Source organism: Homalodisca vitripennis, chromosome 5, assembly GCF_021130785.1.
Source record: "Homalodisca vitripennis isolate AUS2020 chromosome 5, UT_GWSS_2.1, whole genome shotgun sequence".
Lineage (NCBI taxonomy): Eukaryota > Metazoa > Arthropoda > Insecta > Hemiptera > Cicadellidae > Homalodisca > Homalodisca vitripennis.
Window position 1 is genome coordinate 21,787,935 of NC_060211.1, and position 144,179 is coordinate 21,932,113.

Sequence of the window (144,179 nt, forward strand, 5' to 3'; positions counted from 1 at the left end):
ATTATAATGAAACTTTGAAGTACCTTAATTTGAGTTGTTACGAGAATCAATGTGATTGTATCACTCTTCCTCAAAGCAGCACTGTGAAGTCTTTGACTATAATTTGAGTTGTTACAAGAATCAATGTGATTGTATCACTCTTCCTCAAAGCAGCACTGTGAAGTCTTTGACTATAATTTGAGTTGTTACGAGAATCAATGTGATTGTATCACTCTTCCTCAAAGCAGCACTGTGAAGTCTTTGACTATAATTTGAGTTGTTACGAGAATCAATGTGATTGTATCACTCTTCCTCAAAGCAGCACTGTGAAGTCTTTGACTATAATTTGAGTTGTTACAAGAATCAATGTGATTGTATCACTCTTCCTCAAAGCAGCACTGTGAAGTCTTTGACTATAATTTTAGTTAGTTTTATTAGTTTAGAAATTTTTATTAGTTTAAATTTTTGAAATGTTTGAAAATCTTATAAAATATGATTAATGGAATTTCAATTATCAAACCTTTCTGAAGGTGTGGTATAGAGATAATACACTTAGAAAACTCGTAGCATTGTTTGATTTTACAGTCATACACACTTAGCCTACCTGATATAACAATAGCCTCAATGCAAAGAATATATGAGGATCTATTTATTATGCTATAATTACTGCTGCAATGCCTGAAGTTATACATTAAAACTGTATAAAGTAATTAAAAATGTGTACTTAAATTATATGTTTCCATCTTTGCAAATGTATGAAATGTTATAAATTCATTACTAAATTGAGTAAAAATAATTAATAAACATCCATTATTATAGTAAAAGGTGTATTTTAATCATTATTTTTTTACAGTTAGCAATTCTCCAAATTCCCTTTAATATTTGCAAAATATGTGTTGCAGTAACAATTAGTCGCGCTAATGACACTGGACGCCTTAACTCAGAAACTATCTTAAAAACAAGAATATTAGTGTCAACCATTATAAATAAGTATTAAAATTAATTACAATTTAGCAACAATCTAGAGAGTAACAAAAAAGCCCTTAAGCCTATAGAGAGTAGAAGCTTGCTTTGTTTGCCACAACGATAAGGCGCTAGATTTCTCGACGATACTGTTATCGCAAGATAGTGATATTTAAATCGTTACAAACTCCCACGGTGAATAAGGAAGTTCCTTAGATTAGAACGAGAAGTTAAGAAACCTCTCCTTCTACTTTGTTCTAAAAGAACCTGTACGAGCTTGCTCCGGGAGTGACAGGATATTCAGGATGGCTAAGGTTAGAACAGTGTTGCCTCCTGTTGAAATTCCCAAGAGGGTAGCGGAAACTATCTCAGTCGTGTTACTTTAGATGAAAAGAAGGCCAACTCCATTGTAGCCTCTCCAGTGAAAACGACCAGGGGAAAGCACTCCCTCGTGTATAGATTAACAGCTCTGGATGCCTTGCCTCAGAGGCTGTTGTTTAAGCCTTTAACGCAAAGAGAGCTGCGGGCCAATCCTACAGTCATTCTCTGCAGTAGGATAGACCTATCAATCCATTGAATATATATTGCGTATCCATTGAGATTCAATGCAACATCTCGACGTTTGCAGTTTATCTATGTATTATTATAGGGGTATTTAGACAATGCTACCCGCCCATTACTGCGGCTAGTTTTAGTCTATAGCGATATAAACCTGCTAATTTTGCTAACACAGTTTTAGACTTTCAAGCAAATCAAATTACTCATAGGGTTCACTCTTGCCATTTAATTAAGTAGCGTAGTATCCTTTACCACAGTATTTTCCAAAGTGCTGCTGTCCCTGGTATCTCCTCACAGAGGAGGCATACCCTTTGCTCTCAACCCTTCCATAATGCTGTCCAGTGAGGGGGATACAGTGCACCTTAGGACCAACCAGGCATCCTTGCCGAGCGATAATATTTGCTTGGTTCTTTGGCACGAGTACCTAATGAAAAGTTTTGCTTGTCTGTTGCCTGATGTATATTTCAAGACATATTTATTGTTATTATCTTCCCACTGTCTGATTTCCAACATTAGCTGGCTTTTAGAAATATAAAGAAACGGTTTTGGGCCTAAAATGGAAGAGAAGCTCGAGCTTTAATTAGATTGTCAGCCTTATCGTTCCCTTCTATACCAACATGACCTAGGACTCATGCAATGATTAGATGGTTGTCCCTTTACAATTTGTTAATGCATTCCAGAACAGTCTTCGACTCACAGATATAAGACGTTCTAGAGCTAATTGGCTGTCAAAAACGTTGTAGATTGTGTTCCATCTCCTTCTCTAAGACATTCAGACACATTCCTGAATACTGCGTAGACTTTTCCTTGGAAAATCGTCGTATGCGTTCTTAGGGATTTTGCAATCACATATTTAGATTCTGTAATACCCATTTCAGCTTTGTCATTCATTTTGTCATGGGTATGTGCACCAAGTCAACCACCCAGGTTTTCTCTTGACCCCGCCTACAGCCCACTCTTGGATTTACGGTATTATTACCATACATGGATATTCAAAATTAATTTTGACAGTCTTGATGTCTATAACTGGATTAAATATCAAACCCTATGTAACCTCTTTGAAGATACTCAAGTACCTCTTAATGTCCTATGAAAGGAACTTAAATTTTGTGTCCGACTTAGGCTTAAGTTCATTGTTTCCTCCTTCATATGTGGAAGTGTGATCCAGCATTTTCTCCAAGGCTGCAATCGGACCAGTGTGGTTATATTCAGACAGGCTAGCCACTATATTTTTTGCTGTCGTTTCCTTGTGTTGTGTCACTATACTAGTGAGGTGTAAGATATTGTTGATATTATTATCGTGTATGACGAATAGACCATTTATATTTAAGGCCCCATGATTTGTCCAGAAGCATATGGCAAATGACTGTTGCTATCTAGGTCTTCTTTGATACCCTAACTACATAGCTTACATTAAAAGAGCTTCAGGTACTCCAACATTTATTTTCCAAAGTAGGTTAGAGCTAGCGATCCTTTGAATATATGCAATCAGCTGCTATTCTATTACAATATCTAGAGATTTGTGTGGTGCGCCTCTGTGGACATTCATAGGGTTGGCTAGGTATAAGAAACATATCGGTTTTTGTAGATTCAAATAGGAAGTATACATCTTCAATGAGATAATAAAAAATGTCCAACTTAATAAAGCAGGATAATGACATGCTGGAGAGGCGTTGGGCTGAGATATTTATGGGTATGTGTTCAAACGTATGAGTAAGTGACTCTTGCTCTATCGGGATTCCCAGTAATCACGAGTATTCTGCCAAGTTCGAATCGACTCGCTTCTGTAAGGACTACGAATGAAATATTGTGCTGAGTAACATCTTCCAAGAAAGTAAAAATATATAATGGCTATTATCCACAACTATTCTCAATTTATAAATTTAGTAATTTAATCTTACAATCATAAAGTACTTTATAATTGTTTCCTTAATCAAGTAATCAATAATAATTAGTTAATTTCAAGCCCAGAATTGGTATATAATGTATAGTACGGTATTTAATATCAATAAATAATTCGGAAATTTGGTTTCTGAACGGCATAAGGCATAAAACAAAAATTCTGGACTATTGACAGAAGGTAGTATACCATACTATAATACATAGACAAATGAGAACGGTGCTTTGACTTTCATCGTGCAGGAAGAAAAACCTCCAGTAATATCCTATTTAGTAAAATAATCCTACGTATTGTGAATTTGCTTAAGTTCAGCTCCTCATCCGGAAATCTACACTTGAAAATAATTTATGTGTATTAAAAATATTTTATATAATCGTATTAATATTAATAGAACAAATTTTTTGTAATTACCATCTTACTTGAAATTTGTTATATACTCGTCCATATAATGTTCTAAGCTGACATATAATGTACATATGGTTCTTCATGGGTAACAAAAGATTGGTTAAAAAACTAACCATTGGCACAATGCACTACCATTGCGTTAGCCTGAGAAGCAAAAATTGGGAAAGGAATTAATCTGATCCAAAAACTACCAATTAGTTCAAAAAGTGTTGATGATTTGTTGATGTTTCTGAAGCATGCTTGATAACAGAATATGCCTTTGTATATGACTTGTATGTGGAGGAGTTTTATGCACTGAGACTAAATTGCATGGTTTTGTTTCATGGTACACCAGAAACAAAACCTGGACAATGGGAGAGTACATACGACAGTCAATTGTGCAGCAAATAAATACATTTCCTATGAAATCCATACATAGTTATATAACGTAATTAGCCGCGAGAACTTCCCTATACTGTCGGCCGCTTGGAATATTGCCAAGAGGTCGAACGATTACCAAACAATAGAATTGCTTTTACACAGTTCCAGTGAGGTGAATTTATGGTACTTCGCTTGTATCACTTCCCGAGATGCCAGTTACTGCTATCGTATATTGTAAGGTCAGTAAAGTTCAACTAATGTTTTAAATGAAGATCATTTATTCTTCTACCTAGACCTAAAATACCAGTTATAGACATTAAAAACACGCTTCTGCTCAAATTTCCTAGAGCATTAGAAATTCGAGTTAAGTTGGAAATCCAATGCTTTCATTGGGTAATACTTAAGATGAATCAAAGAATCCGGTCCCGTAAATACCAAATTTTCAAGATGGATTGTGGCTGCGTTAGTAGAATTTTAAGAACAAATGTAGAAGCGGCGTTTACTCTTCCTCTTACATGCTATGGTGTATTGCAAAGTTACCAAGATTTGGAGGAGATTTAGGGTTGAAAATTTGATTTGATTACAAAGTCCTAGACCAGAATCTCTATAATCAATTCTACATAACTCTAGATCTCTCTCTCTCTCACTTGTAATTATCCATTGGGCAGTTAAAAAATAATGATAATTACTAAGAAACATTCAGATTTTAAAAACATCAACTTAATTATAGTCAAACACTACAATGGCATTCCATTATTAATCGTCCTAGGATACAAGTCTTAGGTATGAAGGTGATTAAGTTTTCCTTAATTTTGTTCATGATTTAAAACTGTTGCGTACCAATTTAACTTTTGGACTAACCTGGAATTGGTTACTGTTCAAATGAGAGTATGGGATTTCGAAAGAGGGCTGTGCAAAATTCCCAACTTCCCCCTGGGTATCCCGAACGACTTGCAAGATGCCGTTGTTCACGCAGTAGTCCGCAGCAGGTTGGGCCTTCGTAACTCAGTTTTGCGGTGGCAGTGATTGCGCCAGGACGCAGCTACACAGCGGCCTCTACATCAGTCACACTCGGCAGCAGTGGTCTAGGCTAACTCGACCTTTACCTACCTCTACCTCCAGGTATGTTATTTGGTTCTTTCATGACCCCAAATACTTATTATATTACATTCACTTTTATTTATTGATGGAAATTTATTTAAGTTTTCATACAAATTTGCATGAATTAAACGTGTTATATAAATTTGTTGATGAAGTAGTAGCGATGAAGTATTAATAACGTGAATTTACAAATATGAAAATATAAGAATATTGCAATGTTGTACAATTTGTAATATATGTTTTTAATTGCTTAAAGCGCATAAAAATACATTAAACGTTATAGTAAACAATGGATGGAAAATTCGTTCTATAAAAACATATTACAATTAATTACGCACAATTCATTTCAATTGAAATAAATTAAATTCCTGAGAAAATGTATTGATAAAGTAGTAATAGATGATGTAAATATTAATACGATTTAAAATATGTGTGTATAATAACTTTCTATTTTTGTAAAGTTTATAAAAGTCTGTTTTAGAATAGAAAATTAATAATAATACATTAAATACAACATGTTCATAATAACAGTATATCATTTTAAATGGCAATTTATATTCATTGATGCGGCTCATAGATTAACTCGAGGAACATTAATTGCACTGCTTTAACATTTATCATTACAAATTATTGCATCGCTAGTGCTAGCGTCGGACCTACTAATTTTCTTGAATTGAAATGAAAAAAAAAAAAAAAAACTAGATACATGTTTCTGATAAGAAATATGAACTACGCTTTTCATCTAACGCGAAACACTTTTTGGACTGTTCAGTGTTAGTCAAAGCTGTAGATGTCGAAGTTATAACACTTCTAACTTTTAAAACAGCACAAAGTATCACACTTGTCAGCAGACAGCTGTTCAAACTGAAGACAACAATGAGAGAGAGAAACAAAGAATTCGTTGCACTTCTATTTAGTGGTCACGTGATCGGAAAGAATTCTCAATCGTAATCGTAATAGGCCAAACTGTATACAAAGTTATGGTTAATTGTGGGAAATTAACGCAATTAACTTTTTACCTCCATAACATCTGTTCCTCGCGGTCACACATAGGGTCAAAACTCCCTTTTCCCTGTTTAACTTGATTAAAAGTTTCTCCAGAACTTAATTGAAGATATTCTAATGAATTAAATATTTAGTTTTTCTCCAGAACAAAAGGCAATCAATATTCATTCGGAAAAAATTGCAAACAGTGTCTTATGTAAAAAACATCCTCTCACATTGCCTTCCACTAGATGTCATAAATCATCAAAGAAATCAATTGGGATCAAGAGCAAAAAAGAATGTTTTTGTGACAAATTAGTGGAAAGTCGTCTGAAATTGTGATTTTCATGACACGGAAAACACTTAGAGCCGCACATATATAAATTATTTGAAAACTAACCCAATATGTATTGGGTACACTAAAAGTGGTACACTCTGGTTCGTGCTAAATTAAAATCTTCTGTTAATATTGAGTAGTTGAAAATAAGTTCAATAAGCAATCAAAGTAATCTATGAGAACATTTTCGAAATTTTATAGATAATAGCCTTAAAAGTCTGGAGTACAAGAATAGTCTGAAATTCACGATGAATTTAAAAAAATCTTGCAAATACAAATATTACAAATGTAATATTGATTGCTTTTCTTTACTTAATGTCATAAGTCTAATATGATATTATATACTCGTTTTTATGTGAACAATGCGTCTAAGGCATAGAGTAAAAGCTCTGTATTTGTAGTATACATGCAGACAAATATTTGTCTAGTCTTAATGTACGAGTACACGTGTGTCAGGTTAGTATTAGAACTTCGTTAGATAAGCATACTATGTCCAAATAGTTACCAGTATATAGATATATTAAATTAAACATAGTTTTTTACTATTTAAACTTATTACGTAGGGATAAAATATAAAACCAGATTTTTAATGTGGTGGTATACATATTAAAATAAAATGAAGAGAGCATATGATTACGATATGCATGTCTCAGTTGTGAAAGTCAAAGATCAGATGCTCCCCGACCACTTTTTTGTGTCTGAAGTAATAAATAATACTGGAGTATTGAATTCCATATAGTCTAATCCTTCGCTCCAAGAAGTGTTTCAATATTACTTATAGCATAGCTTTAACTTGAATAATGTTATATAGTTTTGCTAATTATTGATGACCGATGACGATGCATTAATACGAAATACTCCCGAGTAATAAATATTTTCAAACGCATAACTAATACAGGATATTAATCTTCCCTTTAGTACAATAATACTTTATGATCTAAAACCATTAATTTTATAAGCCTTGTATTTTTGATAACACTTAAAACTTGACAGAGATTTCCTACCTTTAGTTTTAATGTAATTGGTTGGACTTTAACCAAACTTATCACTCGAGGAGATAGAAACATTATATTTCTGTCTGCTTGCCTATCAGTAAAATATCTCGAAAATACTGTGATGTAGACTAGAAATGTTGTACGAGTCTTCAATTCTATATAGGACACGTCAATTTCGATGATGGTCCATGTCATTCTTAGGATTTGGCTGAGCGTTAACAAACTTATACAAATGCAATGTGGATAATAACACATGTATCTTTACCAAAGGATGTTTTGAGAAGGATACTATCTGTAGACTTTGAACCTTAGACTTCATTAAAAAAAAATAAATGATGGTTATATGGTTATTAATGATGATGTATTCATCGGATTTAGCTGACCGTCATTGAAACCCATCTCTCAGTAGGCCGGCACAATTTCTCTTTTGTCTACCGGATGAATGTAAAACTATGTAGGATAAGAACTAAAACGAACTATAGACTTAATGGTAGTTTTACATATAACCCCAATGAATCCTGTTACGCTACACATGGTGTAGTTCTAATAAAAGGTTGGTTAGTTTCTTATAAGATAATAAAATACCATAATTTCTAAGTATTTTTCTAACATTAGATTTTTTTCATGAGGACTAGCAAAACCTTTCATAGTAGTTGCTAATATTTTGTGTTAATTTAATTACAACATCGGAGTAAAATATCAGTTCGGGGAACAAATAGATTGACATTGGAAGTAACATTAATTTTACTTAAGGCTCTAAAAATAAAACTCTAAATTGGATCGAGATTAACATTATTTCAGTAATTGAGATTAGTAATTAAGTTCTGAATATTGACCTGCATTTAATACTCTTAGGTGATTCACAGAAGCTTAACTTACGAAATTACCTTTGAAATAATATCGCAGGTTACATAAATTTCAGCATGCATTCAAAACATGGTAGGGAAGAGTTGAATTATTTAAACTATAAGAGCTAAATAACATAGTCCTAGGGCAATTATAACCTTAAATTACCCGTTTACAAACAGCTCGTAGTTAAATAATTACATTGCCATGGACATCTCAACCTTGAAAATGACCCACCGTTGTCTCTTGGTCTGTAATTTCCTATGTTGATTTATTTACCAGGATTAATGTTTCATGCCTGGGTGAATTGCCATTGGTTGTGCAACGCGAACTTCACCGTGACTCGTCCTTAAGGTTTTGGTCACCGACGTGTACTTTCCTTCTGACCTTTGATTGCTCATCAATTGCATTATTTATTAATGAATAATGAGTTTCTTTCCGTGCATAATTTACTCACCAAGTACACGAAATGTAATTGATGATTTACCGGGCAATTTCACAATGAATAAACTGACACAGAATGATATTATAATACTCTAATTAGATAAAAAGCGTAGTACCTCTTGTAGTATTTACAACATTAAATTTGCAAAAAGAAACGCTATCTTTGAATTTGGCAAGTAATAACAAAGTAATATTTGGCAAGTAATTAAGGAATAATATAAACCAAAATTATTCAAATAAACCTGTAAAGTAGAGTATTGAAGGGCATCTGATAGGTTATCGAGTTAACGCACAGACGGACGGTCGGACATACATTATTAAAAAGGCCCTGTCGTAAAAAGTTGTTAGTAATTGTCAGAAACTATTTACTGCCATATTTCATTTCATGGAGTTATGAATTTATCAGAATTGGGCAATAAAAAAGGAAATTGAGTTAGTAACTACGTAATTTAGGAACATTATTTACACTAACTCTCTGCAACTAACTAAAGGAGTAGTTATTTGCATGTAATAGTACGTATTTACATAAGAGTAAAATAATTCTGAGCAAACTCAGTCAAAAAATCCACTAACTCTAAACCTTACAATTTTATCTTTTTTGGAGGGGCTGCCGATATATTTTATATCGAATACACTCTCATTACATACCAATTACTATACCTCCGAAGTGTTGAAGAAGTAAATAAATTAATATAACTGGAAAATATCATTGGAATTTTGTTGTATTGTAATACGTGATAAATTGAGAAAGCGGAATGAAAATTTATAATTTGCATTTTGGGCTGTGGGAACCATTACATTTGACAATTTTTGTTTTTTTAACGTTTTCTCATAGCAATTGGTGATATATATCTTTTGAAATCTTAATAAACTTTACTACTTCTTGGACGCTATGTGGTAGACTGCAGAAACTTGAAACACTGAATGAGTTAGAACAGCGGGGATTGATTGGGATCAACGAATTATGTCCTGAGAGTTTCCTCCAAGTTTTCCTGGTCCGCTGGGAAGACCGGAGTAGCTCTTCCTCCTTCTCAGAACCTGTCCGCGCCGCGCCGGGTCATGCCAGTCGGAGTTACCTGCACCTGTACAGCTCGACACTCCTAGGTTGCGGTTGGCGCTTGGAATTCATTACCACTCTCTGGAAATGTACTAATCTAGGAGGAAAAGCTAGTAAATTGTGATTGCAGCAGTTTAAAACTCAATATAGGCCTGGTTACAAGCACAAAAATCACTAAATCGTAACCTTTATGACTAAATTGTATTTTTGATTAGCAGATTTTCATTGTGTTCGAATTGCTTGTAATGCGTTCTAAAGAAAAGTTACGTCATATTATTTAGTGTCAATGGAATCAAGAGGCGAAGGAAAAATTTAGTTTAGTATACAAGATTTGTATTATCGAAAATAATATGGTATATAAGTTTTTACTCTAGATAGTTTTGTGTAATATTCAATAATATAGGATTTATGGTGTAATTGTTTGAGTGATTATGGATACTAAGGGATTTGTAATACATGTATTTATACGTACCATAATAAAAACAAAAACTGAAATTTGTAATTTTAAAATTTTTATATTTGCCTAATATAACAATTATAACAAATCCACCTTTCTAAGTTCTACACTTCTTCATTGCATAAAGTTGATGCTCTCTTTAGGAAAGGAATATTTAAACTATGAAACTAAACATCAAATATGAATTATAATTTATTATTCAAATTTTACAACGTACTCTAAATGTTTTCTAAAAGAGCTATAATATATACAGCAACATGACATATTGCTGAAAAAAATAGAAGTGTGCAATAAACAAAGTTTATAACATACTTACGGGTTATGTATTCATACAATTTAAAAATATAAACTGATCTCATTAGGAATTCACGAACAAATTTCAACACTATGAAGTGTAACTTTTTGCTGAAAACCTTCTTAGAGAATTAAAATTGAATAGTAAAGCTTCTCCCGTTATAGAAAACTACTAAGATAAGTTTTTACACATTTTTTCATTGTTAGAGCTACCATACTACGGTAGTCAGAGATCTTTTAGAAGTTTAAAGGCAGGAAGGATGTTAGCAGCAAAATCCTCGTCGATAGATCCAATCAGCATCGATTGGCGGAGGAGAAATTCGCAACGTGCTGATACTCCAGGTTCTATTCACCTCGCTTAACGAGGTCAGACGTAACTTTCTACCAACAGACAAACTTGTGGACTCCTACTAAACGAGTACATACGAGTACGTTACAGGGCCAACCACGCGAGCATAGTTCACGGTCGAGTATCATCCTTATCGCAAGATCTGGTTAACCTTCCTCACAATATTAATGATATTTCGAACTGCAAGGAGGAATCGATAAATTTACTAAAACTATGTGTGAAGTATATAAATGTTTTACTCTTTTTATTGTTGTGTAGCACTTTTAACGTTGATAGTGATTGTATAGCTATACAAGTGTATTACAATGATTCGTGAATTTGTTTCAACGTTACTTTTTTTTAGTCATTTATGCAACAATAAAATATTGGGATGATTTCAAATATTTAATTTTTCATCCATTTGCTTGCTTTCCTCGCGTACGAAGTTGAAAATTATAACTTTTACTTACTGATTGGGGTTCTTATTCAGACTGCGTCGATGTCTATCCATTACTTAATACAAACTTAGGGACGTAAACCCTGATACAGGTTTTTCGTAGTCCAAGGAAGGTCACTATTTTGGTATTTGGAAGTCAAAAGGCCAAAGGGCAAGGGGTTAAAGATTTAAGTTCTTAAATGGGTCTTTAGGGCAACCATGATCGCAAAGAGAAAAACGCAAAATAAGCAAGTTTGTTAACAAGATTCGAATTGCTGTAAAGTTAATGATGTGAAATAGTTCTTTTAATTACCAACACATTTAATTGATTTGATTGGTTGGTTTCTTATGAAAATGAAACAAAGCTAGAACTCTGCAATGTCATTACGCTCTGCCTGGCCCTACGATATTCCATTGTACACGCTGGGCGTGTCAGGTCATTCGACAATTTCAGATGAATAATGTGATAATGAGTAAGGGTCCTCTATGCTGAAATTTAATATTTAAAGTCAAAATGTTCTTAAAAAAATTGTAATTCTGATTGTTTTGGTTGAACGGTAAAACTGATTCTTAATTCATTCATACACGAGTTGAGGCCACATTTAGGTCTTCAAGTATTTTTGAAACTGTTCTACAATGTTCTTTGTTGTTTATCAAGTTAATATTAAATGACGATAAATTTGTAATTTTAAAAATATCGCCACCTCGTTTTAGTGTAATTTAAATGTATTAAAATGAAAGTATGATACGCAAATTTTGGTAGTAAATTTGACGCTAAGGTCGGATTGACCTCTTTCACTATTTCATCGAATGAATTCTGCTATTTCTCAAATTTTAATATTTTGAAATTCTGAGGTTATAGTTATTAAAATTAAATAAAATTTTTCGAGTTCTTATTTTTGTGTCATTTAAATAATATTTAAAGGTGAACTAGTTTTACGTATAAAGATGGGTCATGCTGAATATAGCGCTAAAGTTTCCAGAAAATTGAAGTTAAGATTAAAAATCACAATTTTAAAATGACGGACATATTTTGCAAGGATTATTGAAGGATGCAACTACTGTAGTTACGTAATAAAATGCGAGCAGTGATTGTTTATAATGTATGCACTTTTTATAACGGTACATCAAAGAAGGCATAACAAATTTTCTTGGAAGTTATCCATGTTAGTGAATTTAAATTGCTAAGGACACCACTAATAAACAAAGCCAAACGGTGTGTTAAATATAATTATGTATCTAATTAACAAAAATCATTGTTTATATTCAATGAAATTTTAAGTTATATTCACATTTAAGAAATTAGTAATTACAGTTTTTTTAATTTGATATATTTATATTCACTTGAAGTTTTATATTTTCAAGTGAACATAAAAAATGCATGAGATTACGAATTACGTAAATTATAGCTTATATTTAATTACAAAAATATCTAGATTTAAATCTAATTTTCAGTTTGTAGTACACCATTATTTTTAAATATTCAAAGAAATTTTTACTATCATCCTTATACACAATTTAAGGAAGGGGAATTTAAATTTTTGGTGTTATACGTTCAGTTCATCTACGTTCAATCAATATTATGATCCTTAATGTTCAGCGTATTTTATTCGCGTTGAGCATTCAACAATTTAAAAATAAATTTAAAATTACAGTAACGATTAGTAAGCTTTATACTAAAAAACAAAAATGTACATTAATGAAGATAAATAATATATTTCCCAGAAGAAAATAAGTGATTAATTTTTATGAAGCAGGTTTATTCCATCGCAGTATTTATATTACAAACATTTTGATCTATGACTGGGTATGTCTCCCATTCAAATAATACAGTTTAATCAAATGCAATATCTAGGAAATCATACTTGATATTTGATTTATTCCTAATGTTTACATACAAGATTAAAAATTTATTATGTAGTAAATATACATATTGGAAGTTTACTGTTGAGTTACCAATAGAAACGATAAAGTATTGAATTTTGATATAATGCGCCTTTTCAATATACCTAGATGTAAGATATGGTTGCAGACAATAATATGAAGGCGTCAATAATTCAACACTACAATAACACTGTTAATATAGGTTGTAACTAACTTACATAGTAAATAATTCATCGTAATTATATTATATCAATACATATTTGTATTCAATTTTGTGATTTTAGATAATTTATTGTTTAAAGCTTCAAAAATTTATTTATTTAAACTCATAGTCATATGATAACCATTAAATATTTGAAAATTCAATCTCAAAGATCGGATTCTGTACCGAATGAGTCTCTTCGCTTGCAAAATCGTATTTAGCACTTATTTAAATACATTTTATTTTGTTAAAGAAATTATACTATTCAACATACCTATTCATAATCGGCTCAATAAAATACTTGGTCCCAAAAACGAAAGGTTGGGCGTTAAAAAAAATTAAAATCACAATATTTAAATTGTTATTTAACTATAAATACTTACGTAATTATGATTAAGTGTATAAAGAAAAGCTTTGTTTCTGGTAATCAATAATATAATGAAATTGGGTTCTATTGCATATAATTTGTAATACCAATTATGTTATATTTATCTGTCTTGTATTTTAGTATTGTTAAGTGTTATATTCAAAATTCTTATTGTGTGTTCTAAAGTTTAAAATCCAAATAGAACACGTTGGAGAGTCATAGTCGACATAAATCAGTATAATTGGATTAATTTGATATGTAACTAATTCCGATTGGGTAATGAGCTTCTGCGGCTTTCATATCAAAGGTAACACAACATCCGTTAAGGATTAAATGTATGCGTATCCTAGTATACTAGCATGTACTATAGAACACGTTTTAAGAATAAATAAATACAGAGAGATCCAAAAGAAGAGACAAATTTTAACAAGACTTTTTTATAAAATTTGAACCAAATGGAAACATTTATAAATGTACAGATAAAAAACTCAAAAGCTTTTAGTGATACTCAATAAATATAGATATGACCACCGTTTATTGTTCTGCAGTTATTAAATAAAAATCTCCCAACAAACATTTCTTAGAATTTATTGAATAACGCTTGTAATAGCATCTCGTAATCGCTCTCGTAAGTGGTTGAGTTTTTAATATTCTCTGAAAACAAAATTTTCTTGACGTAGAACACAAAAATTCTACTGGAGTTAAGTTTGAACTCCTTGATGACCTTGGGCCTTCCCTTCCAATCCATAGACATTAAAACTTGTCATCCAGAACATGTCGAACATGGTTATGGAAATATGGTGGAACACTATCCTGCTGGAACTAAATTGGGTCTTCCGTAGTATCAATTTCGTATATTTGAGGAAATGTAAACAGTTCCATCATATAACAATACATTTTACCGATTACATAATAATATGAGAAAATAGCTCCAAACGTTATATCTATTGTACATTAAAGCATACCAAACCTTGATTTTTGGACTTAAGTGTTCATGCTCGACAACCTCCTATAGTGGTTCCGACACTTAAATGATGATTAACATGACCATTAATGTAAAACGTACTTTTTTCTGAAAAGGTATCTTTTAAATATCATTTTCCTCTTTCTTGTCTTAACACTACGAACCTGCATACTTTTAGGTTTATCTCCTAGATTACTGTGTTCTAATATCTGGATTGTGTGTGCATGTAAAGAGAATCTCTTACATAACACCCTGTGGTCTGTCGTTTTCGGAAGTCCTAGCTGTAAACCTCGATTACTTATAGACTTCTTTAGACTTCTAACAAAAGTCTACAGTATTTGGTATACATCCTCTTGTGATGTTTATGGCCTCCTCGATGATTGAGTTATAAGAAGGATAGAAATTTGCACTATACTCAAGTCTAAAACGTCTTTGAACTGAAAATACTGATCTAAGTTTAGTACACCACAAGACACACTGAGGTATTTCCTTAGAAGTAACTATAGATGTGATTACTTGCTATGTACCAATGTAAACAATAATAAATTATCAGCAAGCGGCAACTGTTGGACAACTAATTTAAACCAGCTGTTAGAACAACGAACTGAAAATAATAGCTGCAATAAAGAAATTACTCAAGCGACGTTAATTCCATGCTCAAGAAATGCAGAAAATGTGTGCGATATGCTAAATTTCACACCTGTAGAGCCATAACCAGTGGCCATATCGGTATTTTAATAAGTTACATCTAAAAATTTTTGGGGTTTCTATCTGTACTTATAGAAATGATAGTACATACTTTATTTTTGTAAATAAAAATTTATGTGTAAAATGTTTTGGACCACCCTGTATACAGTATCTACAAATAATTGTACATAAACAGGACAATTAAAATCATTTCAAGGAATATTCACTAGAAGTCAAATAGGACTAAGCGGATTTCCAAGGAAGTAATAAAATAATATTAAAAGAATGGTTTCAGATTATATTTTCAGTATCTGGGTGAAGTTTAAATTTAATAGCCAGTTTGGCTAATAAGTGAATTCGGTACTATTGTAATCCGCACGAAAATAGTCCTATGACGTTTGAGGCGGTGTTGCCATATCGACACTGACTAAAGACTGTTCCCGCTATGACAATTTACATCCGTCTACTTAATTTACATGTTGCATAACAGTAAAAAAATAAAAAGGACGAATATGTCAACAGCTGACGATTGTTTAATGGGAGAAACGGATCGTAATTTCCAACGACTTAAAACTGGCAACAATGCTGGGCTCGGAGTGAGTGGGTGATTTAGAGATATCAGCCACTATTGGAATATTTTCATGCGGGCTCCTGTAGTAACTTCAAGTTAGTTTTGGTTTATTATGGAGATTCATGGCCAGACATCTGACCTAGTTTTCCAACAGTTGGCGAACCAATGAAATCGAACTTCGTTGGATATAACTGAAGTTTTAACGAGCTAATATGAGCCCATGTTACTTCGGTTTTAACGTAGTAAGCAAATATTTGAGTTTTCACCCTGTTTTCATTGTTTCATGACTGTTTTAAAATGTAATAATTTTAATGGAGATGAAAATATTTTAATTGTATTATGAAGTAAAACGAAGCTCATATTGTCAACGATAATTAAAATGGTTTATAACTAATATAAAGTGTATTATCATTTTTTAGTGCTCTACTCGGGTTTCCGGTTAAATTATCACAGATATTTTAAATGATCGATTCTGTGTAAGTGTAAAAATTGCAGCATGATAAGAGTACATAAGAACAGTATGTTGTCATGTTATCATAAAATGTTGTAAACAAAATTATAGTTTTACTTTTTCTATATTAAATTAGTATAAGGTCCTATATTAACCAGGAATTGACACAAACAAGTTTGTGATTTGAATTATTTCATACAAATTTGTTATGGTGATGTCTGAATTTTGTTTACAGCACCACACATGACTATAACAGAAAGGTAGCCAGAGAGATGTCTATGCCCAACGCTCCCCCGCCCTCGTACAACCTGCATGATCTCAAGACCTCTTCAGTGTGAGTAGACAGCAACAAACAAGAGATATCTTAATGCCTAGTATTACCTGGAGGATTAACTCTAGCTGTGTGTCGAATACCTTATCTCTGTCAAGAGTACTTATAAAAGTAATTCTGTGTCGTCACTGCTTGAATGAAGTGCTTCTCTGTAATAAAACAATGCTGACAGTCAGTTTGATCCTCGTTGATTTTATTGGGTCGATGGTATATCAACAAGACTTTGATTGCGTAACATTGATCGAAGTGGGCTGTCACCATAAGGTGATATTGAAATACTTTATGAGATTCAGGACGGTCATCGGCCTTCTTGGTTTATTTTGAATATTTTAAAGGGTATACCTTTCTTCCCTTTTTGAGACTTCACGAATTTCCAAAAGTCTACTACATTGGCAGAAATTTGAAAAGTTGTATTTTACCAGAAAATAGTAGTTCTGGATTAATGACAGTCGATTATAACTTCAAGTTCTTTTACGATTGTTACACTACTACAATGTGATAATGAAAACATCATGTTTATTTTTATGTTAGAAAAAGTGACCATACATTATTGTATTGCTTTTACATTAAAGTTCTCATGTATAATAACGATGATTCCCATTTTTTAGGAAGTTAAATGAACGTTTCCCAAATGTATTCTTTATAATAATAACAAATTATATAATGAACCTTTTATTTCTTTGAGTATACTGAGAATCCATCGGAGAAAATTATGTAAAATCAATGCAATGTTGTACATTTTTTGGGTAACTCTTTTTTTTATAACCTATTTACATTGGCAATTTACAACCGTTGTTCGGAAAAATGGAATTGAACTGTTTGGTACGTTGTTACCGTTAGACAAAATATAAGGTAAAGCTTTTTAATATATTGTCCGAAATAATTAAATGTCTAGCTAACTGCTGGAATGTCTAGGAGGTAAAAACACGAATGCATGAACAAACTGCATGAACAGTTCCTAAATTATGTAAAAAAATTATTTAGCTTTACTAAAGTGATTTTGTGATGCAATTTAAGAAGTATTTTTAAGGTGGTTAATAGTTTGGGCAACATTAGCTTCAGTTAATTTTGCTATTAGCAGAAGTGTTATACTATATCTTTCCAACTATTTTATGTAAAGGAATATAAATTGAAAGAATAAAAAGTTTCAGAAAAAAAAAAAAAACACTCGTATTGTAGTTATGATTATTTTACTTATAAATTCGTATTTGCAGCAAATAGATTGATTGGGTAAAGCAAAATATTTAATACTTGGACCTTTATAAAACAAATGTTTCTTTAAATTTTTGATTTGTGTAGTACAAAAGTTTTTGTATTATCCTCCAACTATGAATATAAAACTGTATTCATATTTTGAAGTTCTACCATTACTGAAGTCTTATACAGGAATGTTATACAAGAGTGGGATTAATTAATACGGTTATTTAAATTATTTTCATTAATATATGTATGGCTAGCCTTGTCAATTTATTATACTATTATTTAATTATATTTACAGATTAGAGCTTACATCAAATGAAATAACGCACCACAGTGAAAAAATACGAGAGAAAAATGCTCCCAGGGAAGGCAAACTTACAACATCGTAAGTATTTAAATATACCTTTTGAAATTAAGAATCATTATTGACACTCAGAAGTATGATGTTAATAGACCTCTAAATATATTGCAAACACCAGTGTCTGTTAATGAGCATTGTTTGATGCAACATAAACTGTGATGCAGGGATGTTGGCGCGCTGGTACACATCATCAAGAGCAGCATGGGCTCTGGGTTCTTGGCGATGCCCAGCGCCTTCCACAACATCGGGCTGTTGATGGGACTGGGCAGTACGGCGTTCGTGGCGCTCATCTGCACCCACTGCACTCACATTGTGGTCAGTACACGGGGGTGATACTCTGGAACTATATAAATGGTAGCTTATTATGTTAAGTGGGAAACATGGAGTAATAGTCTGGTACTGATTCAGAATTTGTAAAGGTTGGGCATGACCCAACCATCATCAACTAGCCCCATGCAGTATATGTTGAAAAATGAAGACACTTGGAATGCAACCAGCAGATGTACATAACATTCTCAAAAAAAGATAAAGTATGAGAGGCTGCAAGGAGGCCTGTGAAAGCTGTGACAAGATGCCCGTCTAAGTAATCTTAAAGAGGATAGACACTTCTAGGCTGAAGTAATACTTAAAGTGGTTCCAGCTTAGAAGAAGAAAGAAAGGGTGGTTTTTTTTAGTCGGTAAGTGTCTGGCACATCTAGAAGTACGGGCGTCTGGGTGTCCATGATGATTTTCCAACCCCCTGCGAACGGGAAAAACAAGTTTGGCATAGTTTAGAAAAATAAATGGTTAAAAAAATTAAAAATAATTTAAGTTATAATTAAATCGAAAACGTTTCTACATACATCCGACCCCTCGACATCTCAAAAACAAAATTACCTATATGTTTTAAATATTGTTTTTTTAAGTATGACCAATACTGAGTTCGATTGTGGTGTATGTAACACCATGGGACTTGAGTGAGCGTTAGTCAATACTTCCTCATAGGTCTTGAGGGTAACCATGGTGACATTGAGAGTGACAGAATAAATAAATTTGTAAACAAATTCAGTATACTTATGTGGCATACTAAAAGATGTAGCCTAATTATCCCAACACGTACAACAAACATTTTAAGTTGACCGATGTGTAGAATTTTATAATTAAACACTGATATAAATGGTTGAAACCCAATTTAATGAACAAAAATATGAATATATCATGTGACAATGAGGCGATTTTTTTTATCTCCTAGGCGTTTGCCTTAGCATCAGATTTGAGATGCTGCACTAAGGGGAAGGTGAATTAGAGCTTCACTCAACATTCATGTGAATGAACTCTTCCCGCCAGAGTTTAGTTAAATTGTAATAGTGCTTTTGAACCATTATATCATAATAAACCGCTATGTATCTTTGAATAATTTTTTTTTCATTTCATTAACCGACTTCATATTTCCAACAAAATTACGAATACCGAGGTAGAACATTTTCTTTCAATACAACTTGACTTGTAAACTCTTTCAACATCAATTCTGGTAGAATATGTGTGCGTACTTTGAAGAAACCTTGTATCATGAAACAAAGAACGATATCTTTATAGAACACTATAAATCTTAAAGCTGTTTAGCGCATTGCGGATATTATGCGATAGCTTGATGATGATAGGTCATAAAAGATCATAAGACATACATTTTAAGATAACAAAACTGAATTTTTTGTCGCCCTTTTATCAGAGAAACAACTTATCCAAAATAAGCGTTATATAGTATTTTGTAATATCATTACTCATTTATATGAAGTACTTAAAAATAGTAAACAATATTTCTGTGTACAAAATATTGCGGTAATTGTATCTCAAAGCTTATATATATATAAGTATATATTATAATATATATAAGTATATATTATAATATATATAAGTATATATATTATATATATAAGTTACATAAATATGCCAGGATAAAGTGGATTGAATAAACTTGCAAAATGTGATGTAAAATGTTGCAAAGATCTGAGATAAAATATGACCTAATAACCTCTTCATGTCTAATATACATATGGAAATACTAAAATATCTATTACTACAGAAACAGACGGGGGCTAGGATGGAGTAAAGTAATTTCCCCTAAACCTTGTATCATAATAAATTGGTTAAAAATAACGAAACGTCTTTTTAATAGAAACAAATTTTTTTTTAATAATTAATGACAGATTTTCATGTACCTATGGAAAATAACACTGTGCTGGAGACTATCAACACACTGTTACATAATTTTATAAACAGGGCTGCCAAAATTAACAACAGTAATGATATGGTATTGAATATGCTAAGTGGCGTTGCTGAGTATTGAGAAATTGTTATATGAAATCTCAGATTATCAAAATAATTCGGGATTCTAGCACACCAGGTCTGGCACAGAAATTTTTTTCATCTAGTAGCATACATTATAGGATAAAACAGTGTAGACAATATTCTTGAGTGATTTACAAAGAAACCACACTAGTTTGTAGGCATTAATGTGTGAAATACAACTCACAATTAATGATGTAGCTATTAAAAGCCACAGTTCCAAAAAACAGACAGGAATAAGTAAAATAAACCATCGTATACGGACTATAAAGAGGAAAATTATTGCAACACAAGCAAATTATGGAGAATAATCCAAACAGAAAAGTGTTACTTCATATTTGTGTTGATATGAGAGCCTGGTGAAACAGGGTTATTTTATGTACCTTGCTAACGTCACCTGATTCTCATATTAGACTTAGCTTCCTCATGCTTACATTTCTCAGGGTTAGTTCTGTAATGAAAATAAAATACAATTTAAGTAACAACGGTAATACATATGTTAAATTACAAATATATATTTTTTATGAAACAAAACGATATTTATAAAATATACGTTTTTGCAGATAACCTTCAAACGTTTCATTTGATATTCCGTGCAACCTTATTTAGATTTGTAACTTCGGTTTTACAGATAATTTGGATTCAAAATTTATTAATTAGGTCTTAGGCGGGAAAATTGCTTATTAATATTCAATTATTGAGCTATCACATTAAATACTGGAACCTGTTATGAATCTATTGTAATTAGTTTCGTCTCCTCAAATTAAAAGTTCTGATTAGACTGACGATTATAAACTAAGAACACAGCTCAACAGGTCATCAAAAAGTTTAATACCAAATGATATAACACTTTTAGAAGTTTTTGTTTTAAGTCTAACAGACCACCATATATGGAGTGAAGTTGTTATAGATGTCCTTCAAAAATATATTAATTAATACTGAATGGAGAATACAAATTACATTTCAAAATATTCTAAGAACTTTTTGGCTGTGCGTTCGTGAAGCCCACCGCAATGTAGGCTCACATAATTTCTCACACTGTTTCCCGAGGAATGTAAAAATTTCTATTTTGGATTATTAAAATTGTTGTTCTGTCAATAATAAAATTAGCTGTAGATTTAAAAAACCTCAGCGAAACATGTTAAGCGGCAAGTTGTGTGGCGTAAGTTTATTTTAAATCTCTTTAGTTTTTGGTTTAAAATGTCATTTAGTAAAGTCGAAAATCACTTAAAACAATCTCGGAACATGTTTAGTTCTAAATAATTTTAATCTGTATTGATTGGGCAACACACATTTTTATTCGACGACTACAATTTGGCTTGTTTGTAGCGAAATTCGCGAGGAATATGAATTTTTCATAGTTTTTCTAGTTTTATATATGCCATTTTGTTGGATGATTTAACGTGACTGAGCGTGAAAAAATGTTTTAAATGTGACATGAGTGTAACTCATATGGGAAATACATTTTTTAAAATTGTTATGTCATTCTATTTTTTCATTTTGTTTTATTCATGGGTAGGGAATTTGTGTTATGGGCGGAGGATGGTTACTAGTACATTAAAACTAGAAAAATGTAGGTAATGATCACTCGTTTTACTATAGGAACTATAAACGTAACCTGTGTTAAAATTCTTTTTTTTTTAGGGAAGTGAAGGAGAAAACTCGTCTCTGGGTTTTGAATACGTGTCAAAAAGAGCTCTGCAGGGTTAGTTCACAATAAAAATTCCCATTTTAAGATAAAAAATCATGAAAGGTAAATGTTTAAATAATGATAATGATTGCAGGTAAAATGTTCACAAGAGCTGTGTTACCAAAGGAACCTAGAGTTTATGAGTTATACCGACACCGTGGAGTGGGCCTTCAAACTTGGAGCGAGTCGGAGGTTCAGCAAGTGGAGTGATTTCATGAGGTATCTACTATTCAATTAAAATTAATCACCTCATTAGTGGAAAAATAAACATTTTAGAATGAGGCTGGGGGACTTAAAACTCCTAAATAGTATTTCCCAATTTAAAGAAATTATAATATTCACTACAGTTTTTCATTAGTTTGCCAAAACACCGCATTTTGGAGTGACGGAATTCTGGTATTTTATTCTACTGCCTAAACCAGTGAGATGATATAATTTTTGCTTATCCCACTATCCTCATTATATTTAAGGCCTATTGGTAATTAAATTTAAAAAGTAAAATCAACGTTTTAAATTAAAAATTATACTTAACATTTAAAATGTTACCTTCGTTTAAACAGTCTTATTAAAATAAAATTATACCTTATTTCAGACCTTTGTTTCAAATATTAAAAGGGTAATTACAACCAGTAAATAAATAATTTGTTTACAACAGAGTGCTTTTGTATGCATTGTTAAAACAATGCAAAACTCCAGTTCAAATCCCAACAGGAACAATGAACCCTGAGGGACTGTTTCTGAATTATTTGACATTGTAAACATGGTGAAACAGTTAGGACCAATTATTAAATGTTTTACTTTTCAAAATACAAAGCTGTCATAGAAAAAAGTGTTTCAATTTTAATAAATAAAGTTTTTATCACGGTGGCAGTTGTAATTCGTAATAGTTTTGAATGATTGTAATTCTACCTCAAGTGGTTCTGTTGGTTAGTATTCCAAGCTCATCACTGCTTATGCAACCTAGTGCCAAATTAGTGAAGAGATTAACTTCACTCTAATTCAGTAGGCGTAGACAATTAATTAAACCTACACGAACATTAGTAATTAGAAAGCAGATAATGGTTTATTTAAAATGAATTCCGAGCCATAAAATTTCATCAAACTTTCGATTACCCTTTAAGAACCGGGAAATTTTAATACTTAATGAAGAAGATTGTTAAATGAAATTTTTGACATATTTATGAATCCAATTTTACTTTCTCTCTATAATAAACTTCATATTAAGTAATCTGTAGCTGTACCTGAAATGTATAAGTTCAATATTGGGGAAACAGGAATCTAAAAAGTTGCCGGCGACTTGTAAAGTACTTGAAGTATAATATGGTCTTAATATGGACTTAAAGGTCTTGAGTATAATATGGTTTACAAGATGAAACGCTATAAATACACTACGTTTTGCAATATCATCATAATTTTAGAGACTTAAACTCTATTTTATAAAACTTATTATAAGTCTAGGATTAGTACTTATTGTTCAAAACGGTTTTTACACAGTTCTCTGTAAAAGTTTTTTCATCTTTTTCTCGCAGAAAATACAAATGTTTATTGAAATAAAAGTTTGTTTATGAACTTGTTGAGCAGTCCTTGAATCGTTGAGACTACCTACGAAACTAATAATACTAGATTTAAATTTAAATCATGATTAATAATTACATAAATAGCCTTATTTTAATATTTTATATCAGGGACTAAAAAAATACAAATAAAATTATTTCAATATGGCTTTAAAGTAATTAAGGAAATGGTTTTTAAATTAACATGAAGTCTTAAGTTTAATAAAGCTATTATAAAAAATTGATGAAAAGTCCACATATGAACCAAATAAACTAAGGAAGTGAAATAAAAGATTATTGGTGTACGTAAATATGTATCTATGTTATCTAAGATTAAAATGTGCCATTGCGTTAAAATTATATGTTTACTTATATGAATAAACTATTTTAGCCCAGTACAAAAATACATTTTGGTTAAAACCTTAAATACTTTTGTTTAGAATGATTGGCAATTTTTACAATGTTGTATTTAATAGCAGTGAATGAAAATTATTAGTACTTATTATCTAAAAATATTGTGGTTCATTCTTAAACCAAAACAGCAAGGAGCAGTTCACCAAACCAGTAAGTTCAAATTACACGTAATCATTTTGATGGGTTTAAATTGCTATAGTTTCATTCTAATGTGCATCATTAGGACAGTTGTACAAGTTAATTAATAATTAAATGCAAATGTACATAAATATGTATAATTCAAATACTTACATCGCTATCACTGCTGACAACAGTACAGCAATAACAGCATAGAGCAGGTATATAAATAATAGCATAAAAATGTATATATTGTAACATATTTGAACTTAAACTGCATATTAATTATTTTTTATGAAACTTAAAGGGAATAAAGACTTTTTTTAGGCAACCACAGGCTTTTTGTGTAAAGTAAATTTTCTTTGATTTCAGAGCAGTTGCCAACTTCTTCATGTTCATCACATACTATGGTGTTAACACAGTCTACGTCATACTCATAGCTACTACATTTAAACAGGTACTTTATGTTATTTGTAAATTTGATTGTCATTAAATATATTGGATTTGATATTACAAATAACTGACCTTATATATATACAATTCGTAGTTCAATTGTATTGCTTAGGTTTTTAAAAACTTAACTAGTTCTATTTTTATATTTTAAATTGTTAGAATTAAAAATAACTGATGATCACATTGCTAATTTGAAAAAAAAAATTAAAAATTAGCCAAGTGTTCATGAACGTAAGAAACAATATAATGTGGTTAATAATTAATGATCAATCATAATAATTACATTAAAAAACATAAAACCAATATTTAATATATTTTATTGTTTTGTGAGGCCTTTCGATATCCAAGATATCTTCTTCAGACACATCACAAAATGTAAATGTATTTTGTGATGTGTCTGAAGAAGATATCTTGGATATCGAAAGGCCTCACAAAACAATAAAATGTATTAAATATTGGTTTTATGTTTTTAATCTAATTTAACAGTGACCAATATAAGCTCCATCTACAGCAATCATAATAATATTTAAATTCTGATTGTTTATGTAAAAAAGAAATGTAATTTTAGCGTAAACTCAAAAATGTGCATATAATACTAAGGAAATACAGTTAAAATACTTTTGTTGACGTAAAATGAAAATAAACATGAAAGTTACCCGTAAAACATAATATTTAATAAATAAGTACTTTCAGACATAGGCTAGGGTGATATAAAAACAAATAAACATTATTTAATCACAAAATAATATTTACACATTATTGGAACGCTGAGGTTCATAGCCTGTAGGATAGTACATATCCGTGTATGAGTGGCATTATCAACATAAATAAAAATATCTCCCTGTTTAAGGGCAGAAAAGAAGTATAAATTAAATGTTTCCCCATTTATAAAAATATCAAATACGGATTGTACCTGATGATTATATTATGCTAATGTTGGTGTAATTAACTTTATTTATTTATTTTTATTTAATTTGAGATTTCACTAATACCTAAAATAAGAAAATGCTTGTATATATAGTTTAAAGTTTAATGTTATCATTTAATTAATATTATTTTTAATTATAATTAACATCATAAAATAATATTATTATTACTATATACAAAATTTAATTATTTGTATATATATAGTATAATTTGAACCTAAAACCTCTGAAATATTACAAAAATCTTACTAACAAAATAATAAATATTCTTTTCCTGAAACGTGAATTTTTTAAAGATTTATTTTAAGTATTGGTGTTTTGAAAGTATTGAGAGACATATTATTTATAGTGGATGACTAAAACAAGAGGCCTGTTGAAACAAGAGTGCTTATACCTTAAATAAAATTTTACCTAACGGTATTTCATGTAACTAGCATGCAATCCAACAAGTTAGAATAAAACATTTATTTAATGAAGCAGTTCCAATACCACATAACAATACTAGCGGAGTACTATTTACATATTCTGTATTTAGGTGTTTGTTTAGGTTTAGTTATTGTTTCCATAGGCCTCACAGTAAAGTTTCCTTTATCAGGTGTACCCAAGTATATGCATGATTCCGTAAGTAAAATTGTAAGAAGCACTAACATGTGTCTAAAAGCAACAGTATATAAAATGTAAGGAGTTACACAACCATATATAGTCAATAATTATTGAAGCTATAGCAATTTTACTCATATTTTTAAAAATCAAATACTTACTAAGTATATAAAATTATATCATTTAAGCATATGGTAATGTTCATTAAAGCAAATAAACATCACAATAAAGTTTAAAATCTTCGGATCGATTCTTAAAATAAGTATTATATTATATTATAATTGCGGGCATAATTTCGAAAAAGAAGGTAAATTTGAATTAATTCAAATATGTTAAAACACTGAAAGGTCTAACACTATTCCTTGTGAAGATAAACGTATCTTGGTATATAAAAGCGCAACTAAACCAAATTTAGTAAATTTATCCAAATATATCTTAAATGATAATGATGTAGATGTAATATCCAAAGGCCTAAATTTTGTCCCCACTCAATATTTTATTATATGGAAGTAGTTTCGGATACTTTGACATTAAAAAATGAAGTTAGGATGAAAGACTAATTTTCAATCAACTTTCTTAAATTACACGTTTACCCTTCTTAAATTCATAAACTATAAACCTCTTAAATTCATTTGTAGAAAATAAATTGATTAGTCACTAATTAAGTTTGAATCTTAATCTAGTTAGGTAGTACCAAAAATAAGTTCGGATCATCCTACTGACCAATTTTTCAATATTGCCGTATTTAATAAACCTGATCCAAATTTTCCTAAACTACTTCCGGAAACATCTAATAAAATATGCAAACAAATAAAAGACATAATTTTTTCGAAAAACAAAAACATAATAATTGTCCCCGCGTATGGTACAGGAAGTTTAATGAATACAGTTGATTGTGTGTCAGAAATAAACAAACGAATGAGTGTTGAAGATAAAATATATAAAAAGTAGATAAAACCTAACAGAACAATTAAATTAAAAATGCTAAAATCTTTACATGAAAATGTGTTCAAAGTATCAATCAATGTAACGATAGCTACATCCAAGTACACTAGTTAAAATTGTAACCCCACCATAACGTTTAATAGTAGCCTATCTTCTTGTTAATCACCTTTTGAAAGGATTCCGCTTATCTGGACCGCCAGTTACAATACTCCAATATCTACCATAATCAATAAAAAATTCGGATGACTTCTTAGATAAACAAAAAATGTTTACAATACAATGTTGATTGTAAGAAAATATCGTTGGATAGATTGCGGCTCTCAAACAAAGAGGTCACAATTCAATAAAAATGTGAAAATTGGTTTGGACCACTTTCCCTTGAAAACTAAAATGAGTTAAAATGCTATTGGCGTTAAAGGATCCACTGAACAGTGAGCTCTTCTGACTATATTCGTGTCAGATTTCACTAAAAAGGTTAGGCTATGTTCTTTCTTAGTAAAATTTAAAATAAAATAATTAATTTGTGTGATAAAAAGTTAAGACGCCAAAACACTGAGAAGCCGGACTTGTTGCAATTGGCTTGGTCTTTGGGGTTAAGTTCTTTAAAATATTAGAACTGTCCGTAAATTGCTAGATTTTATTATTTTCGGATTTTCACAGAGAACCATAACCTTCAAAACCAGAGGAGAAAAGCTAAAACATAATTTTTAACAAGAACAGTGGAATTACTCAAAGACAATGGAACTTATTACTATTAGTATAATTACTATGTGCACTGTTATTCACAATGAAAAATAACCAGATGAATTTCTGAATACATTTTGTCATTTTAGTTGGTGGAGGATCATTGGGATCTCAATTTGAATATCCGTGTGTACGTCCTCGCCCTGACAGTGGTTCTGCTGCCTGTCGGAATCGTCCGGCATATGAAGTTCCTTGTGCCATTCAGTGCCATTGCCAACATCTTCCTCTTAGTCGGCTGCACGCTAACTCTCTACCTCTGCTTCTTCGACCTGCCTCCTCTCTCCTCCAGGCCGATGATAGTCGATGTGGCACGGTGGCCTCTCTTCTTCTCCACAGCTCTCTTTGGGATGGAGGGCATTGGAACTGTAAGAAATTAACATAAAAAAATGAATTTCTACTATTCAATTTAATTCTTAGAATTGGGCAGGAAATACTTTTAATTTCTATGACGTAGGTGATGCCGATAGAGAACGCGATGCGGAAACCGGGCCACTTCCTGGGTTGTCCGGGAGTCCTCAATATCGGTATGACTGTAGTCGCTTCCACTTTCCTGGTCGTGGGCGCCGTTGGATACGTCAAATATGGAAACGACGTTCAAGGAAACATTACTCTCAACCTTCCTCAGGACGCGTAAGTAGAAAGCGTTATAATGATAATATAAAAAATACACAATGGAAAAATACGTAAAATCTTACATAATTTTCAGCCAATGCCACTTACGCAAGTATTTTTATTCCTAGTAAACTATTGTGTAACTTATACAATACAAGAATATACAATGTATGTGTATTCTTTGTTTAAGAAATACACAACGCCTAGTGTATTTCTTAAACAAATGTAGGGTTAAATATGTTTTCTCTGTATTGGGAGAAGAGAATACCTTTCCTAATCTAAGTTTGTTTTTAAGGTATAAATAAAAATGTCCATGATTTAAACACTTTTAATTGTTTTACACAGATTGTCAGAGTCCGTCAAGATTCTGGTGGCACTAGCGATCCTGTTCACCTATCCCCTGCAGTTGACTGCATCCATGGAGGTGGTGTGGCAGGGGATCTGCGACAAATTCTCAGAGGAAAACCAAGATAAAGCCTATTACTTCACGAGAGCTTTGATGATTCTCGGCACTGGTAAGTCACTAGCCATAATTTATTTGCATTACTCTTGTGTTTTTATTGGGTTGATGAGTGATTAAAATATAGTTATAAAACAATAAGTTTTTATATTGAGCAAAGGTAAATATAGTCACAAAGCATTTAAGTTATTTCACACGAATAGACTCATATGTGGCAAAAGTTACTGAAATTTTCTCAGTTAATTAGAAAACTAAAAGAGGTGAATCATTTTTATGACTCAAACTATTATCATAATAGTCTTTTTTTATTTTATTTTTTTTCTTTAAGGAGAAGCCGATCTCCTTTTATGCCTTATTCTGCCCGTCCTCATGGGCCACTGGCCTGTGCGAGGATCTTATCAAACAGCATAAAGGGGAGAGTCGATACAGTACAAGGTCGATGGTACTGATAAAAAGTGCAACGGTCACAAACAGGATTCGAACCTGCGCTATCTCTAGCTCAGACTTAAGTCCAACGTCTTAGACCACTCGGCCATCGGCACTCCCAAAAGTCTGTGTGATAAAGCTTGAAGAAATAAGAAGGTCAGAAGCAAAAAATATATTTCCAATGTCTGGCACCTAAGGGAAAGGAAATATTTTAAATTCTTATCTCCTTTTTAAGATCAAAGAGGCAAAACTCGAAAACTTTTACACTAAAAAAAATAATTTCTTTATTGGCTGATATTAAGTAGCCACTAGGAGATATTCAATTGAAACAGTTCTTCTGGCCTCTTAAAAGCCTAATTAAACTGAGATATTTTGTTAGCGTTGGCAAACCAGTCTGTTAGTAACAGTTTGCCAGCAGCAGGTAAAGCCAACCTGCTAGCGATTACCAGTGTGCTTAAACTGTTAGCTAACATACATGTATTTCGTATTACTGGTCAACCATATTGGCCATTACAGCTGGATCATCACACCAGCTCCGTAGGACTGCCAGAATCCAAAAGACGTGTGAGCAGAATATAAGGGATTAAAATTCAACGTTAACGCTACCAAGGCTCGAATCATCGTACATCTTCACAATTGTGATTTATTATAATTGCAGTGTTGTAATGTAACAGTGTTCCTTCTCATAAAAAAGTCTTAAAATTGTAATTCCGAACCAAAGCTGGCAAGCTACTACGTACCTCATTTCATCATAGGTAGAACCATGATTCTGTTTAATTATGTTAATTGTTGTTGGTGACAGAGTGAGCAAGTTGAGTGGGCGGTTTCATAAAATGAGATCATTTGTCTTGTTGCAGTTGTGATAGCGATCGTCTTGCCCAACTTGAGTCCAGTACTGTCTCTTGTGGGCGCTATCGGGTTCTCCGGCCTCGGTTTGCTGTTGCCAACCGTGGCGGAGGTGGTGACATATTGGGACCACATCAGCAAACCTTTCGGCCTCACCATCATCAAAGCTGCAATCCTAGTCGTGCTCTGGGCCTTGGCCACGGTTTGTGGCACTTTCTCCAGCATCCAAGAGATTGTGGAAGAGTACAGCTTTTGACAATAATATACGCTTTTTTACCAAATAAGTTTATTGTTTTTGTAATCTATTTCCAACCCCTTACATTCTTTATCAGGACTCGCATACATTAATTCACTCACGTAATATCGTAGTCTTCAATTCTAATTAGAAATTAAAAATAATTAAAACGGATACAGGAATAAAATTATAAGTGATTTTTTTCATAATTAAAATCCCCATAATATATGGAACATATTTTTTGAAATTTCCTTGTGACTAGTATACAACAAACACGTTTGGTTAATACGAGGCATATTCTCAATGTCTGTAATTGCCTGATTAGCCTGAACAAAGAAAGAAATACTATGCACAATTTTTAAAACTATTTATTTATTTGTCCTGTGTTTTTATCATTTCCATCATATTTATAAAAAAGACCGGTGTAAAATGTTCGTTAAAATTCATTAAAATGGCATGGAGTTGCTTACAAAATCATCGACCTCTATCTTCCCTCTATAGAAATGAGCTTCATACAAAATTCCAATTCTACTGTATTGCTCATTTCTGTAGTCATTTTAAAGTTTTATATGATTGTTTTAGGTTTATTTGTATATTTATTTATCCTGAAATTTTCTCATTGCCATTATGGTTACCCCTAAGAACAACGTAAAAAATGATAACATTTCTTTTTTAACTTTGCAGCTTGCTCTTTAACATTAGGCAAAATCAATGGACTTCCTTGGGCCAAGGCGAACCTTTATTAGATTTTCAGCCAACCATTTGAATGGTAATATTGGATTAACATTAAGAATTACAATTGTTAAAAGATTTGCCCATATGACTTATGAATACAACGTTACATTATAAGTTTAAATGGGATGCAGACGAGTTTAATAGCAACTCAGGGTTGAGGTATAAGCAAAAGAATGTCTGAGGCAAACATGTTAAGAATTAACAAAAATTAATAGATGATTAAGTCAGTCCAAAATATAAATTAATCAATAGTTACTAGTTTGTATATCTTTTATTACATAAAAAGCTATAAATAAGCCATAAATAAAAAAAATGTAATATAACATACAGAAAAAAAATTAATTGTTACTTTCTGTTACAAAATATCAAGTAATGGAAAAAACAGCTGGAGAAAACTACCGAATTGGACTCAAAACAAAGGTCTTTCTACTTATAGGTTAATAAAATGCAAGGCCTGTATGCATTCCTTCCCCAGGCAGGATGTTCTGATCTTTAAAGTTGTCGCTAGAGTCTTATTCTTGATCTTCCAGATGGACAATGCTTAAAATATCTGAGGTCAACTTAGTTGACTTTGAGATTATAAAATAATGCCTCCATTCGCATTTCTATAGCTGTGGGTGCTATGGTCTCATCTATTGCTAGATCAATATCAACTAGAAAATCAACAAGGTGCATTCCCCAAATTCCTGTTCATAGATGTATACTTGGGAAAGTAAACTGAATCTTACTATGATTGGATACCTTAATACTATTCTTTATCCTTACTTTGGAAATTTAGTTTCAATACAAGTGATTGATGCATTGAAATATGTCACATACTGACTGTGGCGGATGTACTTGGCAGTTACTTTGTTTGTCCATAAATTGGTACGTCTTGAGCCACAGTTAAGATACCTTCAATTCTTTAACTAGTAAGTTACTAATTACTTTTGTTCAATGTTTTATTATATTCAAGTGTATTACTTCTAAAAAACAATAATCACAGACTTGAAAAAATTAATCCAATAAATGTTGGCCAAAAAGTGAAAATGGTTTACCGTGATTAATAAAACCCCCTTCGTTAGTGAAAGTACTTATAGAAAGATTTATATTCTATGATCTTATCCCTAAAATTCATGGGAATCATTATTGGTTCATCTATCCAGGGTTAAAATTGAGGCAGTTTAAAACATTACAAGTTTGGAGAGTGTCCCAGCAGGGGTACCTATGACGTTTATATTTTAGGTGTGGTACTAGGTACTACAAAACATTATGGATCACTTAAATATGGGTAATACAATGGATGTCCAGGAGTGGCACGTCACTAACCAGAAATTTAAGGATCTTGGAGTAAAGAGGGCTGGATCAAGGTCTAGTTTACTTCTGAGGATGACCGTTGGAGTGAGTGGGCCTCCCTTTATGTTCAGGATGTTTAAAGCGGAAACACGAAGAAGTATGCTTCCTCCTGCTCGCTTTTACTGAGACAGCACTAGACTGCTTCTGAGGTGACATGAATGAGATAGAGCCTGTTGTTCCTCCTAATAGGATCTTATCAGAAGGTGACTCCTAACCCAAACCTTTGACCTACCCATCCGAAGCAGCGCAAAGGTTTTTTTAGGACTAAACGAGGAAATAATGAGATGTTCTTTATTTAATTGCCGCAGGTTTGTGAAACAGAACTGAAAATTAGGTTGCTAAGGTGGCTTTTGTTTAGTCAGGCTCAAATCAGGAGCCTCATTCATTGTTCATATTGAAAAGTTTCGCTCCCTCTTATTATACCTCTTGCCCATAAAATGAATCTACTACGACTTCCATTAAGAGAGATAAACACAAAGGACACTGCGATACAAAATGTTTTGAATGCTGTCTCCAGCCTGGGGCTCCACCTCCTTGGCTCTAGACGTGTAATATCTTTCGCTGATTGATAGTAAACAAGTTTGGAGAAATCAGTATACGCTCTTGTGTTAAAACTAACGTTATAGACTGGTATTTCTAGAAGATTTAATGGTCAACAGGTCTTGACTTGGTGATTAAATAGTCATTCAAAGATTTAAATTTAATTTTTTATAAGTATACCATAGAGGAGGAAAAGTTATTTGATTTTCTTTAACCTGTGGCGCTATTCACAGGGTATTACCTAGTTTAAAGTTTTCTTCACTAACAAGATTGCGGTATATTATTTACTGAAAGTTACCGTAATCCAGGAGTTCTGTTCCCTTGAGCCTATTTTGTCCATAATAATGGATTTAAAGTTTTTGTTAATAAAAGAAAATTTTAAGTCGAACTGAGTGGAGAATATTACAGGACAGGTAGCCGTCGACAAGATCACAATTTAAATTTTCAAACAAATACACTATATTGAAATGCCACTCTAACATTATTCTCAATCATACCACTTACATTCATGCCAAGGGTATGATTGAGAATTCATTCAAGGCCAATTTTTCCAACTTCCAGTGCCCGTTATCAGTTTTATGATTCTGGAGACACTCAGTTGTATACCACAACGTCATCAGAACTATAAACTGCTTGGAATACTAAAATTAAAAAAAAAGATTTTGACAACTGATGTTTTACAGTTTATGGAAACTTTTGGATAAACGAACTCGGTCTATAAGGGCAAGAACCAGTTTTTACACATAGCTGCTGTCCTTTCTCTCACTTTTGAACGCCTTGATCATTTGTCGAAGACACAAAATATATATGATTATCTCAAGAATATACAGAATCAGTAAAGAAAAGTTTACAGAGTTTTGAACATGTTATTAGAGAATTTTATAAAATTAATACTTGCAAATAAAATAAATATATGATTATTGCTTTTGAATAAAGTAAATAATTGTTTTTTTAGCACAGGGTTTCACTCAATAAGGAACCGTGTATAGGTGATGTAGAAATAGTAAAAACATGGGAAATTGTATTGAATACATTTTTAATATCTCGTAATGATAATTATGAATACAGAAGTAGACTGTCTCGATGCAATGAGAGGCTCGTATAACAGGTCGGGGTGTAGAGCATTACACAATATGAGAGCCGATGTGCACAAGATAACCCTTCACATAACAGCGAGAAAGATAACGCCACAACACTCACTTTCCGATGGAAGTGAATCATAAAGATAATACTGTATTATAAACAAGTTGTTCATCTCTATTCATAATATAGCCACAATCAACCCACTTTTATCTTATCCTTTTAGTACCAGGAAAAATTTCATTATTTTATTAATCATGAGCTTGAATTGATCTATTATTTTTCATTAAGCTGAATTTTTATTGCATATAGTTAGTTGTATACGCAGAGTAAAAATATCTGGAATGTATCTTTGTATCTATAAATAAGGACTTAGAAATTGTCTTACGTCATTAATATACCCCATACTTTTAAAGGAATAACCTGTAAGACACCATTGGTGGTTCGGATGTCACCTTTATGCCCCATGTTAAGTAAAGAGGGCTTCTTAGACCTGGTAAAATAAAACATCTTCACTTTAATTTACTATAAGGTTACATAATCTGCAATGAATCATAGTTAAAATAATAAATTATGTTGAGAGCTTTAATGAGACAAGAATGGTGATAAAAAGTATGAAATGAAATTTACCCTTAACAAAATGACAACTATTTAATTATTTTGAAAATTAAGGATTAAATAGTTAGTTTTATTACATGAGCTTTATAAAGAAATAGTTATGAAATGAAAATTTGAACAGTGTTCAGTATCAGTCGATCGCCTTTACTTTATTATTTTTAATATTTAATAATTATTTTAGTGTATAATATAATTTTTAATTTTCTATTGTGTTATAATAAACATATAAAACACATGATGATGAGATTTAATTATACTTTTCACATCATATGCAATGTTTACACTTATAACTAACATATGATTGATTTATTTTTGTTTTTAACAAAATATAAACAAATTCTTTAAGTTTTATTGTTCCGCTGTAAGTATATTCATGTAAGTAAAATATACTCCAGAAAAAAATTGTTGAGCATTTTTCTTCTTTATAAAATAATTGTGAAGAAACCTTATTGGTTTCTAATGAATTCAAAATCTTAAGAAACTCTCTAGTTTCCAATCCTCAAGATAGATCTATTAAGATCCCATAGATGCGATGTAATAAGGTGTGAGTTACAAATCTAAGTCGTCTTAATGGCATGTTATAATATCTGGAATGTATCTTTGAATCTCTAAACAAGGCCTTAGAAATTGTCTTACGTCATTAGTATACTCCATATTTTTAAAGGAATAATCTATAAACCACCATTGGTGGTGGTTCAGAAGACACCTTTATGCTGTTGGTCCGCTTAATAGACGGGCTTTGAAGATACGAATCGCTTGAATTTGATGAAGGTAATTTAAAGGTTTAAACATTTAATCATGTTTGATGAAAAATAACAAATAAACGAACAAAATTTTTATTGGTTGAAATGAGAAATATGTTGGATTTTTTTGAGGTTTTTTAATTTGAGAACTTCGTTGGCCTGAGACGACATATCTCTATATAAGGATTCCTTTTGATGTTAGTATTCAATGCACTGTTAATTTTGTTGCCAATGGCGCAGCGTATCGGCTAAAACGGTTATTGCAAGATAACCGGATCAAGCAACGTCTAGCGTGGCTGCTGCTTAGATGGACCGTTGAGCGATCCTGTCCTTGCAAGCAGCACGCCTGCCCGGACATTGGTGGTGGCTCAAAATTTCCCTTAAGCCGTTGGCTCCCAAGTTAGTGTTAGAGTGGGCTTCTTTAGCCTTAGGGCTTTTCAGACTTAGGGGGAATTTAGCTTCGCTTGGTAAAATAAGACATCTTTACTTTACTTTACTTTTAATGTTGTATCTCGACAGGTAGAAATGGGGAGATGAGACCTTTCTCAAATAGAATAATACAATTCAGCTCCAGACTGCTTTAGGCCTTCTTGTAGCCAGGTACAGTCTGAGGAGCTTCTTAGAGTCTGAATCGTTACGCAAGGAGTGGAAGGATACCATTATATACTTAGTACGTGGTTACTGGATTACGTGATTGATAACACATTTTTCTGTTTCAAATGGTGTGCCCTTTAGTGGGTATTTTAATCATGTTAACATTTAATCTCGTAATTTTTGGCACTAAGTAGCTTAATAGCAAGCAAATGGCTTTGGAAGTCAACTTAAATGGCTCAATTGTGTTGGACTGAAAATGTCAATCACCTGTGAAAATGCTACCGTTAGTTTCCTTAGCCAGCTTTGAACCCTTCCCGTGTACCTCCAAGTCCAAAGACTATAAGCAAAGTTATAAGTTATAATTCCGTAAAAAGCAAAATAATTCGAATCTTTCTATTTCTCGCCCTTATACTTTCCAGAAATATGGCTCATGTACTATAAATTCTAATGTATTTGGGTTTTATGTTTTATTTTCAATTCTACTGCACTATCTTTCTCTTAAATCCTGCAGCTTTTGGGGAGCTATCCAAAAATAATTGTGAAAAAAGACAGATATTATCTGAAAAAATCTAAGTCTTCTAGGCGTCCTTTAGGTCTCTCTGCAGATATATCTTCCTTTCTCCAAACACCCTCCTCGTAAGAACCATAAGAAAAGTTGAGGCTACATAATATAAAGCTAATATATACACTGTTGAAACTTTTCGTATTCAAAGAAGTTCATATTAGATAGTTAGCTATGAACTGAAGAATCTTGGATCATTGGAAAAAGTTTAATTTAACATCACTGGCAAATAAATAGACATTGACCAATATTCATTTTATACTTGTGAGGCAACTTCACAAAATGAATTTCAGTTGCCTGATGATGGAATCATTGATTCCAAAAGGCCTCACAAGAATAAAATTAGTATTGGGAAATGTGTATTCATTTACTAGTGGTATTAAATCTATAAACTGTCTTAATTTTATTTACTCTGCGTTTATAAACATTATTTACTTTGGACGCATAGTGAACAGTTGTTCGTAACAAAAAATGTTATATATTAGGTAATAAAACACTATTTCCCACCAAAATCAATTATGATAATTATTGCTTCTGAAGTATAATAAAACATTATTAATATATCACTTTCAGTATTTAAATAGTATTTTACTAAAACATAAAAATTGTATTTTTACGGCAAATTTTGTAAGAACTGGATAGATAGAAAGGGTCAGGCAATATTACATTTCCTCTTTGATCTTTCGAAGCTGAGTAATTTACTTCTGAAACCCGGTTGCATATTTGTTATCATCTCGGTTAGTACTTCTGTTATAAACCGTACTTTGATGTTTTGAAATCGATTGGTTTTTAATCATCTTGTAAATTCAATAAAAGATGGTTATATTTGCCAAAATTGATTTAAATTTTCATAAATTTAGCAAAAGGCTCAAGTCTGACAGATTGTTTTGATTTGATTGTGGATTGGAGCTTTAAAAAGTAAGAGTTGTTTGTTTAACCAAAAACAGGGATAAAACAGAATTAAGATTAAACCGATTATAAATCCATACATTCTGTATAAATAAACCAAAAGACAATTCTGATGGGCATAGATAGACGAACAGACACGTCAAAGCATTATAGTAGGATACAGGCAAGCAATTTAATTTTGATAGCATAAAATTTATTTTAGTTCCAAGAAAAACAGGTTTTTCAGAGTAAAATTCCTTAATTGTATTTCTGGATGTTCCCTAAATTCAAGTTAAATTCCTGCAGAATATCTTACCCAGTTTCAAGTCAAGTACTCTTCTCATTTATATAAGAGCTCGAAAGATTTTCTTAAGCACTTTGTAAGATATGTCATAATCAATATCTGACAACGATTGTCAGCCGAGTATCAGCCACTGTGGGAACCACGTGGTTTGTAGTAGCTGCAGCGATACGTTCTGCTAATCTCTCACTTGACTTGCAAGGAATAACATACGATAGTGTTAATAAGCGAGATAACTGATATCGCAGCGGAGGTAACAACAACAGTCGATTCTTGGAGTTTGCGTGAGTGATATCGGTTAAGCTTTTATTATAGACGGGAAAGTAAGTTTGGGCTTCATATAATCCACTTAGATTGAATAATATCGATAACCAGTTGACTAACCGAACAGGTATTTATTATAAGAACAAAATGATTTATATAATTATAATTTTTATTTTCTTAACATGATTTTACAGATTTGTTTTATGTATAGATCGTTTACGATATTATAAGTCAGTAACTAAAAAATAAACTGTTATTCTTTTTAGTGTACAAATGACATCATAAATGGTGAAAAATCAAACTTATGAAACATCGGTATTAAAACTATACTAATTAAGTGTAAATTAATTAATTGTTTGTATAAAAATATTGTGATAACTAAACTTATCACATTCATTTTTAAGGTCAGTTAAAAATTGTTCACACTTTTAGGCAGGTAGATAATTTAGCCTATAAGTGACATTTTTAAAGATGCTCAAAGACCTATACACTATTTTGATTAAGAAATATTGGAGAAAACGAGACTATTTCTAATTCATAGACACTTTTTAATATAAAATTGTACACTTGCCAATAGTGAAAGTGCACTGTTCAAATGTCATCAAACTACAATACTATAGAAAAAAACAAACCCCTACACAACGAAATGTATTTAGTTCCTACCTATTGTGTATTAAAAAAAAATTGAACAGGCAGCATTCAAAAATTTACTTTCAAGCCCTCTTAAATTGATTTGGATAAATAAAATCTTTCCTGGTTGTGAGGATTTTTACTTTAGAACCTACAACAAATTCCAGTTCGTAATTTTTAAGCACCGTCAGAGAACCGAAGGAATATTTTTACATCCTCAGATTTATCCATCACTTTTCTTTGAAAAGTCGTAGTCCTTTTCAATTTATATCTGAAATTTCAAGTAACGTGGTAGGCAGTATTTTACATGGGCTCTAATACCTTTATGCAATTTTATTTTTAACAGGCTTTAAAATATGTTTCAGTATCTGACTTACACACACTGAAAGTTTCCTGCAGAAAATATGTAATAATAAACTGCGATGAAACTGTTTGGCTACCACGTTCTATTAGGATTTTCAATTTTAATGTTTCATAGGAATTAAGTGATGTTTCTAAATGTAATTATATGTACAAGAATGACAATTGAATTTTCGAACGATAATTATTTGTTTAAATTCTTTACCTATGTATATATTCGATAAATTTTTAAGAGTATATTTTACTTCAGACAGGACCATATTGAAATTGTATTGGTGTCTCCTTCTGTCCATCCGTCCCTGTGATAAATCTTGATAGAATGATCCTACAGATTTGAAACTGTAAAAGGTTTCCTGTTCGTGTCCTATTGATTTTTTGATCAAATGCAAAAGGGCAGTCCATCTGCCTGTCTGTCCGACCATCTATCCGTTTGCGTAATAATTATTATTAGAGAAGTCCTAAAGACATGAAATTTGGTAATAAAAAACTGGTAACACCAGACAGGACCATATTGAAATTGTATTGGTGACTCCTTCTGCCCGTCTTTCTGTTCGTCCATCCGTGTGATAACTCTTGATAGATAGGTCAAGAGTTTTGAAACATGGTACAGGTTTAATCTTCGTGCCCTATTAATTTGGGATCAAATACAGAAGAACCGACTGAGACTGTCTGTCTGTCCGCCCGTCTATTTGTCTATATAATAACTCGTGAAAGAAAAGTCCTAAAGATATGAAACTTGGTACAGGGTTTGGTACCGACAGTCCGTCTGTCTGTTTGGCCGCCCGTTTATTTGTCTGTATGATATCTCTTGTTGTAAAAGTCCTAAAGATATGAATCTTGGTACAGGGGTTGGTACCGACAGTCCGTCTGTCTGTTTGGCCGCCCGTTTATTTGTCTGTATGATATCTCTTGTTGTAAAAGTCCTAGATATGAATCTTGGTACAGGGGTTGGTACCGACAGTCCGTCTGTCTGTTTGGCCGCCCGTTTATTTGTCTGTATGATATCTCTTGTTTTAAAAGTCCTAAAGATATGAATGATGGTACAGTGGTTGGTACCGACAGTCCGTCTGTCTGTTTGGCCGCCCGTTTATTTGTCTGTATGATATCTCTTCTTGTAAAAGTCCTAAAAATATGAATGTTGGTACAGGGGTTGGTACCGACAGTCCGTCTGTCTGTTGGCCGCCCGTTTATTTGTCTGTATGATATCTCTTCTTGTAAAAGTCCTAAAAATATGAATGTTGGTACAGGGGTTGGTACCGACAGTCCGTCTGTCTGTTGGCCGCCCGTTTATTTGTCTGTATGATATCTCTTGTTGTAAAAGTCCTAAAGATATGAATGATGGTACAGGGGTTGGTACCGACAGTCAGTCTGTCGGTTTGGCCGCCCGTTTCTTTGTCTGTATGATATCTCTTGTTGTAAAAGTCCTAAAGATATGAATGATGGTAACAGGGTTGGTACCGACAGTCCGTCTGTCTGTTTGTCCGCCCGTTTATTTGTCTGTATGATATCTCTTGTTGTAAAAGTCCTAAAGATATGAATCTTGGTACAGGGGTTGGTACCGACAGTCCGTCTGTCTGTTGGCCGCCCGTTTATTTGTCTGTATGATATCTCTTGTTGTAAAAGTCCTAAAGATATGAATCTTGGTACAGGGGTTTGGTACCGACAGTCCGTCTGTCTGTTTGGCCGCCCGTTTATTTGTCTGTATGATATCTCTTGTTGTAAAAGTCCTAAAGATATGAATCTTGGTACAGGGGTTGGTACCGACAGTCCGTCTGTCTGTTTGGCCGCCCGTTTATTTGTCTGTATGATATCTCTTGTTGTAAAAGTCCTAGATATGAATCTTCGTACAGGGGTTGGTACCGACAGTCCGTCTGTCTGTTGGCCGCCCGTTTATTTGTCTGTATGATATCTCTTGTTGTAAAAAGTCATAAAGATATGAATCTTGGTACAGGGTTTGGTACCGACAGTCCATCTGTCTGTTTGGCCGCCTGTTTATTTGTTTGTATGATATCTCTTGTTGTAAAAGTCCTAAAGATATGAATCATGGTACAGGGGTGGTACCGATAGTCCGTCTGTCTGTTTGGCTGCCCGTTTATTTGTCTGTATGATATCTCTTGTTGTAAAAGTCCTAGATATGAATCTTCGTACAGGGGTTGGTACCGACAGTCCGTCTGTCTTTTTGTCCGCTATCTTTTTCATTACGTTCTTTCAGCTTCTTCGGTACTCTATTACATCTTTTTATTTTCTAGTCATTTATACGAAAATGAGAAAAATACGCCAAAACCATATTCTTATATTTAACACAGAAAGCTTATTATATGCTCATCTCTGGTATAGTATAGTAACTAACAGCATGTACTAGCAGTAATACACGATTAGCGGTCTATACCGTGCTCTGATGGAGGCCTGTCACTAACTATCCAGAGGTGTCACTACCGTATGCTGTGTTCAGTGTACTAGACACCGAGTGTTCAAGGCCTCTATAACATGAGTGATGGCCATGGATTAGTCATACCCAAGCGACTCGTGGGAAAAAAAACACACCATTCTTGTCTAACTGGTGGTCTAGGTATCTTTCAGTTCGTATGCTGGGTTTCTTCCAGACTTGCTAGTAACTTTTGTGAAAATAAACCATTTAAAATTTTCGATTTACACATTCGCTGCAACACGACTGATGTACCTGTCCGATCTTATGGCAGCATAAATATTAATATGAGTCCACCTAAGTCAGTGTATTAATTTTGATACCATATAAACAAACTGCATGATTGTTACGATAATGATATTATTTTACACGACGTATTACACGATCTTGGCATAAATCTATAAGCAAAAGATTATTTTCAATTATAATATGAATAAATTTCTATGATAGAATTATCCCAATGATGACTCAGAACATCATTTCACAAAATAAACGGATTGTAATGGTAACCAATCACTAAACCTGAGAGAGTAAAGTGAAATTAATTTTTGAGTATTAAAAGTACTCGCTCGTCTTAATATTCTTATTTTTAATAAAATAATGCATTTTAAATATTTTAACGTAAATTAGGTGAATGCTATTTTAAATACTAATAAATGACAGTTATTATAAAATTCTAAGACTCCAACACAATAAATAAAACTTATTGGAACATATGCCAATGAAAACAGAATCATTGTTTTATTGAAATTTATACAAAATAATTGAAATTAATTTATAGTACTTTTTTTCTCAAGAAGCACTTAAGTTTTGAGAAGTTAATTAAACAATTATTAATACAAATAAATAAGTTAATTATTAAATTTTAGGAACAGTTTTGGATAGAGTCCTTTTAGCAAAGCATGTAATGTCAACGTTTATGACATAACAGTTTTATAAACTATTACTTGAAATTATTTCATAATACTCAATTATTATGTGGAAAATTAACTTATGTAATGTTCTACCTTAGAATGTTTACAAAGGTAAATAATTTAAAATAATAGTGAGTACCTCTTTAGTCTATATTTTGATATTTAAGTCTAAACACTCTATACATTGTGTACAAAAGTTAACAGGAATGCATTTTCCAAACAAAATTTAAGCGTTAAAAGGAGAAGATAAAATGAAACTGCCACTAAATTAGAAAATATTTTTTCAGTTTGATTAAAATTCAATAAAAAGTAAGGGAAACAGTGGACTGCTGACTATATACATGCAAACACATTTTTCCAGCTACTGGTTAAACGATTAATCTGAATAAACACCCATATCAACATTAATTATGCAAAATTATCCGTTTGGATATGTGAATTAAATTATTGGGCCTTGAAATAACAGAAACATAAAAGCGATGAGGTAAAGGGTAATTCTTATTTTATGTACTTTAATATATTGTTTCATTACATCATTGACAAATAAAAATATTACCACATACTTTTAAATTGTAATCGTTCCAAGTGATGATAGCTTTATGTGAATGTTGAGTTTAGCTCAATTTACCTTTCTCTTACTGCAGCGTCTGAAATATGACGTTCCACAGACTTAACACTTGTAATATGAAAGTTATGTATTCGTCTGAAGAGATCCAAAAAAAGTGACAAAAAAGCTCAAAATGAACTCGTTTATATTATCATTTCGACACCAGAGACATCCACATATAGTATGTGTTGGAAACTCGGTTGCTCAACCTTGCTTAGAGATCGAGTCTTAAACATCGTAGTGCAATCAATTGTGCAACCAATGAGACAAATATCATACCTCTTTACCTAGATTACACTATATGTTGTAGTCTATGTGTCTCCTATCACTCTCGTCGCCAACTTGTTTTAGATTTCTTCAGACGAAGAACATGACTGGGAAAATCAGATTCCAGGAGTCAAGTCTGTGACAGCGTCAGGAACTGCACTTAGAGGAGGTATTCTGGGGCTAAGCCACATTGAATCAACCCTTCCCACCATAGATATGTTATGTGTAGATGACTTTATATTCTGCTAATATTTGTTTATGCCTCATAAGCAGTAGTTATATCATCAGTCATCTACATTATGGGGTTAAAAAGCCTCTGTTCTTTATTTCCTTAGACATCCCCAATCATTTCCAAAGTAAACTAAGGACTTTGAATCATTGTAATCATTACGTCTAACAATTCCAGTTTCGGGATGATTTTGAACAAAAGTGGGCCCTTATGTAAACAATTCTTGTTTTAACTTTTGGTTGTTTTGCATGTTGTACACTATTTAGAATGTTAAAGGAACTAATAGCATAATAGTGTACATTGTATTCCACAAATTAAAATAATAGATAAGTCAGTCCGTTGAAAGGCTTTGTAGTGAGTAATGATAAATAGGGGATAAATGAATTAGTTCTAATCTAAACAGTTTCTTCGTATCAAAAGACCTTGACTGAAATAAATGGGAACATCATAAAAGTTGTGCATGTATAAATTACAGTATGTAAAGTATTCTTATTGCCAAGATTATACTTCAATTCTTTATTTGAATTAAAATGTAACGTTATTAGTTATAGTAATTACATATGATCTAACTTCAAGATTTTATTTTAAATTAAGAAACAAAGTTAATTAAATCTAGTAATAATAAGAATATTCAGTTTATCGTTGATAGATAAAGCATTTTTTCGTTATATTATATTTTGTAATGTTTTATTTGTTTTTCAGGAAATAAATGTAGTGGAATTGATAAGAATGTCGAAACCTTCTGAAAAAACGCCCTCGTATGATGCCAATGCAATTACGAATTCATCTTTGTAAGTAAACCTGCGTAATTTGTATTTCTTGTACACAAGGTATGAGCTAATGAAGCAGATAGTTAAATCTTCAATAGAGGATCAAGGGATAGTGATTAACTTCGGCCTTATATCTGGCAATATAGTCAACAATCTCCAAGGTCTTGTTTACTTACTACGTTTAAATGATAAGTTTGTGGCTTATTATGAAAGAGTTTATGTTATGATTAAAAAAATGAGTTGAATGTTATCGTCACCAGACAAGATATGTAGTAGGTAATTTTATGATGATACATGATATGAATGATTATTTGAATGCTTATATTATTAATATAATGATTGTGACATAAATAATTACGATGATTATGCTAAAGATATGTAGTTGGTGACGTTCATAATGCGCTGGATAATCTTAAAAAAATTTAAGTGGACTTGGAATAAAATAGCATTTTGTATTGATCAAGTCATTTCAGTTCTTGTTTAAATACATGAAATAGGACCTTGAAATATCAAATCTTAGCTCTTTAAACATATACTATAAACGTTAAGACCAAAGGTCAGGTCTTTATTTTTTATAATCTATTGATGTTTATACGTACATAGGCAGAGATATTACTTCTTTGAAGTATTTTAATATGTTCAGTAACAATCCACAAAGGTGTACTAACATTACAATACTCAATAATTTAATTTGCTTCATAGTAATAAGATAATAGTTTTAATTTATATTTTTCATTAATATTGAGACTTACACGTTAAGATATGAAATTAAACGTTGATTAAATAGTATTTATATAACTGCGTAAACATTTAACCATTTTCACATCGTGTGTTATGTCCCAACTAAACTTTCGTAAGATTTAATGAACAGGTTACCTAAAATCTAATGAAAGTAAGATTTAAAATGCGTAGTTTTGTAAGAATGTAAGAAAAAAACTTCCCTCTTACATGGGAAGAGTATTCTGGAGGCCTTTTAACCAAATTTATATATATATATATATATATATATATTTAATTTTAATCATTGAAACACCATATAGCAGGAAGCGTGGCAAGGGGAGGACCCCCCACCACCACCGAACAGCCTACCCCTCTCGCGGGTAGTCTTGTCTAAATACAAGTCAATATCCTCACCCGTTACAGTACTTACTACTTTTGGTTTGGATTGTACCACGTGGTTCGGTATGTACTGGTAAGGGAAGGGTGGCTTTTACGCATGTGGTGGTTGGGCTTCAAATAATTCGGTCTGTGCCCTAACATTTAGTTTCACACAATTGTGTTAATCTTAATAACCAAGGACATTTACTGGATTTACTATTCTTTACAGGGTTAACTTGACGCCTAACGAAATATTTGAGAAGGAGGAAAAACCACGACAGAAAAATGCACCCAGAGAAGGAAAACTTGCCACATCGTGAGTAAAAATACAATTTATTGAGACTAAATTTACGATGGTACTTAAATTATCGCTACTTATTTAACGTTCAAGTGTTATAGTATTATTTTTGCCTAATGCTTAGTGACACGGGGACGGTGCTGCATATCATCAAGAGCAACTTGGGCTCTGGGTTGTTGGCTATGCCCTTCGCCTTTCATAACATCGGTCTCCTGATGGGATCTGTCAGCACCGTGATAGTCGGCGTAGTCTGTGCTCACTGTATGCACATCTTGGTAAGTACAGGTTCCTCAATTATGAGTATTGAGTCGGGCCTAGTGCTATAAATAAAGAGAAGTAATTATGAATTTGGATTGTTTGATAAATTAAGCTTACAAATGGTTTAAGCTTGAGTGAGTACTATGAAGTCCTGAATTCCTTCGCTAAAATGAAGACCTATTTAAGTTAATTTCACTAACTAATGACAGACTGTTGTGGCAGGTCAAGTCATCTCAAGAGCTGTGTTACCAGCTCGGCAGGACCTCTATGACCTATTCCGAGACAGTTGAGGCCGCTTTTCTGTTCGGCGGAGGACGGCGATTCAGCAGGTGGAGTGGTGTAATGAAGTAAGTCATATTCCACATCTGTAGTAAGGAATTACGATATAAAAAATACAGATTAAATTTTGTTGATGGTATTATATATTAGAACTTTAGTGGTTGTTTCTTGAAGTTCATTACAGTATTACTGAATTGTACACTAAATTATATCACGACATAATTAATTTTGTTGACATTACCACGTCAGAATTTGAAGTAAAATAAATATTTGACTTATTACAAAAGATTTATAAAGCCGATTCCATGGCTGCATAAACTTGATAATGAAACGTAGTGGCAAAAAGAGCAGAGAAAATTATCAGCAATTGCTAAGAATTAAAATGTCTACAGAGCGATTTTGGAGATGACTCGTACGAATATCTGAGTGGATGTTTACAAGCAAAATAGAAAAATAAATATTTTACTCAATTTAAATGATTTATAAAGACAATTCCACGGAAGCAGAAACGAGATAATAAAACTTAATTGAAAACAGAGCAAAGCAAACTACCAGCTACTGCTAAAAAAATTTATTAAAATGTCTACAGAATGATTTTGGCGATGAATCATACAAAATATCTGAGTGGATTTTTCTAAATAACAGAATGACTCAGAAAAAATATCTGAGTGGAAGACAAGGAAGCTTTATTATTTTATAACAAATCGCCAATATTAGATCTAACTTTGTAGTACTAAAACAATAAATGCCTTGTTACTCAGTTTATTAACGCTATACATTTTTATATTTCAAAAACTTATAATTATAAACAATCTTCAGTTAAGAAACATTCGGAAATGATTTAAATGTTCGAAAATACATTTTATGTTGAAGTAATTGTGAGAATCAATTTTATTTTATTTAAAGATATCCGCATTTAACACAAATTTTAAGTAGCATTAATATGTAATAAAATTTATTATTTTGCAACATAAATTTGCCTTTCCGTCTAAATGATAAAATGAAGTGCAAAGGGTTCTAAAACATTGTAGATGTTGGGAAAGCACACTTCCACACCTTAAAAGAAAATATACAATAATATTTTATTTTGTAGGGTAATAGAATTTATAATTTAGAATAGGAGCACAATATTGTGTTGCAATATGAACAGTTGAGAAGTCTTTGGTAACGTGAACATTACTTATTCCGAAATAAATTTCACATGTTGTGTGAATTTTGTGCTGTAAATTATTAGTTTCTTTAATTTTAAGTTAAAAATAAAAGTATAGCTATACAAGAATAACACTATGGAATAATAATTACTCATTTAAAATTATTAGCCTACCAAAGTGGATGAGATACAATGATAGATACATGCTTACTTCTATTTTAAAGCTTTATCAGTGCGTTATACTTGTTTAAAAATCACTCATCTCAATGCTTAAAAACGTGCAATAGAATAACAAAATAAATAGTTACAATAGTTATTCAGCACCTTAGACGTTTTATAAGAATAACTTTTATATCCCACTTTGGGAGTAACATTGCTACCATTAGTATCAGCATATGGGCAGAGGTCTTGTGTATGTTTTATAGAACAAATTATCGTAAACACGTTTTTCTTTTTCAGATTCGCTTCTGATTTGTTTATGTTCATTGCTTATTATGGGGTGAATCTGGTGTACGTCATTCTTGTTGCAGACACAGCTAAGCAGGTAGTGTAATTAACATTGTATGAATAAATTAACTTTTACAATCGTATCATATGTTAGATCATTTTGGAATGTGGATATGATAAAAACTTGGCTATTGAATTTTTGAGATTTTTTCAGATGTAGAATCATTAGTATTTTATTTCTTAGCATGTAAGCACAACATTAAATTTCTTTATTGAAACATTATAGTATTATCCTTATAAAAAATTATTTTTAATTTTTTTGAGAATTTTGTCAGACGAGCAGAATAATATGATCATTACTTTCTTAACCTCAGTCATATAGGACTGATCAGTAAAAGATGTTTGTAACAATCCTATCATTTTCATCATAGCGTGAGATCTTCTTCTTTTAGTTTTTATACTTTCGATTAGTGAACGTGTGTGATAAATGTTATATATTCAAGGCAATAATTAGGGAGAAGGAAATCCAAACGTATGTAGTTTGTAAGAAGAGTAAGAACATAAAAAACTTATTAGTAGGATTATTGTTTAGTTTTCAGTATTTTTTCTAAAATTATAAATATTTTAGATGTTACTATAAATCGGGTTTAATTAAACAGAAGAGTAAGTGAAGCTCAAAGACTATAGAATCAACTATTCAAAGGATGAAATCACTGGCGTTGAATGCAATATAGCTTCTGATATATTTCACTTGGTGACAACAAGAGATTAAGCACGTAGAGGGTTTACTGCAAAGTAAGTTTAAAATAGTAAATTTGTTAAAAAAATAGTTTTCATAAAAACGTTTAGTTCATTGAATTTAACATAATGTATTCAGAGAGGTTTTTGTTCAGGGTAAATAAAAATACTCCTTATGAAAGACAGTATTATATCACTATATAATAACGTGTAATGAAATATAACCTAGGTTTATATATTTTTTTAAAGTATATTTTACTAAATATTACAGGCACCTGAAATATAAAGCTTTTTTAGTGAATGGAGGATTGTGGTTTTTGTACGCATATATGAAATAGATGAATAATAAGAGAATCCTATATGCTAAATCGATATGTGCATACATCAAGCTAGTATAATAAAACTCTTAATGCTTTAATAAAATTAATATTAAAATAAGTAAACTGGTAAACACACGCCAAAGCCTCCGGTAAATGTGGAAGGTTTATTATATGTGAAAAATATTGGATAAACACTTATTAATATTAAAGACATGGTCACTGTTAAGGAAACAGGATTTTACGGACATTTTTCATCGTTCAGTGGTACAAAAAAAAATCAGTAACACTACGTTTCGAATTGTGCAATCTGATGTCTTCTTCAGGTAAATAACTAACCTAACACATAATTACAAATTAGGTTAAAATAAGTTCGTAGGTGGTTGGTCAGTGAATACAGACATATTGTGACCTGCATTCTGTAGTTCAGTTAGAATAATTAGTCTTGTGTTTTTTATTAAGTGCATGTTTTAGATTTAATGAAGTGGACACACAATCCTAATTTGATGAAGTGGTTGTGATTTCTGACTTATGCGTGTCACAACGCTCTTGTTTATTTTAAACTAGTTTGTAATTATGTGCTAGGATAGTTATTTGCCTGAAGGAGAGATCAGATTGCAGATCTCGAAACGTAGTATTACTGATTTTTTGTATCACTGAACGATGGCAAATTTCCAGAAAAATCCTTTTTCCTTCACAATCGTTCCATCGTCAAAAGCAAACTTCAAACATGTACACTGGTATCCCTGAAGTTTATATATTTCCTGGATATTAAAGTGGAGTACAATATCCAATCTGGCAGACTGGATATCAATTTGTTGTAAAAATAAACAAAAGAAAAACAGAGAGTCAGTAGTAACGTGCCTGAGGATAGTGAGGTCTGAGAGACAAGGAAGTTTGGGATAGACCAGACACGTACCTCTTTAGAGAAGATTGTATTACGTATAAAAGATCCTTCAGCTTTGCAGTGTTCTTTTAATAGCCAACGAATAGTCTCGTTGGTGTTGAAATCAGCTATCATTAGATTCACGACGAAATATACAACTACACAACTATTTCAGTATTTTATCATTTTAAACTTAAATTACAGTTTGATTTTATAAAACAAGCAGTTAAGATTAAACAGTTATTAGGTATATTATTAAATAAAAAAGGAAATATGGATAGGAACAGAAAACTGTCATACGTTTGATTAAATATTGTCACGTTTTTGGAGTATATTACGTATCTGTTTAATATATATCAGCTTTAGAAAGTACCTAATTATTTATATACTTGTAAAACTATATAGCTAAATCGAATACAATACTTCGACAGTTCTATGTGCTGAACATAAACTCTATTTCAATAAATTATGATTGATATTCAGTGTTTCACAGTTTGTAACACGTATTATTTATACATAGAGCTTACGGCATCCCAAATCAAAATTGGACTGATCCATTTGCTTTAGTATTACACAAAAATTCAGATATTGGATATTTTTCACATCATCATTATGCATAATGCAATTTCTGTGGCTAATATAATATTACTACAGTATTTTCAATATTTCTATATAAACTGTAAGCTAGCTACTCTCCGCAAACACTCATTCAACGTCATATGATCGATATTCAATGTATCATGGTTCGTAACACATATTGCTTATGCATAGCACTTACGGCACCCCAAATCAATATCGGACTCTTATTTTTGTTTTATGTATAGTACATGCTGCAATTATTTCATATTTCTCACATCATCATTACGTATAATGCAATTTCTCTAGATCCAATAATATTACTCTAATATTTCCAATACTTGGAAAGATATTCTAAGCTTGCTAATCAGCGCAGAAACTCATTAAATATCTTATAATTGATATTAAATGAGACACGTTTCGTAACACATATTGCCTACACATGGAGCTTACGACATCCCAAAATCAATATCGGACTATTTATGTATAATAAATGCTGCAGTTATTTTATATTTCTCACATTATTATTGCGTGTAATGCAATTTCTCTTGATGGTAAAATAAAACTCTGATATTTGCAATACCTGGAAAGATATTCTAAGCTTGCTAGTCAGCGTAGAATCTCATTAAATATCTTATAATTGATATTCCATGAGTCACGTTTCGTAACACATATTGCTTATGCATGGAGCTTACGACATCCCAAATCAATATAGGACTCATATTTTTGTTTTATGTATAATAAATGCTGCAGTTACTTTATATTTCTCACATCATCATTGCGTGTAATGCAATTTCTCTGGATGCTACAATATTTGCTATACTTTGATAGCTATTCTAAGCTAGCTAGTCAGCGTAAAAACTCATTAAATATCTTATGATCGATATTTAATGAGTCACTTTCCGTAACAGATATTGCTGAATAGAGTTTGCAACATCCCAAATCAATATCTGACGTATATTTTTGCTATATTCTTTCGGTATTATAGTCAATGCGGCAGTTGATGTATGCTTTTCACACAATTATTACAAATAATAAACTGTCTGTGGATTCTACAATATTAGTACAGTACTACGATATACACTGTAAGCTAGCTATTCTACGCAGAATCGCATTCAAAATACTGTGGTCTTATTCAATGTGTCACAATACGTAACACTTATTGCTTATGCACAGCGCTTACGACATCCCAAATAAATATCGGATACCTCTTTTAGTTCCTTTTATAAGAGTAATTGTTCCACATACTCGATCTTTGAATACCTTTTCTCCCGTCAGAAGATTCCATTATATAACCGTGAAAATATAATAGAAAGTTTTATCGAGAGTTTTTAATTAAAGTTCGTCTCATTTTATGAATGAATTCGTACTGGAGTTGGTTGGATGAAAACAGTTGCATTTTAAAAGGAACAGCTATTACTATACTTCTTAAACAAACAACTTGATTTTTGATTGTAAATAAGGAAAAGGTACCAAATAATTCTGCTTGGAGAAAAAAGAATTTTTCACCTTCGTTACTCGTATATGATTGATTGCTTACGAGTAATCTATTATCACGGTGAGTGGGATAAGGTGCCCGAAATTTATATTAGAAAACGATTAGATATATAACAAATAAACAAACTGAAACTTAAACCACATACAAGGAATACATGAAATTATTTTTATCTGAATTTATATAAAGAAAATAACAAAACTTGAGGTGTTAAAATCTCGTAAAACTGTAACATGTGGCAAATGGTTTTAAAGGTTATTCTTTGTTTGAACTTCAGTTTTGACAATGGCAGGATTCTGAAGGAAACAGGTTTTTCTGACATGTGCCATCGTTCAGTGATGAACAAGTAAAACTGCGTTTCGTGAACTCAATATGATCTCTTCTTTACGTGAATATTCAGTTCTGGGTGGTTGGTCGACGATTGCAGGCCTATGGTGACTTTTATTCTGTAGTTAGAATTTAATAATTAATGTTGTGATTTGTTTTTAATATGTGCTTGTTAGTTATTGAAGTTGCCACACATCATGGTGGTTGAAACAGTAACACTAGGTTTCCAACGTACGTACGTTTATGAGTGTCACATCGCACTTGTATGTTTTGTTTACTTTAACCTACGTTGTAGTCATGCATTAATTTTGTCATTTACCTGAAGAAGATATCAGGTTGCAGATCTCGAAAAGCGGTGATGTATCAATAACCGATGACAAATGTCCAGAAAAATCCTACTTCCTTCACAATCCTTCCATCGTCAAAATCAAAATTCAGACAAAGAATTCTAAGAAATTCAAAGAATTTTAATAGTAAGTTTGGTACTCTGGTACCCCATCTAATAGAGTTCAAGTAACGAGTGTTTTTGCTAGGTTGTGGAGAACCACACGGACTTCGTTATGAACATCCGGCTGTATGCCTTGCTACTGACAGTGATCCTACTACCTATCGGTATTGTCAGGCACATGAAGTTCCTCGTGCCGTTCAGTGCTATGGCCAACGTGTTCCTTCTGCTAGGCTGCTCTCTCACCATATACCTCTGCCTCGTTGATCTACCGCCTCTCTCGTCACGGCCTTTAGTAGTCGAGGTGACTCGCTGGCCTCTCTTCTTCTCCACGGCCATATTTGGCATGGAGGGCATTGGAACTGTAAGTCAGTTCTGCATTTTGAATATTGTAATAATATTATGACTTCTTATTACCATAATACAAACAAAAATGAAAACGATATGATGGGGTATACTAATAAATATTCATTATATCTAGGCTGTTACTTTTTCCATTGGTAAAAAGATGGTTTTATGCTGTTACTGGTGGGATGACTGGTATAATGTGTGGTGACGTTTCTTTCACCTTAAAAATTTCCACACGTATTGAAAATGCATTCACGACATAATTGTGAGCACTCATGTAACAAAAACACCGGTTAAACAAAAAAAGGATACATAAAAAATTTGTGATATCAAATGCTTTCATATATAATGGGAAGAAATAAAACTTTCTTAAATGGACAAAGAAACAGAAAAAAGAATTTAAAACATTAACACTAAAACAAATATTTGCAAAAACAAATCTGAAGAAGAAACAAAACATGTAATCTTTGCTATTGTGTCTAGGAAGTTTGTAATCCTCAATGTTGTAAATCTTATTCAGAGTTGATATTTTGGAAAATTCTCAAATGGAATGTGCAGTAAAACCAAGAAATCAAGATGACACTTTTAGTATTTGACTCATTAATATGTTCTGTTTTTATAAGTAGAACACGACGATAATTAAGACACCCCACAGTAGAGTTATTGATATATTAAGCAATTTTCAATGTTGCTTTATTTTTCACCTTGTACTACTTTGTGCAGACAATGCCCATAGAGAATGCGATGCGGTACCCTGCCCACTTCCTGGGCTGTCCGGGAACCCTTGCAGTCGGCATGACTGTAGTGTCCGCAGCCTACTTCTTCATAGGGTCCATAGGTTACATCAGGTTCGGGGATGATGTTCAAGGGCTCATCACTCTTAATCTTCCTCAAGACATGTACGTATTTACCAACATATATACCTTAGATAAAACATAAATATATTTCGAAATCCAGTTTTGTAGTTTAGAGTGTTTGTAGTAATTAAGGTAAATTATAAGGGTTGTATTTGCTGACTCACAGGCTCTCGGAGTCAGTGAAGGTGCTGGTGGCCCTCTCCATTCTCTTCACTTATCCTCTGCAGCTGACCGCCACAGTGGATGTTTTCTGGCCGATGTTGAGGCACCACTTCTCAGAGAAAAACCAAGACCGAGGCTACTATCTGGTCCGGGGCACATTGATTCTCGGAACTGGTTAGTCTTCCTTGTATATAAACTGTTACATCATGAAATTTTTTATATAAAAGAACCATTGCTTGTAATTTTTGGGATTGTGATTTATTCTTGTTCGAATTGTATCAAATAATGGAATACCCAATGTTGTTTATGTCTATTGTGCTTTGAAGTTTATTTTTGACGATGGAAGGACTTTGAAGGAAACAGGATTTTCCGGACATTTTCCATTGTTCAGTAAAACAAAAAATCAGTAACGCTACGTTTCGAGATCTGCAATCCGATCTCTTCTTCTGGTAAATGACTAAAATGAAGAAATAAACAAATTGTACTAGAGCGAGTGGTTTGTTTTAATATAGTTTGTAATTATGTGTTAAGGTTAATTATTTACCTGAAGAAGATATCAGATTGCAGATCTCGAAACGTAGTGTTACTGATTTTCTGTCTATTGCGCAATAAAAGGTGTTCCCTAGGGATATTCTAAATATATAGAAAGCTACAGAACAGATTTAAATAGGTTTGCTATAGTTTGGTATCCCTTCAGCATACACGTATGGAAAAGTGCTAAAATATCAAATTAAATCGCGATGAGTAATAACTGAAATATTTCATAATAGTGGAAGGAAATGTAAACAAACCAAAATTTTCAGCCAAAAAAAATTGTACAATTTTTTAGATATACTTCTCTTTTAAACACCTAATAGGTTTCTAAAAATATTTTGAAACTCACATCTATCGGAATGAGAAATGCATTCATAAAAAAATTATTAATTAAACTTGACTTTAAAGTCCAAATACATAAATTAATTAAAGGAAGAAAACATGATAAATAAGACAAAGTCAGTTCTAGGTCGACTAGCGTAATTTATCCTTTTTAGAGACAATCAGTACAGCCAAAACGCAGAAGATTTTATTTTATCAGCGTTCATAATTTGCTTAATTAGTGCATATTACTTTTCTACACTTCTTTGACTCTCTGCTATCCACCAGCACAATCCATAAAGAGTTTGAAACGACAGTTGTAAATTTAATGTGAGTATAAGATTTTTTGTTCGAAGTATGGTTTACTTGTTCGAATGTTATTTACTAATATAAATAAGGTTTAAAAATAAATTTTACAATCGTAACTAGAAAGGATAGTTGTGATTTGAATGGAACAGAATTAGTTCGTTGGCTAACTAATTTGGGTATATAGTAGGACAAGGTAAGATTACGACAGACCAAGTGTCTCAGACTGTAACAGGCTACGATGAAGTTTGCAAGCAAAGTTTGAAGTGTATAGCTAAGTGTGTCACTGTGTCATTGGCAAACTTGTCATAAGATTATGCATAGTCTTTTTACAAATTTAATTACTCTGCGATTTTTGTAGCCATCATGGTCTCCCAGAAGACCAATATAAGATGTTCAGCCAAATCTCATCAAAATTATCGAACTGAATGTTGCCTGTATAGAAATTAAATCCAAAGTCTATAGGTTAGTACGTTTTTGAGTTATCGTAGGGACAGATATACGTAGAAACTATGGGACAGAAATCAAATTTTTCAATCATCAATCAAGTCTTTGCTAACATTCAGCCAATGCAGCTCGAGAATCTTGTCATACGTATTCAGTTTTATTGAAACGACTTTTTATTATTTTATGGAGTGGTAACATAGTATATAAGATGGATAAATCCCTTAAAATGTTACCGTTTAAAAAAATATGAGAAATTCTTTATTCTCTCCATCTCTTAATTCTCTCTTTATTCTTAATCGCATACGATAAACAATATTAAAATATAACTACAGAAATTAAATGTTATTACAAAGAATAAGAAGGTTGATTATATTATTAAATCCATTGCTTAAGGGATAAAAATAGTAACGTGATATGTAATGGTTGTAGTACATAAGTTTTAGCGTTTAAGTATAGAGGAGAAGCGTTAAATATCTAAATTAGGTCATTGGGCTGCATTTTGAAGTTTATCGAAAACATTCGCCCTGTTTAACAGATGATGTTAACTCTGATTGACATTTCTAGTAGTATTGATATTATGCTGCCATGGCAGTCAAAGCCGATCAATCGCATTATGTTATCATATATTTATTTATAGATTTGTGCAAATAGCATCTACATAGTTACATTCAATAATGGAAAATGGCAATGTAGTCGTGTTCCATATTTTCAATATTTACGTTCTTGATAAGTTATTGTTGACAGTCCACTAGAGACTTTTTTATCTAACGTATAAACAATTGAATGATTTCCAACCGTTTTATACATGATAATAGTGTTAAATAGAGTATAATCATGCAAAATTTCTGTCCAGTGTTAATAGCGATCTCCCTGCCTCATCTGGCTCCCATGGTGTCACTGGTGGGCGCCGTGGGGTTCAACGGAGTCGGCCTCATGCTGCCTACTGTGACGGAGTTGGCCACCTACTGGGACCAGATCAGTAAACCTTGTGGTTTCACCATCATCAAGGCCACCGCTATCCTTATTGTCTGGGTGTTCGCTACCATCACAGGCACCATCACGAGTGTCAACTCTATCATTGATGCCTTCACAATAAAAGTATAAACATACAGTTTTGTTTGGCTATGTTTTCCTGTGCCTGTCTTATACTGGTGTTTTAATTTTAACTTCGGTTTTAATCTAGACTGGGTTATTTTTATCGAAACCCAACTAGGATTCTAGCTGATATTTTATAAGGTTATTGAAAGAGCGGTGCAAAATTAAGCTTAATTAATTTGCAGACAAATAGCCACAGAGTTGAGGAAACTTTATAAATCAATGCATTAAAATGACAAGTTTAATTTTTAAATTCAATATACTCTACAAAAAGATTAGTATTCTCAATATGAATATCACCGATAGTCACTGTGTAAATATCCAGATTATATTGAAGAACGGTGCAATATGGTTCATTTTGTTGTACCGTAATTTAGTGCATTATATATGTATTTTCGCAGCCCTATTATTCATTACTACTTTGTATTATATTCTCCGATGTTTTTGGAGATAAATTCTTGGCGGAATAATAACTTTTTTGGCACGCGTTGTAATTTTCTTTGCCTTGAACTATGCAACCGTTCGACGCGCCTTGTCCGTGAGACCAAGTACTTTGAGTTGAACTTTTAGTTTACCATCGAGTTCTTGACTCCAGCAATGATTCTTCTTTGTGGACTACTTTGATTCAATCTTCCTTTTCATGACTACAGCTGCATTGTCGAGCCAAGATGCTGACGCCGCGAGTGTAAGTCGACATCAATGTGAAAGAAAGTCATTTTAAAGTTTTATTAAGTGATTTAGTTCGTAGAAACAGCTCCATAGAATACTAGAACCACCAGGCCCACCTCCAAAGATATCATTTTAGTTAATTATTTCTATATCTTGGCAACCACGTTGGAAGTAAAAATGTGGTTTTAAACATCTAGAAGTGGAGCTTGAAGGTTTTATTTGACATAATTAGACTTCGCAATACTGTGTATTAATTACTACAAGCTACGAGATCTCCAACCCGATTTTTTTTGTCCATTCGGTACATATAATAGCTGCGCAACTCAGCTTCAGATGTCCCTAAACTATTATAAAAAGGGAGAAACGGAGAGAAAAAGCCACAATGCCTGCTATTAACTAAGTGTATTTATCTGAAGATGAAATAACGTTTGAACTGACATCTAGCGGTGTCAAATTAACTAAAGTTTGCACTGTAAATGTAGTTAGTTCCTTGGTTAAACAACCGGTTATAAATGGCTGCCACAAAGCAAGAAAACAGTTTCGTGTTTTGATGTTCACTCGATTTTGTTAGTGATGTTATTAGCATTTAAAGACATTTTATAGTGCATTTTAAAATCTTTGTAACGTCATTGAAAACTTTTTTTAATACAAAACGATTTGTTTTTACAGTTTTCTCGACTTTTAACTCTTTATTTTTAAATAAATTAACCTTATTTTTTACATATTTCGGTTTGAATAATCCTGTATTTTGTTTTATAAAATCTCTCTCAAGGAACTGAATCCCATACGAGCAAACATTACAGTTATTTGATTGTTTATAAATGTACAAGATTCTTCAATAATAACTGGAATCAAATTGTTATTGTCATCGAACAAAATAATTCATTATGACATCCACGGCCATCTTAACTCCTAACCATACTATAAATTATATTTAGAATACAAATGAGAATTTATATGAATTAATATTAGAAATGTTCATATGGTTCTAATTTATACTTATGGTATGACAAAGGAAACTTGCTTTTTTATATAAAAAGGAGAGGCCGATCCCCTTTTAAGTCTTATTCTAAGCGGCCTCATGGGCCATCGGCCAGTGCGAGGATTTTATAAAACAGAATAAGAGGGAAAGTTACTACAGTACAAGGTCGATGGTACTCATAAACAGTGTAACGATCATAGACAGAATCTGAACGCGCTAACTCAGATCTAAGTCCGAAGTCTTAGACCGCTTGGAAATCGGCACACCCAATGCGTTTACTCCCACAGCTCCTTTAATTCATGTAACAATCTCAGTTGGTATTTTTTCAGAAGCATTCTTACATTCTTGGCTGAATGTAAGACAACCAAAAGTCATTGAATCTATTAAAGGATATTTTCAAAATGTGTTATATTTTGTCTATTGTAATGCATATCTTTGTAAGGTATGATTTTAATAATGGGATATGTTTCATTGTCTGTAGAGTCATGTAGGATTCAATTACAAAAGAAAAACACAGATCAAATAATTCCCTACAAAAAAGTAAAATATCCTACATAAAAGTAATTGAAATACAATTTTTCTGAATTGCAATAAGATCATTTAAACACAGGGTTTAATAATTAATTTTTTATATAAATAAATTTCCTCAAATTTAGTAGATTCGTTAGAATTACGCCTTATCAGGTTTCATATACTATACATTTCTGTTCTTGTTACCACGACAAAAGTCTTTCATTAAATTAAAATATTAGCCAAATTTAACTCTCGTCTTGTCTATACGATGAACCCATTTATACCTTTCTGAAACTGAATACAACAATAGTAATCCATCATCACTATCTCTGAAATCGCTTTCTACCCAGGGCATAGCGAATCAACTCACATCAAGGCTTTGTGAACGCTATCACTAAATTCGAAATTGTGAACTGTTGTAGCGGGGGAAATAAGTCTTCCTTATAGCTTTGTATTTGAATGAGGCATGTAAGACGTCGCCAGGGCCTTAAAAAACACGTCGTGGTGATCATGGTTTTATTAATTTTGTAATATTTAGTATTTTATGTTGCAACAAAGCTTACAAATTTTGTGTGTTTAAAAAGCACTAAACCCATTTAAAAATTCCGTAAGATACATTTGATGTTTATTGCGAATACACTAGGGTTAAATTAATTTTGCAAATCAAATAAAGCGTGGGACTTTAGAGCCCCACGCCAGTCTTTAAAACCGGGTGTGTGGGACTCTTGAGTCCCACGTTGGCGTGACCGTGTTTACGCCGAAGCAGTTACTAATTAAACATCAGCTGTGTTTGGCATGACGAGACGTTTGATGTGTAAGGCCTTTAGAGATTTTCTATGGATAAAACGAACTGTGGAGAGGTTGCTGAGGCTGAGGCTAAGGGATCACCTTTGTTATGGAATAAATAGGAAATAGAGATGATAAAATATAATAATAGAACGCTATGAACAATTAATTACAACACAGTATAAATATCGATTCTACATGATAAATCATTAATTTTATTTCGTTAAGCCGCCCACCGTTCATGGAAAAATGCCAGGATGATCGCGCATATCAATGGCTCAATAGTTGTATTTTAACTAGTATATTTCATAACGGATGAGCCTTGCCGTGCTTAGTGTATTTTATTATGATACCTAGAATAGTGATGATCTTCGTACCAATCCCTTAGTATATGTATATCGCTTATGTGAATACCTTCGTATGTGTTTGATTGTTACATAAAATAAAAGCTCAATTCTTAGATGTGCATTTTAAACAATACGGTGGAAAACAGATATGCCAATATAAAATAGTACATTAATTGAAAAAAAACATATACTATGGTAAAAAAACTTTTATTTATGAAAAATAGATCGTGTGAAATATATGTGTACAACTATGTGTTATACGATTTTACTGAACACATTCAAGGAAAGGCAATGATAAGTTTTCGAAAAAAATTCAGAAAAACTAAAGTTTTGTCATTATTTTTAAGTTTGAAACGACTTCTAACTAAGTAGACTGGAAACCGTTAAACCTATTACTAGTTTATACGAACATACAAAAAAGAGGAATTTTGCTAACTTCTTTACTGATAGCAAATTTGCTCTGAGGACAGTTACGCTTCATTAAAATTACAAATTCCAAGAAAGAATATCCTCCATTAAACACGATGTAAAAACTAAGCTTCAAAACCAATTACACGTATATATCGCAATTTGCTCTTAGGTATCCTGCGGAGGACTAACCGACTAACAGACTGAAGAATAAATTTGTGGGCTCTCTAACTGGTAGCAAAATGTCAAGTTTATAGCACAATTTGTTCTTGAGGTATACTCCGGAGGACAGACAGACCAACAGGCTGAAGAAGAGTTGTGTGGGCTCTCTAACTGGTAGCAAAATGTCAAGTCTATACCACAATTTGTTCTTGAGGCATCCTGCGGAGGACAGACAGACCAACAGGCTGAAGAAGAGTTGTGTGGGCTCTATCTCTAACTGGTAGCAAAAATGTGAAGTCTATATCACAATTTGTTCTTGAGGTATCCTGCGGAGGACAGACAGTCCAAAATACTGAAGAAGAATTCTGTGTGCTCACTAACTGGTAGCAAAATGTCAAGTCTATATTACAATTTGTTCTTGAGGCATCCTCCGGAGGACAGACAGACCAACAGGCTGAAGAAGAGTTGTGTGGGCTCTCTAACTGGTAGCAAAATGTCAAGTCTATACCACAATTTGTTCTTGAGGCATCCTGCGGAGGACAGACAGACCAACAGGCTGAAGAAGAGTTGTGTGTGGGCTCTCTAACTGGTAGCAAAATGTGAAGAGTCTATATCACATTTTGTTCTTGAGGTATACTGCGGAGGACAGACAGACCAAAATACTGAAGAAGAATTCTGTGGGCTCTCTAACTGGTAGCAAAATGTGAAGTCTATAGCACAATTTGTTCTCGAGGTATCCTACGGAGGACAGAAAGACCAAAATACTGAAGAAGAATTCTGTGGGCTCTCTAACTGGTAGCAAAATGTCAAGTCTATATTACAATTTGTTCTTGAGGCATCCTGCGGAGGACAGACAGACCAACAGGCTGAAGAGGAGTTGTATGGGCTCTCTAACTGGTAGCAAAATGTCAAGTCTAAATCACAATTTGTTCTTGAGGTATCCTGCGGAAGACAGACATACCAAAATACTGAAGAAGAAATTCTGTGGGCTCTCTAAACTGGTAGCAAAATGTGAAGTCTATAGCACAATTTGTTCTCGAGGTATGCTACGGAGGACAGAAAGACCAAAATACTGAAGAAGAATTCTGTGGGCTCTCTAACTGGTAGCAAAATGTCAAGTCTATATTTACAATTTGTTCTTGAGGCATCCACCGGAGGACAGACAGACCAACATTCTGAAGAAGAGTTGTGTGGGCTCTCTAACTGGTAAGCAAAATGTCAAGTCTATACCACAATTTGTTCTTGAGGCATCCTGCGGAGGACAGACAGACAACAGGCTGAAAAAGAGTTGTGTGGGCTCTCTAACTGGTAGCAAAATGTGAAGTCTATATCACAATTTGTTCTTGAGGTATCCTGCGGAGGACAGACAGTCCAACAGGCTGAAGAGGAGTTGTATGGGCTCTCTAACTGGTAGCAAAATGTGAAGTCTATAGCACAATTTGTTCTCGAGGTATCCTACGGAGGACAGAAAGACCAAAAATACTGAAGAAGAATTCTGTGGGCTCTCTAACTGGTAGCAAAATGTCAAGTCTATATTACAATTTGTTCTTGAGCATCCTCCGGAGGACAGACAGACCAACATTCTGAAGAGAGTTGTGTGGGCTCTCTAAACTGGTAGCAAAATGTCAAGTCTATACCACAATTTGTTCTTGAGGCCATCCTGCGGAGGACAGACAGACCAACAGGCTGAAGAAGAGTTGTGTGGGCTCTCTAACTGGTAGCAAAATGTGAAGTCTATATCACAAATTTGTTCTTGAGGTATCCTGCGGAGGACAGACAGTCCAAAATACTGAAGAAGAATTCTGTGGGCTCTCTAACTGGTAGCAAAATGTCAAGTCTATATTACAATTTGTTCTTGAGGCATCACTCCGGAGGACAGACAGACCAACAGGCTGAAGAAGAGTTGTGTGGGCTCTCTAAACTGGTAGCAAAATGTCAAGTCTATACCACAATTTGTTCTTGAGGCATCCTGCGGAGGACAGACAGACCAACAGGCTGAAGAAGAGTTGTGTTTGCTCTCTAACTGGTAGCAAAATGTGAAGTCTATATCACATTTTGTTCTTGAGGTATACTGCGGAGGACAGACAGACCAAAATACTGAAAGAAGAATTCTGTGGGCTCTCTAACTGGTGCAAAATGTGAAGTCTATAGCACAATTTTGTTCTCGAGGTATCCTACGGAGGACAGAAAGACCAAAATACTGAAGAAGAATTCTGTGGGCTCTCTTAACTGGTAGCAAAATGTCAAGTCTATATTACAATTTGTTCTTGAGGCATCCTGCGGAGGACAGACAGACCAACATTCTGAAGAAGAGTTTGTGTGGGGCTCTCTAACTGGTAGCAAAATGTCAAGTCTATACCACAATTGTGTTCTTGAGGCACCCTGCTGAGGACAGACAGACCAACAGGCTGAAAAATGTTTTTTGGGCTTTTCTAACTGATAACAAAATTTCAAGTATATAACTTAATTTTTCATTGAAATAACTTGTAGAAAACTATATTTGCTGAGACGAACAAAAAGTTGCGTATGTACATGTGCCAATTTCCAAGTGTATGATTCGACCAATTTTAAAGACATAGTCCAGGAAAACAGACAGAATTAAGAGAAATTTGGACAGCTCCTAGAGTGATAGGCTTCTATAATACTGAGCCAGAAATAAAGCTAGTTCTGTAATCTATGCCTAACCGTCCAATAAACGTTGAAAGTTGCCCAAAAATAATAGTTTTCCGTAACTCATAATTGTCCGCAATATAAGGTCTTAGCCACTAATAAAAAATCCCTTATAGTATACCAAGAGTTTACTACCAGAACTGATGAAATCCTGTGAAGTTTACTTTGACCTCTGGAACTGATTAAAGTTAGGGCCTGTTAGTGTAATAATTCTCTTTTATATATATATATATATATATATATATATATATATATATATATATATATATATATATATATATAATATTGCATTTTAAAAAAGATTCGTAATATTAATAAATTACAAATAGATAGCACTCATAGATTGAAGGTGCTTCAAGTGTATCTAAATCATATTATACGTCATATCGTGTACTAGTCGAAACTGTTGGACGTCATTATGGGTTTTAACGATATCAAAATATACACAACCATAACCAAAATCGAAATACACACAAAATATACCAAAATACAGTTGTATCCAATAGGTTTATAAATTTCTGTTTATAGTAAAAGTTGACTTAGATAATAGCTCAGCTATGATGAAAATCGGTAAACTACTTTCTGAAAATATAATATGTAAAAGTCTATACTCGAGATGGAATTTTAACCGTATTTACGTTGCTCTAAAATGTGTTTTCACATAATTCAAAGATTTTATAACGCTCTTAAATGTTTCTATAAATACCATTTCTTAATTTATAAACAAATGCTCCAATAATTACGGAATTTTAATTTTGGGAGGACTTTCGCTTTCAAGGAACACATCATCAGACCCAAAACTGAACGCAAAAGGCCTTACAAAAAGATTTCATAGTTATTGGAACGTTTGTTTATAAATTAAGTATTTGATTCCAATAAGAAGAAACTGGTACAATGTATCAGGTACCATTATGTTATTTAAAAGTACCAAATAGACGGGCTTAATAGGTAGCTGGCACAACAATCTAGAATAGATGTACATGAGATAGCGTCACTGCGGTCTGTATCAACACGGGTGTTGGAATCGATAACGGCGATGTGTTATGATGTCAATTAATTGGACCTTGGTGGCCGGAGAGCGCAGAACTCAATTAGTGCAAGCTGTGCCATGTAAAAGCTCCAAGGGCTTGTTCCAGGCTTGAGTAAATTGTAGTTTTCAACTTTTCAATGTTTGTTTAAAACGTTAGTATACCTTGTAGTAGTTTATACTTTGTTTATCGGAGTTTTTTTATTAAAAAGTGAACATGACTGCGGAAACGAAATCTAAAACCACAAATGAAGACAACCACACGACGTAAGTTGAAAATGTTATTTCTATTCGTTTTGAATATTAAATGTTATGAATATCCATCCATGTGCAATACATTTCCATAACATTGATTTAAATTACTCTGATTAATATTATCGCACGTTCCAGTAAAAGTTTTGTTATTTAAAACAGTGTTTAATAGTTTAATTAAAGTTGTATCAGCACGAAAAGTGATTTTATGCAACTTTCAAAGTTTCTAAAAAACTAGTATGACATAAGTTTTCTAAACATGTGCCTATGTTTTAACAACGTAATGAACACGCTAATGTTATTAAGTTTAAGGAGTAGCATAATTTGCATAATTCCTACATGAAAAGTGTGTTTCGCACACAAAGATTAATGTGTTCTGGACTTGTGCTCAATTGTTTGTTTTGCTAATTAAGAGCTAAAAGTACTGGTGACCAATTTGATTTAGCCTCATGCGAATAATGTTAAATTTCTTTCTATTTTATTACCTTATGTTAGACGTAAAATTATGTATGGGAGATGCCTTATTTTAAAGGTACAAAAAAGTACGCATCTAAAAACTTCTTTAAATAGTTTTATAGGTTACTGAATTTAAAATGTAACAAATGGTTTTGACGCGTATTAATTTCCCATACATTTACGACTGAAAATAATGTGGTAAAAATGTTTCAAGTTTATCATTGTTCTTATGAGATGAAACTCTAGTTGTTTCACTACATCCGTCTCTTATCTTTGAATATTCAATCGAACAAAATCGAACGAATTGTTAAACTGGATACACAAGTTTTAAACAAACGAGAAGTTTTTAATTTGTAAATTGGTATATGATGTAAAGTTACGTGTGAACTTGAGGTAAAATGGCAGAATTGAATATGAGTTATGCAATTTAAACTGTAATTTGAAATATTTGATGATAGACGGCAATGTTTCATTCTTTAAATGTCCTCCGTTCGCTTAGACGGAGATTCACTTACAACTAAAAGTAATGTTTCAATCCTTTCTGAAAACAAAAGAGAAAGTGTGTTAGCCTAAAGATTAATTGGCTTCAATGACGCTCAGATCAATTACATGGTTGGACATGTACCATTACAGAACACTTAGTCACATCTATGTAGAAATGAAAATTCAACTTGTAAATATGCAATATTTCTCGAGATATCTTGCCTCATGATATGTTTTCATTTTTGTTCCGTAAATTAGGAAAGCTAGCAAGAGTCCTATGACGTACGAGACTAAATTTACGTGTTGCCACAGATTTTTAAAATTGACTCTATATTTTCTTTTTTGTTTTACGAACGTGTCAATTTTCAATAATATGGTTTTACACAGTTTGTTGTTCAAGTCTATAGATTAGTTTGTTTCTTGACATCACCTTGACAGGCAGACAAAAAGAAATATTTCCAACCCCACGAGTAATAAGTAGGTTTCACTAACACTCAAATTACAACTTTTATAGATTATGAATAAAACCTTTCCAAATTCTTAAACTTACCAAAAAATATACTATTCAAGATGGCAACAGTATCGAAATAACCCATTCAAATAATTACAACAATAAATCATATCATTGCTGTAGCTATATTTGTAAAAACTATCACTAAACTGTATATTTTACTCTATAAACTTGCAAATTTAGCTATGTTTAATTTTAAATCAATACCATTTTTTATTTGTACTATAAGAGCCGTTAAGAGTAAATATATAGATTCGGAATGTTTTAAAGAATTTTTATGTTTGTAATACGAACAGCAAAACAGCATTTTTTGTTTTATTGAATAGCAGGCGGTATAAAAATTTACAGACTTTTAGAGACTATTTAGAATTTAATAGTTACACATTTTTAGGAGTTTATCTCTTATAAAAAAGTCATCTGTGTTGAACAAACTTTACTTTGAAGAACTCTTGCTTGTGGATAATACTAAGTTGAAAAGTTTTGTTTTATATAAACAAAAAAAAAAAAAAAAAATGGTTTTACACGAATAAAAATCATGCAAATTTAGTCCTGAACCTCAAAAATAAGACAGTATTTTTTAAACCTAATGTTAAATTTAGTTTTATTTCCGATTTCGTGCAAGTGATATTTATTTATAATCATTATGACAGCTAATTCATTACTCAATCTATTGAGAACATTCTTTAAACAAATGTTTGTTCAAACAGTCGGAAAGGACGTTGTCCATGTTAGAGCCGAAGTAGGAGAAGATCTTTCCATCCATCTCAACCTTCAATTCACGGAAGTTAAGCTGTATATTGTGGTGAATGCTGAGTTGGGAGACCACATGTTCGAACCACGTCCTTACCACACATATGTTGCGGTTTATGGGTTTCACTGTAGAACCGTACAGTTGGTCAATACCCTGCCTAGTGTGCTAATAATTAGTGCGTGCCTAATTAGACGATGTATCTAAATATCCAAACGATATATACACGCAGTACAATTATGTATTAGTATACTCTTTTGAGATACTGTCGTTGCAAGCGGAGAAGCAACAATGAGAAACAAGAAACCAGGTATTACATTTTTTGTTCTCTTTGGACAAGAGGCTAAGAAAATGCACTTAGCCCCAAAAGGATCTGTGTATTGCTTCCGTAATGAAAGGATGTTCTGGATAGGAAAGGTTAGGGGTAGCGGCCGCTTCCTGTCAAGAAGTGAAGAAGGGTTTTGCTCATTAATCAGTCAGGTCTCCTTGGAAGAAGGGGAAGCCAGCTCTAAACCATCCTCTCCAGACAAATCAGACAGAGGGTGGCACATCCTTATGTCTAGGCCAGCAACAGCACTTAACACTTAGGAGTCCCACCAACTGTAACAGTCCTTATCAGCAGTTAGACTAGACCTATCGATCTCCCATTGTACCTCAATATCTCGAAATTTCCAGTTAGTGCGCTGGACATCCACAAGGTTGCCATTTAAGTGAAACATCGGTTATTGTTGTACCCAGTTTAGTTTCAACTGGAAGTTACAAACCAGCCAGAAATGAATCTTTCTGAGGTATTAAATAACCCAGGATTTTATAATGAATTCTGAAAAGGAGGTTCTAAATCAATAGAATACTTCAGTCTACCTAGTGCTGCCACCTCGCTGAGTAAACTTATATATAATACGAGAACACAGGCTATGAATTACATTAGACCTTAATTTTCTAAAAATAAAAATAAATACAATTATCAACCTACTAATATAGCCAAAGCTAATACTATCAATGTCGTCAAAGCCTTTCAAGACTTCAGTAACAATTTGTATAAAGGAAGACGGGTTTGCAATGAAGTCATCGTTTTACCAATGATAACCCTTATGTGACGCTGAAAATGTTGTACCTCTGAATATGGTATATTTGCAAAAGGTTGGAATTTTAAAAATTCCATGTCAAAGCAACTTTTTAATTTGTGAGACTTATGAGACGTACATTAATCCTATTTTAACAAAATTTAGCTAAAATCTGCTTTACAAAAAACAAAGTAAATAAATAATGTGTTCTTAATACTTACACTTATACTTAATACTTATATATATATATATATATATATATATATATATATATATATATATATATATACATACACATTAATTAAATTTGTATAAATGGAAATAGCCGAATTTAATTTTAATAAACATTGAATCACAAAAAGTACTTGCACCGCTGGGACTCGAACCCGGATCTCTCACTTGCCGGGTGAAAGTGCTACCATAACACCAAAAAGCCCTCACACCTGTTTAATTGGTCTTATCTGCCACATATGCGTTTAAATAACCAAACTAACATATGATCGGAAGACCAAATACCTGTCAAATGACTTTTATTTACATTAATAAAATTTGTATAAATGGCAATAAGCCGAATTTAATTTTAATAAACGTTGAATCACAAAAACTACTTGCTCCGCAAGGACTACAATTACTAACACAATATTTATTTATTTTGCTTTTTGCTAACTCATTAAAAAAAAAGAATTATTGTATATCTCATAAGTCTCAAATCACATGGAATTTTTTACATTATATGTATGAAGTAATTATATATATAAAGTAAAAATATTACATAATTTCGGAATCCAATTGCGTTATGTAAGAAAAGTCACTAATATAAAAACCAATAAATGGATTGTTTCACAAGGGAGCTGTCAGATTGCTATTGAACACCTAATGGAGCCAGTTTAAATGAAACGTATGTGATTCCAATCAAACACCTCTCCACTCTCTTGATTAATTGAGCGAACACGGTAAAAACAGTTTAGCAAATTCAGTCTCCACTTCAACACCAAGGATATTGAATTTGTGTAGGCCTATCACAAACATTACATACGTTCTCATAACCAATGATTTTTTATTTACATTTAGAAAAGAGGCAGCTTAAGATAAGCTTACGTCCATATTATGTATGCATTAACAGTACTCAATATTGTTGTTTATATTTATTTCAGACCTTTATTTATCTTTATAATGCAAAGTGATAACCAAGAGATCTTCATATACTTATAGAATTTTTAAAGTATTAAAAAAGTTAAGTCAAGTTAATTTAAAGTTAAGTTCTATAACTCAACGTAACGAAGTGCATATAGAATATTTTTTTCATATTCATAAGTGAAAAATGCTTAGTATAATATCACTGTATATACGAAGTAATACATTTCATTACTAGGCTCGAAAGTTTAGGCCTGCGGGCGAGATTGCATTTACTCGCAAGGGGTCGAGCGTGGAAAATGCTATGGAGGTCCGCAATAGAATTTCGAGAGAATATTGAACGATGCAAAATGACACACGAAAGTTTTTAGAAGTTTATGAGACATTTCAAATTCTAGGAATATTCTTCTTCCAACAGAAACGTAGCACTACTTTATAATTCATTTTGATATTAAAATAGCTGTTTAAAATATATGGTCCTATTGGCCAAAGCGCGAATTTAAATGTGTAATACTGGGAAAGAGATGTTTATATAGAGAAAGAATTATTGACAAAGGGAAATTAATTTTTGGGAAGAGGTAAACGATAATTTTTGCAGATATCGCCTTTAAGAGCACTGTAAAGTAGCCCATTACCATACAGAGTAATGACAAATTATTTTCGATATTCAAAATTTACTATACAGATATCTTTGTGGAAATATTTCTCCATAAACCTTTACGAAGCAACGAAGCATGTAATATGAAGAAACGAAAGAATTTCAAAAAAGAAACTACAATTATTGTTCAGAGAAAGGTCGTTTTTATCATTTACACACTCCCTACATAATAAACCAAAATCGTGGAACATAGAAAGTAATTAAAAGTGAATTAATTTTAAATTACCGAACTATGATACGCTTTTGTGCCTTTATTTTCAATATTTATACAATGTATGTGCGTCATTGGTATGACAAATTAGTTACTAATATAACGTAGTGTTGAAATAACGGAGCTAATTAAAGTTTACATGCTTGCATGTGACACATTTCGCTTCGTAGATTTTGAAGTTCAGACAAATTTATTATTATTAATTCTAAAAGCACTGAAATGGAATGGGTCAAATTGTAAACACTCTTTGGTTACCTACGTGATTTAATACATTTTAAATTACTTTACGTTAAATCTTCAAAATAATAGATGGGTAAGTGTCATAGAATACTAGGATGTTAATTAATGATTTATTAAAGATCTTTTTCAAAAATTTTCAATAAATATTAAAATTGTTCAGGTCAGGTGTGATTAAGTTTTTGCTGAAAATAAAGGCATCACAATTAAAAATTATAAACTTATTAGGTAATTTGATTTTAAATTCATAAAAAGGATTGCTGACAATAAGGCAGCTAAGTATAGAATGTACTGATAAAATAATTAATATTACGTGTAGTTTGTTGTCACCACTATTTTTCTGTAAGTAAATTTAAACTTTATCAAATTTTCGATTTTAAAATAAAATTACCAACACCAATGAAGAATTACAATTGGCTAAGGGTCAGTGAAGTCTATGACTCAATGGGCTGAAAAATTCAATTTTAATTTATCTAGCTATGTTTTTATTTGTCTGTCTGTCCGTACGGTATAAAACAAACTGACATTTAATATTTTGAAACTTCATTTCTGTATTGTGTTCGATGATGGTGAATGTCAATCCTTGGGATTTGGCTGATCGTTAGTGGATTTTTTACTTTTATTTTATGGCAACCACGATGACAACGATAAAATATTAGAACAAATAGATTTTAAACAAACTCGGTACACTTATAAGAGATTGTAACACGGAACTTCAAACTAATAAATGTAGCCTAACTATTCAAAACGCAAAACATTATTTTATCGTTTCTGTGTTGTCTGCGGGAAGATGCAATTTTTTCATCAAGGTAATGTGTTGAATTTATTTTTCAATAATGCGATTTGACATGTCTCGCTTAAAATGAAACATTAAATCTCACAGGAGCCTGTTACGCCATCATTCACTCTATTTGTGAATTAATTTACTTCACCGGGAAGGTAAATCAAATTTTAATTATACATGCCTATTTACATGCGTGTAACGTTAAATTAAAATTAAATTACTTTTGTTGAAGGTGGGGATATTTTTAGACTCATGAATTGAACATTTAAACTTGAACATATATTTTTATTCCCTTGCAATAAATACGTAGTGATTATTCTAAACGAAAATAAAAAAAACAATTCTTCAAGTATGATTTCAGCAATTTAACCATTAGTAATATCGATAGTTATTAAATATTATGTCATATCCGAAGGATTTAATACTGAATGATTTTCTATGTAAACTATCTCACATTAACATTTTATTTGGAGCTGTTATATAACGCCACATATAATAATATTTGTATCTCTCCACTCCGATTCCAATATTTTAGGTAGTCTGTGACAAAATTAATATTGTATCATTCCTGATGGTTAAATAACAATATATTTCATAATATACGAATATGGCGCAAAGCTCATAAAATTGTAATAGAAATATAAAGCCGTCATTTAATACCAGTAAATGAATTCCTTTATTTAAAACATTATTGTACTTAATCGAGTTTTATGATAAAATATAGTTGCTAATAAATACATACATTTATTAAGAATACATTAAGTTGATATCACATTTACATTGAAGACGGGAATGTGAAGTATTTCTAGGAATCCTCCTCCATTAGCTTGTGCGATTAGTTATTTTTAACTTTTTAGCATTTTACATTTACTCGCTTTCTCGTATTATCTCTGGAATTTATATTAACTGATTTTAATAAAATAAAATAAAACTGAATTATAAGGTGAGTAGGTTTGATATTTGTATACTTTAAAATCTCGTCCACATGGTCACTATCAACACCGTGCGTCAGAGATTGTATAACGGGTTGTCAACATACGGGGATGTGGTTAGCGCACATGTTTTGGTAGATTAATTGCTTGATTGATTACATAGGCTGATTAGCATGAACATGCAACGCGCAACATGCAGAGGTCGACGATCGTGGACCGCAGACCATATTATACTCCAAACAATATATTGGTGTTAAGACAATATTGGAGTTCCTAATTCGAGTTTACGGCAACTGGAGCGCTATACTACCTTGGTGTTGGGGCGATTTAAACCTACGATTTCAGGATCAATAAACATAGTTTAATAAAAGAAACTGTATCTACCTTTTATATTCATCTAGATTCTTAAACAAAGAAACGTTAAAAATAGTATATTTCGTAAAAAAATTACCCGGTTCTTAGTTATTCAATCACGCTTTGGGGCGGCTTCTGAACCCTCTATGGAAAAGATTTTGTGCTTCAAAAAGGGCGCTTAGGATTATCTGCAGCCTCAGATGAAGATAAAGGTGTAGAGGATATTTTCATCGAGAGGAAATCTGAACTTTGACCTCCCTTTTAGCTAAACCTATTTCAATTTTGTTAATTAATTCTTTTTGTATGCAGTTCCTAGTGAAATTTGCTCGGTAATTTTAAATGTATTCGATAAATGCATCTAATATATATTAGATGTTGGAAAGCAATAAAATTAAGTAAATAAAATAATTCCTACTATTTTGTGAAAATGTAAAAATGAATGGCGTAATTTAGAAAAGTAGATTATTGAGAAAAAAAAATTAAATCAAACGAATAAAATTCCAATATTATACTGCTTGTAATAAATGTACTAAATAATTAATTATTTTCTGCGAACGGAAATGGTAAACGTAAAAGGAACGTTTACAGTGCATTGTAATTCAATTTCTACTAAAATAAATGTAGGTTTTTCTTATACACAAAACTGTGAATTCTATGAATATTTGAGCATTTTGTGCATATAGTTTATACTATAGTTACAATAATATTATATGCAGATTATCTGTTCATATAAAATTTGACCTTAAAAAACATAAAATTTAGTTACAAAATGGTTGTTTTAATAAATTTAATTTCTTGTTTGTTTTGCCTTAAACGTTTAAGTTTATTATTGAATTGAATAATACTTACATTAATAAATGCGCCTTAACAAACTTTTCATTAAGGGCTTCTGAAAACGCTTCCAAAATAAAACACCATTTAATGATTTGAAATTATTTCTTGAATTACAAGTTCAAGCGTTTATTTTAAGCCAAAGGTGCCTTGTACGTTTTTTTAGCGTAGCATCGACCGGTAAGCAAACGCTCCTGTATTTACAGATTAGGCAGTTAACATCGCCTGTGTGCGTGTTAGTGGTATCCTCCAAAATGTAGGCACCCCGCTAAACAACCACGAGGAATGCACAAACGGAAAGCGACCGGTGTCTATTATTATACTACAGTATGCTGCTAATGTGGATGACTCATACTATTACAACTCCTAATTTCTGAAAACTCCCTGGCCGGAGCCTCCAGGATATCGCATTGTCTGAGAACTACCGGGCAACAGGAACTCCTTATCTTGTGGGAGCTTTCTGCTTGTGAGGTTCTGGCCAATTGGAGCTTCCGGTCTCTAAATGCTATAAAGCTTGAAAGCTCCCAGCCTTTATGAAAATTATTACCTTATTCAAAGCTGGAAAATAAACTCACCTTAAAGAAACGATACTCCGTTGCATATCCTTTTGCAAACTTTAATGGATAATTTTGGGTTAACGGCTATAAATATTAATTATGGTTATACTGAAAATGTTTAATGGCCAAAGCTATCTATTTCAAAGGCTACCGTCTGTTTATAAAATATTTACGTGAATTTCAGGTAATTAATGAGTTTTATTTATTTAGGTTCAGCTAGTTTCTAGGATTTCCGCACTTTTACACTGAATATCTTAAGAATTAGCTAAGGTTAAGCATAAATTGATTACTTTGTCACATGACTGTTAAAAATAACTTGTAAACTAATTTAAACCTGTACAAAATCCATATTATTTTCAAAGATGAATTCAAATTAGGAAGGCTAGTTTAAATATAAATACATAAAAACTTTATTCTAAGATAATACTAAAGTTGTCGTGTAATTTGGAATTTTTTAATTTTGATTATTGCTTACTTGTCTGAATAATTCACTCTTTGACTTGCGTTTTTGTTTTTAATTTGTTGTTTATGGCTGACCTTATGTTTAAGGAAGATACCTGAGGACGGTGGTAGATTGAAGTCTTGAAAAACGTAGTGTTTTTATAATATATAGACGGTGGAAAATGACCAAAATGCTCTTATCCTTTCATACGAATTATAATTATTAAATTTTCTATAAAATATAACAAATGTGTGAAAACTAGGAACAATAAGATAGCATACATCAAGAATAAGTAATTTACAATGTTTTCCTGTAAAAAGTAATTGATGCCAAACTGTTATATACAAACTGAGCTGGTTCATTCTAGAATAATTATACAGTAAATCATATTTGAAAATACAATAGTTTTCATACAAAATAAGAAAACGATTTATATCAATACATATGGTTACTGCACATTATTTGTTATTTTAGATATTTTTGTTTCATATAATTTCGTATAAAAGTAAAATGTGGAATATAATTTTGTTAAGTATAAAACAATGTAAACCACAAATGTTTTTAAATACAATATTTTTCGTATTTAACATAATTTAGATTTATTAATTTGTAAATAATTTACCTGAAATGTAAACACGTTGAACTACACATTTTCCGTAAAACAGAAAATATCGATAGCTAAATTTAGTTTTAAATTAGCATTGATAAATAAAATGAAATATGTGTTGTAAATGTTATAAAATTTATATTTTATCCCACCAAATATTTTTACAGGTTGGAGTTGAACACAAGCGAAAGGAGCGACGAACGCGAGGTACGAAGCAGGCACATAATCCGGGATGATCCCTTGGCCACAACGTGCGTATTTTCCCACAGTTACATTCGTGTATGCATATTACATGTTTCTCTTAAGCTGTAGCATTTAGATTCCATACACTGTAGAATGTTTTACTCGCATATTAAGCATATATATTTGTTTGTTAATGCAAATATATAAAAGAATCCTTGTCTGACATTAAATTCAAGTTTAAAGGTTTGTCACTTGAAATTGATGTTATCTATCTCAGACGGTTCACATCCACATAAATTGTAATTTAAACTAATAAGTAAATAGTGATGAAAATTATTTGAAAACTTAAATTGATCATTTGACGTGTACTAGCATTTGAAAGTTTTGAGGTTCTAACATGGGACCCTGTGTTTTTGGAATACCCTGTATTTTTACACAGTTAAAATTAAAAAAAATTAGGTTTGATTTAGAACAGAATCCGTTTAATCTAAATACCAGCAGTTAGCCGTTTCGCCGTTAGACATTTGAGACGGGTGGTCTGAAACGCCTTGTATTCAGCTGTTTATATTGCTGGGCTTAGTTGTGTATGCATATGGAATTTATTTGCGATCAACGATATTGTTTTAGTTCATGATATCATTGTACCTGCGTAATAAAACACGAATAATAGAACTGGAGTCACTCCAACATTTTTCGGAATTCCGTTGCATATAATATTAGTTAGCAATTCGTTAACCTTTTGCCTACCGCCGTGAGCACAATTTGCAAGTAAGACTGGATTGGCTATGTCCAGGAAGATAGGGGTTTTTTTAGTATTACTTCAAGAGGAAAGTGAGTATGCTCTAAATGTTTGTATACAGTCCCCTCTATTATTGGATTTTGATACTTACACTAAGTAACAGAAAAACCCAATTCATGGGTTCATTTTAGGATAAATCCCATGTTTAGGTTTATCATCAAGCGAAAATAAATCAAAATACTCTTACCAAATTTAAGATTTAATAGCATCAACTCCTATTGTAGCATTTCTTCTAATGGTTAGACTATATTATGTTTGGATTGTGTCAATGGCAAGACCTGTAAGCCGGCATTTGCCGCTATTGTTTATATTGTCGTTTATTTTGTTGTGCTTTATTTCTTTATTTTAGTTTGCAACATTTTGTGGCATTCAATAGACTAGGGATTATTGATCAGCTAATATTCAGTGTCACTGAAATTAATAGTTCAACTGAAACTTGTGTATTAGAATTAATAAATTAGTAATACTAATTGCACGAGAAGCCCAATTTGGAGACTGCGGCATTGAAGACTGTCTCATTATTGCAGGCTCTTATAAGTTATTGTTTTTAAAAATCAAAGTAATTATCAACCTTGATTTTTAACTGCACTCTATTAACTATTTTATTTTATTTATTTTTTTTTTAAAGGAGAGGCCGATCCCCTTTTAAGCCTTATTCTGTCCGCCCTCATGGGCCACTGGCCTGTGCGAAGATCTTATCAAACAGAATAAGGGGGAGAGTCGATACAGTACAAGGTTGATGATACTGATAAAAAGTGCAATGGTCACTGACAGGATTTGAACCTGCGTTATCTCTAACTCAGACCCAAAGTCCAACGACTTAGACCGCTCGGCCATCGGCACTCCCAAATGTACTCTATTAACTATCAAAATCCGAAAACCCATAAAAATTCAACGTTGAAGTAGATCTCTTTAACCTTTGTCAAGCCAATGTTAGATTAACAATCACTTAACGAAGACAGAAATAGTATACCAGGACCAGGCATTATTATTAAGCAACCCAAACAACATTCATGCCTAGATGTAGCCAGGACCACATTCAAGTGAAAATCAATTCACCCTAAGCCAATCCTGTTACAAGCAATCTTTCTGTACCTCAAGATTGAGTGAATAACATGTTATAACATGTACTGGGTGTATGCTTCAGGGAGTGTGATGCTCTACCGCATGTGGTAATAGCAAGTTTTGGTTCTGACTCAATATTGAGTCAAGAACATGTTACAACATGTACTTGATGTGTACTTCAGGGAGTATGATGCTCTACTACACGTGGTGAAAGCTAGTCTGGGTTCTGGTTCAAGACTGAGTCAGCAACATTGTTACAACATTTACTTTGTGTGCTTCAGGGAGTGTGATGCTCTACTACACGTCGTGAAAGCTAGTCTGGGTTCTGGCTCAAGACTGAGTCATCAACATTGTTACAACATGTACAGTACTTTTTGTGCTTCAGGGAGTGTGATGCTCTACTACACGTCGTGAAAGCTAGTCTGGGTTCTGGCTCAAGACTGAGTCAGCAACATTGTTACAACATTTACTTTGTGTGCTTCAGGGAGTGTGATGCTCTACTACACGTGGTGAAAGCCAGTCTGGGTTCTGGCTCAAGACTGAGTCAGCAACATTGTTACAACATGTACAGTACTTTTTGTGCTTCAGGGAGTGTGATGCTCTACTGCACGTAGTGAAAGCTAGTCTGGGTTCTGGCTCAAGACTGAGTCAGCAACATTGTTACAACATGTACAGTACTTTTTGTGCTTCAGGGAGTGTGATGCTCTACTACACGTCGTGAAAGCTAGTCTGGGTTCTGGCTCAAGACTGAGTCAGCAACATTGTTACAACATGTACAGTACTTTTTGTGCTTCAGGGAGTGTGATGCTCTACTACACGTCGTGAAAGCTAGTCTGGGTTCTGGCTCAAGACTGATTCAGCAACATTGTTACAACATGTACAGTACTTTTTGTGCTTCAGGGAGTGTGATGCTCTACTGCACGTCGTGAAAGCTAGTCTGGGTTCTGGCTCAAGACTGAGTTAGCAACATTGTTACAACATTTACTTTGTGTGCTTCAGGGAGTGTGATGCTCTACTACACGTGGTGAAAGCCAGTCTGGGTTCTGGCTCAAGACTGAGTCAGCAACATTGTTACAACATGTACAGTACTTTTTGTGCTTCAGGGAGTGTGATGCTCTACTACACGTGGTGAAAGCTAGTCTGGGTTCTGGCTCAAGACTGAGTCAGCAACATTGTTACAACATTTACTTTGTGTGCTTCAGGGAGTGTGATGCTCTACTACACGTCGTGAAAGCTAGTCTGGGTTCTGGCTCAAGACTGAGTCAGCAACATTGTTACAACATGTACAGTACTTTTTGTGCTTCAGGGAGTGTGATGCTCTACTACACGTCGTGAAAGCTAGTCTGGGTTCTGGCTCAAGACTGAGTCAGCAACATTGTTACAACATGTACAGTACTTTTTGTGCTTCAGGGAGTGTGATGCTCTACTACACGTGGTGAAAGCCAGTCTGGGTTCTGGCTCAAGACTGAGTCAGCAACATTGTTACAACATGTACAGTACTTTTTGTGCTTCAGGGAGTGTGATGCTCTACTGCACGTAGTGAAAGCTAGTCTGGGTTCTGGCTCAAGACTGAGTCAGCAACATTGTTACAACATGTACAGTACTTTTTGTGCTTCAGGGAGTGTGATGCTCTACTACACGTCGTGAAAGCTAGTCTGGGTTCTGGCTCAAGACTGAGTCAGCAACATTGTTACAACATGTACAGTACTTTTTGTGCTTCAGGGAGTGTGATGCTCTACTGCACGTCGTGAAAGCTAGTCTGGGTTCTGGCTCAAGACTGAGTTAGCAACATTGTTACAACATTTACTTTGTGTGCTTCAGGGAGTGTGATGCTCTACCGCATGTGGTAATAGCAAGTTATGGTTCTGACTCAAGATTGAGTGAAGAACATGTTACAACATGTACTTGGTGTGTGTGCTTCAGGGAGTGTGATGCTTTACTTCACGTGGTGAAAGCCAGTCTGGGTTCTGGAATCCTCGCCATGCCAGACGCCTTCAAGAACTGCGGCCTCCTCCTCGGCCTCTTCGGCACCGTCGTTGTCGCTCTTCTCTGTACACACGGCACGTACATACTCGTAAGTACTTCAGCTTATGTTTGATCGAAAAGTAACATATTTTAAGTTGACATTTGTTTGACTCGTATTTATAAGGTAGTAGTAATCCGCACCACACGTTCTGTATGGATAATTTAATGTCAATTCTTATTTATTTATTACGAGATTTACTTGTTGGTAACATAGTTAACCATAAAAGTATTTTGCAAATATTATAATTCATTATAGATACCCTAGGCTCGATGATTACCAAAAATAAATGTACGTTTTTTATCCTACCATCAAGCCAATCCAAGTCCATGTGTTCCTACGGTGACTTGATTCTAATGTTAACCTTCTTTGCCGGACCTTAGTAGCAGTGGCGGTGGACGGCTTTGTCATAAAATTAAAATTCTCAACACAACACACACACAAATAAATAAACAAATATCATTAGCATAAATTAGCACAAAATGCAATCACGCACGGAGTTACATTTAGAAGGTTGCAGTGCGACAACGCTGGTGAACGACTGGAATTACGCAACACTGTTGCTGGTTCTGTCCTGCTTGCGGTGTTATTGTTCTGACTGACTGAGGACTGTCCTTTCTACTGATAACAATGCAGACTATGATAATATATTTATACTGGAATTTTTAAATTAACATGGTAATATTTTCATCACTCCTAAAAGCTGCATAAATTTACTCTTCCAATGTTGATAATAAACCGCCCTTATTACAAAGATGGGTAACTTTCAGGCCATTTTATACCTCTTTCATGTTGTAATTTTCATCCAACAGATGTTGGACTATAGTAGACTTTCCTTACTTAATTGTATTACTATATAATTTAATTAGGAGAGTGTTCCTGGTATCTTTGTTTGAATGAACGACCAGTTTGTCCTATGTAGATTAAAAAAAAATAAGCACTCGAAAAACATTGCTGTATCAAATTTAACAACTCTGTCAACAACACTAGTGCTAAAAGTTAAAGAAGCATGTCATAAATATGGCCTTTAAAATAAATCAGAAATAAAACAATAAAATGAAAACTAATAATCGGTCTTGGGACATACTGGACAAGACTAGAACATATAAACTGAAATGCAATGACTGTTACTAAAATTACATATGACAAACCTGTGTTAGAAGAAATGGTAACTTTAATATGATTGAACGTAAATAGTTACTAATCATAACCTTTTTTACAGGTAAAATGCTCCCAAGAGTTATGTTACATACACCATAAGTCGTCCCTCGGATACATGGAGACTATTGAGTCAGCCTTCCAGAATTGCCGTCTACGCAAGTACTCAGTCTGTGCTAGGTAGGCTAATTCATTATCTTTTGTAAAAACCATAAAAATAATCTTCCCTCTCATCATTGTGTATTGTAAAACAATATATTTATTCATTTTCAATATTATGGAAACAGTTGCTGCTTAAGAGGTATTACAAACCTAGGTTAAAGACTATATCTCATTTGAGACCTTATTTTATAAATGGATTGAAAGCTTTTAATACTCAATTGTTCTGTAGAAAGGTTTCAATGTTGTGCTTGTGTATCGATAATTCTAAGAACAGTTGAGTGGTGTCTTCGTTCAAAAGGTCTTCCTTTGTATTATAGTTATGTCAACCCTAAAGTCGTAAAAGCTCTCAAAGTCGTTTTCTTGAACAAACTCTTGAATTGGTGAACTATAGAACTAATAATAATGAAAAATACTTATAAATTGAGTTAAGTGTTGTAAATAACTTATTGTCACTTTGCAAATGGTTTTAAGTGAAACTTAAATATTTGTTGCAAACATAAATTTTATGTTCAATACAATTAAATGTGAATGTTCCTCTGATGAGACAATGAGAATGTATCTTACCTAGATTACATAATATATTATAGCCTAAGTATCACTAGAAACAGTTCGTTTTGAGCTTCTTCGTCTCCTAATTCTTTTCGATTTCTTCAATCGAAAATGACTCTAGATTCCAGGAGTCAAGTCTGCGACAATGTCAGATTTCAGACGCTGCATTAAGAGGAACGTGAATGGGAGCTAAACTCAACATTCACATTGAGTCAACCCTTCCCAAACTTAAATGACCGCTATAAACTTTGCAATATACTTTATTGCAGTATGGATTATTGCTTTCAGGAGGTTTGTGAGTGTCTTTCTTTTCCTTACTTATTACGGAGCTACCACCATCTACATCCTGCTCATGGCCTCTACAATGCAGCAGGTAATGATATAATTATCTATTACTTAAGGAAACATAAATTAAAAAATGATGATTCCTCTTTTATTAAATACAAATGTAACTGACATTCAACCAATAATAAGATTTGAATTCCAGGTATTCCTGAACCATCTGAACATCAACTGGTCCGACCGATGGTTCATGTTGATACTCTTCCTACCCCTCCTGCCGGTAGCGATGGTCCACGAGATGAAGTACCTCGTTCCTTTCTCAGCCGTGGCCAACGTTCTCTTCCTGTCGGGGCTGTCCCTCACCTTCTACTACACCATGCAGGACCTTCCGTCCATCAGCTCCCGTCCTGCTGTGACTACTGACTGGTCTACTCTACCACTTTTCTTTTCCACCGTTCTCTGCGGCATGGAAGGTATTGGAACGGTGAGTTCGAGTCGGATTCGTACCTTAAAACATGTTAGATCATGACAGGAGGAGAAGAGTGCAACCATGAAATCGAGATACTCTTGAAAATTGTACAAAACATTCAGTTTAGTTGTTTTTATGCAGATTCTACGAGCAGTATGGTAGGTCTTTTTAAAACTTTGGATTAATTAGGTTCGATTTAACAGAATCTATTACTTTATTAAAGTAATTAAACTTCATAATTTATTTGAGGTTTGTTTTTGGCGATGGAAGGATTGAGAAGGAAACAGGATTTTTCCGGAAATTTTCTATTGTTCAGTGATACAAAAAAATTAGTAGCAATACGTTTCGAGATCTGCAATCTGATTAAAGTTAATTACAAACTAGGTTAAAATACACAGATCATACCATGGCGTTGTGACACGCGTAAGTCAGGAATCACAACTACCATTATCTTCGACTTCACTAACTCTAAAACATGATTTTAATAAAAACTAAACACAACACTAATTATTAAAACTGAACTACAAAGTACAGGTCACATTAGGTCTGCATTCGTCAACCAAACACCTACGACTGTGTTAAGTTAGTTATTTACCTGAAGAAGAGATCAGATTGCAGATCTTGAAATTTAGTGTTACTGATTTTACGTATCACTGAACGATATCAAATGTCCGGAAAAAAATAATGTTTCCTTCATAATTTATTCAACCTGCATTGCTTTATAATAAGCAAGAACCTATCCTAACACCCATATTGAAGAACAAATTAACACATTTTACTGTCCAACTGTAATCCTACAATTTCTGTTATTGATAACTTATGTTATATTGTGCGTCTGGGTAAAATAATTAAGAAAAATGAATATTCCTCTAATTTAGTGTTTTAAATAGGAAAGGTTAAATCTAGTGAAATATATCAAATAGTAAAATACCAACACTAAATATAACACTTTGACTAACTAAGTACATTCAACTCACTTCGGAGAAGCAATTACAGAAACTAGTTCGTACTTAGGTACTGCTACTTGCGTGGTAATTAGTTCCTTGAATATCTTGTAGACACACAATAGAGCAGCAGATTCGGTTGTATTAAGGTATAATGCATTCATTGCACCCAATACCTCACCCTTCCCCATCAACTTCATCCAATACGCCTACAATAATGGGCCTCGTTGTCACATTTCAATGCGTTACATACTTCAATATACTTTAATACCAGCCCTTTTGTATATAAAAATACAATATTACGAATGATGTGTTTTATGACTTCTACTACATATTTCAATCGCAACATTATATTATGCATACATATACATTCTATCATGAAATAAAAAATTAGCATAAATAAGAAATAGATACTTTCAATGTTTCATTTAAAAATTTGTAGAGAACACAGGGTTATGTATAGCACCAATTTGGTACGTTTTAGTCCACCATTTTGAAACAGTACACTATTTTTAAAAACAATCTTCAGTGTAACGTGTCTGTCTAATTGAGCTTTAAAAATGTATGCCTAACCCTAATCTAATCCCATATCCTTAAAATGATGTGCCATATTAACTTATTTACATAATTATTGCTGTTAACCCCAAAAATAAAATCTTTAAACGCCTGAAAGCTACATCACTTAAAACTTTAAATTGTAGATTGCATATATTTTTATCTTATTTTAAACGTATTTGAAAAATATATTCTACATTTAATACATTTTTTATCTCTTGTTGTTTTTAAGATAAGAACGTAGGGTCTCCAGTTTTGGCACATAATGTTCTCTAAATTGGATGGAATTATATTGAATAAATTTCTGGTATGTAAATCAGGAGAGTTGTATTTATTTCATAGCTCTAGCCATTCTCCTGGTATACGTTCAGGACACCTTATATAAATCACTCTGCTTATTTGTTGTTGTTGTTCAGAAAGAGTTCTACCATTTCCCTTCCCTTTTTTAAATAAAGATTTAGGTTGTGTTCCAAACAATAAATCCGAATTGAATTTCGCTTCCCGGCCCAGTAAGAGCAAAGAGCTTCAGAGAAAGGAATTTCATCAGCTGATAATGACGGAACTTCAGACTGTTGATTAAACAGCCTCGTCGTTCTATTGGTCCGTTGGTAAATTTTCGTGGTTGTATTGGTTACGTCTTACGTCAAGATCGAATTACGCAAGACTGGGTTGTTTTAACTAGTTAAATCTGCTTTTTGAAAAATGTGCAGTATAATGGACGACACCGCACCTACAATAATTTACTTTTGGTACTTTGAAAATAATTACTGTAAGTATTTAAGTTGTTTATTAAATTTGTTTATGTAAAATTATTAAGGATCAAAAGTGCCTTATTAAAATAGTAACGTTGTTCATCCATTCATCTGTGATAACTCTCGATAGAAAGATGCTAGAGTTGAAAAGTGGTACATACGTTCGTATTATTGAAAGAAAGAACTTTAAAGATGTTTCATCTGTATTACCGTCTGTCTGTCTGTCCGCTATGTGATCTCTTGATAGAATATTTCTAGAGATTTTTAACTTGGTACATGGGTTTATGTTGGCAACAAGAAATGCCTTATTGATTTTAGGGTCATATGGTCAAAGATCAGCTCATATAGTTATCTGTCTGTTTCTCAGACCCTCTGTACAATAATTTTAGAATCTTAACTTCCCAGAAACGAGAATCGGAACTGTTGTTCTTGTTGTTGTTGTTTTTTGTTCAAGGAAAAGCTTTATTGATTTTGTCCAAAAGGTAATTGGAAAGTCCGTTCACGTGTGCGATTTCTATTTTGTTACCTTTGGTCGGGTATTTTGATACTCCCCTGTATTGATATTAAAATAAATATCATTCCAACAGTTTCTTTGTTAACAGATCCTGCCGATTGAGAATTCCATGAGGCGGCCACATAAGCTGGTGAGCGGCGTGGGGGTCCTGAACGCTGCTATGGTTTTCATCACCCTCCTTTACGGTGCAATTGGTTTTTTTGGCTACCTCAAATACGGAGATGACGTCAAGGGAAGCATCACTTTAAACATGGGCGATGATATGTGAGTACTAGCTAATGAAGCTATAGCCCTGTTATCATTTCCTAGATGCGATTGAATGATGTCATATAACTTAATTTTCTTAACAATTAGGCGCATTTCAGAATGATTTTTCATGGATGCTCTATTTCTTGCGCATCTTCCAAAGAGATCCTTTTGATTGCCTACGAAATAAAACGAAATAGATAAAGAAACTACGCTATATAATCTATTTGAACCCAAAAGCCGATTAGGTATAAAAATAATCAGACGAAAGTTGTTGCAAGATTTGCGTAAGTGATTGTACCACTGATTTGATGAGTCTTACACCACCCATACAACTCTGAAGCTCATTTTATGCTATAGCAGTTAACAGTTTTGCAGTAAATGAAAATAACTTTTTCTATTGGAATTCAAATTATATTTACTTTAAAATAGTTTTAAAACTTTAACTGCACCATTGTTTTTGCCGAAACTTTAGAGATTTCCGTTGCGGTGTAGTATTGTGCTAATTTTAATTTGATGTAGAAGTCGACCTACGGCATTTAAGCATTTAAGATTTTCAAGGCTTCCTCTGAGGTAAGAAAAACCTAAGAGTCACTTATAAATGTGAAATTTCTAGTAAAATATGGATTTTTAATCTGAAGTGGTATATTGTTATCTGTGATAGATTGCTGGCTGGGGAGGTTGGTTAAGAATAAGTTGACGTAAATCTCACTTTTTATCCATAAGAATATTTCTCTTCTTTAGGTTTTTTGGTTGTAAAGATAAAACACAGGTGTTTGCTACAGAGCCACATTAGAACACACAAAACTGTAACACACAAGAAATGGGGGATATTTATGACACTACCACGTGAGGCGTGTAAAAGTCAACTGAACATTTGGCCGACGCACTAAACCTGACGTATTGCCGCTTAGACGGCTTTTACCGCACTCGAGGACGTAAACGAACTTTTGTAGATATCTCGGAAAATATATGGCAGAATACACGTTTTTGGAAGACTTTGTTGTCAATTGTGGCGTTTATTTCATGAATGCTCTAAAATATACCAATCACATGCCAATCACTATGAAGAATAGCTTGATAAATAATAATTCCTTTATTTTGCTGGACTTACCAGTTGTGATCATGGATGGGTTTAAATGGATTAACTTCATAATAACAATCTAATGACAACAATTTGACAAACTTAAGTATTTCCTATGCTTATTATTTGACAGTGATACATACTCATTATATATGTACATATATAAGATTATGAATTAAAATTTTCTTTTGCATTTGTACCTTATAACATATTTAATAAAAATATGTGTTTTCAACCGAAATACGAATAATGTAAAGCTACGACTAATGATTTGCCATTTCAATTGGAAAAAATGTCACGTCGTAGGTATGGTTGTTTGGTTTGTTAAACATTTTCAAGTCAACTTCTTAAAGTATTAAATTGATAAAAACTTCAAAACAAGAATAACAAAAGTCTAGATATTAATAAATATTGTAATGAATTCAATCATAGTTATAACTTTATTTTATATAATTATACTATTCTTTTTAAGGGTTTTATATATGATTAAAGTTGCTTGTTGATTGTAAATTAATCTAATACTGCATTGACCAACAATATTCAAATTTATCATATGTTCTCTAGTGAAAATAAACTATGTTTGACACTAGGTATCAAAACAATATTATTTTTATATAACATCCTTTTTGGTTTTTTCCTGAATTTAATAGTATTTTTCAATATTAGACTCATATCATATCAATCATAAACAATATCAATCATAGACAATATCATATCAATCATAAACTGAGTGAATTTTAATTTAATCCAATCGTTTTTAGTTGTATGAAACAAGACATTGAATAGAAAGCAGAGTGAATAAAGTAGCTAAAACCGATGTTATCCATTGATAGAATTGAGTAGTACAACCAGATTTCTTTATTTTCTAAAAACTATGTTAGTCTTTCATAGTGAAAGTTACTGATACTCTGAGATTTAGTGGATTCTAAGATTGGTCCTTGAAGAGTCATACACAGGTGACCATTTATCCCTTTTATTGTGAAATGCACAAAACTTTTATCAATCAAAATTTTAAATATTGTTACTCCACCAACCCTCGATTTTCGGGACTATGAAATTCATATCTTACTGAGCTATTAGGAGAAGTTACCACCGCTTCATCCCATTTATCGTATTACTAAGTACAGAGCTCAGAAGCTTAAAAACATCAAACGGATTGTCCTTGCAAAAATATTTGTTGAAAGTGCTGATAGAGATTGGCCAGAGTCCAAATCTCTGAAACCATTAAATTCCTTTGAATAAGGACCTGAAGATTTACGCGTGTAGCATGTGAATCATAAGATCTTCGAATTAATATGGCGAAAAGTTTAAATCTGTTATGATCAGTTATGAATATTAGAATAGCTCTGCAACTATTTCTCTACCTCAATCGAATCCAGAAATTCATAGAGTTCGCTCTCTTCAAAGTCACATCAACAGAGATTTAACTAAGCAAATTAGATGTTCCTAAACTTTTTTCTAAAGCTTTTATGGTTATATAGAACAACTGTATAAGAGGATTTCGGACGTTTTTTATTTTTTTTTTGTTCTCTTAGGACAAGAAGCTTAAATTGCACTTAGTCCTGTAAGGACCTTTGCGCTGCTTCCGGAGTGATAGGATATTCAGGATGGGTAAGGTTAGGGAGTAGGGGCCGCCTCCTATCAAGATCCACGAGGAAGAATTAGGGCACTACATCTCAAAGTCATCCCGGAAGAAGGGAGGCCAGCTGTGAACCAGCCTCTCCAGTCAAAGTAGGCAGGGGGTGGCACACCCTTGTTGAGGTAACAAGAGCCTCTGAGGTAAGGGAAACAAACCCCGCCAACTCCAACAGTCATCTCCCACAGTAGACTAGACCTATCGAATTGCCCATGAACCCCAGAATCTCAACATTTGCGGTTAGTGATGTGCCGCTACTGGACATCTATAAGGTTGCCCAGATTGAAGTGGCACATCGGTTTTGCTGTGCCCAGTGGTTGGTTCAACTGGTAGGTATAAACCAGCCAGAAGTGATCCCTGCTGGATGATCGCTGTATGTTAGAAAAGGTAGTATAACGCAATGTTCGTGAATTGCAACCTATCCTTTTTGTCAGGTGGGAGGGGGATGTAGTATATACAATAGTAATTATCAGAAAGAAGAAAAGAAGGGAAAATAAAGAGGTTCAAAGACATCCGAAAATTTCAGTACCGGTATCCACTTTCGCCTGTACTGGTGTGACGTACGTGTATCGTATTTGTGACCTGCATGTTGTGCAGTGAAAACACCTGGACTGGACTCCAAGCAGCTCTAGCGTACGTTTAAACCCCTTATTTACCTTCTTTTCTTCTTTCTACTCTTACTTTGTATGTATACCTCCCTTATGTGACAAAGTGGATAGATTCAAATCCTTGAAACGATTTGTTATAAGTTTTGTAACATATAACGATGGCAAATGTCCAAAATCATGTTATCCTTTCAAACCTATCGTCAATAACACACTTTAAACAAAGAATCTCTGTATCTCATCCAAAGTTGCGGGAGTAAGTGTAAAACTTGCAATCTCCAAATTAGTTTAATAGGGCATCTACATCTGGCAGCCGAGATGTGTTCTTGCATCCCAGAGTCCATTATGGAAATTTAGAAAAATTTACGTTTCCACAACGATTCTGTACAAGCCAAAAGGTTAAGACATACAGTTAATGTAAATTTGTATATAGCGACCTTAAAACTAGATTTTGGGTGTCAGGTACAGATTAGATAACAAGATTCTTAATTTACATAAACATAGGTCAGAACACATTTAACAATTAATATCACATACACTGTATCGGAGGGAATGTGTTGAATGCGGGAATAAAGAACAGCCTTTCATATTTTTCAGCCAGTCCGAAATAGTAAAAGTGAGCGTGGCTCTCGCTGTGTTCTTCACCTATGGACTACAGTTCACTGCTTGCTTCGAGGTGGTCTGGAAGGCTGCCCAACCTCACATTGGTAAGGGCAGGGAACTCGTGGGATTTTACATCATCAGGAGTCTTCTCATTTTTGGCACAGGTGAGACAACAAAACTGATTTCGATTTATGAACAAATTAAAGGATCGAACTATTAATAATTTAAGTTAGCCTTTCTGTTGTTATTTAAGCAATATAATTGGTTGGAGACTAACTAAAGTGATTGAAGGATACATTTTAGGGTCATAAACTTACAAAAACGATGCTGTATTGCAAACTTACATACAGCATAATCCAAGTACGTTACTGGTTTAAAAATACAAAAATGATGCAAAAAAATCTGATTCAATCAAAGAAATTTTGTACGTTTTATTCCTAAGGTCAGTAATACCTGTGTCATTAAACATTTTGAGAGTTAAAGCTAAAAATACTAAAGCTTACAGAGGCTAACATTAATATTTGGATATCATTTTTAATCATGATTATTGCAGCGATCCTAATATAAGTATACAATATCCAAATACTAAGCCTGTTAGGCGGTACTTGGTGGTTTTCTACATTCTAATATCCTACAAAGATCATTTATACGTAGCTTTATTCTTCCAAAGTTTCCAAAAGCTTTCCACAAATTGAAAAGAATTATAACAAAAAAGCCTCTCAGTCGTGCTAGTACCAAAATTATGCTACCTAGGCTGCAAAGCTCTGCTGGGACCTAAGAATTATAAAATAATTAGAGCTCTCCAATATTGTACTAACACAGACTCGTCTGTCTACAGTACTGTTCGGAATAGCAGTGCCCCAACTAGCTCCAGTCATCTCCCTGGTCGGCTCAGTGGGGTTCTCTGTTCTGGGACTGTTCCTGCCGGCCATCACCGAGACTATCGTCTTCTGGAACGGCGGCCTCGGCTGGGGGCGGTGGCGCCTCTGGAAGAACGTCGGGCTCGCCATCATCGCTATCTTCGCCCTCATCAGTGGGACCAGCGTCGCTATAAGAGACATTTCCTCCAACTATCAATAGCGCGTTAGAATAAAATATAGCATACGTACCGTTATATTGTTTGCCTTTAAATCATGGGGCGAATATCTTACTAGTCAAAAACTTGTTTGAATTGTATCAGTTATATAACTTAAATAAAGACCGCAAACCTGTTCTTATAGAATACACCATAGTTTGATGCATAGCCAAGCCACATTATACCTTAATTATTTTTCTTTAATTTAAGTCCAATGACGGTTCCTTTAATATAATTAGTTCCTCATACAGTCAGTTATTTAACAGTCTTTCGTTATTGGTCTCTATACAGGATTAGTATATGAATTTGCAAAAGTGTATGTGTACCTAAAAGAATATTTTAGGTCTCGTCTATTTTAATTTACTTAGGATAAAGGTTTCATTAAAAACAAAAATGAAATTTCCAACTCATATAAAATTTACTAAATTTTTAGAATTCATACGAAAATGTGAAGAAAACATGGCTTTGGCCATGGTTTATGCCTAAGTGATTAAAAGATTTATTTAATTTAATAATTTGTTTGATGGTTTATTTTCAGTTAATACAAAAATAATAATTTCAGTAAAACAAAAAAAAGTATTTTGACTCCAAGTTTTCTGTTTTTTATATAAAGATATATATATATATATATATATATATATATATATATATTCTAATTAAACTCAATTGAATCGAAAACTGATCTGCCTTTTGGGTCTTTTAAGCCAACTTCGTCTGTTCGTTTTATTGGCCGTAGTACATAATTTTATCAATCCCAAAACACGTTTAAAACAATTAGTTATTTATTATTAGTTATTATAATACTTGCAGCTGTACTACTTCATTCTCTTGTTAACGAAGTTTTACAACTCTCTGTTGGAATAATTCAGACTAACTTCTTAGACAAGATGTTGCATCAAGTTCTTAATTAAAAGTTCGTAACTGTAACATTTGGGTCTCTGTCATTTTGTACTTTAGGTACATCTCCCCACAGATGCCGATTTTGCAATTCATAAAACATTAGTACTTCGACAATATTATCTAAATTTTATGTAACAATTATATAAAATAAATTCACCGAAAAAAAAGTTCAAACAGTACACTCATTTTAATTTTCACAGAAATATCTTGTAATCATTGCTGTGCTTAAGAAAGTATAAATAAATTATTTGTTAGGTAACAGTGGTAAAAAAGAATTTCACTGTAATTCAACTCTAATGCAGCTTTTGACAACATCGCAGTTTGGTTTAAAAAGATATATTACAACTCTCTGTTGCTACCAATAATTCCATTGTGGAACTTCTTAGACAAGTAGGTTGGTGCTATCAAGTGAGATCTTAATTACAAGGTTTTCCATTGTGTTAACCATTCTGTCTTTATGGTAAAACTAGAAAGATATGGCATAAAGCAGCTCTTTGCAATTCATAAAACATTAGTACTTCTCGGAAAGCAATCAGGCCGTTTATTAAGAAATAAAGGACAATTTCAAGGAGGTTGTATGAAAGTTAGTTCAGGAGTACCCCAAGGTTCCATAACTTAATTCTACACAGAAATGTGTATATATTTAGAAATATAGGTTCAGCAATAAATTTCAGTAAACTATTTCGGAATGAAGAATCATGTTTTTTTGTATATAAATATAATTAAAATGTATGTAACAATTTATAATAAAAAATATAAGAAAATTATGCAAATTATCACTACTAGTTTTATATCCGCGAGCCAATTTGCTCGGTATGAGAGGAGAACCTGATATTTTAATATATACAGTCTCTATATTCATCAATTAGGTGTGTGGAAAATTTACGATTTTCTCTTGATAAACAAAACGAAACTTTACTGTTTTAAATATTAGAAAGGATACAAATATATTATTTTTAATAGAATAAACCTTCAAACGAAAGATAACAAAGGATATTTAATTGGTAGTATTGCTGAACAGGAGCAGGGCAGCTAGTTAGTAAAAATAGGTCAGTGGAGCAAATTTGATTCAATCAGTTTTCCATTGTTTAAGCGATTTATAATTATATAAATTTAAAAAGTCAAATTATTAGTTAATTAGTTTTGTATATATTTGCATTAGCATTAACAATTAAGTATTAACATAACATACATTATGTTATACATAATACATACTACATAATACATAATATACATTATGTATTAACATAAGTATTACCAATAGAAAAATAATAGTAATTTGGGCAAAATCAATAATATATGACTTTACAACTTGATATGAAACAACCTGCTTTATTAAAAATATTGCTATTTTAAAAAGTAATTAAGTATTCAATTTATATATTTAGATTTATTAAATGCCTTGGATAGTGTTGTTAAAACAAATTATTGCTATTTTTTACTTTGGATTTCATTTTACGACTAACAGTGTGTAAAATTTTAAATGCTCTATGCTATTGATTAAAAAATGTTTAAACATTAACCTTGTCCGGTTTATTTAGAAATGCTCTAAATACGAAAGTTGTCATTTATAAATGCAGCGACAAGATCGTATTTAAACGTTATTTTGTGACCGACAAGGCTAAAACCATTGCAGCCAATTTGTTACATGGGAGCTTTAAAAGCTGTAAAACTTTACAGCCAGTGTCGGACCGTGCTTAATCCTGATTAAGCTGCAATATGCACACATTGGTGGATCAAAGCACATATACTGCTGCTTTTATATCAGCTGATTAGTTTAATGTTAAAATTAGACGGGAGAAATAGACTGGAAGACTGTGTAATGTAATCAATAACGAAAATCACATATCCATTGTTATGAGCTATTTTGCAAAGCAATCCACTTTTACAGTAAACTGGGTTTCTAGCAATAGCAGATATGTATCTTAAGTGTTAAGTTTATATGAAACAGGTTTTCTAAAACTAAACTTAATATACGAGTAATATAATAGCTTATATATAAATCCTTAAAATATGTATTGTATAGGCAAACAACTTGCATTTTCCTGAAATTGGTAAATACTTTTCCCTTGAGGATACTATATTTGAATATTTTAGCATTTGCAATTTGAAGCTATAAAACTTTTATAAAGTAGTTTTTAAACATATTCATTCTGTTATATGTGTAGTTATAATTTATATAAAAATTGTGCATGTGCAAGTTCCATTGCCTTTATTGGCAAAATCTGAATAAAGTTTTACAGGTTGCTACGTAACCGTAATACTGAAGCGTTTAATTAAATAATGGAATATAACAGGAATCCATATAAACAGTGGTCTGTAACAAACAGAACCATACACATAAGTCTTCTATGACCAAGGAGTTTTAAAACTGAAAGTTTAAAACACATGACATACATTAAACCTGACATCAGAATAAACTACCTCAAGCTAAGTTTTTATGTGAGTTTTCTTAGTATTTTGTTTATGTATTGTGGACTCACCACTTTAACATGTTCCAAAACTTGGCTTGTGCCAACACGTCGCCTCCTTAAAATACGAATGCCTTCTTAGAAGAAATTAAATATACTTTAAACGTAGGTTAACGTTTGTCAATCAATTATGTTGCCCTAAATAAAAATAAGGAATTTTATTTTTCCTTACATGTACGTCAGATTTTAGACAAAAGTAAAATCTATATAAAAGATATTCTGTAGTATCAACATAACAAGAGGTTTCGTTTATAATGGAATACTTCCATCGTTTCGTTCATAAAAATATTTAATTTTAATTTGTATTTTGGATTGCAGGAGTGTATGAAATTGCAACAGATCAACCGTGCATTGCTAGGTTTTATGAAGCGGAATATCATTAAAATACATCAGTTTGGTTAAGAATTGTTCTGTCCAACTCAATTATTCATGAGTAATATCTAGTCCACAGCAATCTTTTATGGCTGGAACGACTTCATGGGATGCAGTGGAATATGTCTGTGAGGAATTCTACAATATGTGTAACTTTTATACAGCTGTAATAAACTACTTGATCAGTCAGTTGCTATGAACTGAGTAATTGGAAATAAAGTATGATTTCTACATTTAATTTATTCCACTATAATAAGTTTAGAAAGGTCGTTATATTCTTCTTCCGATCTGTCGTCGAGGACTATAACCCGGCAGAAGAATCTCTCAAGTCATTAATTTGTGTCAAAACCTTCAAGAATGTGCACAGCCCAGGTGGATATGAATTTTTTATAATTAGGGAAAAACCCATGTATTCATAACTTGGAAATATTTACGTCTCATTAAGGACAACATTTTGAACTACGTGAAATTTTTTAATAATGCATTATTAATAGATGTTTGAAAAGGTGTGTAAAAGACACATCATAATTTATCAACACATAATGTTGGTTATTATGATTATAACATTTTTATTTTTTATATAACAGGCAGGAATAGTAAAGAATCTCTATCTCTGTAAACAATTTACTTTTGCCATTTTAAACTCTGAAGCTCATACTCCAAAGAGGGTGGCATTGTACAGAAGGACCAAAAAACTACAAATAATGTAATGGATTGGTAGCGGTAATGGTCGTTAGGACAAATCTCCTACTTTACAGCCAACTCTTTTTGTTATCTTTTACGTACCTTGATGTTTCTCTAAACCCTGAAACTTATAAACCCTGAAACTTAGGCTTAAAAAAGGGTTGTTACTCAGATCCTTCCCACTTCATAGATCTTCAAATTTAAAACCATGGACTTGGACGGTATATGCAAATCGAGCTTTACTAAGAATATTGGTGCCAGTTTAGTACATTCATGTAAATTACCAATACACTAAGTAAACCGTGTTGTGGTAATAGAGTATTTTACTGCTTGTACTTACCTATTTAAATTGAAAATTCCTGGTTTTTCTTAGGACATTTGACGTTTCAGTAGCTGCTGATATTTTAAAACTAAAAAGCAATCATTATCTTTTTACAGTTGTTGGTAAGAAAATAATTTCTTTTAAAAATTGATTGTTTAGTTTGTATACACCAATTTAGCCTACACTATTAAGCATTATAAAAAAACTATCAATATATTCTCAACCAGTTAAATTCGAACACACTATAGTTTTGAGATTCCGATAAAAGGTAAGGCTGAGAGCGTCTGTTCTTTACTACCCCTCTCGACCATTGCCTTTATGTGCTTTTTGTTTCAGGTAACGTGCCTTGATAGTGTAAGAGGCGATAGTGATTTCCTCTCCAGTCTCTTACCTTACCTAGTGCACGCAAATGTGCTATGTGGAGCACTAAGTTCTGGGTAGTGGCAATCTTTTGGTTTATTCTAAAAAGTTATGAGAGTAAATGAGGTCACACGACTTATGAGGGTATATGTCTGTTTCTTTTACGAATAACTTGTTTGGTCGTGGAGATAATCTTTAATTTAAAAAAATCATAATCTTAAGTCATAAGAATTTTTTTAAAGTTGAAAAAGAGAATGAGGCTTAAAAATAGTACTGTTGATTTGTTTAATATACAAATAATGATGAAAAACGTTTGAAAACCTTATTTTCAAACAACTCATGTAATAGTTTGTATAGTTATTTTTAGATTGATTGGATATATTGATTATGATGAATAAAAAACAAAAAAATTATTAGATCATAAATTGAACGTATAAAGGGTAACACTAGACTTATTAAACCACTGAATTTGTTTCGATTCACATATTTTACATACTATAAATCTCGTAACTTAATTATGAGTACGTCATATCCTAATATTTTTTTTTTAACTGCAGACTACACCGTGAAAACTCGTCCTAGTTAAAATTTCAAATACCACGGTTTATTACTCTCTCGTTTTATTATTCAACACGGTTAATAGCAACTCGGCAATGCCAGATTAAACTTTAATGTGTCAAACGGGTCTTATGAAATAAGCTTTATATAAAATGATTTTCTTGGTAGGTAGTAATGTGACTTTATGTAGTTGACAAAAAGTAGTAATTTTTCAACGGGAGAAAAACTAATTTCGCGGTTTTTGTTTGATTTACAAATTTGCTTCATTACAGTCAGAAATCAAAAGCACGTTAATTAATTTTAATTCCAGTCAATAAATTCTATTCAGATGTGAGCTGAGGCTATGACAATATCTTAAAATGTTTGTGTGCGGTATTTCATTTCTTTTGGTAGAACCACTTTTTAATATTCAACTACTATTCGTCCCACTAGGAAAACTCTGATATTAATATTCCAGTATTATACTAGCGTTTTAAATGTAGCTTGCAATTACTTTATTAAAATATGGGTAATTGCATAAAGTATACTAATTTGTATTTTTGAATCGTAGCCAAGTAATATAGTACTTATATAGTTAGTACTATGTAAGTACTAACAATATAAGTACGATAAAAAGTACTAAATATATAAGTACTAACTTATATGGTTAGTACTTATATACATGATAGGTGGTTTTCAAGTATAAAATTTAAGAATAAAGTAGTATTTGGTGAACTGTTTGTCATATTTTCCAATCCAGTATGTAAACACGTAAACAAATATTAGCTACACTTTCACGTTACTGAATATTGATGTGTTTGTTGGTGGATACCATGTGTCGATAGAAACAAACAGTTTTAACCAGTTTTGGTGTTTGCTCTTACAAGAGCATTTACTGATTATATTGACTGATCATAAACTGTAAATTACATTACCTCGAACATGTGTTCAACTCTTGCATTAATACAGATTATGTTATCTATATTCAATACGTGGTCCAGAGGCCTCTGAAAAGCGTATTGAGGTGATTATGATCAAACCTTGCTCAAGTCAGACACAAAGCAACGAACCCCAACACGGTTAGCATGGTTTTTCTACCATGGCATGGATATAACGTTTGAAATTCGTATCGTCTCTATTCCAGAGGTATCCTTAATGAACACAAAGATACGGTTTGAAACAAATTAATTTCCTATATGAGCCAGGATGTGATAATTCTTGTGCTGAGACCATAAATGCCAGTGTATAGTGCACAAGGAGTATTTAGAGGAGGGTGTAATCCACAATAACATACCTAGTAAGATATACTGTAATTAAGTAACAAAACTAGTATCATAACTAAGAGACAATTTAATTAGTAAGTACAAGTTCCTCGGCACTATACACAGCGCGTCAAAAAAATGTCAGAAGTCCAATCAGAAACCGAATCCACATTTACATTCTTGGTGACTAATCGAATGAAAATACAAATAGGTTACAGTTACATTTGAAAATCGATTAGTAGTAAGCAAAAAGGTTCGTGTGGGATATATTTGAAAGATGACTTGATATGTAAGACCTCCATTGTTCTTAAAGGAATTAAATATTCTCCTCAGTTGCTGTTAAGAGGTTAAATCAAATCATATATTTTTGATGGTTAAATTAGGGAATGATATGGGACAATTATTATTGTTGTAAAACGTGTATTTTACAATTTAGATCAAATCCACCTATATATTGAACATTTACTAGGGTACATTAGTGATGGAATACACGCTATGTACACTATAATCAGTAACTTGTGAAAGAAAGAATTTTTGGAAGTTTTAGATTTTAAAATGGAAATAAATTAAAATAACATTTTAATCTAAGGCTGGAAATCAAAAGGTTACAAAAGTCATTTGAACATCTTTAGAAAATAATTTGTTAGCTGTAAACGTATAGATAACTGGCCAATTCTAACTGACCAACAATTTTGGAAATTTTAAGTGTGAAAATATCAGATATTACGATTGATGTTTGAAACTATGATTTATTTTGTAGCGATATTTCAATATTCCTTCCACCCGATTGTGAAATATTACTACGTAAATGTCGACAGGATATTTAAATTGAATCTATAGTTCCATAACTCTGACTAAACAATTTACATGAACTCTAATAATGCAACTGAATCTAGATTCATTGCAGAAGTCAGTAAACTATGCGAGCCACAACTATAATAACTGATTTTATCGCTCTAGGCGGGCGACTTACAATCGTAGAACAGAGGCTGGTTTTGTAAAAGATTCCAAGTTACAGTTCGATAATTCTGTAGATGGATTATGGTGAAATTTTGCAACTTTTATATAATAATCGAGTGATAGTAACAGTTTTAATGACTTATATTTGAAACTTAAGAATTGTGAGATATTCTTTAAAAGCTTAATTCAGGAATTATGCAAAAATTTCAAGAGGTATAACTAATCAGTATTTAAATACATTTGTATATATATATATATATATATATATATATATACATATATATATATATATATATATATATATATATATATATATATATATATATATATACTATTTCACTTATTGAAACGAAAAAAGAAAGATTATAAGGCCTCTATATATTTTGTGGGATTTAATACCCACATCTTCAAGAAGCATAATATAAATATGAAGAAAACAAGAAACACACAACAAATAAAGTAACCAAAAATGTAAATACGCAAATAAAACATTAAAAAACTCAGCTGATATATCATTAATGGCACAGATGGAAATTTGGAAAAAGTTAAATTTATCTTTAATTTAAACCATTTGGGTATTTTGATTTTAAAAGTAATTGATGTGCTTGTTCCAGATTTTTAAATTTTAATCTATTTAAATTTTCTTCAGGACAAGGGAGACCTTATTAATTCCTTTAAGGTTATAACATTCTTCAATTTTGTCTTTTTTGTGCTCAGCAGCACGTTTGGCCAATGGCTTCTCCTTGTCTTTATGGAAAATATCAAATCTGTGCCATGTTATTCTGACTGTAAGGTGGTTAGATGTTTGTCCAATGTACTATTTGTTACAAAATTTACAATTAATTTGATGATTACATTCTTAGAGTCACATTTTACTTTGCCATTGATGGGATAAGTTAAACCTGTTACGTTACTTTTGAATTCCTTAGAGTATTTTTATAATTTTGCAAGAACCGCAACGTGGTTTGTTGCACGGTTCACATCCATTAGTAACGGGTTGGTGTAATTTAGGTAGTTTAGGTTGGACAAGTTTGTTTTTCAAATTTGGAGGTTTTCTAAATATTACTCCAGGTGCTTTAGCCATAAAAGTTTGGGTATCTGGAGAGGAAAGTAGGACATTATGGGCAATTTTCATAATACTGTTAATTTTGTGTAGTCCAGAAAAAAAACTGTGTAATAAACTTTGGATGTGTTTTATAATTGAAGCTTGCTGGATGTTTTGGTTTGTTTATTTGATTTTTAAAAATTTTGTCTGGGTAATTTAAATGTTTAAAAGTGTTGCTTAATTTTTCAATGTAATTTAAGAAGTCTATATCATTGCTGCATAGCTTCTTGGCTCGTATAGATAAAGATTTTGGAATAGACTTTTTTATATATATTGGATGGCAACTTGAAAAATTTAGATAGTTCATTGTGCTTGTTGTTTTAACATGCAATTTTATTTTTATGTAGCCTGATTATAAGAAAATGTCTAAATCTAAAAAAGTGATCATAACATCAGAATAGTTCCATGTAAACTTCAAAGGAGAGAACTCTTGAAGATTCTTCAAAAATTCTTGCAAAGATTCCAATCCATGATGCCATATGAAAAATATATCATCGATGAAACGTACCCATTTCAATGGTTGAAGATTTTGTGAGGCTAGAAATTTCTTCACGAATTCGCCCATGAATAGGTTAGCATATGAGGGAGCCATCCTGGTGACCATAGCTGTACCCGAAATTTGTAGATAATTTTTGTCGTTAAATTTAAAATTGTTCATTTTAAGGACGAATTGCATTAAATCAATCAAACAGTTGGTCGATGGAATAAAATTATTTTTTCTAGCGCCTAGAACACTCTCTACAACCTGCAGACCCTCTTTATGTGGTATGTTTGTGTATAGAGCATTTACATCTACTGTTACGAGAATTGAATTTTCAGGAATTGGTTGTTGAACAGTAGTAATTTTTTCAATGAACTCAGTAGAATATTTTGTACCTACTTTATAAGCGTCTATCTTTCGCCAAATGAGGGTATCGTTGTATTCCGTCAAAAACTGGCAAACGTAGAAAACACTATCCTTAAGCTTGGCGGGGGAGGTCATTGTCGGTGGCGACTTTAATGCTAAATCGGTTGAATGGGGTACAGACCTATCAGACACCCGAGGAAATGAAGTCGCGGACATCGCAGCGAGGCTTGACCTTGTAGTGCCTAAACACCGGGAACACCACAACCTTCCGAAGGCCGGGTTACCGAGAATCCATCCTGGATATTACGCTGGCGACCCCCAAGGACTGCCAACATTATCAAGAACTGGAGGGTATCAGAAGAATACAGCGGCAGCGACCACCAGTTATGTGACATTCGCCATAGGACTCGCACCTGGATCGACTTCGCTACGCAACTTTCACATGCGGAAGTGGAACGCTAGGAAACTTGATCAAGATGCATTGCTAACGTCCCTTACACGGAGTATGGCTACTCTTCAGGTAAATCCTACTCCAAGTACTCGGAGGGAGACGGAGGCCAAGATCAAGATCAAGATCGGGAAAGCGCCAGGCCCTGATGGCATTCCAGCCGCAGTGATCAAGATTGTAGCCCTGAAGTATTCCACGCATACTTCTTAATGCTTACAATGCATGCTTAGCTACTGGCACGTTTCCCACAGTCTGGAAGCGGCAGAGATTGGTTCTGCTAGATAAAGGGAAGGGAACCCCTATAACGCCTTCGTCGTTTAGACCGCTCTGCATGCTGGATATAGCAGGAAAACTGCTTGAGAAGCTCATTCAAGGTAGGCTTCGCAACGACATCGATCGTGCCGGAGGTTATGCGACAAACCAACATGGCTTCCGAAAGGGGAAATCGACAATTGGCGCGATTCAGAAGGTAACGGAGGACAGCTCGAGAGGCATGGTCTGGGAGCCTCAAAGCTCGCAAGGTGTGTCTTCTCCTTACATTCGACGTTAAAAAATGCTTTTTAACAGCGCAAATTGGGAAGACATTTTGGACGCTTTAGAGCACAGATTTGTGGTGAAGCCAGAAAATCTGGGAATGATTGAAGACTACCTCGACAAGAGGAAGCTGATTGTGGAAACGACGGAGGGTCAGCGTGAAACATGAATTAACAGCCGGCGTGCCTCAAGGCTCAATTATGGGTGCCGACCTCTGGAACGCGGACTACGACGAGCTCTTGCGTATCTCGTTGCCGAAGCAAGTACAGCTCACGGGGCTTTGCTGATGACGTTGCGGCTACGATAGTGGTAGATAGTGCCGAAGAAGCAGAGTTTTTAATTCGGGGACCACGGATGCCATCGAAACATGGCTTGAAAAACACTACCTGAAACTCGCCAAACAGAAGACAGAGATGGTCGTTTTGACTAGACAAAAATGGTTCCCAAAACCATTTACCGTAGAAATAGGAGGCGCAACTCTGACGTCAACAAGAGCTCTACGCTATCTAGGAGTTAATGATTGATGAGAAGCTATCCTATCGTGAACACCTCGAAAGTGCATGCAAGAAAGCCAGCAAGACCGTATCCAACCTATCAAGGATCTTGGCAAACTCGATAGGACCACGAACCAGGAAAAGACGAGTCCTGCTTGAGGTAGTTCACTCTGTACTGCTTTATGGAGCAGAAATATGGGCGGGACGTCTTGAAGCAGAAAACATATCGGCGAAAGTTAGCAGCGGTGCAGCGGAGAGGCGCTCTCAGGGTTGCCTGCGCATACCGCACCGTCTCCGAAGCAGCAGTATTGGTAATTGCAGGAGCTGCGCCTATCGACTTATTGGCGTTTGAGAGAGCCAAGCTCTACAACGCTAAAGTAAATTGTGACAACTACACGGAGGCAAAAACAAGAATAAAAAACGAGACGCAACAAGAGTGGCAGAACCGATGGACGTCGGGGGATACAGGCAGATGGACGGAGCGCCTCATTCCGAACATCGATGTCTGGGTCTCTCGGAAGCACGGGGACACGGACTTCTTCCTGACCCAGTTATTGACGGGACACGGGCAGTTCAATGCTTATCTTTTCAAGATGGGCCTGCACACCACACTGACGTGCAAATACTGCCCTGACAAAATTGACAACGTCGAACACACATTCTTCGAGTGTGCTCGGTGGATTGACTGTAGAAGCACCACTGAAGAGATCATAGGCACCAGGCTCTCCCCCTCAAGCCTGGTGGCCTATACGATCAAAAAAGAAGAAAATTGGTCAGCTGTTGAAGCTTACGCACAGCGCCTCCTGAAAGCTAAAATTGCAGAAAGGGACCAGTAACCTGGAGTAGGCGTTGCAAGACGCAGCACGGACTGGATTGATGTAATGCTAACGCGGGTTCCAATCCAGTCCCCCCCGTACCATCTACGGGGGGAGGGGAGAGGATTGTTTTTTTAGTGGGTAGGTCTGCCAGTCTGGAAGGAATCCCACACTACCCCCACGTATATCTGCCGGAAGATGGACGGTGGAGTTTAGCGATGGTAGTGTCTTTGGAAGATCTTTTTTCAAACCTCTATAAAAAAAAAAAAAAAAAAAAAAAAAAAAAACACACACACACATATATATATATAATATATATATATATATGTGTGTTAAATATTTTAGCACTATTAGCGTTGTAATATTACTTAACAATAAAGTAAATACGAACATCACACAAACAACACCCACGTAACGGATAAGAAATTATAACGTTTATAAGTAAGTTCGGTAGGCCTACCAGTACGGGTCGTGTACACTGTACAGGTGGTGACTATAATTGAATGATTGTATGATTAAATTAATTAATCATCTTACATTGAGCGTGACTTGAAAAGTAACCTCTCATTCAGACGATATTTTTCAGTGATAAATTTTAAATGTGTGGCACATATCAAATCAATGTTTTAATTTCCTTAAATTTGATCACACAAAGTACAAATTTGAGTATTAATTAATTTAATTCAATGCGTGGTCAAAGTAACCAGATTTGAGAAAGCGACATTTGTTTGCCTATAATTAGGTCAGGTTCACCGGAAATTGCAACACAAGTAGTTTAATACTAGAACTGGCTGAACTATAAACTCGAAAATATAAATGTTCCGACAATACAGTTACGGGAAGCAGTATAGCGTAATTCTGCCTTGCAGTTTACTTTTTGTTTTCCCTACCCACGTCCCTTCCTCAAAGTATAGGTTATTCTGTCGAAGACTATTTAGGTTATTCCACAAATAGCGACTACTGTTATCGTTATTATTAAAGTGATTCAATTACCGTTCAGTAGCATCTAGTTTAGTTCTACCGTTGTCGTTTGGACGAAAATAAAAGTGACGATGATATTTATAATCACCAGACTGAAGAGATTAAATTTAAATTTTAGCCACAAATTACTATATCAGTAACCTATACGCTATTGGCCAGTATTATAAGTTTAAATTACAAATAATAAATAGGTAAGAAATTACTGCATAAACTATAAACTCAATGTCAAATCAATGTGACATACTAAACTAGAATAACATAGTGAGATCTGGACCTGTGGTGATTTATGTTGGTTATATAATGATCAGTCGGTGATCAAACAACTGGCACCGGTCCAAACTGCAGATTGTGAAGTCGTGAAAATCACAAGGTGGGTGGAGGAGAGAGAAGAAACTTTCCGGTGACTATAAGGGATAAAATGATTCAATGAGTTTAGTACCGGATATTGAGAATTGTTTATAATTATTACGAAAATTCTTTATTTATCCAAGAAAATCAATAAGCAACTAGTCATGATTGCATCAGACGTTAACTAACGTTGTACTCAGCTGAATGCTGATACATGGTATTGTGAAGTCAGTTAAGACTGATTTTCCTTGTTAATAACTCCTTTTTCATTGATGGATTGTCGTCGATAAGCTACTAAGAATAAGTGATTATAGTATGGTTCATATAACCCTGAATTTATAAGAAACGATGTGTGAGCTTTGAAATTATCGTTTTGTACATACCTATGACGTCAATATTTACGAAAACCTGTTTAATACACAATCACCAAAACCTATTAAATCACATTATATTATCTTATTCACTAATTTAATGAGTAGTAAACATAATTAAGAAAGTATTGTGTGATAGTCTTTACATGTTTTAAAACGTAATAGTTATATGATATCTTTCATGTTAAAAGCATCCAGCCTATGCATGATATTTTAAGGCAGATTTCATACTATTTCTCACCAAATATTACGTAACTGTTCACCTTTAAATAAATATTAAAATTATAAATGTTAGATTATTAGCTGAAGCATGTTGTTTACCCTCTACAAGTTACTGTAATCACTAACTACGCCATTTACCCAATTGCAATCACATAAAGTAATAAATGTGACTGTTGACCTTTTGGCATAGAAATGCACTCTATCCATTAAGTGCAGTTCCACGCAAAAACGATGTCATTATTAATTAGTTGTCACACACTAAAGTCATTTCTGTGAACCACAACTGGCCTGTAAATAACATTCGCAGAATCGTAGGTCTATAGCTCGTTACATCTGTTTCCATATATTATAATAGTTCCACAGGCATTTTCTGAATATATGCTACCCAATTAAAAAGTTTATATACATACATATGTATTTTATATATAAATAGAGCCCGAGATACTGTAATTTTGTTAAAACATTGTTGGATTTACCGAAGAATAATCGTTAAGTTCAATATATTTTAAGTTCTCTAAATGTTTTGAAGGCTATGAAAAGTCAAAATGAAAGAAATGATAATACGTGTGTATGAAATAGACTGAATAGAATTATATGACATTTTTACACCCAAAGCCTAACCATCTGCAAGATATCAAGAGAAAGATTGCATATTTAGGCTTTACATTATGCGTAAAGCATTTTTACACAGTCGAGAATGAGTTCTATGATGACACCATCATATTCATGGTGTATGTCAATTCATGGAATATCCCTGAGCGTTATTTAAGCCTGGCACAATATCAATTGTGTCTAAAGGGGGAATTAACATGTTTTTTATGTCCAATTGTTGAAGTGAAAACTTCTTTAGGCGCGTTGAGCGTTTTGGTAGAGGGTAAAATCCTCGGTTCGCGTCACCGACATGCTAAAGTGGTTTCCATGGAAACGTTAATAATCTTTGGAAAATTTGTTTATTCTATTTTAGTCACTGTGTGCTATTTATGATTTATTAAACGCCTAATACTAAATCTACGCAATGTAATATGCTAATGATAATAGTATATCTATAGCTATGGAGAGCCAGACTAGCGCACGCGCAGTAGCCTGTGTACACGTATACACTAATACATCGACTATTTCTGACTGTATTATGTGCGCGTTGGACGCTTTTTGGATAAGTATAATTTTGTGAGTCACGTCAACAATACGTTATAGTAGCAGTACATCTGTAATTGCAAATGTGACGCGTTGTACATTAAGTATTAGAGTGTAGAATACATAAGTAAAGTTAAATTGACCACGTGGGAAGTTCAACTTGTGTGTACTGGATTTTGTTTATTTAAGTGAATTTTTAATTTGACTATTATTGTAATTATTTAATTGAAGGATTACTGTTTATTTATTGAATTTAAATTCATTGACTTCAGTATAAAAGTGAGTATGAAACATATTAATATTTTTATACAGATAAATGAATAATGAAAACAACGAATATATTTTTAAACATTGATATTAAGCGGAGACTTTAATATTAACTTCGCAGATGACAAAAATTTATCATTAATTGAATTTTTGAATAAAACATTAGGTTTGACTATGTCTAATGATCGAAAAGTCAGTACAACAAAGTATAAAACGACTATCGATGCTGTTTTTATACGATATTTAGATAAATTTCAATCAAACATTTTTATTTCTTATTTCAGTTACCATAAACCTATTGTATCTTTTTTAGAATACAATGAAATGATTGAACGAACAGATAATCTAAGTATTGTCAAAATTAATGATGACAATGATGTAAATAATGAAAATAATGTTCAAACTTGAATTCATTGAAATTCGTGTAAATATAAATACTATGTATAATTAAGATAATTGTATATTAATTATTTTTTCAACCACTTTGTATTTATATTTTGTTCATGATTTGTTTAACCCATCATATGTAACTAATAAATAAAACATAAAAAAACTTCATATAATTTTTTTCAACCACTTTGTATTTATATTTTGTTCATGATTTGTTTAACCCATCATATGTAACTAATAAATAAAACATAAAAAATTTCATATAATTTTTGCATATAGTTTTAATTACTCTCAACTTAATAGTTCCGTTTTCACTTCTATCGGCAGTCCCACGACTGCTATTTTTTTTGTCTATTCTCAGAAAATCCCAAGAATGAAATAAGCTATAAGTTTGAAACTTTACATGCAACCTTCGTTAAACCACGTCATGTGGTGTACTGGAATCTTGCATTAATCAGAAGCGTAAAACCAAAATGTATTTCAAATAAATAACGATAAAAACATATGTTGAATAGCTTATACATGTTTTTATACTCAGTAATTTATTGGTTGAAGGTTATATACTACAACGTTCCTACTATGGAACAGTATACTCGTATATTATCGAACAGGTCTTCTCGGTAACAAAAAATAAAACCAATTTCGAGAAAAGTCAGTTGAAGAACTTCTATTATTTATCACTCGGACTCTTCCTCCAACAGCTTTTAATAGACTTTCTGGTTGTAATGAGTAGAAAGCCTTTATACGGTTAGACTTCAATGACTCTCAAAGTTACAAGGTCGTTCTTTCTTCCTTTTTTACCAAACCATCAACAATTTACAAAAGTGTTTGTGATAAGGTCAACATTTATTTAAAATTTGTTTTTGAGGTTCCAAGACGTCCTTCAAAAAACAGTGTCTTTGTTGCCTATCCACCCGCATGTCGAGCCGTCTGTGTGATTAGATAAAGATGTCTTACAGACTTGGTACATAGGTTGCTCATGGTTTCAGGAAAATCTCTAAATTTCGTTACCTTATCTTGACTTCTTCAATATTTCGTTGTGTGCATTTTTTTTTAGAAATTTCATATAAATTTAAGGACTTATTTCAGCAAAAGTCGTTTAGAAAGTATTTCATAGTCAAGATTACAATTATTATATAGGTGATAGAGTTGTTTTATTTATTCAGAATTTAAGGTAATAAAAACTCCTCGTTAAAAACAAATCATCAAACCACATATTAAGTGTAATACTAAATGTAATATCAATTAAATTATTATTCATTCATATAACAAATAATTTCATATTAAAAAAAAACATATAAAGATGTCCTATGCAGATTGAATTTACATGAAAATATTCCGTGATAACATGAGAATTATATAAAAAACTAGTTAGCTAGACCCTTCAAGATTTATGGTTTATTTTATACAGTTGGGATTTATTTTTCGACACCAGGTGTATTTTTGAACAGTCAGAATTTGTAGCAAATATCGCATAATCATAAAGCCCCGTTGAATTCTATTCGTTAAAAAATTATCAACTTATTTTTATTTTATTTTTATTCAAACTCTAAGCCATTAAAACACCCGGTAAAACCAAACGTGAGACCATGCAATGAAAGTACGAAAGGACTAAAGTTTGTTTTGGGCTGAGAAGCATGAAGGTTAGTATCAGTGTATATGCAAGTGAATGATTCATCAACGCCCATGAAAATTGGCTACAAAGAAATCAAATTTGGTTAGATAGTTTAGCTTATGGCCTCGAGGCGCACTTAGGTAGGATATTTCTTCTTCGACCTCAGAGATCTCTCCAATGGGCCTTTCAATTTGCGAAAATTTCCATACAATATATTGATGTCAGCAAGCAAATGTCACTAAAAGCTATGAAAAGTCACGATAATATTTAACTAATATATGTCTTCATCCGTTTCTATACTAGACAGAAATCGTAAGATGTTTTATTGAAAGACTATGAGTTCTACATTGGGATTCCTTCTCAGTGGTCTAATAAAGGTTTATTGTTACTAAAACGGATAGAGATTATCGTCAGAAATGTAATTCATTCGAACCAGAAGTAATCATACACGCTCAAAGATTAAAATTAAAAAAAAAACACAGTTTTACTTAAATCTGAAGCAATGAACTTAACTATGGACATCGTAATAATATATACCTATAAAATGCGAAATTCCGTTTAAAATATACGTAAAGCCCCTTTATGGTGCGTAAACTGAAATGCTGAAAAAATGAAAAAAAACCTCGACTTCAGCATTCTTTGTCACTGGGTTAAAACAGTACGAATGTTGAGATGATTAAAGAATAAAATTTAAAAAAAGTAGAATATTACAGAAATATTTCATTAAAGAAGACTATTCTTTAAATATTAAATTTGTTTACTTACGTATTCCTTTTCAAACACGATATAGTATTTAATTTTGTTTTTAGAGTATAAATAATATTGCTATACAATTTTATCTTCGTCAAAAGCCATGAAAAAATAAATTGAATTATTATTTACAATAATATGAAAATAAAACTTATCGTATAATCAAAACCCTATGTGACAACATCGTGTCTTTGACATTGTAGATTGTACAAATACTCGTGTTCATGTTAACAGGATGAATGAAATTTTTTAGCATTAATGTCACATCAACAGTTATCAGAGACAATGTTAAACCTAATTTGCTGAGCGTCAGGGAAATATTTCAGCCGATTTCATATCTGTTTGCCAATCTATCGATCTCTCTGTACAATATCTTGTGAACGATCAGATCTATAGCCTTGAAATTTAGCATGAAGTTTCAATTTTATACTGCGTAAGCGTATGATCATCTAGTTCCATGTTGGTACATGTTTTTCAATGTGATTAGGCTGAGAGAATAAGATTTGTTTACGTTGCCCTTAATGTATTCAAAAAATGATAGCTTTCCTTCATAATAAGGAAGAACCTATCCTAACACCCGAACTAAAGGATAAAATTAATACATTAACTTTTCATCACTCTCACTAGGTTTGGTGTATATCAGACTACCTGGCTAATCGAATACAATCTTCCAAATGTAATCCTAAAATGTCTTACTCTGTTGCTAGTTACTTCTGCTCTAATGTGCTTCTGGGTAAAATAATTGAGAACAGTGAATATTCCTTAAATTTAGTGCTTTAAGCACAATGGAACAAATCTAGTGAAATATATCTGAGTAAAATACCAACAATAAATATATCACTTTAACTAACTTCGTACAGTCACTTCGGAGAAGCAATTACAGAAACTAGTTCGTACTTAGGTACTGCTACTTGCGTGGTAATTAGTTCCTTGAATATCTGGTAGACACACAATAGAGCAGCAGATTCGATTGCATTACTGTATAATGCATTCATTGCACCCAATACGTACCCCCTACCCTACTTCCCACTAACTTCAAATTTATCCAATACGCCTACAATAATGGGCCTCGTTGTCACATTTCAATGCGTTACATACTTCAATATACTTTAATACCAGCCTTTTTGTATATAAAAATACAATTTCACGAATTATGGGTTTTGTGTCTTCTACTGCACATTTCATTCAGACCATAATATACAGTATATTGTGTAAACGTAGGCATAAGAATAAGCTAGTTTCACTGCATAATTGTTTATTTTGCGAAAAATACAGCGTTTTTTTTTTAAACCCAAATTTAATATGTTTTAGTCCACCATTTTTTAAACAGTACAATTTTCACTGTAACTTTTCTTTCTAATAGAGCTTTAAGAATATTTCCATAACCTAATCTAATCGAACATCTTTAAAATGATGAGTCACATAAACATATTTACTAAAATATTATCCACCCCAGACAGTAAAAATTTGAAACGTTTGGCAGCTACATCATTTAAAATTTTAATTGAAGATACACAATTTTATAAATTTTTAATCGTCTTTGAATAACTATTTTACACTTTAAGTATTGTAGTATCTATTAATGTTTTAAATTTCAAACGTGAGTTCTCCAGTTTTGGCATATAATGTTTTTAAAATTGGATGGAATTATATTCAATAGATTTCCGTTTTATGAATTAGAGGGAGTATTTTGTTTCTTTGTACAACTCTAGCTATTCTACTGCTATACGTTCAGGACAACTTATGTAAATCACTCTGTATATCTGTTGTTTAAAACATTGATATATAATTATATCAAGGTTTAATCTTGTTAGTTTTCAAAATCTAAATAATTTTTATTTATTTCTTTTTTACAAAATAATGCTTGATATAAATACAGTTCCTGAAAATCATTTAAAAATACCTATTTATTACATTGCTTCGTTAAGAAAGGGCATTACCATTATCACTTTCTTTTTGTGAAATTAAGATGGTTTCGTTGATATACAATGCGAATTGAATATCGCCTCCCGGCCCAGTGAGACCACAAAGCTTCAGTGAAAGGAATTTCATCACCTGATAATGACGGAACTTTAGACTGCTGATTAAACAGGCTCATTGTTCTATTGGCCCGTTGGTAAATTGTCGTGTTTCTGTTGACTACGTCTTATGTCAAGTTCGAATTGGGCAAGACTGGGATATTTTAACTAGTTAAAGCTGCTTTTTGAAAATTGCAGTAGAATGAACGACACCGGAAGCAATAAATAGTTTTTGTCGCTTTGAAAATAATTCCTGTAAATATTGTAGTTGTTTATTAAAATTTCAAAATTATTAAGAACCAAAAGTGCCTTATTAAAACATTAACGTTGCATGTCCATCCATCTGTCTGATTACTGTAGGTAGAACGCAGCTAGAGACTTGAAACTTGGTACATAGTTTCTTATTATTGAAGGAAAGAACACTAAATGGTTATCTAGATATTTTAAAATTGGAAAATATGTTTACATTGGTGGCAGGAAAAACCTCATTTTTTTGGGGGTCATAAGGTCAAAGCCCAGTCCGTCCATCTATCCGCCTGTTCATCTGACCCTGTGTAGAATAATTATAGATTTGAAAGTTACTCGAAACGAGAATTAGAAAGTTAGTTCCCTTTGATTCAAGGAAAAGCTGTATTAATTTTGTGATCAAATGGTGAAATTAAAGTCCATTTACCTGCGTGATGACTCTTTTGTTACCTTTGGTCGGGTATTTTGATACTCCCCTGTATCGATGATAAAATAAATATCAGTCCAACAGTTTCTTTGTTAACAGATCCTGCCGATTGAGAATTCCATGAGGCGGCCACATAAGCTGGTGAGCGGCGTGGGGGTCCTGAATGCTGCTATGGTTTTCATCACCCTCCTGTACGGTGCAATAGGTTTTTTGGCTACCTCAAATATGGAGATGACGTCAAAGGAAGCATCACTTTAAACATGGGCGATGATATGTGAGTATTAGCTACTGAAGTTATAGCCCTATTATCATGTCCTAGGTACTAAACTGTAAGGAGTTACATATTAATTTATAACTTACATGTACATTATATAATTAATATAATAAGATTTTCTTAACAATTTGGGCATTAAGAGTATTATTTATCCTAAGTGCTCTATTTCTTGCGCTTCTTACAGAGAAATTCTAGCCAACGAATTAACGTGAAACTGATGGACACACTACCCTATACAATCTGTTGGAATCCAAAAGCCAATTAGGTTTAAAGTATTCAGATGAAGATAATACGTATATGAAGAATAACGTACAATATTTGATCAATAGCTCAATACGTTCTATAGTAAAAGAAATCTTGCACAAATTGAAAATTAATTTTTCTGTTAGAATTTAACTTACATTTCCTTTTAAATAGTTTTTAAACTTTAAACTGTGCTTTTATTGGGGCGAAATTTTGAGGTTTGTTTTATGGTGTCGTATCGTGCTAATTTTAATTTGATGTAAAAGTCGACCTATGCTTGCATTTAAGATTTTCAAGGCTTCCTCTGAGGTGAGGAAACCTGAAAGTCGCTCGTAAATGTGGAAGTTTTAGTAAATTATGGATTTTTACACTGAAGTTCTGAAGTTCACTGGATTCTTACATATAATCGATTGGCGGCTAGAGGGCTGGTTTAAGACTTAAGTTGACGTAAATCTCAATTTTTATCCATAAGAATATTTATCTTTCGGTTTTGTGGTTGTAAAGATAAAACACAGGTGTTTGCAGCAGAGCCACATTAGAACACACAAAACTGTAACACACAAGAAATGGGGGATATTTATGGCACTACAACGTGAGGCGTGTAAAAGTCAACTGAACATTTGGCCGACGCACTAAACCTGACGTATTGCCGCTTAGACGGCTTTTACCGCTCTCGAGGACGTAAACGACTTTTGTAGACATTTCGGAAAATATATGGCAGAATACACGTTTTTGGAAGACTTTGTTGTCAATTGTGACGTATACTTCTTGTTTGCTTCAAAATATGCCAATCACATATCAATCAATACGAAGAATAATAGCTTGATAAACAATTATTTTACTTTGCTCGACTTAACAGCTGTGATCTCTTTAAACTATTCATTAATTCATTAATGGGTTTAAACGGACTAACTTCTTAGTAAAAATATATATTTTAGGGAGGTAAATACTATAATTTGACAAACTAACTACTAAATTATTTCCTATGCTTATTATTTGACAGCAATGCGTACTTAGATTGTGTATTGCATTAGTTACAATTAGAATTATAAAATGAGTTTGAATTTATTTATAACACCTTTAATAAAAATATGTGTTGTTAATCGAATTATGAATAATTCAAAGCTTTCCATAGTGATCTCCTATTTAAATTGGAAATAAATCTCACATTGTATGCATGGGCTTTCGTTTGGATTGGTAAACAGTTCTAAGTCAACTTTTTAAATTATTAAATTTATACTAACTTAAAAACAAGGATAAAAACGTCTAGATGTTAATAGATATTTTAATAACTACAACCATAGTTATAACTCTATGGTATATAATTATATTAATATTTTTCAAGGGTTTTATATTTGGTTAATGTAAAGCTTGTTGATTGTTCATTAATCTAATACTGCATTGACCAACAATATTCAACTTTCTTAAATATTCTATAGTGAGAATTAATTATGTTTTACTTTTCGTATTGAATCAATATTCTTTTACAGTATATAAAATACTTTGTAATTATTCTAAAATTAATTAAATATTAATATCAATATCATTGGAAAGAAATACAATAAATAAGATGAAATTTCAGTTTAATCCAATCCTATGTAGTTATATTAAACAAGGCGTTTAATAGAATGCAGAGTGAATAAAATGGCTAAAACCTATATCACTCATTGATAAAAACTGAGATTTATTAATAAAAACAGATTTTTTTATTTTATAAGAAACCATGATAGTTTTTCATGTTGAAAATTACTTTTCCGCTTAAATCATTGTAAAATCATTGATAATACTGTAGTTGTGTGGATTTCATGGATTCTAAGATTTGTCCTTGAAGGGTTTTATACAAATGACCATATGCTCCACAAATCTCTTTCATTGAGAATAGTACAAAGCTTTTATAAATCTAAATTTTAATTATTGTCACTCCACAAACCCAAGAACTTTGTGACTAGTCCTAAAGCATCAGGAGATTTTAAGTAGGGTAGGAAACATCACCAGAAATAACCGAGGAGATTAATTTTTAGAAAAAATACAGAACAGCAAAGTAAATTAGTCTTCTCATCTTATATCGACAGCGATGTGTTATTAAATTTATATATTATTGTGTTATTAAGAGAAGTTACCACCGCTTCATTCCATTTATAATATTGTTAAGTACAGAGTCTAGCCTGTAAAACGTAAAAAGGATTGCCCTTGACGAAAAGGTGTGTTAAAGGTGTTGATGGAGATTGGCCAGAGTACAAACGTCTAAACTTATTCAATTCCTTCGAATTAGGACCTGAAGATCTAAAAGTTTAACGCGTGAATCATAAGATCTTCGAATTAATATGGCAAGTAGTTTTGAATCTCTTAAGACCAGTTATGAATATTACGATAGCTCTGCAACTATTTCTCTTCCTCTAAATCGAACCCAGAAGCTCATAGACTCACTTCAACAGAGTTCTCACTAAACAAATGAGATTTTCCTAAACGTTTTTCTTAAAGCTTTTAATGATTATATAGAACAATCACTGTATAACATAAAATCACGGTATCGGACATTTACAATGGCTATATGTTGCAAAATATATAATATAACGTTTTGAGGATTGGAACCTATTTTTCGTGTGGTGGCGGGATATTAATACATACAATAATACAGAACAGAAAAAATGGAAAAGGGGTTCAAACATACCCAAAAGTTTCAGTACCGGTATCCCACTTTTAAATGTACTGGTGTGACGTACGTGTATCTTTATCGTGACTTGCATCTTGTGCAGTGACAACGATTGGATTGTACTCCAAGATATGTTTAAACCCTTTTCTCTCCCTTCTTTTGTTCTTTCTGTTTTTTCTTTTTGTATGTATTGATACCTCCCCACCTGAAAAAGCGGATAGATTCCAATCTTCAAAATATACCTTTTGTAACGTATAACGATGCCAAATGTCCGAAATCCGTTATATTTTCAAACCTTCCATCGTCAATACAAAATTAAAACAAAGAATCTCTGCATCTCATCCAAAGTTGGAGTAAGCGAAAAACTTGCAATCTCCAAACCTTGCTTAATTGGGCATTTACATCTGAAAGCCGAAATGTGTACTTACATCTCTGAGTCAATTATGGAAATTAAAAAAGTACATTTCCGTAACAATTCTCGACAAGACTCCTAAAAGGTAGGCATAAAGTTACTGGGAATATTTATATAGTAACCTTGATACCAGAGTTAGGGTATCAGGTACAGTTGAGATACCAAGATTATTACCTTAAATAAACATAGGTTTGTACACATTTATCGGAGGGAATGTGTTAAATGCGGGCATAACGAACGTCTTTCATATTTTTCAGCCAGTTCGAAATAGTAAAGGTGAGCGTGGCTCTCGCTGTGTTCTTCACCTATGGACTACAGTTCACTGCTTGCTTCGAGGTGGTCTGGAAGGCTGCTCAACCTCACATTGGTAAGGGCAGGGAACTCGTGGGATTCTACATCATCAGGAGTCTTCTCATTTTTGGCACAGGTGAGAATCAAACTGTTTTCCTGTAAACGAACAAATTAAACGAAGGAATGATTTGTAGTAGAAGTTATATGTATAAATTTAGACGTTATAAAAGATTGTGCATTATAATTTTTTAACGTACTAAATTAATTTGGAAGCACGTTGCGATCTGCTTTGGTTGCAGAAGCCGTAATAAACGATGCTCTATTTCGAACTTACACACAGCACAAACCAAGTTCATTATTAGTTTAAAAATCCAAAAATAATGCAAGAAAACCATCAAATTAAATTAAAGCCATTATGTACGTATTATTTCTAGGGTCAGTAATATCTGCGTAACTGTTCATTTTGAGAGTTAAGCCAAATATTCTAAAGTTTACAGAGGCTAACATTACTATTTGGGTATTGTTTTTTATCACGATTAATGCAGGGATCCCAACATATACAATAAAATATCCAAATACTAAGCCTGTCACGCGGCACTTAAATAGGCTTTTACATTCTGAGCCTGCAAAGATCATTAAGCTGTAGTTTTATTCTCCCATTAATCAAAAAATGGTCACAAAAACGTCTGTTTATTCAGCTAGTACTATAATTACGCTACACAAAGCCTCGCTAGTATCTTGAAATTATAAAGTTACTATGAAGTTATAAAGAGCTCTGCAATATTTTATAGCACTGATTTGTCTGTCTACAGTACTGTTTGGGATAGCAGTGCCTCAACTAGCTCCAGTCATCTCCCTGGTCGGCTCAGTGGGGTTCTCTGTTCTGGGACTGTTCCTGCCGGCCATCACCGAGACTATCGTCTTCTGGAACGGCGGCCTCGGTTGGGGGCGGTGGCGTCTCTGGAAGAACGTCGGGCTCGCCATCATCGCTATCTTCGCCCTCATCAGTGGGACCAGCGTCGCTATAAGAGACATTTCCTCCAACTATCAATAACGCGTTACAATAAAATATAGCACGCGTGCCGTTATATTATTTGCCTTTAAATCACGGGGCGAACATGTTACTAGTCAAAAACTTGTTTGAATTGTATCAGTTATGTAACTTAAAAAAAGACCGCAAACCTGTTCTTATAGAATACACCAAAGTTTGATGCATAGCTAAGTCACAGTATTTATTAATTATTTTCCTTTAATTTAAGTCCAATGAAAATTCCTTTAATATAATTATTTCCTTATATAGTCAGTTATTTAACAGTCTTTCGTTATTTGTCTCTATAAAGGATTAGTATATGAATTTGCAAAAGTGTGTGTGTACCTAAAAGTATATTTTAGGTCTCGTCTATTTTAATTTATTCAGGATAAAGGTTTCATTATAAACAAAAATGAAATTTCCAACTTATATGGAAAAAACTACATTATTTTATAATTCATACCACAATATTTGAAAATTGTGAGATGTGGCTATGGTTTATGACTAAACCATTAAACAAAATGAAATTTCCAACTTATATAGAATAAACTAAATTTTTTATAATTCATAGGACAATGTTAAGAAAACATGGGATTTCGCAATGGTTTATGCCAAAGTGATTAAAAGATTTATTTAATTTCAAAACTTTGTGATTTATTTTCAGTTAATACAATATAAAATTTCAGTAAAAAAATAAAGAAGTATTTTTATTCCAATTTTCTAGTTATATATGGAATGAAACTAATTTGTATCGAAAACTGTTGCGCCTTTTGGGTATTTTAAGCCAAATCCTTCGTATTGCCTACGTTTTATTGCCCTTAGTACATTATTTTATCAATCCAAAAAAACTTTTAAAATCAGTTAGTTAATTTATACTATAGGTTACTCTTCAGATTCAATTATTCAGGATTAGTAAACTGCTAGTTAAAGTGTGATAAAATAATAACAAATGAATAATAAACTTTTTAATTTGTATACAGGGTATGGCAAGCTAGGACAGTAAAGGTACCTCTCTTGCATCTCTCATTAAGCTTTCTTATTTTTGCTAAGGGTCTGAAAAAATATTTATTATCTAACAATTACATCAAACTAAATAACAGAAAATTTTAATTTTCATGCTGATATCTTGTAGTCATTGTTGTGCTTAAGAAATCACACAATTTTATTTTAACAGTTGACAAAATTAACTAAACCTTATTCTTTAGTTGAAGCTTCCAGCTGTACTACTTCATTCTCTTGTTAACGAAGTTTTACAACTCTCTGTTGGAATAATTCAGACTAACTTCTAAGACAAGATGTTGCATCAAGTTCTTAATTAAAAGTTCGTAACTGTAACATTTGGGTCTCTGTCATTTTGTATTTAGTGCTCCCAACAGATGCCGATTTTGCAATTCATAAAACATTAGTACTTCGAAATATTATTAAATTTTAAGTAAAATATATAAAATAAATTTACCTAAATGCAGTAAAATAAAACAGTACACTCATCAAATAATTCTACACAGAAATATGTCTTATTTTAGAAAGTATAAATACATTATTTGTTAGGTATCTTTTCATGTGAAAATGAATTTCACTGTAATTCAACTCTAATGCACTTTTCAAAACATCGTAGTTTGGGTTTAAAAAGATATAGTGAACTTCTAGTGCTGCCAATAAAGTCATGGAGACCATTTTGGGAGTTTTGGAGGAGTCGCAGTATGTTGGTGCTATATAATGAGATTTATTTAAGGTTTTTGATTGAATTGACCATTCTGTCTTTATGGGCAAACTGGAAATATGTGACATAAAGCAGCTCTCTCAATTCATTCCTCGTACTTCTCTAAAAGCAATCAGGACGTTGCACTAAGAAATAAAGGACAATTTGAGGGAGGTTGTATGAACGTTAGTTGGGAGTACCCCAAGGTTCATAATTGCCCCGTTCTTATTTTATATATAGGATAGTTTCAGCTATAAATTTAAGTAAACTATTTCGGAAGGAAGAATAATGTTTTTTGTATATAAATATAATTAAAACATATGTAAAAATTTATAATAAAAATATAAGAAATACATGCTAATTATCACTACTAGTTTATATGCCGCGAGCCAATTTGCTCGGTATAAGAGCAGAACCTGATATTTTAAAATACAGCCTCTATATTCTTCAACTAGCTGTGTGGAAAATTTACGATTTTCTCTCGATAAAGAAAACAAAACTTTAGTGTTTTAAATATTAGAAAGGATAAAAATATATTATTTTTAATAGAACAAAACTTCAAACGAAAGATAACAAAGGATATTTAATTGGTAGTATTTCTGAACAGGAGCAGGGCAGCTAGTTAGTAAAAATAGGTCAGTGGAGCAAATTGGATTCAATCAGATTTCAATTGTTTTAAGAGTATTATAATTTAATAAATAAAAACGTTAAATTTATTAATTAATTAGAATGTTGTATGTATTTGCAGTGGTATTAAAATATAAAAATAATAGCAATTTGGGCAAAAATAATAACATATGAGTAATATAATTCTGATTTGACAACTTGACATGAAGCAACCTGCTTTATTAAAAATATGTTTATGTTAAACAGACTTAAGTACTTAATTTATCTATTTAGATTTATTATATGCCTTGGATAGTTTAGTTGAACCCGAATAATATTATTTATACTTTGGACGAACAACATTGTGTAATATTTTAGATTTTCAGCAGATTTCTTTAAATGCAAATTATGCAATTGCTTAAAAAAGTGTATAAACATCAACCTTGTTAAATTTACATAAAAATGCACTAAATACAAACGTCGCCATTTATAAACTCCGTGAAACAGATCGTATCGAAACGTTATTTTGTGACCGAAAAGGCTAAAACATTGCAGCCAATTTGTTACATGGAAGCTTTAAAAGCTGTAAAACTTTACAGCCTGTGTCGGACCGTGCTTAATCCTGATTAAGCTGCAATATGCACACATTGGTGGATCACAGCACATATACTGGTGCTTTTATATCAGCTGATTAGTTTAATTTTAACGTATGACGGGGGAAATAGACTGGAAGGCTGTGTACTGTAATCGATACCGAAAATTAGATTTCCCTTGTTATGAGCTATTTCCCAAACTAATAAACTTTTACAGTAAACTGGGTTTCTAGCAATAACAGTTCCGTAGCTTCAGTATTAAGTTTCTATTAAACAGTTTTTCTAAAACTTAACTTAATATACGAGTAATATAAAAGCTTATATTATATCCTTAAAATAACATTAGTGTAAATTCGCGTTTGTTACAAAGCCTTGTATAATAGCTTAGAATAAATTAGAGCTGTATACCTGTAAGCAAACAACTTGCATTTTCATGAAATTGAAAAACTTCATCTGAGGATGTTAAACTTTAACATGTTGGCATTTGGCATCATGAAGCTACAAAACTTTTATAAAGCAGTTTTTACACATTTTTATTCTGTTATATGTGTAGTTATAATTTAGATAAAAATTGTGCATGTGCAAGTTCCATTGCCTTTATTGGAAAAATCTGAATAAAGGTTGCTACGTAACCATAATACTAAAGAGTTTAATTAAATAATAATAAGTCTTCTCTGATTCATGAGTAATACCTAGTTCACAGCAATATTTTATGTCTAGGACTGCTTCGTGGGCATCAGTGGTACATGTCTGTGGGGAATTCAACAATAAGTGTAACCATTATACTGCTGTAATAATCTAAATGATCAAGCAATCGTTGTGAACTGAGTAATTAGAAATTAAGTATGATTTGTATATACACGTCATCCCACTGTAACCAAACTGACGTATTTTAGTAATATTTCGTGCCATTAAAGTCCAAAATGGTTGTTATCTTTTTCTTCCGATCTGTCACAGAGGATTATTACCCGGCAGAAGAGATAGTTCCAAGAAACTCCCAAGTTACTAATTTGTGACAATACCATTAAAGAATGTGCACTTCCCTTTAATAGGTTGATACTCCTACATCGATTTATTGCATTTTTCCTAATTAGGTGAACGTCAATGTATTCATAATGTGGAAGTAATTTACGCCTTATCAATAACCATATTTTTAAACACGCGCCTATTTATAAAGCATTACTATAAGTAACTGAAAAAGTACGTAAAATTCTTATTTATTATTCAACACATAAGTTGTGTATTATGTTGTTACCATTCTTATATTTTATATAACAGGCAGAGGTAGAAAAGAATATCTATCTTTGTAACCAATTCACTTTTGCTGCTAAAATCTGATGGTCGTACTCTAAAATGGGTGGCATTGTACAGCTGTATCTAAAAACTAGCAACTAATCTTAATGGATTGGTAGCAGTAATGGTAATCCGAACAAATCTACTTTACATCATATTCTTTTAATTACCTTTTATGTTCTTTGATTTTCCCCCCTAAACCCCGAAACTCTTTAAAAATACTGTTACTCAGATCCTTTCCCGCTTCAGCCTTCAGATTTAAAAACTTGGTCTTGGACGATGTACGAAACTCGAGCTTTTCTAAGAATACTTGTACGCAGTTTAGTATATCAATGTGAAGAACCAAAACACTCAAGAAACAATTTTGTGGTACCAGAGTGTTCTACTGCTTATACTTACCTATTTAAATTAAATATTCCTGGCATTTCTTTCCACATTTGGTGATTCGGTAGCTACTGATATTTTACAACTAAAAAGCAATCATAATCTTTTTACTGTTGATAAGAAAATAGTTTTCATGTTTTGTTTGTTACTATGAAGCATCATAAAAAACTATCAGTAAATTCTCAACCAATTAAATTAGAACACAGATCATAGTTTTGAGATCCCGATAAAAGGTAAGGTTGTGGGAGTCTGCCCTTTATCTCCCCTCTCTACCCCTCTCGACCATTGCCTTTCTGTGCTCTTCGTTTCAGGTAACGTGCCTTGATAGCGTAAGGGGCGATAGTGATTTCCTCTCCAGTCTGTTACCTTACCTAGTGCACGCACTTGAGCTGTATAGTGCGCTAGGTTCTGTGCAGTGGCACTGTTTTGGTTTATTCTCACAAGTAATGAGGATATAGAGGTCACAATAATTATGAGGGTAAATGCTAATTCTTCGATTAACAACTTGTACTGTCGTGAAAACAGGCTTTAATTTAAAGACAAATCATAATCTTAAGATTTAAGATTTCCAGATAAAATAGAGGATATTGCATAAAAATAGTAGTTTTTTTATATACGTATAACGATGATAAACGTTTGACATCCTATTTTTTGACGTCATGTAATAGTTCGTACAGTTATTCCTAGATTGAATGGATATATTGATTTTATGAATCAAAAAGCGTAAAATGTTATGGACGTAATAAAGGGCATCAATACTCTTTTTAAACAACTGAATTTGTTTTGATTTACATATTTAACATTGCATAATTCTCTTATCTTAATTATGAGTACTTCAAAAAATTCTAATTAAATTTTTAACTGCAGGCTACACCATAAAAACTCGTCACAGTTGACATTTCAAATACCACGGTTTATGACTCTCTCGTTTTATTATTTAAGAGAGTTAATAGCGACTCGGCAATGCCAGATTAAACTTTCATGTGCCAAACACGTCCTCATAAACAAGCTTGACATCAAATGATTTTCCCGGTAGGTCATAATATGGCTTTACATGGTTGACATAAAGCAGTACTTTTTCAACAGGAGAAAACTAGTTTCCCGGTTATTTTTTATTTAAAAACTTGCTTCATAATAGTCTGAAATCAAACCTACATTAATTAATTTGAATTCCAGTTAATAAATCTATTCAGAAATGGGCTGAGGCTAGTACAAAAAATATACGTTAGGTATCGGCACACTTGGTGTTTGTCATACAGAGCAAAGTAGTATTAATTTTGGCCTTATTGGCAGTACATATTTATATATGAGAGAACTATGTTATTCCATTATACATTTTTATGTTGAAAATAGGAGGCAACTAGATGGACAAAAAACTCTAATTTTTGTAAATAATATGAGGAATAACACTCTTTTAATTATATTTTACAAGATTTAGAACCTTTAAATAAACCAATCTTCTCCAAATTCACCAAGAGCTAACTTTGATTTTATCTCCGTAGCTTATGGAGAGTTAAAAGGCTCAATCTGCCTACAAATATTTAAAAATAAGACAATCATGAAGGTTTAGGAGTAGCTCATCTTTATTGGTCAAAGAGTCAAGTTTAAATATGCTCTGTATAGACACATAACCTGATATTAAATGTAAGGAACTATGGGATCATTATTTCCAAAATTTAAGCGGTTGGAACAGTGAGGTGTAAACAATATCTTTACTCAACGTAGATGCGGACACCCTTCTTAATACCTCTGCACTAATCATAGATAGTAAGTTCCAGAGTAACAGATTATAATCTAAATGAATTGTAATTATGATTATAGGCCTATTAATACTTTTATTTTGTTAAGTGGAAATTGGTTAATTTACAATAGTTTTAATCTTAGATGACAAATCAAGACAGGAAAGGATGTTCCTAATACTAACACTTAGTATTAGTAAATCATGAACAAACCAAAAGTTGCTGTACTGGTAAATGGATTGTCCAGGGATGTGTTGATATTAATAGTTGAGGACGGAGATAGGTAAGAGGAAGAGGTGTAACTCTGGGTGAGGTGTGACGAAAGCAGGACGAAACATGTTCCTGTACAATTAAGATTAATAAGTCAGTGTCTCTCAGAGAAAATAAATTGCAACTTGTTATCATCTTAATACATTTTTGGGCCTTATTTCATTCCTCTTGGTAGAGCCAGTTTGTAATATTCAACTACTATTCGTTCTACTAAGAAAACCGTCATATTATAATCCAGTATTATACCAGTGTTTTAAATGTAGCTTGCAATTATTTTATTGAAAACATAGGTAATTGTATAAAGTATATTAATTTGTATTTTTGAATTGTAGCCAAGACAGTTAGAAGTTAGTACTTGATACTTGAAAGTTGTTTTTCAAGTTTAAAATTTAAGATTAAAGTAGTGTTTGGTGAACTGTTTGTCATATTTTCCAACCGAGTACGTAAACACGTAAACAAATATTAGCTACACTTTCACGTTACTCAATATTGATGTGTTTGTTGGTGGATACCATGTGTCGATAGAAACAAACAGTTTTAACCAGTTTTAGTGTTTGCTCTTTCAAGAGCATTTACTGATTATATTGACTGTTAATACACTGTGAAAAGTATATTACATGGAACATGTGTACGACTCTGTTGCATTATAACATTATAATGTTATCTATATTCAAGACCAGGTCCTGTGACCCCTGACAAATGAATTAAGGATATTATTATCAATCCTTGCTTCAGTGTAACAGAGAGTAAGGAACTTCATCAGAGATAACGTTTTAATTTCGTATCAGATCTATCCCAAAGACATCCTTGATGAAAAGAAAGGTACGGTTTTGAAACTAATTAGGTTCCTTGAGGATCCTGGAAGTGATGAATCTTGTGCTGAGAGTAAAATGGCAGTCTATAGTGAGTGAGCTAGGAGTATTTAGAGGAGATCATAATCCCCAGTAAAATAACTGGTACCAGAATGAGAAGAACATTTAATTAGTATAACGACCTATTCCACGCACAATACACAACGCGTGGATGTCATTATATAAGTTTTAGTAATCAAATCAGACATTGGTTCCACACGTAGATTCTTACTCACACGTCGTACAAAAATACAAAAAGGTTGCAGTTTCATTTGAAAATCGATTATTTTTAGCAAAGAGGGTTCATGTAGGATTTCTTGACAGAAGGTGACTTACTATGTAAGACCCTATTGTTTTGAGAAATTAAATACTCTCCTCAGTTACCGTCAAAAGTCCAAACGCCATCTTGATGTTTGAAGTCTCAATGTGCAAAAGAAGGCAAATGTGCAATGTGCAAGAATGGCAAAAAAATCAAATATAAAATATTGTATAGTTTTGGCCAAATGATAAGGAACAATCCTTTGTCTTCTCCTCTTGTAAAAGCGTATTTAACGGTTTAGTCCAAATTCACCCATATATTGAACTAACATTTGTAAACATGAGTAGTGGAATATACGCTATGTATTCTCTACTTGTAAAGGATGGAATTTGGAATTTGGAAGTTTTAAATTATTTATAATTACCATTATAAAAAAACCCTTCGAAAGTTTTATACAATATGCCTGCACCTAAATATTTGGAAATTTATCAACAGATACTAGTCGCTGCAATAAAAGTAAGGTGAACTGAAGCAAAATTCAACATTCAATAGGTCATTGCAATTAGACAAGTTGTGACCTGTGTTGTTGTGTTCTTAAGTTACTTTTGTAACTGTAATGTAAATAATGTAAAACTTGTAAGTTAATTTTAAATAGTATATAAACCAAAAAGTATATATGAAAATGGACATTATATTTACAAACAGGTTTTTGCTAAACGTATAATTTTGTAATGAAATATAAAAATTATTAGTGACTCGTATGCAAGAAAGTTATTTGTAAAAGTCAATTGAAAACTTCTGCGCCAACGCACAAGTGATTTGTACCAGTATTGCAGAAATGTATAAATATTTGTAATTGCATTAAGTTGAACGCAAATAGGTTATTTTAAGTATATGTAAATATCTGATAATAAATACAATAATTTTAAATATAATGTATTTAGATATATGGGAATATATTAAGTATTTGTTATTTTTAATATATGTAAATGTAAAACGTTGGAAATAAACACACAGTTGTACAATGAAATGTATATTATTTTTAAAAAGTCCATATTGGACTGAGATAAAAATAGTGTTTTCCTTAAACATACTTTTCTTTTTATATCCCCTCTTTGACATTTAAAAATGTTTACTGTTCGTGGAAATGAATAATATAAATGTAAAGGAAATGACATAGTCGACTTTCTTTCTCATAACACTTAAACAGAGTAATATCATGTTTTGAATTGAATAATTATGTATTCATGAAGTATGGTTAAGTCAACCTTTGACCTAAAACAACATCCTGACACACGAGATTTGCCTTGAGCTTAGAGTGGAGTATAATATTAGAAAATTAAAAATAGAATTGCTATTGCAGCGAGCTTATACAAGATCTCACTTTCCACACGAGCGACCTCACTGTATTATCGAAACCAATCCCCAACTGGAACATGGCCAGATAGAGCAATGTTTCTCGATTTTATTGAATTAATTACATCCATCCCATTGATCAAAATACTGCATATATTATGCAACATATTTTGCATATTACCTTCTAAACCACATGGTAATAGTGAATGAGACATTTTATTTCGTAAAAGAAATAATCCTAAACCTTGTTTATTTACTGCTCAGTAAACTTAATTTAAGGTGAAAGGAATGTTTGAGATATAATTGTAGGTCTTAATAATTGTGTTATGAAACTTAGATTAAAGAGAATGGTAATTCAATATAATTTAATTACAATACTGTGAATATATTATAAATTCGTTTTCAGCTACAGCAACAAAAGAGTTCTTGGAATGTGTCTAGACCTTATAACAAGGTGGAGTACGCCACACCAAGCGTCACGTAATAGGCTTCATAGGTTGAGGTCCCATGATAAGATGGTATATAGCTCATTTTATTCATGACATTCTATGCGTACAGGCAGTCACTTAGAAAATCATACATAAAAGACATGTTTACATTACAAACTTCCGTCAAACAAAAGAAAATTTTATTTTCCTAATTGACTGATGATTAGACATACCGCATTTTAGAAATCATTCTTGAACATTTTGGCTTATATATTCCCGAATGAAACCTAAAAGATACTAGATATTTTAAAATTAACTTAAGCAATTTAAAGGATTTTGTTTCCAAACCTTTTTAATGTTTCTTAAAGTAAATTTTTATGACAATGGTTGTGTCAAAAGAGTTGTAATTTATGAACAATATCCAAAATCACCACATTTCAGTTAAACTAAAGTATGTTTGCAGCTCTTTGGTCATTAAAAATACATCATTATTGCTAAAATGGTTTTTGATAGCGGAATTTTGAAAGACCAGAATATTCATCTATGAGCCACAGCCATTAAAATAATAATAAATTGGATAGGTTAATCATCGTTATTCATATAACCAATTGCAATAAATTAATTATATTTGAGAAATTGAACAGAAATAAATTTTGTAATTTAGGTAGGATAACACAACAAGTAAAATACAAATATGGGTTTCAATAAAAAGTTTCGACATTTGGGGCAATTTTCAGATTTATACAACAGTTATGTAATTTATGATAAATAAAGTTTAACATTATTTTAATTTTGTACGTCTCTTAAGGGTTCAAGATAAGATTTTCCACATATTTATTATGACTTTAATGTTAATCTTAAAATATTAAACAAGTTTTGATTCAGGAGAATATTATTAGGTTTTTTATGTAATAATTAAAATGCTAGTCAGAACATAGTGAGAAGTAACATTATTTACAGCAAGAGTACACATAAGAAATCGCAAACATTCTCAACTGCTTGAAAATAAATTTTGTTAAATTATTGAAATTCATTGATGTTCTGCCTTTTCTATATTAATACATTAAAAAAAATAACGATATATCTCCAAGCATTTATTCATAAAGAGAATATTGTCAACTTTTTACGAAAAGATTCAATATACTGATTCTTTACATTTCTTTTTATGATTGTCTCCTGTTCATAACTCAAACTAATGTATTTTAATAGGGATATAAATAAAATAATATTTTCATCAAAGGCTAGACATCACAAAGTTACAAAAATTATTTACACATCTTTAGAAAATAAACGTTTAAGCATGAATGTACAGATAATATTTAGGGTATTTAATTGACCAGCCCTAAAATTTTTGGAAGTTGTAAGTGTGAAAATATTAGATAATATCATTGATATTTGAAACTATGATGTATTTTGAAGTGATATTTCAATATTCCTTCCAGCCGATAGTGAAATCTTAATACATAAATATTGAAAGAATATTTTAATTAAATCAATAGTTCCATAACTCGGACTAAACTATTTCCTTGAACTCTAATAATCCAAATGAATCTAGATTCAGTTCAGAAGTCAATAAGCTATGCGAGCCACAACTATAATAACTTATCCCTGTAGGCGGGCGCCTTGCAATCCTGGAACAGAGGCCGGTCTTGTTAAAGTTTCCCAGTTAAAGTTCGATAACTCTGTATTTGGCGAAATTTGGAAACTTTAATATAGTAATCGACTGATAGTGAACAGTTTGATTCACAAATATTTGAATTTATAAATAGTAAAATACTCCTTAAAAGCTGAATTAATAAATGATGCAATAATTTTAAGACGTACAAGTAATCAGTATATACCTTTAGTCAGTAATCCAAAAAATAAATGTATTGCTTTGGCACGTTTTCAATGTTAATCAATGACTGTCAAAGTATAACAAATTTTTTTTTAATATTTTAGCATTTAACATAGTCGTATTAGTTAATATAAAGTAAATACGAACATCACACAAACAACGGACATAAAAACTAGACGGATTAGAAGATTAATAAGTACTTCCGGTAGGCCTACCAGTAAGATTCGGGTACAGCCGGTGACTAAAATTGCATGATTAAATAAATTCGTCTTCTATTAAAATCTTAGTTTTTTCATTGGGCAAATGTCATTTAATCAAAATAGGCCTTTCTTTCATTGCGCTTGCCTTGCAAAGTAACATCTCATTCAGACGATAGTTTTTCTGTGATCAATTTTAAATATGTGGCACATATCGAATCACTCCAGTGTTTTAATTTCCTAAACTTTGATCACACATGTAAAAATTTGAGTTCGTCACTATTTAATTCAATGCGTGGTCAAAGTACCCAGATGTGAGAAAGTGACCTTTGTTTACCTCTAAATCAGCCAGGTTCACCGTAGATTTTTTTACAGTGAACAAATCGGTCTCTTGTGTTCGCTGGTTGAGAGTATAAACCCCGTTGTTGTATTTTAGTGCTTGTGATAACATGAAAAATATTTTTAAAAAAACTAGTGAGATAGTCCCTGCAAGTTTCGTGGTTTATGTTCAATTTACCTTGAAAGTTTCATCTTATCTGTAACGTAGTATCTTACTTTTAGAGCAGTACATTCTTGAAAATCATGGTTACAACTTTCAAAAGCAATTTTTTTATCTCTTATTAAATAGTGCAAAGAGAATATAAGAGGAATGTTGTAGTGTAGGTGGTGTTTATCCACGTAAACAATGAATCTGATATTAAGAGTGCTAAGTTGCTAATGTGGTGGTACTCCGTATATTTGTTATTGTATATTCAAATATGCTGTATCACTTTATATATACTAACTACATTTTAACAATATAAAAACCATGTATTTTATACCACTTCCAGTTTAAGTTCTTGGAAATAATAGAAAAGAATGTAATTATGATCATATCCATATTCAAGAAGAGTACAAGGTCTTTTGGTGATACAGTATTATATACACCCACTTTAACCCTGACTCCTCATTAACTGTTATAAACATATAAAATAATTATAGGAAGATTTGATAACATCCAAAACAAGTTAAATTTTTGAGTTTCAGTAAAATTAGCCGATAAATGTTATATCCTGTACGAAGTTTTCAAATACAATACTCCTTAATTGTATAGTTGGGGAAAATAGATGTAATTTGGTGTTCATCTAGAATATTATATAAACAAGCGATTGAATTGTAATAATTTGATTGTACACAATTTTGATATGAGGTTCCTTTTGTAGTACGTAATTTATGCGTAGATACTGAAATATTGTACTGTTCTGAGAAATTAAAACAATTTTCAAACAATTGTACAGCCACTATATTGTAATAGTTCTTTTAATGTGGATGGGTAAAGAATATATCCCATACAGTTGGAATTTATTTTTCAACTCAAAGTCTGGTTTTGAAAGGTAGAATTTGCGGCAGATATCGTATTCACAATCCCTATTAAATTCCACGTCTCGTTAAAAAATTTCAACTTGGTTTTTCATTTGTTTTTATTCAAAATCTAAGTTAGTAAATCCATCCGATAATAACCAAAATGAATGTACGAAAGGACTATAGCTTCATTGGGATTGAGAAGCATGAAGGTCAATATCAGTGTATACAAGTGACATTAACGCTCAGGTAAAACCATGAACGATAGAGATATGAAATTTGGTGCATAGCTTAAGATTGTGGCATAGAGGCCCACTTAGGTAGGATATTTCTTCTCCGACTTGAGAGATCTTCCTCATTGGTCTTTATATTTGCGAAAAGTCCCGTAAAATATTCATTTCAACAAACATATGTCACAGAAAGCTAAGAACAGTGACATGATATATACCTAATATATGTCTACATCCATTTATAATCTACATAGAAACTGTTAACTGTTGCACCCAACGATCCTTGCTATTGTTGAAATACTTATAAAAACATATATGGAGCATAATCTTAATTTCTTAAATCTAGATATATCTGACGATATACAAACTTCTATTAGTCATGAATTCAACTCAGTTTGAGTTAGCAAAGTGATTTGTTTTCATATACATTTTTATAGTGGGTTGCAAGTCGTAAGTCATTCGTAACATATTCATAGTTTTGTTTACGCTGTAAGTTTTGCGGGATGTCGCTCTGATGGAAATTTGTTGCAGAATGTTTTCCAGAAGTGTTTGTACATAACAGGTAGTAACGCAGGGTTAATATTAGGTCAATATATTCAAGATATTGGATAGCACATATTCAACAGCGTGCCGAGGCATATGACATGCTTTGTTGTCATAATTAGATTAACTCTGGTTAAATTTGACTCAGCTGTTATCAGATCTTCATAGCCTAGAACGTACATTATTGCGAACGTCTGGCGCTGGCATACCAATTCCAATTTTTTCATATTTCGTAGCTTTTGTACATTACAATCTTATATAATGGATTTCTTATACAAAATAACTTGTGATTTCTAAACTTTTTACACAAATTCCCAGCGTGTAAAAGTTTAGAAAGTTTACACTCCTATTTGAAACATTAATTGCACCGTAGAGGAATACCTGTTCGGAAAGTATTCTTTAGTTGTAATTAGTTAACTTTTCTTCTAATATGTAACAGAGTTAAAGCAGCATATTACAGTACGAACTATTCTAACATGAATTTAAAGATACGCATTATTAAGCAATATAAACTATTATGCATTCTCCAGGTGAAAACGCTTACATATTTTAATAAACAAGCAATACTAAACAGGGAGTAAATGGTGGATGATATTTTGTAGTTAGCGTCAAATAATGCACACTGTAAGTCTTAAAATTTCAAATAAGATCCTGTTGATAAGCTATTCAAATAAATACCTTTTATCTAAATAAAACATGTTGGAAAAAGTTAGTCAACCATTCAGGGCAGTCACAAGGTAAGTTTGTTGATTATGGAAAGGCATAAGAACGTACCACCTCACATGTCATGTAGCAGGTTTTGCTGAGTTTGTATTCGAAATCTCAAAGCCTATAGTTTCAATGTAGTAAAGTTACTATAACCAGCTTTAAAATTGAATATGACTGCACTCACTTTCATACAGGTTTAATATCATGCTATCATAGTTGTCCATAACACCTATTGTAACATTTTCAGTTACTCTCATCGTAATTCCATGCACTATCCATGAACTAGATGTGGCCTATGTAAAAATGAAGATAGTTAAGCAATGTAGATCAGTTATTTCTGGACAACAGTTAAACTGTGTGAACAAACAGATATACATAAATATAATTTTTCCAGCCCGTCTAGTTATAGGATTCACTAACTCTCAACCAATAACATTCTAATTATTCTAGTCAGTTATTTCAACAAGAAAGTTTTGCTGCCTGGTAAATTTTAAAATGCCAATGATCATATTAAATATATATTTGCATTCTCTGTAGAGACCCGTATTAATTATTGTTTTTTGTGTGTGGTTAATATTATATTAGGATCTAATACTAAAAAGAGCGGGGATGAAATTCCACCTTTTCCACTTCCTGTCTTCCACCTTCTCAGAGCGTGGAAAATATGTTGTTTAGTGCGTTTTGCTCTGTAGAGTTACTTTCCTCACGTCAGTCTTCACCAGTCTAGACTTAATACCGTTGGGAGTATTGTGAGATGCAACATACCAAGTTGATATAAACAAATTCTTACGTATTTTTAAATTTTATATTTTCTGAATTTTTGATCTAACACACTAGGGTTTTTTGACACCTAAGTGTTTTATTTATGTAACTATAACTTTGACAATGTCTGAATCTCAAAAATAATTCAAAACTGGTTTATATATGTCAAAAGTATGAAATCTTATAAAAATTTCGGTAAAAGCTGTTTATGTGGATTACAGTAGCAGTAAGTTCATCTAAATTCTAGGGATTTGTGATTTTATTATGAAACTGAGCCTATTTTAAGTAGTTTAATATGTGTTAAAAAGTAATGACAAACATTCAAGGAAATAAATAATCTCTTTTGTGAAAGTAAACACAGAAATTATCAAAGTTTATTCAACCTAACACATCGGACATATAACTAAAAGTTATTATCAAACTTAGTTGTGTAATTTATACTGTTTTCGGATTGTTCAGCTATCTAAAATAACAGTTAAAATTTAATATGAAGTGAGCCTTTTTTTTGTTATCATACCAGAGATAATTTTCAAAGTTTCAGAAAAGATGAGTGAGAATGGAATTATCTTCATTTTCTATCATGCAGGAAAAGCTTTTGTGTCATAATATAGACTATAGCTCAAAAGGCCATTGTGAAACTTTCATAACCCAATTAAAAATTTTTAAAATAAGTTATGATCAATAATAATAAATTAAACCTTTCGTTTTGATTTTTAATCGTCTATTTAATATTTATACTTCAGAAATTAGCTTGATATACAGAAATATGAGGTGGTAATAATAATCACTATATTTTTCCTCTTTTTTATTGGTTTTTAATGTATCACATCTCCTAAACTACTAAAAGTGGAGATAAATATTAATAGAGTGAATGAGCACTGTGTGACCTGAATACAAAAGATGAGATGAAGAAGTACCACGTTATATTCAACTCCCATGGCAATACAGTAGTATACATTACTATAACACCAAGCTTGGCATTTCCCGGAGAGACAGTTGTGTTAGTGAGAAGTAGAACATTAATGAGAAGTATCTCTTCATTACTTTGTACTCTCTTTACGTTTTCAGCTTTAAATCATTAACCATACTTAAATGTTTTGGCTACAATTTGCCTTCCATAAAATGCGTGGTAAGGTTTGATTAAACTTGTTTTATTCTAAACAGCCTGTAGGCAATACAGCCATCTCTTTTAGTAGTTCGAATATAAGATATCAGTACGCCACACAACGTGTATCAGGCTTTGTAAAGTTTATAATCTAAGAATATTGCTCCTTAGGTTTCATGTGTTACTATGACATATTTTAAAACGTCAAACAGTCATCTTTTACTTTGTAATTTTTTTGTTACCATCATGGTTACAAACAAGAGCAATGTAAAAATGTTCGCTACCATTAAGCTATGTCATCGATCTCGATGCTGTCTTTAAAAGAAATGCCGCTATATTCAAAATTTCAAGTCTATAGGTCAGTTTTTTCTTTATATATTATGCGGAGAGACGGGCAGACAGACACCAATTTTTTCCAGCCCCTCTAATGACAGGCTTCTTTAACGCTCAGCCAAAAATTTTTTCTAAGAAATGGATTTATGCCGTAGCCGTAAAAGTATTGAGCAGTGGGGACTGATGCAAGCGTCTGTGGCGTCCGTTTAATAATGTTGCCAATGGGTATAGCCAGGATGATGTATCAATAATTCTGTGGAGATGGTTTTGTGAAAAATAATGGCAAGTGGCTATTTTGAGGTCTCGAGGTCTCGGTGAGGCATAGATAAATGGGGTTCATATATACGTTACGAGAGTCAGGAATAATTATTACATTAATCAACATGAGCACTTATGTATGAACATCTTCCCTTACAATTGGGTATGGATCTGTCTAGTCTTCTAGCTCAGGTGGATTAATAGTTATTAATAGTTGGATTAGCTTCAGTAGCTTCCTGGAGGGCTCTTAACACACTCCTGTGTATTTTCATGTTCTTTCCCTAATGAATGGATGTAGAAATAGATATTATTACTGTGAAGGTATATATGATTATTAAATTGCACGAGCTTATAATTCAATTAAATGAAGAACTATTACGAACTATGATCAATTTTCAGTAATTACAGTACAAAAATGAAAAAAAAATATTTACAAAAATAAACAACAACTTTGATGATTACTTCAGAGAGTTACAATTAGCTATAAGTTTGTTGATAACATAATATTAGTTTGGATTAAACAGGGTATTTATGAGTTTAGATTAAAATTCAATATATTTGGGTCAGTAAGTGTAGGAATCCTCTAGGTATAAACTCTCAGAGAGATCTCCTCAAAGTATGTTTATAACATTATTACAATTAAAACAAGTCAGTAAATTCTCAATGTGAAATCAAAACAAATAAAAATTATGATGAGTGAAATTCAGATTTAAAGTGCCAATCTGAAATTAAGGCTCTTATAACAAATTAAATACAATACAGGTTTCACTTAAAAATCATATGACTTTTTTTAGAACTGCTAACAAAAAGATGTTCATAATTTTTTTAAATTTTTCAAAATTTCTTAGATTTATTGTTTTTCGCAGTACACAATTTCTTAAAATCATTCTGAATACTTCAAGTCCAAAAATCTCAACTGTGTGTATTTGGTCGAGCGTTACTGATGACTATCACTCCCGAGGCTGGGATATTGTATTTATGTCTCTCTGTCTGTCCGAGGTATATCTCGACAATATATATAATAACATAACACACACACACACACACACACACACACACACACACACACACACACACACACACACACACACACACACACACACATATATATATGTACACATAAACTTTGTATTAAGTCATATTTTTATATAACCAACAGCGAGTTTGATGATTTTACTGACCAATAGCGATAATTTCTGCATTGCTCTTATTGGTGACTATGATGGTAATGATGGAAAATCACAGATAAAATAAATTTGTAAACAAAATGAGAATAACCACATGTAATTTTATAATGTGTTATAGTACCATGTGTAACCTAATGAAACGAGTTATAGACTAGGTCATTGCATGCAAATTCTCAAAAATCTGTTATGTGAGACTTGGTGAACGTAGTCGTACTCTGTAAATATGTTAAATTGTTTTAAAGCAGTTCTTTGAAATTGGTAGAGAATGGAAATAGTATATTCCTCACACTTATATTTACAGAATTTTTATTTTAAATATCTATTATAAGTATTTAAAATAATGGTGTGTTACTTCTAATCAGTATTATAAATCCAATTCTAACTAATGGCTTGTCTATCCGGGAATTGTTTTGTTTCAAGTGATAGAATGTACTCTGGTTTATTGTTATGGAACAAGCGCTTTATGTTGTACTTCCTTTATCTCATTTCTTTTATTCAGGTCACTCAGACTTTATTTTCTGCAATAGTGTACTCTTCACTTAGCTATACATGAGATGCACTAGAAAAGATAACAAAAAACAGAACACATTCACTATGATTAAACCTTGTTAGTAGGTTGAATAAGCCCGCCATGGTTTGAAAGCAAAATAAAAAAAAAAAAACATTTTATTTCACCAGTCGCAGTTGGGACTGATATTCCCTCTCTCTGCACATAACCTTGAAATCAAGAGCTTGAAGGTGACTTCCGAACCACTAACAATGGCAGGGCAGGCGGGTTGCTTGCAAGGACAGGATCACTCAGCAGTCGCCTGTCACATGGAGCAGACACGCTCGACCTTGCTTGATCGCGTTATCTTGCGATAACCGCCGTACCCACTACAGTGATTAGTTGGCAAAACTTGAAACAAATCTGGGAATTGATAGTAGAAAAAAATAAATTAAACTACAAAGCTTATATTGCTATTCTATCCAATAGTCTTGTATACTAGAAGTTTACTATTTGCAATTAATCCATGCACGAATGCTGCTATACTTAACGTAAAAAACACATGGCTTGCTAAGAATACCTCCACCCCTGTCGAAATCGAAGATCATTGTAGTCTTCCTTGCAAACTCTAACACATTGGAAATTATATGTTGTGTGACCGGTAAAAAACAAGAAAAAATACCATTTTTGTAAAAGCTAACCTTTAATGGTGGCTTACGAGCTGACTGTACTGGCAGACATCTTCCTTTGATCCCAGTAAGATCAATTTTAAACTTCAAGCACTTTTACCATCTTATACTTAGTCGTATAATAATGGTTAATATATAAACTGAAATATGTAATCAATTCTCATCCAGACGGTACAAGAATTTACTAGTCATTTAGAAAAAACTCAAAAGGTTTTTTATTTCATTGTTTAAACATTCAAACCTTATACACTCTGAAAGAAAAAGCAACATGCGTTTGAACGCGTATTCATTGTACTGTTTATTTAAAGTAAAACGTCTACAATATTATTATACAACAAGAAAAAATAAAGGAAAACATTTAACATTGGTTTTGTTGTTGTGTAAAATTCAAGGTTGTTTATCAAAGTCATCTGCTAAATTTATAGGGTTAAGAATATTGCCTCTCAACACTAGCCAACGATATAATTAAATTTACTTTAGTCTAGAAATTACTATGTCAGATTTCATCGCGTATTCGGTGAATAAAATTATACAAACTATATCATATAATATATACCTATATCTGATATATAATGGTTTACCTTGTTTGGCTTTTCAACTTTTCTTCGTTGCTTTATTCTTAAAAAAACATCACAACTACCAAGACAAAAATGTTATCGACCAAAATTTTTAAATAACTATATACTAACGAAATAATAATTTTATTTGTTTTACAACGCAGTTTAATAAAATAACTAAGAAAATCCTGAAAAAAGACATAGGAAAATTTCAAAAATACCACATGTTTAGTTCCTCATTAGTTCAATATTGAGTTATAAATATGCTAATTGTATAGTGTGTGTATTAAAAGTGCATAGACAAACTATATATTTTTTTATATAAAATAAGAGGCCGCTCTCAAGTATTTTCTCTTCGTCCTCATGGGCCACTGGCCTGTTGGAGGATCTTATGAAACCGAATAACAGGGAAAGTCGATACAGTACAATGTGATAAAAGTGCATCCGTCACAGAATGTACTTTTAAGTCAGACACTACTATTGTTAAATTTGAATATGCAGTTCTCCTAATATATTATTTATTACAAACAATAATCGTCAATAAAATAATCTAATAATTATTACTGAAAGTTTTAAATTAATTTTATTTTTACCCAACTTATTTACGGCATGGGAGAATTTCGCAGCAATAATTGTGAAATAATGGCCTTATTATACTAATGGCCAATTTATTGTCTACATCGATGACCGCATTCATTGCCTGTTATACTGAGCACAATCCAATGATTGGAATATGGCCAAACAGTTGAGTACTAAGCGGCTTAGCTATATGCTGTACAAATTCTACTGTGCATCCAGTTGGAGCAAATTCAGTTTCTTGGTAAACGAATGAATTAAGTATTCAACATTTAATTCTGTGAAACATCAATCTAACAGTTAGTAAATTTAATCCTTAAAAAAATAGTAAAGAGCATTTAAAGGGAATTCACTGAAATCAAAGTTCATAAAACGTTTAGGTTTATAAAAAAAAAATTTAATAGCTTTATGTTAAACTGTTACTTATCTATTTACTCTATTTAATCTTAATCATTCTATTGCAAATGTATATATTAATGCAATATAAAGAATAGAATAAATGTTACTGGTGGTTTTAGTCTACTTACCATTGTTTTTGAATAATTATAATTTAATATCAAAATATCGACAAACCTTGATTTTTTAGTTTAAATGTTATGTATCACTTGATTTCCATTTTAAAATCTCACAATAAAAAAAAAATATCCTGGCTGATTCAAAGCCCTTATGTCAACGAATAGAATTCCAAAACTCCAAACCGGTATTGTAGAACGTCTTTTCGAGGATTTACTAGTAGTATAAACAAGTGCAACAGAGGCAATCTATTATTAAAGTTACTAGTTTAATAAAATTCAAGTTTTGCTGGAAGGCAGTTTAAAATACATTGTAATACACGTTTTGATAGAATGCTGAGTTAAAAAAAAGTAGAGTATTTTTGGGTTCGCTCAAGAATTACATAATCTACTACTATTTTCCTGCGGCTTTTCACGTAATTTACTAATAAAAACATACGCGTTTCATTTAAGCATATCCTTTTTGAATGGCATAATCTGAAAATATGCAATGCTCACTCGGTTATATGCAAACACTCTTGATTCATTTAAGAATAACAGAGTTTAAGTTTAAAGAGCAATATCGGTGCTTCGAAAGCTGGAGTCGGAGATTGAAACAGTTTTAAAAGTAACAATAAAATAGACATCTATTCAAATGTTTATATTATTTGAATAACTAGCTTGTTCAGCTACAGAAACACTCGATTTATTGTAGGCCAGAGTATAGAATACTAATTCTGTGGAATGTTACTGAAAGCTTATATAATTTTAATTTGATGTAGACATGTTCTAAGGGACACAACCTTTTTTCAGCCCTTATGGATACTTGATTCTTATAAAAATGCCTTAATTATTTTAAATAAGTCATGACGTCTAATATAATTTGTATGGGAAATTTCACTTTACACGATATCGAGAAGTTGGACAATTAGTAATGAGTTTGTGAGTGATGATTTTGCCTTTTATTTATAGAGATTTGTATTAATATTTTTTGTTTTTTTGTCTATCAGTTACTTCACAGAAAGCATTGATTTGCAAGCGAGTAAAAGAGAACTTAAGGATGCTGTAATCATCAGAAACAAATATAAGTAAATATAAATTGTGCAAAAACTTAGAAACTTAACCTAGCGCAATGAAAACAGCTATTGAAGCGAGGGAAGAAAATAAACGTTAAAGTAAAAAGAAGATAATTAAATTTTCTCTTGAATTGCAAATAAACTTGAGAAGTTCAAAGCGAAGAATCGTAACTGCTCTTATCATAACTTTGAACTAAGTTAATTTCATATTAAAATCTTGTTTGAATTGTAAATTTGAATAATATTTTTACAGTTTCTTAAAGTACATGAATTTTCATAACAAAAAATATTTTATTGTAACCGTAACCTGTATTTTTAATTTAACTGACGTATCAAATGTTTAGCTAATCTTAAACTTGTCATAATTTAAACTGAAATGACGTAATGAATAAATACAATCAATAAACAAACTACTGTAATTTTGAGCTACAAACTGTATGATATTTAACAGTCATTCATAAACTGTTTTTCACGTATCAGTTAATCATTTTATCTTTTACTTGAATGTTTTCATTTATTAACTACTTCTAATTTGGCACAAATTTTATTATACAGTGTTGAATGTTTTAGATCATTGAACAGATTGAGATAACATAATATCGATATAATATTTGCCCAGTATATCCAAATTGTCGATAACTACTCGGTTTTAAGATGTTGGAATTTGGATCTGAGTAAGAAATAGTGCAGTTGTCTGTGACCGTTGCAGTTTTTATCAGTACCAACGCCCTTGTACTGTATCGACTCTCTTGATTATTCTGTTTGATAAGATCCTCGCAGTGGTAAATGAGGACCAGGTGAACAAAACTTATAAGGAGATCGGCCTCTTCATAAAAAATTACTGTGGCGTTGTTATCAATGCATTAAAATTCAAAAGAAATATAGCTTTAACTTTTATATTAGGATATATTTTTATTTTATAGAAGCAAAAGCACATTTCTGAAATAAAATAAAAGTACCACTTCGTTTAATGGAAATAAACTGTCCCAAGCTGCTTCTACTTTGCATTTATATAAGCTAGTTCTCATGTGTATATTTTTCAGGGGAAGCAAAATATTCATGTTGATGTTAATTTAGTGAGATCTCAATATTTCGTAATGATATGAAGAATAAGCGGCATAGGCAATGCTTTAAAAATAAACGTAAGAACATGAATACGTCTATCTAATTTTTTAAACGATTGATTTTGAAATGACATATTCGGTTATTTAAAAAGGTTTAATCTTGTGTAATCATGATGACTCATAAAGTGATGTGTCTAAAATCATAAGGATTTGGGAGTAGAATATAATTTCTGCACCATAATATGTGTAACCATAAATAATAAATTTGTTCTATTATATTTTAAACACCAAGTTCCCTTAAATATTAAACATATTTAGAAGTTTCCAAAAACAACTGATTCTAAAATTTTGAAGAAATATGCCTAAAGCACAAAGTAGGTTTGCTAATTATCGATTGCATCGTGCATTGACAACTTTGTGACATATACAACAGTTCCATCGGTTAAGTGTAAGCAAAGCCTATCATTCTGAAGGTCTAGAAACATTAAATTCCTTTATGTCGATGTCGTCTATTTAAATTATATCTGTAGGATGAATCTTTAGGCTTGATATTTGTCAGAAATCTCCATTTATTAATAGAAAAAGATTAAGCTAGATGATCAAACATGCCACATCATGGGATTTGGCTGAGCGTCAGCGAACAGATTTTATTGGTCTTTTGGGTGGCAATGATTTCAACGTGAAAATCGTAACATAAGTAAATTATTACATAAACTGAGTACAATCATGATATAACAACACATTAGATTTTAAAATGTGGCATAATATCTCATAACACCCTCTTGGTGATGCGTGGTCTACCACATTACTATTTTATTTATTTAAAAACTGCATTAAGAAATCTTATTACATATTCTCGATTGAATTGGAAATTTTAAGTGTTATAGATAAGAAGGTATAATATAACAACACAAACATACATTATATACTTAAAAATGAATAAAAATAGTTTGGTAATAAAAATCTTGATTTTCAATTAAAAAAATAGATGTTTGTGAATTTCCCTATATAAAATTGTATGTGAAAAACTTATATAAATTATAGGTTATACGCAAAATAATGACAACATATTATACAGTATGAGTTTAGACTGCATTCTTATTTTTTTAGACACAAATATAACCTACCTTTATGAAGTTTGAAAACTTCCAAAATACATTTTAATTTTCTCAGTACTATATAATTTTCATATGTGCTACCTGATCCACCCAATTTTAAATTAGAGATGTGCAAATTTAGAAAATAAAACTTATTATGTGGATGAACTTTTATCCAAAAAATCATCCTATAAGGAAAATAATAACCTGGTCATGGAGCAAGAAGTTTGGAATGTACAATGTCAGACCACTCATCCCATAGCTCTCAGTTACAAAGGTTACCGCTCATAAATTGCATCCACTCATATGTGTTTTGTTCCATTTGCGTTTTCATCTCACATGTCATGAGTGTTTCATAGTACTCTGTGCTCGCTTGTATTTAAATGTCCCCCTATTATAAAGCTGATTAGTCTTCTTTTCAGTATGATTCTATTTTGCAAATATTTATTTTCAAGTACTGTTGAGCGTTAGCAAAGTCTATTACTTGAGAGTATCGGAAAAGCTCTTTTCTGTCTGTATTTTTATCACCACGATATCTTGAAAAAGAATTTCTTAAAAGATTTAATATTTTATTTGGATTTACTTGTACATATGCATAACCTATTTCGATGATGGTGCATGGTACTCTATGGGATTTTAATAATTTGCCATGGGTTTCTTTTCTGTCATATGTGTAACCAAAATTGCAACGAGAAAATGTATATTCATAGTGAATCACATAAATTTAACATATGGCATAGCAACATATGTGCACTAAATATTATACACGAATATATAATGTGAGTAGTTACGATATAAATGTGTTCAAAACCTACGATAGCTATATTTCACTCCAAATATTTAGAAGAAAGGAAATCTTTAAGGGTATTTAAACAATTTTGTTTCCAAACTATTGGTTATACTTCTAAATTTTGTTGGCGGAATTCAAAATAAAACACAGCGTTTCAGTAAGAATTTGAAATTATCAGCATCTAATATCCACGTCTGAATAAAACAATAACAATAGAAAAAAATGGTTAAGAATATTAAATAACTTTGGCACCAAAAGAATAAATATTTTAATATGTGTTTGGAAACCTTTGAACATATTGAAAATGTAAGTGAACAATCCAGGCGTGACCAGGACAACACCAAGAAGCAGTTATATTCTAGTTAAGCAAAGCTAATTTATGATCCACAAATCGTTAAAGTTTTAATACTGCTGCAAGTGTGCTTCTAAAGGTTGTGGTTTATAGCTTTAATTTACTGCCAAAATAAAAAAAATTAATAAAGCTAGCTTTATATTGTAAAATTTCCACAAGTAGGATATTGTAAACAGATCAACTACAACATTCATGCGATCAATCAATCGTCTTGTATTCAAAGTGACATGAATTACATAAATTACAAAGGTTCGAATAAAAAAATAAACATTAAATACAAAAAGTTTATTATAGTGATAAAAAACTAGATTTATTAAATTAGATGAGTTACATATAAAAAAAAAAAAACACTTCGCCACATTTGAAAAATATAACGAATCTCACACATCTAAAAACACAAAAAAATATTTTAAATAAAAAATCAGGCTCTTGACATTTGGGTTTGAGCATCTTCTAATAGTTGATCTCATATCTCTTTTTAAACAGCTCTTTGTATCTAATATTTCGATAAAATCTGGCCTCCACATTTTAAGAGAGGCCATTCAATGGAGCCCAGTAATGTTCGTGGTTGTACGTTTTTAATTCCGAAAAATGTTTTAATTCCACATGTGACTATTTAAATTACTTTTACTCTTTCATTTATAATTCATCGAATAAACATTGTTTTTGAGGTTTTTATATTCCTAAGCGGTTTTATTTACCATTTCAAAGCTATCGTAAATTTTTATTGAATATTAGTGTTGATGTTATCAATAGTTATTTAGTTTTTAAATTTAAATATAAACATTATATTTAAATCCGAGACTACACAGGCAGCCCAGTGCAGAAGGGAGATTAGTCATCTATGTAACATTCTAGGCTAGAATCAGTTATACTTTTCGTTATTGTTTTCGAAGTAACTTTGGTTACATTTTCACATTACTAGAAATAGTGCAGCGTTTACTTCCTAGGTTGATATTCTTTTATTACTTTTGAACATTTACGGAGGAAATAAATGAAATATTTCCTTATTATTTTACTTTAATTTCTCACATTGCCCTTAACAGAAAAATAAAGGAAAAAGTAATTGAAATTGAAAATTGAGGGTAGTAACAAATAGGAATATTTGAGAACGAAAACTGCTATTGTTACATTAATTGACCTTTTTGGACTCATCAGAGTCCAATTTATTGAACTTGCAGGAGAAACTACGTATGGAGCATCTTTATCTATGATCATCACGTCATTTAATCATATCTTTTAAAATATTTTATGCTTTCTCTACATTCGACTCTGAAGTAGTTTCCTAGACAAAAATACAAGCAGAAAATAATACTATTATATTGTACATTTGTGAAATCAAATTTAACATCTAAACTGGTGGTAAACATATACTCGGAGATCGTAAACCCAGTATTATTACCAACACTGAATATTCATGCTGCATTCTTAGTTATACAGTGATAAATAGTAACAATATCAGTAAAAACCAAAACCTTATTTTAAAAATATTTTTGGTTGTTCAATAACTAACGGAATTTTTTTACGAAATAAAAGTGTATTTTCTCAAAACAATTCAATAATCCAAACATCCCAAGAATTTGTTTCTAAATATCATACATATAAAGTAACATGTCATATCAAGTGCATGCTCACTAATATTAGTATTATAATAAGTTTAAAAATAAAAATAGGAAAAAGTCCTTTAAAAAAAAACGTTTTTCATTACTAATGAAATCTGTATCGTTTCGCTGAAATGTGGGAACATTATCAGATAACGCTGGAAATGTGCGTTCAGAGCAAGGGTGGGCTATAATGTTTATTATGAACATAAACATTTTAGCCTTATCTTGAGATAAGATATTTATTGAGCTCTTTGTAAGGAAAAGCTCTCCCACATAACTTTACTGATATTTGTTTTTAAAGATTAAATAAAAGATATGATCCCCAAAAGAGGGACAGATAAAAAATGAACAAGTACTATTTTCTAAATAGCGTAGTATGAAATAATCAAAACACGACTACAGGTATTTTGAGCTTTATTTACGAAAACAGATCAGGGGAGCTCATTAGTAATGTATTTATATATAATCTTTACGCAGATTGCATACACCTTCATATATATATATATATATATATATATATATATATATATTATATATATATATGCTCGTCTAGTTTTACATAATATACCTGTTTATTTAAAAGCATTGTTATTTTAGCATATTTTTACGATTTTCATAATCATATTTTTAATTGAATCAAACTCACCCCTGCTTAAACCGACCGATTGTCTAAAAAATTTGAACTTTGTTAGAATAATATAAATTGTATCACAATAGAGGTTTATATATTGAGTATATTATACGTTACCTTATTTTATATTATAACAAATTTTATCAGATTTAATCAGTTTGTTGAACTGATTAAAACTGTTCTCTATGGAGAATTTCATCCTGAATGAAAAATTAAAACATCATCCTACTTATCCTAAAATGTAGTATTTGTTAACTACAGATGATTTTATCGTTTTAATTGTAAACGTTACCATAAAAAATATGCAGAAAATAAATCTCACCAAGTATTTTTGCGTTATTATAATATGGTTTTTATAATACTATCAGTAACGCGTACAATATGAGTACGTAGTAAGAGATTTTGCTTTTGTTAAGAAGTCGCATGCATAGTTTTTTGAGTAAAAGTCAAAAGTCTAAGTCAAAAATCCTTTATTCAACAAATTTACAAACCTTACAATATTTCCTACAACCAAGCACCCAAAAGGGCGCGCGAGGGTTAGGCAAAGATGAATATACAATTAACATATACTATTTAATCTTCGTGGCAGCTAGCTATTTTATCGTATTTAGATTTACTACTAGAAATTTTAAAAATATGTTAAAACTCAACAACACAACAAAAATACAAATTTAACCTTATATAACAATCATAAATAAACACACAATCATATAAATTTCAACACACAACATCAAACAGACACCAACAGAGAGCTATAAAACATTTTTGTTTATAAAGTTACATAGTACTAAATAACAAGGAAATAAAATATAATAATACAATACAACCAGAAATAGACTACTAAGTGGACTACTATGTGTATACCTCATTTCGTCCCCCTGATATTTTTAGACAGATTGAGAGACAGAGACTATCTTTCACAAAATACATCCAAAATTTTACACCCCCACTTCACAAAAGAGGATTGTGTACGTCTACTCTTCAATGACGTTCAGACTATCTCTATTTTTTTATATGTAGAAATAAATGTTCACACACAAAATTAAAAACCTACGGGTGAAATCTTTTTTAAATTATCCTGATACATGATTCCTTTACATTTTTATTCATTAAATGACGTGTGATATTATTGTTTAAATGATAAAAGTCCACACACCAAGTTACTTTAAAATGATGTATGTCTTAGAATAATTAGATTACATGTGCAAAATATGTTACATGTTTGAATCTGTTATGGGTGTACTAAGTTTGTTTAAAAATATATTTAATCTCGTATTTGATTGTTACTATCACGGCTTACTAGTAAGACAAATGTAAAAATATTCATTAGCGCTCAGCAAAATCTCATAGATGGACATAGACCATCATCGAACTCACTATGGCACTATAGGTATAGTATAGATAGGTAAATGTGGTTTAT

General features: G+C 32.3%; 2 protein-coding genes across 2 annotated transcripts; both read left to right on the plus strand.

Annotated features, from left to right (window-relative positions):
• The first annotated feature begins 5,129 nt into the window (after positions 1–5,129).
• On the plus strand, positions 5,130–30,857 carry LOC124361837 (proton-coupled amino acid transporter-like protein pathetic). The gene is made up of 10 exons (XM_046815838.1): positions 5,130–5,287; positions 16,806–16,904; positions 18,400–18,486; positions 18,627–18,777; positions 22,572–22,696; positions 24,934–25,018; positions 28,319–28,594; positions 28,684–28,859; positions 29,187–29,356; positions 30,585–30,857. The coding sequence occupies exons 2-10, from the start codon at positions 16,843–16,845 to the stop codon at positions 30,827–30,829; spliced, it is 1,377 nt and encodes a 458-aa protein (XP_046671794.1). The 5' UTR covers positions 5,130–5,287; positions 16,806–16,842; the 3' UTR covers positions 30,830–30,857.
• A 7,580-nt stretch (positions 30,858–38,437) lies between these two features.
• Positions 38,438–115,405, plus strand: LOC124363376. The gene is made up of 25 exons (XM_046818627.1): positions 38,438–38,595; positions 44,603–44,691; positions 45,998–46,084; positions 46,191–46,341; positions 46,547–46,671; positions 48,213–48,297; positions 53,073–53,348; positions 54,056–54,231; positions 54,356–54,525; positions 56,813–57,061; positions 64,831–64,885; positions 75,047–75,130; positions 78,850–79,000; positions 80,172–80,287; positions 81,107–81,191; positions 81,306–81,584; positions 84,423–84,598; positions 88,503–88,672; positions 89,347–89,587; positions 99,521–100,039; positions 100,173–100,372; positions 100,563–100,648; positions 101,071–101,711; positions 114,303–114,472; positions 115,149–115,405. Exons 2-25 carry the CDS (start codon positions 44,630–44,632, stop codon positions 115,388–115,390), a joined length of 4,596 nt encoding a protein of 1,531 aa, XP_046674583.1. The 5' UTR covers positions 38,438–38,595; positions 44,603–44,629; the 3' UTR covers positions 115,391–115,405.
• The last annotated feature ends 28,774 nt before the right edge of the window (positions 115,406–144,179 follow it).

Coding starts and splice junctions, on each gene's coding strand:
- LOC124363376 (XM_046818627.1), top strand. CDS start 44,630: ATGTCGAAACCTTCTGAAAAAACGCCCTCGTATGATGCCAATGCAATT. Junction 84,599..88,502: donor TTAAACATGGGCGATGATAT/GTGAGTACTAGC, acceptor CATATTTTTCAG/CCAGTCCGAAATAGTAAAAG. Junction 100,040..100,172: donor ATCAAGATTGTAGCCCTGAA/GTATTCCACGCA, acceptor TTCGTCGTTTAG/ACCGCTCTGCATGCTGGATA.
- LOC124361837 (XM_046815838.1), top strand. CDS start 16,843: ATGTCTATGCCCAACGCTCCCCCGCCCTCGTACAACCTGCATGATCTC. Junction 18,778..22,571: donor CCCACTGCACTCACATTGTG/GTCAGTACACGG, acceptor TAATGATTGCAG/GTAAAATGTTCACAAGAGCT. Junction 28,595..28,683: donor GGATGGAGGGCATTGGAACT/GTAAGAAATTAA, acceptor TCTATGACGTAG/GTGATGCCGATAGAGAACGC.